The sequence below is a fragment of the Acanthopagrus latus genome, chromosome 12, assembly GCF_904848185.1.
Source record: "Acanthopagrus latus isolate v.2019 chromosome 12, fAcaLat1.1, whole genome shotgun sequence".
Classification (NCBI taxonomy): domain Eukaryota; kingdom Metazoa; phylum Chordata; class Actinopteri; order Spariformes; family Sparidae; genus Acanthopagrus; species Acanthopagrus latus.
The window spans coordinates 1,239,915-1,360,146 of NC_051050.1; the positions used below are offsets into that span (position 1 = coordinate 1,239,915).

Below are 120,232 nucleotides of genomic sequence, written 5' to 3' on the forward strand. Positions count from 1 at the left end.
GCAAACGGAACCAACCGTCAGACACTTGAAATGCCACAAGCCCATGTGTGGTAACTGTGTGAGGAGAGCGGAGGTAATCTGCCGAGACTGTGACCACTGTGATCACAACGGCTCTTTGTTTTTGCTTTAGACCAGCTTGTTTTCAGCTTTTTCGATTTTTTTATTATATATATTTTATATATTATATATGAATTGTATAAATAAAATGTTTCATAATCAAATAAGTTATTTTCAATTGTTAACCGAGTTTTTGCTATTAAAATCTTGTGTAAATATATGCAATAATGATGGTTTACTATGTGCGATGATATGAGTATTGATAAATGTATAATTAAACTTGCTAAAAAGTACATTTTGTTGTTATTTTGTTTTTTCAAAAAAAGAAAAAAAATTTAATGACACAATGAATGCATTCATCACTCAATTGGGTATTCACACGAGAGATTATAGAGTTTAATCCAGCGGTCCAAATGACACTTACGGCCGTTCTAATGTCAGAATTCCGGCCCTTCTGAATTCTGACACTTTGGTCTAATTAGAAACTTATAATCTTAAACTTTAGGGCTGTGGAAAGCGCACTGTTATGCCCTAACCAAGATATCGATCATTAAGATTAATTGGATCAGATCTGACTGGAATGAACCCGCCACAGTGGCTGCGCTGGTGACAATGTTGCATTGGCTGCTTGCCATTCTAAGCAATCATATATATACATTTTTTTTCTTTCAAGGCACAGAGATCTGGGGCTATTCCCGTGCTGCCCTCATATCGAGAGTTGCTGATGCCTATTATTAACTACAAGCCTTCTATCTTTATTATTATTATTATTATTCTTACATTTATTATTTTATAAAAAATCAGGCTTTCGCGAGTGAGCAGTCTGCGCACGAGCAGGGGAAAGTATTGCGAGCGGACTCTCTTACCCTGTTTCCTGTCACACTCTTTTATATATATTTATATACCTGAGAATAAAGCCAGAAAAGGCAAAAAAAAAAAAAATACAACACACATTGGTTAATTGAAAATACTTAGACACGCACCTGAAAATACTTACTTGGAAAACTGAACACCTATCAGCCAGCTACAAAAAGCCCTCAGTTAAGCCAATTTGAGAACTTTGAGAAAGTGTGACTGCCAGGGAGACACCCAGTTTTCCTTTGAGTTACTGGAAAATTAGGCTTTTTGACCAAATTTATACTTTTATTTAGACATTTATACTCTAGTGGTTTAAATAAAGGAATGAAATAAATTATACTGTTGGGAAAGAGCAAATGTATACATGGTTATGCCCGTCCTTTATTTGATGAATATGCGTTTTTTAGTTGTCCTTTTTTTCAGCATGTTGTTCAGGTCACACTGTATAAGGACACGACATGCTCACCTGAGAGGGACAGTTGTTGAATTTCATAAAGTCTGTAGTTCCGTCGCACGGATAGATACGTCTGCAATGCAGCCTATAAGTGTTGCAGACAGACAGACACGCAGGAGCGGCTAATGAAAAAAAAAACGAAGAAGAAGAAGCAGAAGAGAGGTATCGACAGGATCTGAGGTAAATTTAACTCAAAACCTTAACATTCTCAAGTCTATGCAGAATGAATACACCTTGCCAGAGTATGACTTAAGTCTCTATCCAACTTGGAAAACAACTGCCTGCTGGCAGGAGAGCAACCCGCTAGCATTAGTATGACGTATAGCAATATTAGCTAGTAGACCAGAGGCGCACTGCTGTCTCATGTCTTCCACGTTGTCGGATAACTTAAAGCAGGCCCTGTGCGTGCCTGCATGCATCTATGACGAGGAGAAGTATACCGGTGCGTGCCCCATCACACAGGAGAAGATGTATAAAAGCCGCAGCCGCGGTTCGCCAATTCTCCGCCGATGGTGATTCAGACAGCGTGATGCATCTCCACCTTGAAGACGAACTGCAGTGAATTCACATAGAAAGCCGGTGCTGTGGCTCTAAAGAGGCACGATGGTGACGTCATGATGATGACATGTGTATTTTCAAGGTGTTTCCCACGTGCCCCCCCCCATCAATCTTGCGGGGACAGAGGCTGTTTTCTGGGGGAAATTCTGCATTCTGTGATTTAAGCAGCATTAGACAAGAGGGTGTGCTTTTAAAAGTCATTTAAGCACCACAGTGATGTGTCAGGACTTAGGTCTGCTAGTATTAATTTGCTGTAGCAAAGGAGAGAGAAATGCCACTGGGAAAAGATTGCTTTAATCTGTGTAAATTTGAATGTATGCTCATTTGATTTTTTTTGTTTTCTTTTTCTTTTAGCTGCTGTGAGGCAGTGGGACCCCTCAGCAACCGAAGTGGTCATCAGGATAGCTGCTGCTGATCACCTAAAGCACGCACCAGGAGGAGGGGGAATGGGGGAGGGGGGTATAAGTAGTGAGAGTTAGAGTGGGGCGTACCATTCTGTTGTCCTTGATTGTTTGTTTCAGCTATAATAAAAATAAATAAATAAATAAAAAACATTGCTTGTCATGTCTAAAATCATCTGTCAAGGGAAATCCATGTAGTATGTTGCATAGTCAGATACTGTCCACCTGTTCAAGGTTCCTACATTGTATAATAGCTTCTTTACCCTGGTCATTGCATTTCATAGTGAAGTGTACTACTTTTATAAGCTGTTCTCTCTAGTAAACCCAGTTTAGGTTATTAAGATTTAAGATCCAGAAAAAATGTGGGCTATTTTGACCTTACTCAGGACATCTTCTGGATGTCCAATAATTTTCTCAAAAACATATTTTGATGACTAAAGAACATACAAATGACAATAATTAAGACATATTAACAATCTTGATAACGTCTTTTAATGACGTCTATATGACATCCAAAATAAGATGTCCATACAACATCCAGAAAAGATGAAATAAAAACTTTCATTCTGGCTAATCTGAGGATGCCTTCTGGATGTGCGGAGAACACGTCTTTTTGACATATTTTGGACCACTTTTTGCTCATTGGGTAGCTATAACAATGTAAACTGTTTAATATCTCGGGCAAACTAAATGAGATCCTTGGTTGCCATGACACTGGGAAGGGCTGAGCTGAATTTGGTGAATTTTGCCGACTAGGGGACGCTAAAAATATGGGAAGTTTATATCTCTAGAATGGCTACACCGATTTTTACAAAATTTGGTCGGTATGATGTAGGGCCAATCCTGTGCCCATATCTTGAAGATGGTCATGACTGGTCAATGTGGGCATGGCTTATTACAAGATAAACAACAAACGTTAATTTCAGCCAAACTGTTACGCTGAGAGCTTTGAAATGTATATGGTATACATAGAATAGGACACAGTTCTTCCTTACCAAAAAATGCACGCGTACTCTACTAGGTGGCGCTATGATGGATGCAATCGCGTTTTTGCCAGTAACTTCCACATTTTAATTTACACATTCGCAAACCTTATGTCCATATGTTCCCTGAATAGAGCTGGGTTTGCTGACATGGGACACGCCTACTTCTGCTGTACATTTCATTTACTAAATCGCCATATAAGCAAAACCTACTTTTTCAAACTCCTCCTACAATTTACCTTTGCCTGAAACTATCTTTTTTGCTAGTGAAAAAACACATATTGTTTCACATTTCGTTTTTCATTTAGTTTCGTTTTGTTTCCTCATCCTGAGGCTCTCTACCAAATTTGGTGCAAATTGGCCTATAGGTGGCACTCTAACGGATGTAAATGCATAACAAATGGATAACATTGCGTTTAGAAAATGTAGGCCTACAAAAATCAACAACAAAAAATGCATCAACAAAAATGCATTTTTCCTTGTCACTCTCATTTTTTGTTGCAATAATAGAAAAGTAATGAAACAGTACTGATGTGGGGTCACTCCTGAGGCCAGCCATATAGTTAATTAATGATTGGTCAAAGTGGGCGTGATTTGGTACAGCAAATATATATATATATATATATATATATATATATATATATATATATATATATATATATATATATATATATATACATAGGTCTTTATTATCATAACATTGAAAAATACAGTTTTGTGAAGTGATAGTTAAATTACATTTAATGACTAATGGAATTATGTACTATTAATTATGTATGTATTTTGTTGTTTCATCATTTAATAGTAATTTATATGAAATTACAATTTATTGAAGTTGAAGTAAATTAAATATAACATTCTTAGAAAATGTTGATAATAAAATTAGTATTGTTTTTAACTACAGCTATGCTGATAACCTGGTAACCCATTTCTAGGTACTTTTAACTCATCAGCATGAGTATTTTTTTACCCCTTGTTGGCTCAAAATCTTGGCTCAATCCTCAACCCAATGCGCTGGGTATAAATAACCCAGCATTAGCTCAGTCCCTCTTGGACCCAGCGCTGGGTTAGCAATTTCACACAATTTGGGTTAGTTTTAACCAATTAAGTACATTTATGACCAATATCATTACTGTATGTTGTTTACATGACTGTTGGCATAAACTGTGCCCATGAATATTGAGGGGAGATAGAGTGCATTGCGGTCAAGGTGTGTGACTGGGCACGTGAGCTACACACTGGAGTGAGAGTGAGTTTAAGATGATTCACAAAATGTATTTTAAGCTCATACAAGAATGTTTACTTAACAATGTATTTTGTTCATGAGTGATGTACAGTATGTTTTCTTTGAACTAAAAATATGCTGTAATGTGACTCAGTTATGTGGCTGAGAATATGTATTTATTTGTGTTTCTGTTTTTATTTTATTTGTGCAGAAAGAGCCAATACTGTTGTCTAGTTTGTCTAGGGAGTCGTGTAGTCATGTATAGTGTGACCTGTAACTAGTACACATGTCCAGGAAACAGAGATTAGTGTTTGAAGTTCATAAGCTAACTGAGGTTTACCGTCAGTGTGACATGCAGTGAGGGAAAGTATTTTGTTTGTTTTATACTGATTACCTCGAATCCTCAAAATTAGTGTTAATGCTTTTTCTTTATGAGTTGTAGTCACAAATAATTATTATACTGTGTCATTTATGACCTGGCCACACTTAGATTTGTCTGTCCATAACACTTTATTCACAATCTGTCTCTGTCCAATGTCTGTGTTCTTTTGCCCATCTTATAATCTTTTCCTTGAAGGCCAGCATCCCGGAGTCGCCTCTTCACTGTGGACATTGAGACTGGCGTTTTGCAGGTATCAGATAATGAAGCTGCCAGTTGAGGACCTGTGAGGCATCTTTTTCTCAAACTAGAGACTCTAATGTACTTGTCCCCATGCTAAGTTGTCCACCAGGATCTCTGGTTAGAGCCCGTCTGTGCTGTTCTCTGAAGGGAGTAGTGCACGCCGTTGTAGGAAATCTTTAGTGTCTTTTTTTTCGCAATGATTGGATAGTAACTGTCAGCTGTAACAAGGACATTTCATTCAAACCTGAACCTGTTGGAGACGGAGCCCTATTCATTCCTATGAAAGCGGCTCAGTGGCATTTTGACGTGGTGTTTAGATTCCCCGTTTCTAAAAATACAAATTTTTCTGTGTTGTTTGGCCCATATTCACACCAGGCTAACTTGAATGGAGATAAGTTGGTTTTATTTCACGCTCTTCTATACTTTCCAAATTTAATGGACCAAATGACTCAAATTATGACAGTGAAATTAGTCATTTCATTAAACTGTCATCAAGTCCACCTCTTCAGACATGGCCCAGAGTTCACAAAGAAGTGTGAACTGTTTTCTTAGGACCACAGGTTGCCGTAGCCTGTGTAGATAATGATTATGTCTACAACTGCGTACCTGTCTCCTCAATTTTGCTGCAGTCCTCCTTAGCCACGAGAGGAAGAAGCAATCACCCTTAAAAAGTGGGAATGATACATAGAAACTGTTGTAATTCCTACACTGTTCACATGATTTGGATATAAATATCCTCAAATTAAAGCTGGAAGTCTGCAGTTAAAGCACATCTTGTTCGTTTGATTTAAAATCCATTGTAGTAATGTATAGAGTATAAAGAAGAGAATTGTGTCGATGTCCCAATGTTTATGGACCTGACTGTAGTTGCACTTAATTACTCAGTTATATGTTTACTTATTTGTTGTATGTGTGTGGTTAGTAGTTTAATAAACCTTTAATTTATAAAAAGCAAGAAAGTGGGGTTTTCTGAGCCTGTGTATACAAAGTTCTACCTTCACTGTACACTGTCAAGAAGTAGCAACCTCAGTAATTGAGACTGAAGTTATGAATTGGCTATTGTTGCCCTGCAGTACATTCGATGGAAATTCAAATTCTTATCATGTTATTTAATTGAAATATAGATTGTTTTCCTCACAGTCCGAAGTTGCATTCAATCACTCTCCGTCATCTCTTGCACAGATTAATGTGTTAACGTTGTATAATTTGGTGCCTTTTTCAGACTCATCAATTACCGTTGAGGTCTCTTCAAAAGCAAACATACATACACTTTGTGGCTATTTTTGGCTATACAACATGAGTGAATTGCTATTTAATTACTAGCTAATTATTCGCTAATCAACATCTGTGTCAGTTCCATCTTTCTGCGCTCATACATGAGACTCATTTATCTTCTCACTCTACTTCTTCCTTATGTGGTTGTGTGTGTGTGTGTATGAGTGAGAGTGTGTGAGAGAATGCGCTCAGGCCTGTTTCCCAGTCTCTCCACGTGCATCTCATCTGCAGCAGCCGGCTGTTCGATGAGAACATTCAGCTAAATGTCTGATCGATAGGTGCTGGCAATGTGCCCTGCTGCTATACCGCCAGAATACTGAGGAGGAGGAGGAAAGGAGGAGATTGAGGGTGCATGTGAACAGACACCATGTGTGTGAGTGGCTCTGTACTTATTTCTTAAGGTGGATGCTCCATATTATAAATCAGTCTGATATATAGGATCCCAGGCTTTGTCAGAGCAATCATGAACACTCCACCTTTAAACTTTTATGATTTAAATATGTTTTATTTTTAGTTCTAGACAGCAGGGTGAAAACAGAGATGTGTTTTTTTCATTTGCAGTTAGGTGGTTTGTATTTTATTTACTAGTGCAGTGTCCTGGGAAATATGTATTCCTATAGAAAAGGGGAGGTTAAGTAGCTTTTTCATGGATGGCCAAATGAGGCTGTGTTTGAAGGTGGGACTTCAGGGATATTTAGGTTTGTGGTGAAATCTGATATTCCAGGGTATAATTGGCCATTTTTGACTATTTTTGATTTTGCCATTATATTTCACCTTAAAAACTATTTACTTGGTGTCATTATTTTCAGCACAACCTCACATGTGTGACTGTACAGTTATTTTTTTATTTTGACATACTGTATTAACACAATGGACCTAAAATCACAAAAAAACATAAAATCTGAGTAGAAAAAGTTATGTTTTTTTTTACTGTGAAAACCACAAATGTTTAATAAACCATTTTTATTACTTATAATGCAAATGTAAATTGTTGTTTGCTAAATATGTGCATACATTTTAAAACAAAGTTATATGTAACTATTTACATTTAAATGCAGGCAATGCTCAGGCCTGCCCGAGCTCCTTCCAGCTGAATGAAGAGCTGCACTGCCTGCTCCACATTCAACAGTCTCCTCACTGTTTTGACTCATTACACAAAAAAACGACACCACTACACACTAAACACACTACATAACACACTAACTACACACTCCAAACATGCTAAATGTCACAAATCTCTCAACTCTCAATATCGCTGGCTGTGTCTACCATAGATATAATATACGTAGATGCCTCATAGCATGCTGGAACGTAATCCCATGGCGCCGCCATCTTGGTTGGGTTTCCTCACTGTAGGGATTTGTTTGTAACCGTGTGAAAATCCGGTAAAAATTCGGGAGGTTATGATTATTGTAGTTGGGGATACACCTTCCTCAGTAGAAACAGGGTTAGGGGTCCTGTTGCTGGGGACTTTCGTGACAAAAGCCTGTTTGTACCGTTTCTTCCTGCACCAGACACAAAGCAAACGTGACGGCAATGTTCGCGGAAAAGCGTGGTGGACATTATTTACCCTAAGTCCAGTTTTGGTGCGTCCGTCGTCTCAGGAGGTGGGCTGTGTGGGTGGCCTAGCGGCTAGCAGCTAGCTACACACGAACATCCACAGATTCCAATTCCACTTTGTTGTCCGCGCGTCTCCGGATCTCCTCAGACTCGTTTAGTCTCATTGATCCACAACAGTCAGTTTAGATGCACAAAACGGGACTGAACCGCCGGCAAAATCCCAGTCAGCTCACGCCGCTGCAGGTATAAATCCGCTTGTTGTCGTGGGTTTGAGTTCTGCAGTGATTGGTTCTGGTGCGCAGGTGACTGTGGTGGCTATGGTTAGCAATGCTAGCGGAATTGGTAAAGCATTTATGAGATAAATTATTAATGGTATCATTGCAGTTTAAACAACTGCGACATTGCACATCTTTGAACCAAGCAGTTGTTGAAACTCTCAGGTCAGTCTCTGATCCTGATCCGCAGAGATATTTGAGGAACACATACACAGACAGACAGACAGACAGACAGACAGAGATTCCTTGCTTTTATAGAGAGATATTCAGTTTATTAATGTTAATGTAAAGATGCATTCAATAAGATATCCGAGATGGGCCCCAAAAACAGAGTTATTTTTATTGGGGGTAACTGATTGCAGTGGCAGCAGTACAAAACTCTTTTAAAACTCCTTTGCCTCTTTTAATTTCTTTACCTCTCACATTCCTTCCATCTGTACCTCTCTATCTAATTGTTCCATCCCTGGCTGAGCAGCATTGATTTCAACCCCTCTACTCTCCTCTCTCTCCGTCGTTTGCCATCTCTTTGTTTTGCAGATACGATTCGACTTCCAGCAGACAGACACAGACATCAGGTTGTTCAGTCTATTTAGCTGCTGTTTGGACTGCAGCTACATTACAATCTTATCAGGGGAGTCACTGGCACACCACCACTGCTAATAAACTGATAACACCTCAGAGTATTGATTCTGGCTTCAAACTTGCCAACTTTATCCCAGAGTCTGGATAACACAGAAAATTGGTATCAGGAACTGGTTTCAACAAATGGAAGATGAATTAATATGTTCCTGTGGATAATTTCCCAAATCCTCCAAGTAAATTATTAATTGTGATTTGCTGTAACTAATCCCAATCAATCATTTTGATTAATTGGGATTAATTAATCCAAATGAATAGATATCAGTATTTGTTATTTGTTATTTGTTTAAAAATGTTTTACTGTAAAGGTTTTTAGTTAGATGAGTGAATCAATGAATAAAAGGACACTCCAAACTTTAAATGCAGGAGGTAATTTCAGCTTCAAGTACTCCCAACAATGTTTTACATTTAATAACTTAATTTTGTGGATAAACTTTGAAAAAGATTAAGCTGTCGCTAAATTGAAATGGTCTACAGTACAGGACTAGGACTTTTATGTCATCCACCATGCTTGGCTTCTGTTGTTGTAAGAGTGGAATGCATGGCTCCTTTAAGAACAGGGAAGTTTGTAGTTTGTGGAGAGTGAGCGCAGATCGGTGGCTGAGCTCAGAGCAAACAACTGCTAGTCAGCAATCCTGACGGAATGTTTAGCACAGAGGTTGTCTAGTGGCATTAAATGTACAGTACAGGGTACAATTTGACCATGACAAACTCTGCAGCTACTTAGTACATAAGCAGACCTAATGTTTGAGTAACAGCTATCACTATCCCTGCTAATATCTATTACATCCAGTGCCGGCTGTATTGCAGGCATGGCTTTCAGTCATCAGGAGAGACCCAAGTAAGAAAAAAGTTAAGAAGAGATATCCAAACCGATGAAAGAGCATCTTGATGTGTGGATAGTGTATAGATCCATAGCACAGTGTACAGTTAAGAACCAAAATCCAGCTAAAAAGCACATTAAGAACTACAAAGTACTGGGAACTGCTACGATAGGCTGCCACAAGCATAAAATCTTGTATTTTATATAAAGTGTAGTTGGCATTAGCTGGTGTTGTCAACCCTTTGTTACTATAGTGTTAGCCAATGTCAATCAAAACCAAAGGTCACGATGTTGCACCGCCAGGGCTTTTGTGCCTGAAGAAAAATGTTATGTGACCACGGGCCCCAAGTCATGTAACAAGATGCATATATAGAGCTGTTTAGCTCTACTGTCGAGATGATGACAACCTTTATTCAAAACACTCCATACTCCACTTATGTATTACATTTTTTAATTGGTGCACTCATTTTTCAGCGAGTTAGTTTGAATCTCAGATGCAATATCATTTAATGCATCTTCAGGGAGAGTTTTCTAAACAGCAATTTACATCTGATCATGTTTTGAGTCATCATAATCACTTATTGATTGAAATAACTAGTGGACCATCTGATAGGTAAGTTAACTAATGAGTAACATTTAACAGAAACAAAACCCTCTGCTTTGTAATAAATTCCTTAATTGCATCATAATTAAAAAAAAGTTGATATCATGAACTACTTTTTCTTTTCACTACCCTCCTGCCTCAGTATAGATGATACAATAGATTAAGTCAACTAATTTGTTATGTGCTAACATTATGATTGTGTGCAGTGTGTGCTGTATAAGGATAAAGCTTATTATTTTAATTATCCCCCATTAAAGGACTCATTACATTTGGGTGCTCTCGTTTTTCAGATTTTGGTAATTTTGTTAGGTGAAGACAATTATCAACAATAGCTATATGTGGCGATACAGACACTTTCTTACAGACAGTGGACACACATCCTGAACTGTGAGACAATAGTTCTCCATAGGTCCAAATTTACAAACGTGCATTCACAAATGTCAGGACCAGAAGTGGCATGTCACTGTATCAATCGGTCCTGACCTGAACACCAATGTAAGACTGACGGCCCAACCTGTATCTGTAATTTAACAGGCTCACAGTTGGCAGCTGGTGTAGGCTGCAAAGGCAAATGTTTGGAGTACCAGGATTCTGTAGGGGTGTAAAACAGCCCAATAAATAAAGAAGGGTTTTTAAAAAATGTAATTAATCCATATTGCAGAGGAAAATCATGCTTCTTATTTTTATTACAGTAAGTAAAGGACAGATAAATGAGCCAGATCAGAAGATCAAAACTACTCTCACTTTTAAATGAGCCTATGCCTTCAACTACATAAAGTTCGTCTCGGTGAAATGTGTTAATCATCGGACTCTTGGATCTAAAGTTCTAATCTGGTCTGTCCGCGTGTGTGCGGCCTGCCTCGACTTCTGAGCCCTGTTGCTTTACAAAGTTTTTATGCAGATTTTTTACTGTGATCTTAAGCCTTTTACACTTTTAAGAACTTTTACAATCTAAAGTATGTTGGCTGACTGTGGAGCTGAGTGCAGATCGTGCCACCTTACCGTCTATAAGCTGCAGAAGAGCATCGCTTCCCGGGAAACTGAGCTCAAAGCGAAAGACAAGCTCATCCTGGAGTTTTCCACTGTTGCCATGGCCCAAGCGAAACATCTCGCCACCCTGTGCTTGTCTGGCTGCGCCATCAGGAACATGACCTGCCCATCACACTACAATTCCACGCTTCCGTGGTTCAGGGCCATCAACGCAGTCCCAGCTCCTGAGGATCCTTGGTTGCTCATGGGAGCCAAACCCAAAGTAGCAGCCGCCTCCACTCCCAGCCATGGCCCGGTTATGGTACGATCCCCTGTTGGTCAGGTAAATGTGATGGCTCCGATGAGTTCAACCCCCTGGCAACCGGAGCACTGGACTGTAGCCTGCAAAGGTAAACATGGTGCAAAGCGTCCATCTCCCCCTCCTCCAGCCCGGGACCTCTCATTGGCAAACAAGTTCGACATCCTGGACATGCAGGAGTTTCGCCCTCTGGGCGGACCCAACCATCTTCCACCGTCTGCCTTCACCCAGCCTCAGCTCCCAACAGGCCCAATAGTGGCTGTCTCCACCCGGCCTCAGCTCCCAGCGGGCCCAACACCGGCTGCCTTCACCGGGCCTCGGCTCCCAACAGGCCCAACACCGGCTGTCTTCACCCGGCCTCAGCTCCCAGCGGGCCCAATGTCAGCCGCCTTCACCGGCTGCTTGCTGTGGGAAGCTGCACACCAGTTCCTTACCGCCAGTCTCTACAAAGGCCCCGCCAAGGGGAGTCGGTCTGGATCCTCCATCTCCTGCACCGCTTCTCATCATCGGTGACTCCATCATTAGGAATATCCGATCAAGAGCGGCTGTGACCCACTGCCTCCCGGGTGCCACGGTCTCTGACATCACAGAAAAGCTTCCAGGTATCCTTTTAAAACAAATCATCTCCACTCCAAATCACTCAAGAACATCAGACTACACAACACTGCTCTTCTAATCCTTTTGACAATGACAATGGTTTTCTTCTCCACACTGCTCAGAAAATCCAAACAATTGTTTCTAAGTCCAGATTGACCAGGAGGAGGGCTGCTGGGGTAAACCTGCAAAACTTGATTGGTGTGGACGGTAACTCACTCAAGTCTTTTATTCAAAGTGACACTGTTTTTTTAAAAAATGCCCTGATTAACATCCGCTCTTTGAATAACAAAGCACTGTTTATAAACAATGTAATCTCTGAGCATGGCTTTGACTTATTGTGTCTGACTGAAACATGGCATACTCTACCACCATCCAACCTGATTGACTGCCTTCATGATATCAACAACTGGATGAACTGCAACTACCTCATACTCAACCAGGACAAATCTGGAGCCATCCTCATTGCTTCCCCAGCCACCCTCAGCAAAACCTCCCACCTGAGCTTCTCCATCCCTGGTTTCATCACATCCACTGTTGCTGAAGTTAGAAACTTAGTTATCACCTTTGACTCCACCCTCTGCTTTGAAAAACATCACAGAAACAACCTTCTTCCATGTAAGAGCATCTCCAGACTCTGTACTCTGCAGACTTCAGTATGTCCAAAACTCAGCTGCCAGAGTCCTAACTCACACCCGGTCCTGGGAACACATCACCCCCGCCCTTCAGCACCTGCACTGGCTCCCAGTCCAATCACTTCCACCTTTACTTTTAAAACTTTTCACGTTTAAAACACTTCTTCTGGTTTTTAAATGTTTTCATGGATTGGCGCCTCCCTATCTATCCTGTCTTCTCCATCCCTATTCGCCACCCCGTTCACTACGTTCCTCTGATGCACATCTCCTCTCCATTTCCCCCTCTAGACTATGCTCTGTGGGTGACAGGGCATTCAATGTCACTGGCCCTACACTGTGGAATGCTCTCCCCCTCAGTTTGCGCCAGTGCACATCCATTACTACTTTTAAATCACAACTGAAGACTCACCTTTTTAAAATTGCTTTCCCTGATGATTTGTAATGTTTTTATTTGTTGTATGTATACTTTATCTGGATACTTCATTTTGCTGCTTGACTGATGTTTGTTTCTGTAAAGTGTTCTTGAGTGACCTGAATGGCGCTTAAAAATAAAATGTGTTATTATTTTTAAGTTGTTACTTATTAATGGGTCATATCTTTTTAGTCAATACAGTTTTTTTCAATTGCTTAAGCACGATTTTGAATATAGGGCCCGGTTTTTCAAAACACTACACACAATTAGCCCAACCATACACACAATTAGCAGAACACCTCACATCCTTTGCAAAATGAAACACTCTTGTAAAAACTATACACTACTTTATAAAAATGATATTTTGTTACCATATGAAAACGCACACGTTTCATATGACTTAATTCTGTCTGAACCAGTTACACACTGCTGCGCTTAACCTAAAACACTATTAGCAATTCTACTCCTCAGTAATGTAAGTGAAGTACACAGAGAAATATAAAAATATAAAATATACAATACTAAAAATTCACCAAATACAACACAAGACCAGTGCTGAAGAGTGATGAAAATATAATTTATTTATCTAAATCAGTCAAAATTTCAACAAAAGATGTCCATGCTACAACGGTACTGTGCGTAACACCAAAATAAAAATAGAAATAAAAAAAAATACACACCCAAAAATATGGGAGGGGGGACTGACAAAAAAAGAAAAGAAAATACAGCAGGGAAAATATTAGAGATTATCTCTTCGCCGAGCTGGATCAGGCCAGAGAATTTCATCGACATCACAGGCGATATCTTCATTAGCAAGGCAACGAGGGAAGAACCGCCGTGCATGTCGAATCCATCCTTGAATGGCTATGGCGTCAATTTGGTCACAGGTCTCCTCCATGGCCTCAGTGAGGGGCACTTGAGCCTGGGGCTGCAGATCATACACCTTCCACCGCCATGTTGAGAAGAACTCCTTGATTGGATTTAGAAATGGAGAGTATGGTGGAAGGTATAGCACAGAAAATTGAGGATTTTGCTGAAACCAGTTATGGACCTGTGCAGAGCGGTGGAATGATACATTGTCCCAGATGACAGTGTATTGCATCCGTTGTATTTGGTTCACTGTGAGGATGTTGTGCAGTTGGTCCAGAAATGTCAGAATGTGACCCCATTCTGTGTAATGGCAGCGCAGAGGGTGATGTTACCCCCACGCTGTCCTGGGACGTTGATTATAGCCCTGTGGCCAATGATGTTTCTGCCTCTCCTTCTTGATTTTGAGAGGTTAAACCCTGCCTCATCGATGTAGATAAACTCATGTGGGATTTCTTCAGCATCCATCTGTAAAACTCTCTGTAATACAGTGAAAGACAAGATTGTGTAGTTTAGCATGGATCTAATACACAGTAAATTTAGCTTGCAGTGTGTAACATCACAGTGCTAAAGTGAACAATACATACCTCCACATATGCATGCCGCAGTTGTTTGACCCTCTCCGAATTCCGCTCAAAAGGCACTCGATACAGTTGTTTCATTTGAAGTTGATTTTTTTTCAGGATGCGTGCCAGTGTTCAGAGAGAGACCTGATGAACATTACTGAAAATGCCATCGTCGCCAATGATGTTGACTTGAATTTCTCTGAGAGTTATTGCATTGTTGGCCAGAACCATGTTTATTATTGCTCTTTCTTGTTCTTGTGTGAAAATAGGCCCCCTCCCTCCTTGTCGCTCTCGCCCCTGAATCCTATGTGGAAAGAAATACATAGGATCTCACAGGAACCAGTATGAACAGTGCTGATATGGTACATACTAAGCAGTTGATAACTTTTGTAGAAAGATTTGTTTTTACCTGTTTTGTCCTGATCACAGATGCCACTGTATATCTGCTAAGATTTGGCTGAACTCTCAGTCCAGCCTCCCTCAGCGTCAGTCCGTGGTTCACCACATGGTCAACTAATGTTGCCCGAATTTCATTAGATAAATTTGGACCTTCTTAGGGCATGTATTCCTGCTTCTGGTCTTCCTCTGCCTCTGCCTCTGCCTCGTCCTCGTCCTTGTCCTCGTCCTCGTCCTCGTCCTCTTCCTCTTCCTCTTCCTCGTCCTCTTCCTCGTCCTCGTCCTCTACCTCCACCTCCGCCTTGACGTCTGGCATGGCCTCTGCCTTCACCTTCTTCTGCTTCTCTTTGAATTCCTCCTCTCATTCTGACTCTTCCTCGTCTCACTCGTTCCATTGTGGTAGAAGACAGGTGAACTCACCTGCTGCCTTTTTGTAGTGCTTGAACCTGATTGGTGTGTCTACAATTAAGCAATCATGTGTTGGTGCACCTGAGTGTTGTGTTTAACCAATTAGATAATGAGTGTGGTCACTTGAAAGTCAGTGCTTTGGAATTTGCAAGGAAGTGACATCATGATATGCATCTGTGTCTAATGTATACAAGTGTGTTTAGTGTTTTGCAAATTACTGTGTGCAGTCATTTGCAAAAAGTGTGAAGCTGACATTGTGCTTATAGTTGTGCTAATCTGGTCCGGAGTTTTGCTCCTTGAATGTAAGGTTTCTATAATTGTGTACAACTTTTGATTTTAGTGTTAATGCAATCCAAAAAAACTGTAAACTAATGCAAATTTGCAAAAAGTGTCACATACTGGTAATCTTTCTCACCCAGCTGCAATAATTTCTTGTTTATTGTCTCCAGGAAGTCATGCACAGATTAGAGCAAATTAGTTATAACATAATAATCAGTAAAATCTAGAGACCCATTTTTCGAACTTTGGACAGAACTAGCTTAACTGTTGTTAGTCTTTCTGCTCAGCTAAGTTAACGTCTCTTGGCTGTATCTTGATTTTTACTGTACAGACAGAAGAGTGGAATCTATCTTTTCATTTAACACAAGACACTAAGCATATTTACAAAAACACTGAAAAATTAATTTAATGGTCCCAAATGCCAAATTGAGCACCATAGCAGTCCAGTTATGCACCAGTATATGAGAGCAAAAAAAGAAAACAGTGAGTTGGCTACTCCTCCCCTACTATGCACCCCACCCTCGCTACCTCCAATGTTCTCTGCAGGTGTTGCATGGCACAGAGGAAGCATCTACTCAAAAAGAGAGATATGGAATAAAGTTACTTTGTGTACCATGTCAGGTGATGATCTAAATATTTTGGGCAAGTGATAAGAAAGGCATGTTGAATGTGTGTGTGAGTGTATGTGTGTGTGTGTGTGTGTGTGTGTGTGTGTGTGTGTGTGTGTGTCTGTAGAGCTGGCCCTGGGCATCGGCAGTATAGGCAAATGCTAGGGGCATTGTCATCTGCACGGGGGTACCCAAAATGGGGGGAGAAAAAATAAATAATGAATATATATATATATATATATATATATATATATATATATATATATATATATATATATATATATATATATATATATATATATATATATATATATATGTATATCTATATATATATATGTATATATATGTATATGTATATATATATATATATATACATATATATATATATATATATCACATTAACTTTAATATTTTTGGACAATTTGGTGATTTTCAACTCTTGGCACAAGGCTGAGTTGTTGTCACCGGTCAAGAAAAGAAAAAGAGAGGAAAGCAGCGCAGATGGAGAAGCGAATCGGTACAAAGTTTTGGATGACAGAGACGTTGATAAAATAGAAGAGGATCGACATGAATTGAACACAGAAAAAGAGCACGGTATGGCCCATGTCATTTTTAAAAGACTGGTTAGAGGACTTGAATTTCAGTGGACAATTGATCAGCTGTGTACTAAAGAATGTTCTGTTCAATGTCTTTGTCATCAGTTTGGTGAAATATATTTCACTTCGACGTGTGTTAATGTTCCTCCACATTAAATTCATCAGGGACATTTGGAAAGTTAATGTTAGGCCTGTTCAGGTGTTATTTTACAGGTGCCTTTCCTGCTTGTATTTAAGTTAAAATGCTATTAGTTTTCCATTAGTTTTTCTCCCCCTTGTAATAGGGCGCAATACCCACATAGCAATATGGAGGGAGTTGAAGATCGTTTTGCAAAGGGGCTGACAATAGATAAGTGAGAGATGGCACTTGCTGAGGCTGAGAGATAACATGTTTGCACAATGCCTCATTTATATTGTATTTTTATCACTTGTTTCTTTCTTCAGTTTTTATTTGGTGTGATATTTTTGACTTAAAAGAAATAAAATCTTGAATACATACATGCAGTTTCTGTGTGAGTGCATGAAGATTGTGAAATTGATGGCGATGCAAAGGGGCTAAGATCTTGCCTAGGGCACCAAATTACTCAGGGCCCGCACTGTGTGTGTGGGGTGGGACGGGGGGGGGGGATGAGTCAAGATTGCATTTGTATAAAAAAATAGGTCTACCTAACCTTCAACACTTCAAAAGTAGCCAAATTCCAAGGAAAAACCACAGACTTGGCAAACCTGCATACTGTGTCTATTTATTAACAGGGCAGTCCAACAGTGCAGAAGGGAGGTGGCCAACATGAGCCAACATGCACACACAGCAAGACCTGCTATCTAGAGCAAAAAACAGAGTTTCTTGATGACACATACTGAAGGAGTGTGCTCAGGGCCTGTTTACTCCAATATATCTTTACATAGCAGTTGCTTCCTGTTCTACGCTGGTTAGTTGTATATATATGTTGCAAATTAATACTAACAGTACAAAACTGACATTATCATACACTATTACTTGGGTTTTTACAAAATCATGTAATAAGAAATTCAATGCAATGCCATATAAGATCCAAAATATATTAATTAGACATTATTTTACCTTTACTACCAAATAATACTGTAGACAACACACTTAATGCAACCAACATAAACCAAGCAAGTAAACTGTGAAGCCATTATGTCAGTTCTGATGGATAAAAAAGATGACAAGAACTAAGAATGCCACTGAGGCATTCAAATGTTTTAGCACAGAGGACAGCAGGCAGCCGCCTACACACATTCATATTGATGGACGATTCAGCACTACTGCAGATGGACAGTGACAGACAGACAGCTGCATATCAACCCAGGTGCACTGTCTAATCATGTGTTTTGTACACAGGAATAACAACAATGCAATAGACATGGTGGACTACAATAAGGCAAGTTCAAACACAAGAAATGGTGGTCTACATCACTACCAGGCATACTCAAATACATCACAACACCACAAACAGTGAAACAGACTGGTGCTGAGATTAAACATCAGAATATTCTGACACAGTGACTGATTTCTTCATAACCAGATGTTAATAGTCTAATAAAAGATGTGTCCCACAAGAATTCTGCTGGAAAAAGGACTGCAGTCATTTTGTGCCATCCACTTTCCTTCACAGAACAATCCAAACAAGTAAATTAATTGTATACATAGAATGTTTCCTTTTTAAGACTTTATCCTCCTCTCCTTCATTGTGGCAAACCTGCCAATCACTTTGTGCTGGTCAATGTTATGGTAATGTATGGTATTGAAACCATACCCTTGTGTGTCTCTTCCTGCTCTTCAGTTTCTTCTGGGTGTTTTTCCCTGTAGCACCCTATTATGTAAGGATATCCTGAAAATGTAATAACCCCTGAAAATGTAATAAAATGTGCACATAACTCAATTGAAAATGTAATAAAACCCAATAATGTAATAACTTCACCAATAATGTGATAAAACATCCTGACTGATATTGTAATAACATTTTTACAGATAATGTAATACCATATTACATTATTGTAATACAACATTAAACATAATACCATATTATATATTAATTGCATTATAAGGAGGGTCTTTGTTTTTAAACTGATAATGTAATACTTGACAGATAATGTAATATATCTGTTATTTTTCAGTCCAGAGTTCTATATGTTGTGTTTTAAGAATCTAAGAATGTTATATTGACGAAATTTGAAACAACAGATTGACTATTTGGTTAAATTGCAGACCTTGACCTTCCCTAAACCTACCTCTTTACTTCACAGATTTCCAACGAATCATTAACTCATGAAAACAACCACTCTTTCACCCTCTTTAACCTCTTTAATACAAAGATGGGTTATCTGGATTTGTGTATCAATATTATTGGTGGGTGTTCTAATGTTCCTTTGGTGTTGTTCAACATAAGAAACTTCTTCAATAGGCCAAACAGCTATAGTTGATTTAGGCTATATCTTGTTACACGAGTTTGTTGGTCAAAAAAGAGCATAGTTCATCTTCAAAGATGAAGCTATTCTGTAAAAAGAAAACAAAAAACAAACAAATAGAGTTTTCCAATGACTTAGACAGTTACTTTCACCACTAAAAAATAGTACTATCTTAGAAACAACATACAACTTCAGAAACTCCGTATTTGAAAAATAATATCAGTTGTCATCAAGTTTTGTCATTTTGATGCTAACATCTTTATTTAACCTTTATTTACACAGCTAAATCTCATAATATACTATAAGTATGACAGTATGTCAACTGACCACTATGTCATTTGACATAGAGTAAGATGTCAATTTGAAAGTGATATAATAACCATTTATGAATGGATATGTAGGCCTATGTTTATGTCAGGTGTCATGTAATGTGTATGCAGGTGTTATACATGCTTATGCATACCCTCTACAAATTAAGTGTTACTGAAAGTTGTTTTGTTGGTTTGTGGTTGTTTTCATGAGGTAGTGATTTGGTGGAAATCTGTGAAGTGAAGAGGTACGTTTAGGGAAGAGTTACCTGGAGTCTCCAGTGCTGCTCAGAAGCTTGTATCTGAGCTGGAATTCTGGCCTCCCAAGGAGACTCAGTAGGACCAGGATGTAGTTGCATGTTCCTGATTATTTGCACAAGTGCATATGGTTGTATGGTACTCAGGGTCTGCAATTTAATAATAGTCATTCTGTTGTTTCAAAACCAGTGTATATAACATTCTTAAATTCTCAAAACACAAACTAGAACTCTGGACTGAAAAATTACATTATCTGTCAAGTATTACATTGTCAGTTTTGAAAATAAAAGACCCACCTGAAAATTTAACAAATTCCCAACAATGTACTAAGGTATTACATTATCTGTAAAAATGTTATTACATTATCAGTCAGGATATTTTATTACATCATTGGTGACGTTATTACATTATTGGCTTTTATTACATTTTCAGGAAATTATTACATTATAAGGTGCTACATTCCCTCTCAGTGTTTTTCCCTTCATTACCTCACCTGTCCTTTTCCCTCCTCACTCACCTCACCAGTTCCTGGTCCCCTTGTAAGTGTGCCTATGTATATAGTCTTTGTTTACCCTCATGTGTTTGTCAGTTCGTTCGGTGATGTTCCCCGTTATGCCATCAGTCTGTCTTATTCCATGTTACCCCGTCTTGGTCTCCCAGAGGAAACAAAAATTGGAAAAGAGATCTCAGTAGTGTCTCATTCATTTCTCCTAGACAACTATTAGATCTATGTGAGACCAAAGTGAGGCTGTGGCTGATTTCTCCTGTTTCTCAGAGGTTTCTCCTGAGAAACAGGTGCACAAAATGTCAACTTGGGCTCCCTGCAAGTTTCAAATGAGATCTCATCAAGCTCTCAATTAAGTTTCAGAATGTCTCAACTCTTGTGTCTCTGTTTGATCTCAGGCAGAGACATCAGAGAGGTCTCTTTATGAAATTGATCTACTCTCATCCCAGTCTCCTCAATTCATGTATCTCAGGTTGACCTCAGAGCAAATAAAGAGCTCTGTGCAAGTGCTCTCTGAAGTCTCATCCACACTTAAAATGTGCATACCAGTGGATCCCCACACTATGGGTGCATTTTTCAGGTCTGCAATAGCCTACTTTGTATCATCCCAACTTTGTTTCATAGACCACAAAACAAGCCCTGTAAATGTCATGTATTAGGTCTATTTTATACTGTCAAATCAAACTATTGGTGGCTGGAGCACGATAAAGATACTATCTCAACACAGTATGATATCAACATAAAACCCTTGTATATTTTCATCTCCTGATGACTTTTACTTTTGTTTCTGTCACTCATCACCATAGACACCTATACATAGACGCCTCATTGAGCCAGTTGGCCGGCTGCTGTGATACTAAAACTTCGCCACCTCTGGCAGGACAGCATGATTCATTTTGATCATCAGGTGAATGTATGCAGAATGCTGCAACTCATACAGTGGTTTATACAGGTAAATAAATAAATATTATCAGATTCTCAAAAGTATTTAAATTTGGGGAGGCATGAAAAAAATTCTGTCCTCTAGGTGGTGCATGACAAAAAATAATTGAGAACCACTGAGTTAATGTATCTCATTTACACATTCACACATGTACTGATATATTCAGGAAACAGATAGGAACCAAAACAATGTCTGTAATATTCTCTGATGATTCTAAAAGTTATCTACTCCTTATATGTTCAGTGTACAGGTCAGCACCAAACTACAGGATGGATTTTTATAATGTGTTTCACTGTTTACAGCTGCCAATGTATGTAACACTGTAACTGTGATGATACATGACAGTTAAATATTTAATCTGTGTATGATAACCAGATCCTGACATGTAACTGTGATTTTTGATAATTTAAGTACTAATAATAACAATCATGACAAAAAAAAATAAATAAAGACTGCACATCAAGATAAGAAACTACAACTGGCAGTGAGCCTGCTTTCTTTTCTTTTAGCAGTGAAGAGATATACTCTATGACAGAACATTATGAAATATTAGATTGCATAAAATAACATTTCATGGTTGTAAATTTGTGGTAGGCTACTTTTATAAATATGCACCGTATATAGTTTTATATAATTATTTCGATTGTTTATAATAATAATAATTATAATAATAATTATCATTTTTCTGTCTATTCTTGACTTTGAATGAGAGCAGCTGTAACGCAAGCAATTTCTGTGCGAAAATGGATCGATCCCGGGCCACATATTTTACTCAAGATGAGCAGATTCTTATTATGCAAGGCTATGAAGAATTCAAAGAAACCATCACGGCAAAAAGTAACACTGATAGCTAACAGAGTGAGGGAGGGCTGCTGGCAGAAAATTGCTGACCGTGTAACTGCGTAAGTTAACAATGATTGATGATGATCAATATTATATTAAGCCCCTAGTGTTTTAATTTCTGAAAGCTCAACATTGTGCAACTTTTACAAATTACCCCTTATCCATTTAAAAAATAAACTGAAGCAACTATCGTTTTTCATTTTTGAATGATGTCTATATTGTTTTCACATTTTACTGAGCTCAGTTATAGAATGCACGTGTGTGTTTATTGAAAGCGAGGCTGATTGTGCGTAGGCTATAAATGTTCAGTGATTTTTTTTTGTATTACTGTGTTGGGATGAACAAGCAAATGTAGCTACTGTCCCTGTACAATAACAATAAAGACCTTTTTGACAATAAAAATAGCTCAAGCCTGTAACATTTGTGCTTGGGCATACACTGCCCTACAACGGGCGAAACATTGATCAGTTCATCAGTTTATTCAGGGCCACATCAAAGAAATAATTAACTTTACTCATTATCTGTGACAAATAAATACTAGGTTGGCCTACTTAATATTTCATATTACATTTTATTAAGATGTGGAAGCAGCAGTCGGACATGGCAGCAAGTTAAAGCCAAATACAAAAACATCAATCAAAGTGGTATGTAACCAAGCTGCCTGTTACACCCGCAAACGTAATAACTGCCCACAAACGTAATAAACCACAAACGTAATACAAATCTGCAGCTTTGAATGTAATAATCCCGCAAATGTAATAAATTTCCCACAAACGTAATAAAATTTGCCTACTGCAAACGTAATACTGAATTTCCTGCAAATGTAATAACTATTACATTTGCAGGAAATTATTACATATGTGGGAAAGTGAAAATCTGTAAATGTAATAACTTCCCACAAATGTAATATGAGACAAAATAATGATCTTTGTGGTTGTTGTTGTTTATTTGTTTACTTATAAACCTGCCAATAGTGACTGAATGTTGACAAGCAACCCGCAGGTCAGGTGGGGCAGGTCAGAAAGTGACAGAGCAGTGTTCTAAGTTATTAATAACACACACACACACACACACACACACACACACACACAGGTCATGCTCATAATTTTAAGGGCTATGGCTACAAGCCTATGCTGGTGGCTTATGAGAGCCAATGTTTGAACCATTTAATGTCTGCATATCAAAGGCCGGGGCTGCACAGTGGCCCAGTGGTTAGCACTGCTGCCTCACAGCTAGAAGATCCGCGGTTTGCGTCCCGGTTAGGACGCCTGGGATCTTTCTGTGTGGAGTTTGCATGTTCTCCCTGTGCAGCGTAGGTTTTCACCGGGTACTCCGGCTTCCTCCCACAGTCCAAAAACATACTGAGGTTAATTGATTATTCTAAATTGTCCGTAGGTGTGAATGAGAGTGTGCCTGGTTGTTTGTCTCTATGTGTAGCCCTGTGATAGACTGGCGACCTGTCCAGGGTGTCCCCTGCCTTCGCCCTAAGTCAGCTGGGATAGGCTCCAGCCCCCCCGCGACCCTGCAGAGGATTAAGCGGCGTACATATAATGTACAGATAATGGATGGATGGATGGATATCAAAAGCCAAAAACTTGAATAGATAGTCCATTCTTTGAAGTAGGCCTAATGAAAACATTTGTCAAGATTTAAGACTGGTCCATGTTCTTTTTGATAGTAACATGGACCAAGACTGTCTGAACACTGACAATTAAAGACTTGCAAATAAATAATGACTGTAACTTAAATTAATCTACCATTGTGAATGCAGGAAAGTGAGCAGGCTCTAGGGGTGATTGCACTGTTCTTTTAAGGAGAAGTACTTTTGGTCAAGCAACTTTTTCCTATCGAGCGGCAAATTCTTGGAACTCCACACCAAGTGCCTGATCTACCCACTATTGCTTCATTTTCCAAGCATCTTAAACTTTGGAAAATCAAACCTGTTGCCACTAATTGTGATCATTTTTAACTTGTCCACTGCTGCTGATTTGTTGTGTGTTATTATCTATTGTATATTATAATGTTTAATTTTTACATGTCCACATAGTTGGGTACTCACAAATTATAACTGTTAATGAATTATTGTAGAATGTAATAAGTCTGCAATTCTATCATCTTTTATTCTTAGGCAGTAGAGCAATGTGCAATTCAACAAGCACTTTATATTTCTGTTCTAGTTCTCTCTGTATTATAAAATTACCATTGTTGGTATTTAATTATTGTAAAATGTATTGAGAATTGTGCAATTAAAATAGCACTTTATATCTAGTGTGCAATTGGGCAAGTTGCAATATAATACGCATTAAACACGTAACTTTGCATGAAAAAAATGCTACATCGACACGTTTGACAATCTAGCGGACTCAATTTTTAAGGTAGCGCAAAACCAGCGGTATTATATGAATCTTGAGATTTCAACGAATCCATTGACACCAAATACATCATGCTTGCTGACCGGGTAAGGAGTGAAAAGTTGTTGCTGTTTTACCGCGAAGTGACTATAGACCTTTATTTAAGCTGGCATGTGGTGCAGCTAATTATGTTGGAGTATCATGCTACATAAGAGGAAAAAAATACAAGAGGGACACTTTGACAATATAGCGGACTGAGCTTTAAAACTACTGCGAAACCATCATATATCTTGAGATTTCAATGAATTCATTGATACAAAATACATCATGCTGACTTACCGGGAAAGGGGTGAAAAGTTCTGCCAAAGTTGTAGCCTGTCAGTGCGTCTTCTTTGTTCTGATTGGCAGAGTGGTGGTGCATACCCATTCATTCATTTATTTGCAGCAACAAATCATCAACAATTACATCACACTTAATTGAAAGGCCGTTTATTTAAAATAATGTAACATAATGTAACATTGGGAATTTTTCTGTTACTTACGGTAGCCTACATGGCAGTTCTCACTTTCCTGCATTCACAATGGTAGATTAATTTAAGTTACAGTCATTATTTATTTGCAAGACTTTAATTGTCAGTGTTCAGACAGTCTTGGTCCATGTTACTATCAAAAAGAACATGGACCAGTCTTAAATCTTGACAAATGTTTTCATTAGGCGTACTTCAAAGAATGGACTATCTATTCAAGTTTTTGGCTTTTGATATCCATCCATCCATCCATTATCTGTACATTATATGTACGCCGCTTAATCCTCTGCAGGGTCGCGGGGGGGCTGGAGCCTATCCCAGCTGACTTAGGGCGAAGGCAGGGGACACCCTGGACAGGTCGCCAGTCTATCACAGGGCTACACATAGAGACAAACAACCAGGCACACTCTCATTCACACCTACGGACAATTTAGAATAATCAATTAACCTCAGTATGTTTTTGGACTGTGGGAGGAAGCCGGAGTACCCGGTGAAAACCTACGCTGCACAGGGAGAACATGCAAACTCCACACAGAAAGATCCCAGGCGTCCTAACCGGGACGCAAACCGCGGATCTTCTAGCTTAAATGGTTCAAACATTGGCTCTCATAAGCCACCAGCATAGGCTTGTAGCCATAGCCCTTAAAATTATGAGCATGACCTGTGTGTGTGTGTGTGTGTGTGTGTGTGTGTGTGTGTGTTATTAATAACTTAGAACACTGCTCTGTCACTTTCTGACCTGCCCCACCTGACCTGCGGGTTGCTTGTCAACATTCAGTCACTATTGGCAGGTTTATAAGTAAACAAATAAACAACAACAACCACAAAGATCATTATTTTGTCTCATATTACATTTGTGGGAAGTTATTACATTTACAGATTTTCACTTTCCCACATATGTAATAATTTCCTGCAAATGTAATAGTTATTACATTTGCAGGAAATTCAGTATTACGTTTGCAGTAGGCAAATTTTATTACGTTTGTGGGAAATTTATTACATTTGCGGGATTATTACATTCAAAGCTGCAGATTTGTATTACGTTTGTGGTTTATTACGTTTGTGGGCAGTTATTACGTTTGCGGGTGTAACACTGCCCCATCATTTTGTCAGTGTGTGGATAATATTCCTTGTCCCATTTTATTTTAATATCATCACTATCTTAAGCCAACAGGAGGAAGAATGGAAAGAGGAAGACTGGAGGGGGGCCAGCTCCACCAGAATTCACAGGTGGAAAGCATAAACAGATTCCTTTAAAAAGACCTATAATGCAACTGGATATTTCACTCATGTCAAAAGTCTGTCTAGACCAGGGGTGCTCAATACGTCGATCGCGATCTACCGGTCGATCGCGAAGTTAGTATTGGTAGATCGCATGACATTTACCCCGCAGAGCATTAGAAAAGTGTCATGACTGTTTTTCCATTGCTCTGACCTCAGACCGGCCGTAGACTGGTTGATCTGGGATCCGACGTGATAACTGGCTGATGATGATAGGCTGACGGTCTAACCCTATCATCCATCCTGTCACTTGATTGATATACGGGGCAGCCAGTCAGATGACAAGTGATTGACAACTGACGTTGCTCTGGGTCACCGCTCATGCACAAACAACGGCGCTAAGCGCAGCTCAGCTAACAAGCTAGTCAACGAGTCACGTCCAATTTCAAGTCCGCGCTTTTTTCTTTCTAAACTAAAGAAATGTTATCAAAAATGAGTGGGGGAGCTGGACCAAGTAAGAAGACAAAAACGTATCACTTTCATACGGAATGGGAGGAGGACTTTTTTTTCACAATGTCATTTTCAAAGTGCGTTTGCCTCATCTGCCAGGCTACCATCGCCATACCAAAGAAGGGAAATGTGGAGCGGCATTTTTGGACTGTTCATGGAAAATAGTACCCGAACATGAGGAAATGTGCTATCTGTTTGACTGCATTATTCGGTTCCACTTACTTGTGTGAGTCAGCCTTTTCCCACATGAAAATCATCAAGTCCAAGTACTGTACCAGCTTGACTGATGAACATTTGGAGGTGTGCTTGAAGCTGGCTGTCAGCAGCTGCTGTCCAGACTATGTTTCCCTGACTGATGCACTTCAGTGCAAATCATCACAGTAAACTCAAGTGATTAAAAAATGATGTTCATAGTTACCTATTTGTGTTGTGCAATCTTGTCTGCAGTTGTACTATTAAAGATATATTTATAATTGAAAATATACGTTTTTCATTTTTGTAGTGGGTAGGTAGATCTCTTTGACTTGGACATTTTATAAGTAGCTCGCATGCTGAAAAAGTATGAGCACCCCTGGTCTAGACAATATTGTGTGCCACTGATAAAAGTTGACATAGTCAGCCTCATGTTCCACCAGGGCCCTAATGATGGGTACATGTGTGCAGTCCACAGCACCAATGATCCTTTGGAATCCTAGTTACATATATTATAGGCTATATTAGATTTCATTATGCAAGCAAGTAATACTGATGATGTAGAGGGGTATGAAAGTACATTACTGCTCACATCGTAGTGCTGCCCGAATTATTCTTGCTCCTAGGTCCACCGGGTTCTCAATGAATGGTGACGCCATCTCAGAATGAGTTACACAGTGAAACAGCTGTGCTTTTATAGCCAATTTTAAGCTGAAACTGGTCGGGACCAGGTTATGAGCTAAGTATAAGTTGCCATGGTGATCTAGCTGGGTTAAAAGAGAGCCACCTTCGTAGTACAGGGAAACCTGGCTTTAGACTTAACATACCTCACTAACCCACTAAACTGACTTCGCAGTACACCCCTCTGGAAAAAGCATGTAAGCTACATTATTAACGTAAATTGAGTGAATTGAACATTTACAGGGAAAGTGTTCATGTTGGTTTTGATTCCCTTGGCAAAAAAGATGTCTTCATATTGTAACGTTAGCATGTTAGCTAATGTTAGTGCATTAGCTAACGTTAGCATCAAACCACCTTATGACTATGAACTTGTTAGCATTAGCAGCATTAGCTATAGTAGTCCGGTTATAGGGGGAGAATTAAACGTGCTGGGAATTCAGCGACCTCAGCTGAATTATGTAACATAGATTAGTTTACACAGTGTGTATAGGACTGTTTTTAAGCTAATGCTATAGCTACAAATTAGCCTCTTAAAATGAGCAGAGGACGCCAGCTAACTCTGCCTACAGCTAACATGGTTTGAAGTTGTAGTTAAAACTCTGGTTTTATTTTAAACTACACGACCCAAGGTAACGTTGGTACCAAGCAGGCCATGGGCCAGGGAGGTAAAATAATGCTCTAAATTTAGGTTACATTTTGCTGTGGGGAAGAACTGACATGGCCATTTTCAAAGGAGTACCTCATAATAACTGTATGAAAATAGAAGCTATGGGTACCCGCGGGAATTCCCCCTCATAGATATGCCCACTTTATGTTAAATTCATGCAATTTGGGGTTGATAGATTAATCAAGTTCGTCAAAATGTATTTTTATAGTCATTAAGTATTTATTTTATTTTGCAAACAAGGTATTTTGTTGTTTTCCATTTCCATCATTTTCTTGTGAAACAAGTTAATATTTTTTGTGTTTATCCATGCAAGGCTCCGTTTATTTGTTTTAATTAATCATGGCAACATCATTAATTTTTCCCTGTTGCCACTGACGACAGCAGCGTTGGTATGTACTGTAACAGCTCCGTGATTTAATCAGATATAAATCTATGAAACTGCCTTTATATAAGTTTAAGTTCATGTTATGTTATTTGAGTTGTCCTGTCACTTTTTTTTAACTATCACTGTGTCACTGTTTTATTGTTTATTATTTCTGTCTTTTCTTTCATTGAGTGAAACTGCGCTAGCTTGCTGTGTCCGTTTGTCATGACAACCGTTGAGCCTCGAGCAGTACTGTTTGTGATGTAAAATGTAAATCACGTAATATGACGACTGTTACAGTTTATTTTATTCATTTTTAATGTGTAGGGCAAGGAGTTGTACAGCAGATCACCACCAGTCACGTTACTGTGTTTTTTTATTATATAACAGATGTGCTGCACTGCTAAATAATCTGCTGTGTTGTGAACTCAAGGAAAAGTTGTTGAGTGGTCTCTTCAGTCTGCTGAGGTTGAGCTGAATAGATGAGGTAACACAGTACAATTGTTCATTTCACCATTCCTTAAATGAGGCATCTGATTATCTTTGCATACTGTGTACCTGAAATAGTTTGCGTGTTGCAAAAAATAGGTATGAACAGAAAGCTATGACTATTGTTGATACAAAGAACATCATGTTATTGATCTATGGGGATCTGAGCTCTCAATAGTAATCATTTATAGTAAGAAATAATTTCAGTAAGCCCATTAACAACCTTGAAATACAGACCTGTAGGGAATTTAGGGATTGTATTCTTGTTGAAGTGACTGTAGTCTCAGTTGTAAGTACGGAAGCCCTAAACGGCCATACATTCATACATTTTATTTCCTCTGTTTTCCCGTGATAACGATATAATTAATTTGTGATCTCGAGAAAACAAAACGATATTGTAGTAGGCTATATTAAATCATTGCAGGAAACATCATTCAATGTAGCAGTGTCAGAGGAGCAGGAGCATATTGATAACCGCGTCACATATCTTTTCAATCAAGGCCTGACACAGGCTGAAATAGCATTATGCCTTGCTATTACAGACAATAGACACATTAGTGAGCGTAATCTAAGAAGACTGATGGCAAGGCTGCAGCTATATCGGCGGCGCAATCTGAGTGAGCCTGATGTCGTCATTAACTACATAGTTGACCAGCTACAAGGTCCCGGGTGTCTCCATGGATACCGGATGATGACTGAGAGATGCAGATCAGAAGGATTGCGGGTTACTAGAAACTTTGTGTATGCAGTGCAATCCGTTTTGGACCCAGAGGGTGTACAACAGAGAAGAGCTAGGAGACTCAGAAGAAGGCAGTACAGTGTTCCAGGACCAAATTACATTTGGCACATGGACTCCTAGCAGCCTTTGGCATCGGAGTTAATGGGTGCATTGAAGGTTTCTCATGGCATATCATCTGGATGCAAGCAAACGTCACAAACAGTAAACCTCAGGTTGTTGCAGCTTATTTCGTCACTGTTGTTAGTGAGCAGGATGGTTGCCCAAAGATAATCAGATTGGATCTTGGTACCGAGAATGTGCATGTGAACAGAATCCAGTGTTTTCTGCGTGAGGATGAAAATGGCACAGTTCATGGACCTTGTGTCCTCCAAGGAAGAAGTACTGTCAATCAAAGAATTGAAAGCTGGTGGGGAAACTATCGGAGACAGAATGCAGACTACTGGAGAGACTGGTTCCAGGAGTTCCAGTCAGTGGGCGACTTCATTGGGAATATGGTTGACAAGGGTCTCATTCAGTTCTGCTTTCTCAATCTCATTCAGGTAACCTCTCTCCCTCTTTCTCTCACTAACTGACTGACTCATTCACACACACACACACACACACACACACACACACACACACACACACACACACTCAAACTCTCTTTCTCACAACTCACACATGCACTCACTCTCTCTCTCTCTCTCTCTCTCTCTCTCTCTCTCTCTCTCTCTCACACACACACACACACACAAACGGCAGGATGCATGTCAGTGTGCAAAACAAGAATATTGCTATTAATTATGAATTGTTATGTAGTTGCCAGTAACTAACATAATTTGCATTTACTGAATGGTGATATCTTGACGTCAACAGGCTGACATCTCCATTTGTGCAACTCATTTGAATTGGTGTTTTATTTTACAGGAGGAGTTAGACACTGTGGTGAGAATGTGGAATACCCATCAGATCCAGCCAGGTGGCAATGGTCGTGACTTGTATCATGGGAAACTTTTCCTCATGTTTCATGCACCAGAGATTATGAGAGACTGGACATCATTCTCGAAGAGGATGTTTGCCTTTGGAAAACTGTTCACTGGTTAAATGTGTTTTAGCTATATATGAATTAAGTAACATAGCAACATATTAATAAGATAATATAATTTCTTATTAACAACACTGGGTGTAGTCATTTAGTACATCATCATCTAAAAACCACAGGATGGCGACTGTAACACACAATCTGTAAATTGTCCCTCAGGACACAAGAGATCATCTCACATTCTACTGGCAGCTTCGGTCATTTCCTTTACCAATCTCCTTAATTGTCTATATTGTGTGCCCTGGCCTTTTATTGGTATTGTGTTCAAAAAAAAGAATTGTTTAATGGAACCACGTCTCTCACCTCATAGTATTACGAACCTCTGTGCCTTTGAATATCAGTTTGATATCAGTCTTATGTAAATTACTATTCTTTGGATGGAATATCCAGGGTGGCATTGTTGGCTCCTCCTCAGTTATACCAGCTTGCTAGTCAACCTCCTAACCGCCCGCCACACATGGACTACAATTTATTTGTGGAAATCTTGACATTCATTTTGCAGAAAATGACATGGATGGCTAGCCAGCTAGTTTTGTTTTTATACAGGCAATCAAATTACCTTGAAGAGGTGAGGATCTTTCCAGAGCCAAAAAAGCTGTCTTTGGTTCGGGTGACAAAGAGGCATACATCACCACTAGTGGAAGACTGAAAGCTAGAATCACGGATGCAAAGATGAGACATCAGCAGGCTGGAGATGGACTTCAATGCCACTAAAGACATGTAGCAGGATTTTCAAAAAATGTCAGAGGCTACAAAAGCAGGAGTGAGGCCAAATTATGCGATGAGCTGATCACATTTTATGATGATCTACTCAAATCAGACTGAAGTCTACTCAGCCTCCAGATGACCAGCCACTGTCAGGGTGGGTGAATATAAAAAAGGTTGCTGGTCCAAATACCTGGTCATGTACTAAAAACATGTGCCTCAAGACTGCAATTATCCTTCCTGTACCCAAAAGGTCTGCTGTGGCTAGTCTACATAACTACCACCCTGTGGCTCTGCTTTGAGAAACTGGTTCTCTAGTACAAGACTAAGACATTATCCTTGCCAGCCTGGAACCCCACCAGTATGTTTCACACCCAACGGCAGGGGTGAAACCCCGCATTCCCGGGGGGGGGGGGGGTCCTGTCCCCCCCAGTAGTGAGAAAATTTGTCCCCCCCAATATACAGTAGAAAATATGTTAAATATGCACTCTTTAATAAACCCTGTCAACAGATCTGTGTCGTTCTTTCTTTTTTTTTTGTCGGTTTTAAGGAGAAACTAAGTGTGTGAACCCCCCCCCCCCCCTCCCAATTGTAAACTTGGTTGCGCCCATCCTAAGGTATTAAACCGTTTGCCCAAGTTAGGGTGATTGACAGCCATCAACCCTATCACAGCCATTTGACAAAACCCCAGCCGCCGAGAAAAGTAAACAATTACATGCTAACACGGAGCTGCAGTCACTCCCTGCCCAGACAGCGAACAGACACTGCATGAAAAGTGGGATTTTCAACCCCATAAACACCCATAAACCTCCCTAACTTTCGGCAGTTAACGACAATTTACAGCCTGTGAACATCGCATTCGTCTGTGCCACATATTGACGGAAAGGAACTATTACATATGTGGGGCTCACAGAGGTGCTAATTGCTCCAATTTGCATATGCACCAAAAACAGGCCTAGCCAGAGAATGTATGGCCTGGCTTGAATGTCCTCACTCAGTGTTGGATCAAACCACCTCTTTTAAACAAGCAAAATCAATCATCAATGATTGGTTGGCAGATCTGTCACTATTGGTCACCCTGGGTTATTATAAATTTAAACCCCAATAATAAAATCATATATGTGTGTGTGTATATATATATATATATATATATATATATATATATATATATATATATATATATATATATATATATATATATATATAGATATATATAATGCTGCCAAATCACCAGCAGACTTTGGTTATAGCAGTTTTTTTAGGCAATAAACAGTTACTCGATTGAATTTTGTGTGTGTGTGTGTGATGAGCCGGGGGAGGGTGGCTCCAAGATTTTGTGCCCATGGGCCTCTGCATCACTACAGTAATCTATGCCTGCACACTGGCTCCATCATTGTTTACACAGTTTTTCAACATCTTCTCAGGCTCTCTCTCTCTCTGACTCAGACAGATCCATTCTCATCTCTCCGCTCTTTGTGCAGCTTAATTGATCTGACTGCCTTCGCTCTGGTAGTTGATTAATTGCATTCTCTGCCTGTGTTTCAGGTTTGAGATGAAACAGAGCGAGAGGAGTGCAAGGAGGGCGTTATGATGAAGAATAGTCTGAAAAACAGTGCAGGGAGAGAATGGAGAAACTTAGTGTAGTAAATGGAGTTCAAGAACACCATTATGAGTATGCGTACAGCTCTGTTTGATAAAATGTCTCAGAAAGGAACCAGCAGTGTCAGGTTGCTCCTGTTCTTTTCTTATGCATAATTTGGCTCCGGGTCCGCTGCGTTACGGCTCCAATCTGTTTTTGCTCTGCCGTCCGCCGTCCAGCAATCCCCACCAGTTGCGGTTTGAGTCCGCTATGGTGCAGTACGGTAGACAACTGGCATCACAAGGCCGAGGAGTTCCCGCGGTAATCACTCGCGACCGCAGTTATAGGTCTGTGTTATTAAAAACAACAACAGGATGTGTACCCGACTGAAGGATCAGCAGAAAAGCTTGTGTTTGTCTGTTTTTTGAGAGTTTTGTGCTGGTGTCAATACGGAGTGTTTTATTTTGAAAAGTAACTGGATGTTGTTCGTTATTTCGGCACTTGACTTTGTAGTGTGCAATGTTCACATTGGTGATTTATTTTACACACTATAAAAAAAAAAATCACTCTTGGGGCCCCCGGTAGTCACACTAGCAAAAAATACAAGAATTACGTTAATCTGCCTACAATGGGAAAATGGTTGAATGTGGTGGAATACAGTCAAAATTACAAATATCACTACTTTTCTTCTAAATGAAATGCTGGCACTAGATAATGCATGGTTTTATACTGTAATGGCAGTGAGATTAAAAAGTGTGGTTTTTGGAGTATCTGTTACTACATAAAAAAATAATCCAATCAAATCAATTATGTTGCTAATTTTTGGCATATCCAAGATTTGAATAACCACCAAAGCCTCATCCCCCTACTACTTGTTATATGGCAAATAATATATATCCATCCATCCATTCATTTTTTTCCGCTTATCTAGGACCGGGTCGCGGGGGCAGCTGCCTGAACAGGGAAACCCAGACTTCCCTCACCCTGGACACTTCCCCTAGCTCCTCCAGGAGGATCCCAAGGCTCTCCCAGGCCAGCCGAGGGACATAGTCACTCCAGCGTGTCCTGGGTCTTCCTCGGGGTCTCCTCCCAGTGGGGCATGCCAGGAACACCTCCCGAGGAAGGTGTCCAGGGGGCATCCGATATTGATGCCCGAGCCACCTCAGCTGGCTCCTCTCGATGTGGAGGAGAAGCGGCTCTGTTCCGACCTCCGACCTCCTGACAGAGCTCCTCACCCTATCTCTAAGGGAGTGCCCCGCCACCCTGCGGAGGACACTCATTTTGGCCGCTTGCATCTGGGATCTTACTTTTTCGGTCATGACCCAAAGTTCATGACCATAGGTGCGGGTAGGAACGTAGATTGACCTTTCGCCTCAGCTCTCTCTTCACCACGACAGACCGATACAACGACCGCATTACTGCGGCTGCTGCACCGATCCGCCTGTCAATCTCACGCTCCATCCTTCCCTCACTTGTGAACAAGACCCCAAGATACCTGAACTCCTCCACTTGAGGCAAGAACTCTCCCCCAACCTGGAGGGAGCAAGCTACCATTTTCCGGTCGAGAACCATGGCCTCAGACTTGGAGGTGCTGATTCTCATCCCAGCTGCTTCGCATTCGGCTGCAAACCGCCCCAGAACATGCTGGAGGTCCTGGCTCGACGGAGTCAACAAGACAACATCGTCCGCAAAAAGCAGAGATGAAATCCAGTGGCTCCCGAACCAGACCCCCTCTGGCCCCTGACTGCGCCTAGAAATTCTGTCCATAAAAATAATGAACAGAACCAGTGACAAAGGGCAGCCCTACCGGAGTCCAACATGCACCGGGAACAGGTCTGACTTACTGCCAGCAATGCGAACCAGACTCCTGCTCCGGTCGTACAGGGACCATACAGCCCTTAGCAGAGGGCCTCCGACCCCGTACTCCCGGAGCACCTCCCACAGAATGCCGCGAGGGACACGGTCGAATGCCTTCTCCAAGTCCACAAAACACATGTCGATTGGTTGGGCAAACTCCCATGAACCCTCGAGCACCCTGCGGAGGGTATAGAGCTGGTCCAGTGTTCCACGGCCAGGGCAAAAACCGCATTGTTCCTCCTGAATCTGAGGGTTGACTATTGGCCAAATTCTCCTCTCCAGTACCCTGGAGTAGACTTTCCCAGGGAGGCTGAGGAGTGTGATACCCCGATAGTTGGAACACACCCTCCGGTCCCCCTTTTTAAATAGAGGGACCACCACCTCAGTCTGCCTGTCCCCGACTGCCACGCGATGCTACAGAGACGTGTCAGCCAAGACAGCCCCACAACATCCAGAGACTTGAGGTACTCAGGGCAGATCTCATCCACCCCAGTGCTTTGCCACCGAGGAGCTTCCCAACTACCTCAGTGACTTCGGCTTGGGTGATGAATGAATCCACCTCTGAGTCCCCAGCCCCTGCTTCCTCTATGGAAGGTGTGTCAGTGGGATTGAGGAGATCCTCAAAGTATTCCTTCCACCACCCGACAATATCCCCAGTCGAGGTCAACAGCCCCCCACCCCCACCGTAAACAGTGTTGGTGGAGACCTGCTTCCCCCTCCTGAGGCGCCGGATGGTTTGCCAGAATTTCCTCGAGGCTGACCAGTAGTCCTCCTCCATGGCCTCCCCGAACTTTTCCCAGACCCGAGTTTTTGCTTCCGCGACCGCCCGTGCTATAGCACGCCTGGCCTGCCGGTACCCGTCAGCTGCCTCAGGAGTTCCCCAAGCCAGCCATGCTCGACAGGACTCCTACTTTAGCTTGACAGCATCTCTTACTTCCGGTGTCCACCACCGGGTTCGGGGACGGCCACCACGACAGGCACCGGAGACCTTACGGCCACAGCTCCGAACAATACGTTTGGGTATGCCAATGTCTGTCCAACAATGAGAGACCTACCCCCGGCCCGAAGGCGCAGGGAAACAATCCTCTCGTTCACCGGGAAAAATTCCAACACATGGCGAGCCCGACTATCTCTAGCTGGAACCGCTCAACCTCCCGCACTAGCTCAGGCCCTCCCCCCCCCCCAGTGAGGTGACATTCCATGTCCCCATGGCCAGAGTCACCGTCCGGGGATTTAGTCGTCGGGGCCCCCGCCCACGACTGCCACCCAAATCACTTAGCACCAGCCCCTTCTGAACCCTCTTGCGGGTGGTGAACCTACTGGAGGGCGGGCCCACGTCGCTCTTTCGGGCTGAGCCCAGCCGGGTCCTGCGGGCCACCAGGCGCTCGCCTGCGAGCCCCAACCCCAGGCCTGGCTCCAGGGTGGGGCCCCGGTAACGCCATTCTGGGTGACGTGAACGTCCTTGTTATTCTACTTATCATTGGGGGCGTAATAATATCTATTCTTTAATAAATAATAAATAATTCTAATAATTAAACTACCATTTAAAGGGTTAAAATCCTGAAAATTATAAAACATTTGATAATTTTTTTTCAGTGCTGAAGCTGATTAAGGGATTCAAGCAAAAAAGAAATGGAAAAAAATATTGATGTATGATGATTACATTGCAGATTTTGTGCATGCACATTTTTGCCACGCAGGTGGTTACAGGGTAGTAATTTTCAGTCAGAGTCAGAATTCTGAGAATACTGCCAGTTTGTAAATGATGAGAATTTCAAATGTCACGTTCAAATAACATTTTATTCAGTCTACTCGCAACATGACCAAAGACCAATTCATTCCTGAAAGGCACTTGCTGTGTAAGCTCTTTCTTTCAGACCCCAGGCCATTGACATATCCAACAATACCACAATTAAATTCATGGCACGTTTAACATTGCCCCATAAAAAAAGTATTGGGCTTAAGAACAGTCTGACCAACTCTGGTGACAGAGAATTTGATCCCTCAGGTAACATAAATGAGCATAAACAAATGACTAGGTTTCAAGACATAAAATGATTGAACCGTTCAAAGGCAAAAGTCTTAACATCCAGTTTTTGGGGCCATTGCCTCCAACTAACCATTTGTATAGTCTATTGTGGTTTATTTGTTTTGTCACCCAATTTGTATGGAAATGACTTAGTTGCAAAATTAAGTTCTTCTAAGTTAATGTATTTCTTATAAATGAATGACCTAAAACAAAAACTGAGTTCTACTGGTATGATAACTTCAAACAAATCGTGAAGGAGGTCAGGAGGAAAGCCTTTGATCGTTTCAAAATATTCGAGTCTATTAAGAACACAGCAGACACATAAAGTACAGTCCCTTTAATGCTGTTGCCCAACTTCTCTATATATGATCCCTGCTGCTCAAGAACCTGTAGATCTCTTATCAATGGATCTAGAATAGGCTCATAGCCAGATGTGCTTAGGTCACCACTGTTACACAAGACTGCTAGATATGACTAGGTTTCAAGTTAAAAACATCAAATGATTGAACCGTTCAACTATGCATCCAGCACGTGGATTTTAGAACATTCAATTCATTTAAGTCATTTAAGTCTTTCTGTATGCGAGTCTGTGTGTGTGTGCATGCATGTGAGAATGTGTGAGTCTGTGAGAATATAACATAAATGAGGCCTAAAAAAATAGTTTGGTTCCTGTTGGTTGTCAGTTGAGGTCATGGGTAGGTAGGGAATTTATTTTATTTTATTTTTTTATTTTATTTTTCCAGTAGCAGCAAGTGATAGGTGGGACATTTTTTTATTTATTTTTTTTACAGCAGCAATTGATGCTCCCAGCATGTTACACACATACACACATACATTTTTATATGAACAAAATATGTATTAAATATTCTCTGGTTTTCTGTGACTCATAGCCCTGTTGTCTAACATTACTGCCTGCTATTAGTAGGAAAAACAATGAGAACATTTGGTACAACTCAGAGCAATAGTGGCTGGGCAGCTAAAGCTAACCTATTAATGGCACATTAAAACTGAAACTGAAACAAAAGCCAACTGGCCCATTAGATAAGCTTTGACTTCTGGGCCACTATTCGCTCTATATTGTACCAATTTTTTTCATTGTTTTTCCTACGGACAGCACATGGTGACCTCAAACAACAGGGCTATGGGTTGAATAAAACTGGAGTTACACTTTAAGTTAAATTAAGGAAAATACAACTGCGGGGCCTCTTTAGACCACATGAACACTGCTCATTTGTGCTTGCCGTAGGGTCTGGCCACAATGTGCTTTTTTCCAGCCCCAATACAAATGTGGCAGCACGGCAAGACCGTTTTAAATTTCAATAACAGGGCTGGGCAGGTGTTGCCCTGAGGTCCGCCACAGTGTGCACAGAGATCTTGCCTCCCAAAAGGTGCCCGGTAGTAGGCCAGCTCTATGGGATCACCACATGAGGGAGACAGCCTGACCTGCACAGTTGATGAAAGTTGATGTTTGGGCTCAAGGATGTAACTCTCACATGTGTAATCCATGCCATCATCTGACAGGGCCACTGCCAGTGTGGCCTGGTGGTGAGAGGAGAGGAGGCGCATTGAGTAGATCACTCTTGGTTTAGAGCATTCCATGCAGCCGACTACTGCCCGGGCATGTTGGGCAGTAAACAGTCTAGACTCTTGCTGCTGCTTCTCCAGTGCGTCTGACAAGAAGAAGTCAACACACGCAGCTTGTTTGTGTTTGTGTGACTGTTGGGCAGAAGGTTGATGGGCATCATCTGTGTCTTTGCCCATAACCTCAGCCAGAGTCAAGTAGTGGTCACCTATTTCAATACAAGCACAACACAAACATGTATTAAAGTATTTTGCTTTAAGCTGTGGGCATCATATGAATATGTGAACAGATGTAATATTAGGCTAAAGCATGTTAAAAGTGGATAATCCACAAAAATATTCTTACCTTACAGTGTATGGAATGTTAAAGTAAAATTCTTACCAGAAGCATCAGGCATTGGGTCAGGAAGCCAGATCATCCTTTCAGACAGGAGGGATGGTACGGAACAGCATTCAGTGTCATCACATGTGCGTATCTGAGGAAAGAAAGAAAGACTTATTTAGCATCTTTCATACACTGAATGCAGCTCAACGTCCTTTACAGTCAATATATAATAAAATAATCATCACATGTTATACATAAAAACATAAAAACACAGGGAAAATAAGACCATTACCTGAAACAGATACCGGCACTGCCAGCAGTGTTTCTGCACCCACTCAGTGAATGCTGGATCCTTGTCTGCTTGTTGCTTGGTCACTGTTGCAGGATTGATGGAAGGGAAAAGTGTGGTGATAACCTCCATGACCGAATCGTCCTCTGCATCTGTGACTGCATCTATGATCGTCATTGGCTCGCCCTTCAACTTGAGCCAACTGTAGTGTCCTGCCACAGTGTTCAGCACTGGTGCAACTGAAGTGCTCCAAGCCGCAGGAAGCTGTGGGTTTTTCTTGCCCACTTTGCAGATCTCTGCCACTGAACTGCACCTTTTCAGCAGGTGTTCCATGTCCTCTGCTGTCTTGTCTCTCTCCAATGCACAGTTCTGCAGGCCAATGTTGAGTATAGCCATCACTCTCTCAACTGGATTCTGCCAGCTCTGGCCTAGAGCTGCTCTGCAGGCAATGAGCATGTCCAGTCCTAGCATGTTAAATATTGCGATCAGACTGGGCTGAACTTTGACCAGTAGGGTGCGATGTTCTGTTCCACCGTCACTGTACTTGACATGGATTGGTTTCCATTCAGAAGGGTCTTCCTGTGCGAGCCTAACTGTTGCTGCTGCATGTCTGTATGCTGTAGACTTTTGGAAGATGGAGTCCTGCACCACGATCTTTACCTTGCTACTGTACCATGAACCCTCTGGCTGACAAGGGACATTGGGTTGCATGTATACTGTGGATGTGATTGATCCCTTGCTCGTCAGGTCATGGTCCAGTGCTGCCAGCTGGCTGGTTGACGGCACAATTGAGTGTCCACCTCGAACACCGGTGGACACAGGCTCCCCTGGTTCTCCAACCGACATCTTGGACTTATCATCCATGAATAAGACAAATACTTCCGAACACAGCTGATACATGCGTGGACGCAATAACTTGAAGAGTGCAGCACAGAAGTGTGCATCAGGTTGAGGTGCTCGGAGCTGTCTTCGTTGGATCTTGTACTTTCAAAGCATGTTCAAAGCATGTAGTACATCAAAAAGTAGTTCAAAGCATGAAGTGAAGTTCAAGGCACTCTGGGTGTAGGGATTCTTTGGTGCAAATTGCAATTTCACAAGGGCTTTGCTGGGCACCCTGGTTCCTTCAGGGCATTTGGACTTCACCTGTTCAATGAGATCCTCCAGCAACAACCACTGTGACAGGTGGGCAGTGCCATGTCTCCTTTTATCTGCTACAGTGACTTTGTTGACTGCTTTTTCCATCTTAGAGAAGAATTTCTCAAAGTTGTCACCAGGACGACCACTGTTAAGGGTGCGCAAGTCGACAAAAATGCCAGGCTCTCCCTGGAGAGCCACTTGGATGTGCTGGTTCATGAGAGGATTTGATGGGGCTGAAGAATCATGGGAGATTTCCTGATAGATTGCCTCTACGATGCTTGGTGTCACCCTAGCCATGTTCGCTATCTTCCTTTTGAAATCTTTCTTCATGTACCTGGTGTGGTACTGTGGGAGAAATGGCTGCAGAGAACTGACAACTCGAGAGGTCTGGGTCAGCTGCTCATCCTGTGTTCTGTTCCTTTCCACTTTCCACAGAAAGGTGATGCCAGTCTTGCTGCAACCAGGTTGGTATTTCAGCACAGACAGGTACAGACAGCTGGATTCTGTTGATTAAGTCAAATATGTGCCATGAACTTGTAAACGGTTCTTCCAGATGTACAGTGTCATCCAGGAGCACATGAGTTAGAGTATCTGTCTGACACATAACATTGTCCAGCAACCAGTACCTTGCAGCCACCTCAGGGGTGTTTTTGTGGTGTGTCACGGCAATGTTCTCAGATAAAACTCTGACAGGTTAACTTGAGTTATGATTTGCAATTGTAGTATCCCTCTTCCTCTTCAGGTACTCCACATAGTTGCGAAGGCAGGTGGCAAGACTTAAAATGTCCTTCTTCAGTGTTGAGGACATGTATGGTCGGTCACTCAAAGACAACAGGGCTTGGGAGTGACTGTCCAGAAAGGCAGCACACATGGGTTGCTCCTTTATTTTCTTTCTCTTCACTTCATTGTATCCTTCAAAGCTCCAGCATGATGGAACAGGAATCACATCTCTCTCTTGGTGAGACGTATCACAGTATGTATCACAGTGTGCTGGTTTGTGATGTACCAAAGGCAATTTGTTAGCGTCTGAAAATACAAAAAAACAAAATGGTGTCAGGTATTTAATATTAATATAACTCATAAATATGGACATGACATCTACACATGGAGATAATATTGACATTACGTCTGCACTGCTCAATCGTTGCTTTTTGTAAACAAAACAAAGCAACAAGAAAAAAGTGTTTGCTTCTGTGGCTATAGTGGGATCTCTGCCGCTCCACCTTAGCCTAAAAGGATTTTCCAGAAATAAACAGAGGGATGCTGGCCCCCCAGAGGACAGTCCAGGAGGCCAGGGAAGATGACCTTGCGGTTTCTCCAACTCGACGCTCACGGAGAGCAAACCTAGGCCAGCCACCAGAGCGTTATGGCTGGTGAGTGTAAAATATAACTGACGGGGGGAGGTTGCCACCAGGACCAACAGGAACAATTGGGTCCCCGAGGACGTGGACAGGAAAAAGTGGGGGAGTGTGTCATAACATGGTGTTTTGAACCAGCCTTAGTGTGTTTTCTGGATGACCTACAGTGTCAGTGCACCTGAATGCACCGTAAGGAGCTGGAGTTGACGGCTGAATTAAATTAACTAATCAGTGTGGAGTGGTATGAAGACTGTGTTTTGCTGACATGCAGTGGGAAGACTGGCTGCGAAGAGGAGGGTGCTGTGTTGGGCTGGGCTGTGTTGGACAGTGTTGGACAAAAGAGGACTCCCCACTTACCTGGAACCCCCCCGTCCTCTCTCAGAGGATCCCTGGCACCCAAAAGAACAGGAGAGTTGAGTACTATTCCCTGTTCATCTCTCTCTGACTCTAACTCCTTCCTAGAGATCAGCAGGCTGTAGGAGACCACGACCAATAAAGGCTGAGACATCAGACGGTCTGGGACTGTGGAAAAGTGGGCCCCCCTCCCCCCTTGGAGTACTACTAAACCTCCTAATTAGAAGAGTCCAGTGAGGAGGTGAAGTAACAAGACCTCTGTCAATTTATTTTGGGTTTATTATGAACCACCTATCTGGACTTGTTTTAATCTTTATTGTGTCTTCTTAGGAAGATATTGCCCCGCTAACCCCCTGATTGAAGGCTGTGCTGCAATCATCTTAAACCCAGCCCATTGCTATTTTAACTCAACGTGGCTCCCAACCAATCCAAGTTCTAGAACCTTTTATCTTTCATTCCTAATGTGTGGTGTGACATATGTTCAGTATACAGGTCAGCACCAAACCGGTTATGTTTTTATGCGTTTACAGCTGCCGATGTATGTAACACTGTTACTGTGATGATACATGACAGTTAAATATTGAATCTGTGTATAATAACTAAATCCTGACATGTAACTGTGATTTTTGATAATTTAAGTACTAATAATAACAATCATGACAAAAAATGTACAAAGTCTTCAGATCAAGATAAGAAGCTGCAACTGGCAGTGAGCAGCTCTTGTTCTGTTAGCAGTGAAGTGATGAACTCCATGACAGAACATTATAATATATGATAATGTATACAACAACATTTAATGGTAAAATGAAAGTAAAGTTGCTATAGGCTTCTATCATAAATATGCACCATATAAACAGTGGGTACAGAAAGTATTCAGACCCCTTTACATTTTTCATTCTTTGTTTCATTGCAGCCATTTGCTAAAATCAAAAAAGTTCATTTTATTTCTCATTAATGTACACTCAGCACCCCATCTTGACAGAAAAAAAAACAAATGTAGAATTTTTGCAAATTTATCAAAAAAGAAAAAACTGAATTATCACATTGTCATAAGTATTCAGCCCATTTGCTTAGTATTGAGTAGAAGCACCCTTTTGAGCTAGTACAGCCATGAGTCTTCTTGAGAATGATGCAACAAGTTTTTTCACACCTGGATTTGGGGATCCTCAAACATTGGTGGACAGCCATTTCCAGGTCTCTCCAGAGATGCTCAATTGGGTTTGGGTCCGGGCTCTGGCTGGGCCAGTCAAGAATGGTCACAGAGTTGTTCCGAAGCCACTCCTTTGCTATTTTAGTTGTGTGCTTAGGGTCATTGTCTGAGGTCTTGAGCACTCTGGATGAGGTTCTCTTCCAGGATATCTCTGTACTTGGCCGCATTCATCTTTCCTTCAGTTGCAACCAGTCGTCCTGTCACTGCAGCTGAAAAACACCCCCATAGCATGATGCTGCCACCACCATGTTTCACTGTTGGGATTGTATTGGGAAGGTGATGAGCAGTGCCTGGTTTTCTCCACACATACCACGCCAAAAAGTTCAATCTTGGTCTCATCAGACCAGAGAATCTTATTTCTCATAGTCTGGGAGTCCTTCATGTGTTTTTTGGCAAACTCAATGCGGGCTTTCATATGTCTTGCACTGAGGAGAGGCTTCCATCGGGCCACTCTGACATAAAGCCCCGACGGGTAGAGGGCTGCAGTGATAGTTGACTGCATCTCTAGAGCTCAGCCACAGTGATCTTTGGGTTCTTCTTTACCTCCCTCACCAAGGCTCTTCTCCCACGATTGCTCAGTTTGGCTGGACGGCCAGGTCTAGGAAGAGTTCTGGTCGTCCCAAACTTCTTCCATTTAAGGATTATGGAGGCCACTGTGCTCTTAGGAACCTTGAGTGCCACAGAAATTCTTTTGTAACCTTGGCCAGATCTGTGCCTTGCCACAATTCTGTCTCTGAGCTCCTTGGGCAGTTCCTTCGACCTCATGATTCTCATTTGCTCTGACATGCACTGTGAGCTGTAAGGTCTTATATAGACAGGTGTGTGCCTTTCCTAATCAAGTCCAATCAGTTTAATTAAACACAGCTGGACTCCAATGAAGGAGCAGAACCATCTCAAGGAGGATCAGAAGAAATGGACAGCATGTGAGTTAAATATGAGTGTCACAGCAAAGGGTCTGAATACTTGTGGCCATGTGATATTTCAGTTTTTCTTTTTGAATAAATTTGCAAAAATGTCTACATTTCGTTTTTTTTCTGTGAAAATGGGGTGCTGAGTGTACATTAATGAGAATTAAAATGAACTTTTTTGATTTTAGCAAATGGCTGCAATGAAACAAAGAGTGACAATTTAAAGGGGTCTGAATTTCTGTACCCACTGTATATTGTATTATTATTATTGACTTTGAATGGGAGCAGCTGTAACGCTGCAATTTTTCATTGTGGATCAATAAAGTATTTCTGTTTCTGATTCATATATTATGCAGTCAGTTGTCCATATTTAGAATTAAATTAAATGAACCAAGACAGATGTCACATTTACATGTTAGGGTGTGGTTATTATAGAAACAGTTTCAATATGTAAGTGTTATTTATCATCACAGTAACAGCGTTGCATACCCCTCTGCCCCCATTTTTTTTTTTTTTTTAAAAACACCACTACCACATCCATCCCCCGTACTTTTAAAGCTTGCTACACTCCTGCCGTAGATCTACTCTGGCCCTGAGCGCTTCAGAATTGCTACAATGCTAACCTATGGGGACAATCGTTAAACCACTTTTTGAGAATCATTCCAAGACCTATCGAAAGCGAGTTGGTTCCTAAACAAGACACCATGGTGCGTGTTTAACTCAAATAGTGTGGAAAAGCCATATAAAGTTTATATTTCCGCAGGCAGCCACTTAACCATTGCAGCAGCAGACATAAAACTGGAGAAAGTGCCAGGTCGGAAAGAGGTACAAACAGAACAAAACGTTGGGCAATTGAAGCAAATGCCACCATGTGTGGCAATTGTGCGAGGAGAGTGGAGACTGTGACAATTGATCGCAACAGTATTGTTCCTAGTACTTAAAGTAATTACTTCATAAAATTTGTATTATATAACTGTATGCTGTTTTATCGTTCTATTTCCTAAACTTCTTTCTTGGCTCTTTCTTGTTTTGTTTTAGATCAGCTCGTTTCCAGCTTTTTCAATCATTATATATTAAGTGTTAACATAAAATGCTTCATAATCAGGGCGCCGCTTAGCTCAGTCGGTAGTGCGTGTGACCCATGTGCCGAGGTTCTGCAGCGGACCTGGGTTCAACTCCTGGCCTGTGTCCCTTTGCTGCGTGTCACTCCTACTCTGTTTCCTGTTGCACTCTTCAGCTGTACTATCAATAAAGCCAGAAAAGCCCCCCCCCCCAAAAAAAGTTTCATAATCAAATACGATGTTCTGAGTTTTCTCTATTAAAATCTTGTGTAAACATATGCAATAATTATGGTTTACTAAGTGCAATGATATGAATATTGATACATGTATAATTAAACTTGTTAAAATGTACATTTTGGTCTTATTTCGTTTTTTAAAAAAGATCATGACACAATAAATGCATTCATCACTCAATTGGGTATTTACATAAGAGATTATAGAGTTTAAAATCTAGTGGTCAAAATGGCCGCTTATGGCCGCCCTAGTAGTTTTGGAATTACGGCCCTTCTGGTGTAAATGACAGAAAAGATGCTAAAAATTTTACCAGGGATCTCTGCTGCGGTGTGTGTGTGTGTGTGTGTGTGTGTGTGTGTGTGTGTGTCGTGAGCGGACCGGGAGAGGAGACGTGGTTTCAACGATTAGATGATGGACCCCAACCCAGGTAAAAAAAATAAAAAAACAGAGAAAAGGTGTTGCCGAGAGAGAGAGAGAGAGAAAAAAAGAAAGGCGCTGGAGGATGATGTGGCCAAATGCCTCAAATTGACCCCCCAGCCATGGTGCCATTAAAAAAAAAAAAGAAAATATGCGTCTGCAAGTAAGTTATGTAAAAAAAACATTGGTTCTTGTCAGTATGAGGTCCCCCAAGGGTCCTTGAGGCTGTACAATTTTACACAGTGTAAATAAGTAGCCTACTAGGCCCTGGCCTTGAAATTAAAATAAGGATTGGGATTTTAAAATCACTGATCTACATGCCACTTTTTTTAATTTACTGTTTTTGAAATTATTTATTTGTGCAACAAATGGGATATAATCATTCCATTATTATGTATATGAATACAAGGGCAAATCAAGTGAGACATAGGCTACACTATCTTACTGTATGAATAGTGTATGGAAAAACACTGTAAGCATATGTTTGCTATTCAAAGGTGGTGGTGGTGATGCCAGTCCTGCTGGTGCTTCAGGAGAAGCCAGTGCAGAGCAGTTGGCAGAAGGTACAGAATCATTTCTACAGTAGAGCACCAACATGCAACAAGCTGCAGACATGAACAGCACCAGGCTCTGCCATTTGATAAAAATGGCTCTCATTTGTAATAATAGCTGTCTTGGCACTACAGCATTATTCTATTAAGCGCTAGTGATGTTGAATTTTGCTGTCTGTTGCTGACTTGCTGTTATGTATCCCAGCCCAAACATGAAAGCTATGTACTCCAACCTTAGATTTAGGTTGGGGTTTATTAGTATTCCCCGGTATGATAATTAGAGCCTATATTAAAATATAAGTCAATATTATGTGATTGCTTATTAGGAACTGTGCTCTCAGACTGTATTGTACATTGCATATATGTGTCTATCAGTGTGTGTGTACCTGTGTGCATGCGTGCCCATGCATGTAGGTGTGGGTGTGCGTGTGTGGGCAAGGCCAGGGTGGCCTGGTTACATGACTGACTCCTGGCCTGAAAAAGTCTCCCAGTCCAGGCCTGGACACACGTCACACACCCCTTCCTCCACATGTTGTCTGTGTGGTTGATACGGACTGTTGGGGCGGGTGTTAATCGAAACAAACCAGTCGTCTTGTCCTCCTCACATGCTACTGGCCTGTGTGGCCTCTGATTAGCCTGGCCTGCCTCTCTGACTTAGAAAAAAAAGTCAGATAGCTGCGACGCCAGCTGACCGGCAGCCTGTTAAAAAAAAAAAAAAAAAAACAGAGAGAGAGCGAGAGAGACGCAGGCCAGCAGGCCAATCATAGGCCGGCGCTTCAGGAATACTCCTGGTGCTCCCTATGGCCAGTCCGGGCCTGGTGGTCCCTGTGGCGGCGCTCCCTGCGGCTTTGGACCGGGATCTCTCTCAGTTTGGTTGGCCCCCCAAAGGTAGCTTCATCCGCGCCTCAGGTCTCGCTGCCCAGCCATGTCTCTTTAGTGAAAGCTAGTGTATGTGTGGGTGTGAGTGTATGTGTCTGTGTGCATATGTGTGAGTGTGTATGTATTTGTGTATGTCTCTGTGCATGTCTGTGGGGGTGGGAGGGTTGGGTTCATTGGATTTTCTTCTCTTTATTGTATTTGCTGTTTCTTTTTTTCTGTTTTTGTTTTTAATCTCTGTAAGGCACTTTGTGCTACTTTTTTGTATGAAAAGCGCCATAAAAATAAAGATTTGATTTGATTTGATTTGAGATTGTTGAACTGATGCAGATAAATAATATGACCATGTTTTGAAAAAGGTTTAAATAGGGTCATATAATCTACCAGAGGTGCTTGTTGCCTTCCACAGCAGGATATCGTCTCTGTTCAGGTAGGAAGATATCAAAAAGGGAGGGGGGAAAAGGAAAGCATTATTAGCAGAGATTATATAAGTGTGACTCAGCCATATTAATTCATATTAAGATATTAAATTGGATTAAATGTTTGACATGCATCATTTTACCATGTGGCTTGAATTCACCACCCCACCATCTGTGTCGTCAAATCCCCTTGCCTCCAAAATGTTCAAAAGCATGGTTCACAGTTTGCTTGGGAAGTAGTGTACACCTTTTTAGGGCCCCAATTCGTGCGTACAAAATGTTTATAAAGGAGACACGAGGACATTCAGTAAGCTTGTTTTGTATATCCAGCATTCATTTACTGCCAGTTAAATAAGAGGGACTGCTCTGCCGAAAAGGGAGCGGGGGCATGACACAAGGGCAAAGTATCTCATCTATACACATAAACAGAAATGTGCAACAGAGGTTAACTAGTCACTGAAGTGCTTGTTTAGTCGGCAGGTGACTCATTGTGGGTCAGACAACATCATCACCAGAAGCCTTGAATAAAGAGATTATATGAGGTTTGCAGACGGGAAACATGACAAGAAAGAGGAAAGGAAGATGGCATATAAGACTAAAACAATGGAACAAGTGAAGTAAACTGAAAGGGATGAAGGATTTAAAGGCATGGACAGGGTTGTAGCCACCATCAAGGACACCGAGGTCATGTCCTCTGTCTTTTTTTCCTTAAGTTTTGCTTCATTTTCATTTTTCCCCTTACATTCCAGCGAGTAAAAATGTAAACATAAACCCACCTAATTATCATGACATCAACACGGTCTCACGTGGCACAGAGGTCCATATATTTTACTCATTAAAGCCGATACACGCTCATACAAAGACAGACACTTAACAGTTTTGCCTTGTTTTTTGTCGGGGGGGGGTCTGCTAAATGTTGACCTCGGTATTTGACCTCTGTATTTAAAAAATCCTGGCTACGGTCCGGGACATGGAGGAGCTCTAGCAGTAAGCTTTTATTTTTCTTGTTCATTTTTTTCTGTTACTGCAGTGCTATAGGGATGGGAATTCCGGCTCTTTTAAGAGAGCTGGTTCTTATGGCTCGGCTCACTAAAAAGAGCAATTTCAGCTCCCAAGTGGCTCCTCAGATTTTTTTTTGTTGCTTAAATTAATTTATTACCAAAAATAATGAAAAACTATGTGTAAAATGAAATACTACATACATTATGTCAAATGTTTATTTTTTATGTGGCTTATTATACTCAACATGGAGCAGAGTGCTACAAAAACTACATTTTGAAGTACACAGCCTTTTGCACAAACTGTGTCATAGAGCTCTGGGTTGTAGGTCCAGGTGGTTGCGGTGGTATACTGTAGACACATAGATGCTGCAGCAACAGCAACAGTTGCAGTAGGGAAACTGGCACCTTCATTAGTAGCAGGTTCACTTGCTTGTCTTTTTTCTTCCAACTGCAGTGATGGATGGACAGTTCTAATGTGCCTGTGCAGGTTATTTGTAGAGCCTCCTCCAAATGAGATTTTAACCTTGCATACTCTACACTCAATCTTACTGCGTTTCCTGCCGTCACTCATTTTCCAACGTTTCCAGCATGTTGTGTAGCATCTGCTCTCCCTGCCCATCCTGCTCAGTGCATCACGTGCAGCTTGAATAGAAAATAAATAGAGGAAAAAAAACAAACAAACAAAAAAACGAAGCAGCTCCAGCTCCTGCGATCATTCACTTCAAAGAGCAGGCTCTAAGAACCGTTTCGTTCACGACCGACACAACAGTGCTACCACACATTACGTTAGACGACGCAACTAGGCACTTTTATAAGTGTAAGGTAATGATATTTATAAAAAAACTGAAAAACTGCAAAAGTCATCGTGATTAATTGTGTCAGATGTCTTGTTTGATTTATTTGGTTCTTTGTGTTTCCTTGTAAGTTACTTTCTATTTGAAATGTTAGCAGTTATACTTTTTTGCCTAAAAAGTACATCAAGAGCCTGTCCCACAGAGCCATTATAAATAAGTTATTGAATCAATTAATATGACCTTTTTAATAGATTCAAGTATGTGCTCTTGGCCACAATCAATCATTTTTCCCATGCTACAATACCCCAAATCACTGAAAAGATTTCAAGGGGATAACCCCCCACCCTCATTTTAAATGCTTCCTGCACTCATGGATTAATGTCAAACTGGCAGGTGAAATGTGATATATTTCAATGGATTTGATCTTTTTCATATACAATAAATAATGAACTATATAGTCTGTGTACTGCTCACAAAAATCTTCCAGGACATCATAGTGGGAGTGCATCTGTACATTAATTTGAAACAAAACATTGCGCTTACTGCTGTAAAGATGCTGGTTTGTGTCCTGTCCATGTTCGTCAATTTTATTAGCATTTCATAGTCCAAGAATTTGACTAAAAGAATCCACATGCTGTTTTCTCAGTTCAAGTCCAGTACTGAAAATGCCAGTGAAATATGGTCATATCTGAATGATCTGTAACTTTTCAGGTTTTGAACCAGTTGTGAACGTGGTGATTTTAGAGTTTTTTTCAAGATGTCTTTTCAAAGAAAAATGCTCACCGGGTAATAAAATAAAAAAAAAACCAGGGAAAATGTGTTATATTAGATGCCTCAGCTGGCAGATACAAATTCATTGTTCATATATCACCTGTTGCACAGAACTGTCACTGGGATAGTGGTCCATTAACATTCATATGTTTCTGTGGACAGCTTGAATCATATAATAGAAGTCATATTTTGATTCTGGACAGTTGCGGTGGAGATGCCGGAACTCAAAACAAAACTATCCCATTTGTTTTACAAACCCCAATTCCAAAGTTGGGACGCTTTGTAAAACGTAAATAAAAACAGAATGAAATGACAAACTTATAAACTTTATTGTTTTTGTGCAGATATACTCTCATTTTGAATTGGATGTCTGCAACATGTTTCAAGATAGCTGGGACGGGGGCAACAGAAGACTGGGAAATTTGAGGAATGCTTAAAAAACACCTGTTTGGAACATTCCACAGGTGAATCGGTTAATTGAAAACAGATGAGTGCCATGATTGGGTATAAAAGGAGCATCATCTGAGATGGACTGAAGCAAAGTGGAAAAGTGTGCTGTGATCTGACAAGTCCACATTTCAAATTGTTTTTGGAAATCATGGACGTCGTGTCCTCCGGGTCAAAGAGGAAAAGGACCATCCAGACTGTTATCAGTGCAAAGTTCAAAAGCCAGCATCTGTGATGGTATGGGGGGGTGTAAGTGCCTGTGGAATGGTGAACTTGCACATCTGTGAAGGCACCATCAGTGCTGAAAGGTACATACAGGTTTTGGAGCAACATATGCTACCATCCAAGCAACGTCTTTTTCAGAGACATCTCTGCTTATTTATGCAAGATAATGCAGCCACATTCTACACGTGTTACAACAGCATGGCTTCAGTCCAGACCTGTCTCCCATTGAAAATGTGTGGAATCATGAAGTGCAAAACATGACAGCGGAGGCCCCGGACTGTTGAGCAACTGAAGTTGTATATCAAGCAAGAATAAGGAAAATTCCACCTACAACACTTCAACAATTAGTGTCCCAAGTTACCAAATGCTTACTGAGTGTTGTTAAAAGGAAAGGTGATGTAACACAGTGGTAAACATGCCCCTGTCCCAGCTCTTTTGGAACGTGTTGCAGGCATCAAATTCAAAATGAGTGAATATTTGCAAAAAAACAATAAAGTTTATTAGTTTGAACATGAAATATCTTGTCTTTGTAGTATATTCAATTGAATATAAGTTGAAAAGGAATTACAAATAATTGTTTTGTTTTTATTTAGATTTTACACAGTGTCCCAACTTCATTGGAATTGGGGTTTGTAGTAAAACATATCTGAACACAACTTGAATGAATATCTGTTCTGTTCTGTCTAAACTTCCGAGCAGTAATCCAACGAAACCCTATGAAAGAAAAGAAACAAAAAAACATTTGCTAAACATTGGAAATATTTGACGATCAAGTGGGCTTTAATTTTGTAATTCCTCATCAGAAGCGCCTGACATTGTGTTCATTGGTCCAATTATTCACACAATTGAAATGCCATGGCCTCCATCTTCCAAGGATTTCAATGTGATCAAAAGTAGTAAATAATCAATGAATTAATTCTTCAAATGCTCAGTTCATTAATAAATCAATTAATTCATCAATCAATTAAAAGACTGACTGACTGAATAAATATGAAATTGCACTCATAGGGTCAGTGTTTTTATTTTAAGTTCTGTTCTTGCACCACATTACATTTACTATATACAGGCACCACGAAATAACTGGGGGCAAGTTTGACCAGGGTTTTCAGAGCAGAGGTGGGATTGACCGCAGTTTTATTAACGCCATATTAATACTAATATTCTCAGCAATAATCATAATCTTACAGTGGACTCAGACTTCTGAACTCCACTGTATATACACTGTATATAGTGTTTGAGGAAGGCCCTTATCTTACAGGTTCTTACAGCACAGCAGTTCCCTTGACCATCCCAGTCTCCTCCTTGGGTATTGAAGTTCTTGGTATTTTTGCAATACCCTCATTGATGCCCGGATTCTACAAGCCCCCTCAAAGAGCCTTTAACCAGATACAACTGTATGACTATAATTTCCTTGAGATTCTCTGACTGGAGTGTTCTTGGGTCTGAATGTTCTACATATTTAGGTTAAAACGAGTAGAGTAGAGGCTGTTATACCAGCAAATTAATCCCCAATTGTGTTGGAACACAATGTTCATGACTATAAAGTGAAAGTATACATCTGTAAGCCTTATCATGACCAACTAAAGCATCATTACCAGCCACAGCTTCATGTGTCCTATTTGGCCTCAGCTGGTATTTTCTGATGCAGAGCACGATCAGAGCTGCTGTTACAGGATGAAAACAGAAACGCCTGGGAGAGAGAGTGTGTGGGGGGGAAGTTTGTGTGTTTGTGTGTGTGTGTGTGTGTGTTTGTGTGTGTGTGTGTGTGTGTGTGTGTGTGTGTGTGTGTGTGTGTATGTGGGGTGGGGTAAATGTGTAGCTGAAGTGATCAGAAACTGGCATCATACAGCCATTAGCAGATGCAAATGAGGGCAGAGCTGGCAGACTGGTCTGTCACACGTAGTCTTTAACACACACACACACACACACACACACACACACACACACACACACACACACACACACACACACACACACACAGTCACTAATACAGAGTCCAACATCTGGACTGAGAACTGCCAAGCATCTGACAGAACAAACAGCATACTGAGGATTAAGATATTCTCAGAGTCTTACCAGCAGTGGAGCTGAAAACTAAGTTTGTTCTGAAAGTGGCACAAAAGGAAAGATCAGGGGCTAATTAAAATCTAAATGGTTCATCCTCTGGGGAGCATTCAGCCAAATGTGACTGTTCAATGTGACATTTCAAAACAAGTGTTTTCTCAGAAGAGTAAAAACAAAAGGGAGAGACAGACAAGAAAGAGAAAACAACTTATTAAAACAATGACAAGAATACACTTAAAAAGCAGAAGAATATTGTTACAATGTGTTTAATGTGCGGTTTCAACAAAAGTTAAAACTGTGCTGGGTTCATCTATGATTTTACCATGTCAGTGTCTCCAGCTCTCAGAAAATGCCACACACACTTGTTTCTTGAGCTGGGTCTGGTGCTTGAGAATACCCCTGTCCCTACAAGTGGCAGGGACACTGATGCACCCACCTCTAGAGTCATCCAACAGGTGGAACACTCTTTGTTAGTGCCTGTCTCTTTAAGGCCAACCTCTCAATCAGCCCATCCGCTCTAGTTGGTCAGGTCTCACAGGCCTGTGCAAGCACCATTTCTAGCCTTAACGAATGCTTGGTGACCATCAGCTGGACACTAATTTTCAGAATGCAGAGTGGGATAGATTGAGTCGACTATTATAGAGTGTAATAAATCTCACTATACATTCAGACAGAATTAGAAATAACGTTATCAGTCCACTACAATGGATAGTTTGTGATTTTTGACTCAGCAACAGACATGAAACTGATAACAGTCTTTTCATCTTATTCTCAGAGAGACAGTAAATTAGTGCTTCAGTGTTGCATTATTCCTTAAAGGTTGAGCTGTCAGCTGTGTGCAGAATGTTTATTGACATCACAGTCACAAACACAGTCATCTATTAGATTAAAAAAAAAAAAAGCACCAACAAACAATTGTGAATATAATCATTTATTGACTCCAGTCCAAGAAATGTAAACACAGGGTCTATCAAGGTATAAAATTCTTCTTAAATAAGCAATTGTTCTTTTTCATACTCATGTAAATTCTTATAATTTCATGAAAATCCATATAGACTTTTTTAAAAGTGACGACAATCCATCACCACAAACAACCAAAATCATCAAAGAGCTCAATAAGAGTTAGTAGTTATCAAAAGCTGTCCAGCAGTTTGCAACCTGACTTTGGCTTCGATGAGGGTGTTGCCTTTCAGTTTTTTTTATTGTTATTTCATATAACTTTAAATTAAAAACAGAAGTGAAACAAGATAAGCGCTTGTTGTAAAGTTTGTACAGGTGAAAAATCAGAGAAAGGTTTCAAGGCTTCGGCTGTTGCTTTAAGCTGGTAGATAGTTGAAGTATTGCTGCTGTTGCTCCCAATGTTGTTACTGTTGCAGTTTCTGTCGCTGTTTGTTGTCATACGTCAGTTGTTGCTGTTGTTGCTATTATTGCTGTGGTCACTCATGTTGTTGCTGCCATTGCTTTGGAAAATCAGTTTAGTTTCCAAATGCTGATAGTTGTGTCCAGTATGATGTCATCCTGAAAATGGTTTCCTCAACAGGAAGGTTGAAACACCCACTGAGTCTTCAGTCTCCTGGTGGTCTGTTTTTGGTTTGTTGTCTGGATTAAGATTAAGATGATTATGAACCTGAGGCTGATGAACACAGGGACTCTGGAGAGAGACAAAGAGGGAGATGTTATTGTGGTTGATAACAGTTTAGATAAGTGTACACAAGACACATTTTTAACAACATGATATTCGCTCCATTTTTCAGTTAACTGCCTGAGCATTTCTGTTGTAGTTTGAAAAAAGAAAATAAATGAGTTAGCGTTTATCAAATAACAATAACTTAAGTTAATTGTTGTTGTTTCATCTTTACTTGAATAGCTCTTGTACTTCAATCATCAGCTTAGGAAAAATGTGTTTAATTCCTTTTTACCACTTGCTACAGGGCAAGAGTTGCTTGATTTAACCCTATATATAAAACGCTAGCCTGATGTGACCTTTTACTTTCCAATCAGGCAACCAACTTACTAGCTTTTTTTTTCAATCATATCCCCTGGAGCTTGCGTTGATGTCATTAAGGTGGATTTGTGGACATATAAATTCAGTAACTATTATGATTTCATCCAAAGCACTGATAGAAGTTCTTTTCCATGTAGGCACATCAGTTATCCAATGGGAAATACTGGTATTTCTTAGACCACTCAATCATTTGGCCTACTTTCTATCCTAAGAAGTGGTTCATTAACTGCTACTCGTCCTCTGAGACACTGCAAGACAGACTACTTTTGACAGGACTTTCGCTGATCGGAGTCTGCATTCTGTATCTGGAGAGCTACGCCTCTAGTCATAGAAACCGGAGTTACAATACTTAACCAACATTATCTAATTCTTGGGGAACTAAGCTTGAGGCATTGATCTCCTGATGGTTTGGTCCCTTTTGCTAATCGTGCTTTGGATGCAATTGATCCAGTTTCTGGGCCCTCACCAATTTGGTGTAGTTGGGAAGGTGTATGTTGGAGTTAGAAGGACTTCCTGCTTTATGGCAAAGCATCAACTGCACTGCCACGCCCACCAGGCATAATGGCGGCAAAAGATTTTGATAACTTTTCATCTTCAAGGTCTGAGGATGATATTGACTGAATGTGAAGTCTGTGGTGTTAAATCTGTAGGAGGAGTTTTTTAAAGTACAAGGCAGGTTGTGACTCTAAATCGCAGACTTCCTGTTGGACAGTGGGTATGGGTCCAGCTTGGATTTTGTGCTTCTGGTCATGATACATATGCATACCAAATGTTGTGCATGTATGTGCATGTAGGAGGCAGGGCTTCAAGTTTGAAATCTTGTAGATGACGAGGCTTCAAGCATGAAATCTTGTAGGTGGTGAGGCTTCAAGCTTTAAATCCTCCAGGTGGCACCGTGGAGCCATCTTGTAACTGAAAAGGCCCCGACAGATATAATTGTTCTTGACCCGTGATGAAAGTGCAAACTTTGGCGTGTGTAGGAGTTTGTCTGTATGTACAAAATGGGAAAAAATGTAGGTGTATTTTTTCGATATCAATCATTATTTGCAGATGGTTAGGGCTCTCTTGGTGTAAGAGTTCAGTCTCTGCTATTTAGCTTCACATATTTACTATGGTGTGTATTAATAAGCCCTGGGGTTCATGCTGATGTTTTTTCTATCAACAGATAGTGTGAATATAATTGTGACGCTCCCTGCAGACAACACTAAACAAAGATCTGCCTCCTTCCTCCTTGCACTAATAAACCCAAATTGTGTAAACTGGTCTTAATAAAACCCACTGCATAAAACACTTGACAGACCAAACTGTCTTAACAATGATAATAAACATTAGCCTCTGGATAAAAAAAAAAAACAAAACTGTCAAATTAATGCAAAAAAGCCTCCATGCTGATCACTAGATTCTCCATTAACCCCTGAACACCTCCTTCTTTCATGCAACATTAACAAGGGGGGGCATGGCTACAATTAGAAATGCTCATTCATGGAGGCTTTTCACCTGCCTAGAAAACATTTTAATTATACATAAAAAAAAAGGCAGGATGAAGCTGTCACACAGCAGGAGAGCAGGACTGATATCAAACATTAGCATGTTCTCCTTCTGCAGCCCCACCCCGTTCTCCCCTCAGCAGTACACATCTTTCTGACTCCGACAAATCCTTCTATGCTGAAAATGTCACAGTCACCAGGACAAACAGGCAAGGTTTGCAAATTCTAATCCATTATTGTTATAATTTCTATACTTCAATGTGCCATTTTCAACCACACCCACACTTCTGTTAGCTACTTAATCACATCATTCTGATCTTTCCTTTTCCCCATTTTAATCTGTTTAATTTTATTTACATTTTTCATTAAATTTTATGACCTCATTTTGTAATTATGATTTTCTGTCCCATCAGTTCTAATCCATCATTTTAAAATGTGTAATGCTTCTATGTGATTTTGAATCATTTATTGTATATTTACATTGAGTATCACTTCTGTGAATTTAAAACATTGCATTGGGCCATATTGAATCCCTTCTCACTAATTAAGTTCAGAATCAGAATTCCTTTATTATTTCGCAAAAAGGGACATTTTTGTGTCACAGCAGCCAAAGTACTGTAATATTACAATAAACAATAAACAAACAAACAAACAAACAACAAAACAAACAAACAATACAATAAAAGGTAACAAATAAAATTGCCCAGTGCTGTGATAGTGACCTGCAGGGGGTGGGACTCCTTCACCAGCAGCAATGACAGCTTATTTATCATGCTGCTCTCTCCCACCACCTGCACTGGTCAAGAGGGCATCCCAGGATGGAGATGGCCTTCTTGATAAGTTTATCAAGTCTCCTCCTGTCTGCTGTTGAGATGCTGCTGCTCCAGCAGACTGCTTCATAGAAAATGACTGATTCCACCACAGAGTCATAGAAAGAGGTCAGGAGTGCCCCCTGCACTCCAAAGGACCTGAGCTTCCTCAGCAGATGGAGTCTGCTGAGGGCAAAAGATATGAGCATTTTCCTTCAAGAAAGACATATAATGCCAGTGGTATAGCCTGCAAATAGCCATAGGACCTGAGTTTCCTCAGCCGATGGAGTTTGATCTGACCTTTCTTATAGGTTGCTGCAGTAAGATCAGTCCAGTCCAGTTTATTGTTCAGGTACTTGTAAAATGTCACCAACTCAATGTCCGTTCCCAGGATGTTCACCTGTGTGCTGGGTTGTCTGTGCCTGCTGTCCCGCTGGCAGCAGTCCAGGACATCCTTAATAAGTTCTCTGTAGGCTCTGTTGTTCCTGTCCCTGATAAAGTCGACAACAGCAGAATCATCAGCAAAGAGACTTTTGTAGATGGCGATGGGTGATTGGTGGGAGAAGTCTGCAGTGTACAGGGTGAACGGAAAAGGGGCCAGGACTGTTCCCTGTGGGGCCCACAAACTGCCTGCAACTGTGTCCAGCACACAGTCCCGAGTCCTCACATACTGTTGCCAGTTTGTGAGGTAGTCGAGGATCCAGGACGTGAGGTCCACCCCTGTGAGCTCCAGCTTGTCCCCCAAAAGTGCAGTGTTGGGCCATGCACGTCTCAAACAAAGAGAAAGGCCTGTAGTTTAAGCCAGAAGCCTAACTACTAGGGCATTATTGCCATGAGGAGCTGCAGAACAAAGAACAGGGCAAAAGGCCTACAAGGTGTGAAAAACCATGACCAAGGTTGACCTGACCCCGAGACGCTCACCTGTTCCCTACTGGCTGTGAGCCCTGAAGCTCCACCAGGATCACAATGACGTCACTCCCAGTTTAAAAGTTGTGAATCCCCAAACCATGTCGCAGTCCAAAGGAGCATTAAGTTGTGATGAGACCCCCGGTTTCACGCAACTGCTGCCATAAGGATGCAACTTTGAGAAACATTTTTCCATTTTGCTTGAGCTAAGTTCCCTTCTTGGTGGACGAGACAGAGACTGTTTTGGCTTCACTTTCGTTTTTGTTCGGACATTTGTCATTATTGTTCGGATCCATAGAGGAACGCTGCCCGACCCAGGAGACAAAACCCCTGAGGTCCGTCCTTTCCATTGAGTCGACATGACGCTGTTAACAGCCTGCCGTAAAAGCTTTTAAGACGCCAAAACTTGACCCTGCTCTCGCGCTCCGGAACGAGTTGGAGCTTCAAGACAGATGTGCACACACACTAACCGTAACAAGCAGTATCAAGTAAGAGGCTTTTGTTTGGGCAGAAACAGATAGTATATAGTGTGTTTTCTTTGTTGTGCTTACATTGTTGTGAAAGGTTTATGGTTGCCTGTACTGTGTGCTTATTGTGTTATTATGCTCGCTAGGAGCTTATTCAGGCTAATCCAGCCTGTACAATTTTGCCGCCGTGTGTGACCACAGTATTTCGTATTCCGGCTCCATCAGCAGACGACAAGAAACCTCGATTCGATTGCCCGCCGCTGTTTGAGGGAGAGACGAGCACTGTGCACCACATGGTCATCGTGTTGTTTCTTTGTTGTCAGCTAAGCGTTCACTTAGCATAGCTTCTTTCCTCTTTACTAACGTACGCACACACACACACACACTCACACACACACACCGAGATACACGTGATCTCATGAGCGATCTGTTCATTAATGATTCATAGTTACGCAGGTTTCATTAATCAACTATAATAATTTAAATTAATTAATAATAACCTATTAATTAATAATCAATAATCAATATCGATTCCCAACAGCAGGCTGTATGGTGTTGAAGCACTGGAGAAAAACATCATCCTCACAGTGCTGCCAAGCTTCTCCAAGTGAGACAGTGATCTGTCCAGGAGTTTTTTTATCTGCAATTTGGCAATCCTCTATCATAATACTTAGGATCCCTCCTTCTCCCCATTTGGATTTACTCCATCTATTCTGAACCTGTGCACCAGTCTTTGCACCAATCTTATTTTTTTATTTTTTTTTTGCATTTTACTCATGCTTTTCACTTGGATGCAAGTCCTCATTTTGTCATTTTGCCCCTTCCGTTAAATTTCAATACTTTATTCAGTAATTTAAATCCTTTGTTCCTTGATATCTGTCTGATTAAATTGTTTGAATCTCCACTCTGGCCATCCTTTATGCTGCTTTCGATCACTCCTTCTTCCCATCTTGGTTCACTCCACTTGTGCTGAACCCACCAGATCTTTCCTTATTCAGTTAATCAAGGTGCCATTTTGAATCCCTTCCTCTTGCACTAGTAGAATGCAGGTGTTGCTAAATCCACCAAACATACTTTATGATAAATTCTTTGTTTCACTTTTTCACAGTTTAATTGTTTTACTGTTTGTGTCACTAGCGTATTAATGTGTCTGTATCTCAATATCTCAAAACTTCCTTCCAGTCTTTGAACATTTCTGTGTTTCAGGCTGATAATCCTCGGCTCAGTCTTAATAACTCCCTAATAATTGGAAAATCCTGATAATCTGCTGCTTAATCAGGGCAATTCAGCTGACTGACAGCACATGCACATACACACACACACAGACACACACACAAACACACCCATGCTCTCAGCAGTTATCAGCCTTGTGAATGACTTTGAAGCAGATAATTCTCTGTGTCTTAACATCCACTAATTACCAGCAGCTGAAAAATGCTGCAGGAGTCAGAATCAGCTCCTCTGGAAATTACACGATACACAGCTAATAAACACACACACACACACACACACACACACACACACACACACACACACACACACACACACACACACACACACACACACACACAAGCTGGCATGTTTGTGTGTCTGTGTCATCAACAGTGACAGGCTTTTCTCAGTCACCATTGTGGAGATCTTTAGTCTCGATCAGATAAGAAGAACATCATTCTGCATACAAAGACTGAGTCTGTGTCATTATCGGAAGGTTGCTGGTTCTATTTCCCTGCTCTGCAGGTCGTGGGGCAAGATGATAGCCAAACTGCTGCTCATGTGTTGGTCGGCACCTCGTATGGAACCCAATGCCATCAGTGTATGAATGTATGTATGAATTACTATAAATTGCTTTGGACAAAATCGTCTGCTAAAATCCCTATAAATGTAAATGTAAAGGGAGCGTACAACATTTACTAAAATCCTTGTCTTACTCAGAGCCAGATCACAACGTTGATATTAGTTTAATCTCTGGACACGGCCTAAAATTAAGACCTAAATTGAAGAGTCATGGAATAAAATGAAGGTCATAAGATGGAACACTTCACATTTATTTCTCATTCATTTTCAGCCACATAATGTAAGGGGGAGCACCATCCAGCAAACCCAGCGCTGATAACTGATGTTTTCACAAAAGCGTATTTCTGACTGAGCTGTTCTTGCTGATGCTGGAGTGTTGTTTTGACTAATACCACTTCATATTGATAAACACATTTTATTGATTTTATCGATTTTATGGTCAGGATTCGATTTGATGTGAATCTCTTTTGATTTTTGTTTTGTTTTTTTTGTTTTTTTAGCACAGATGGCTTTGCCATTTTCAGACTAGTTTCGACTAGGATCATCATTTTTATGCCATGACAATTCATTATATGTGTGTGTGTGTGTGTGTGTGTGTGTGTGTGTGTGTGTGTGTACTTCACCATATATTGGAAGTTTTGTTGTGAATTTCAGAGACATTTTCTGTGAAGGGTGCACACTGCAGTTGCAGAGGGCAGGTACCCTCTATGACTTGTCTACTCTTGTTTGGAGAATACATCGCTCATGACACAATGTAAACCATCTTTTGAAATAAGAATTAGATCTCCTGCACAAGTAAATGATAAATTAATGGTGCTATCCTCATCTCCCTGTCATTCTTTAGTTTAGAATGACATGTATTTACACACACACAATTAGATTTATTTTTGAGGGGGATACAATGCAGAAGGCTTAAGCAATTCAAAATAAATCAGGAAACCAATTTGTTCTGGCTGTGTTGGTCTATTCTGAGCTCTATCGAAGAGAAACACAAATACCAGAGACAGAAACGTTCATTTATGCGAGCAGATTGTCAGAACACTGAATGTTGCTAATGAGTGTTGTGCTTTTATCACCCTCAGCAACAAAGAAAAGTGCATCACCCTAATGTCCAGTAGGTGGTGCCTGCTTGACACAGCCCCCACAGGTTTGACAACTCCCATCTCCCACTGTAGAAAAGATGGCACCGCGTGAGTGACAGCCTGTTAGCTCAATCCCACGGTCCTTTGGCTTCTGTGATGAAGAAATTTCCCCTTTGTGGGCCAAATAAAGGGAATTCTGATTCTGATTCTGAGAGCGCACCTGAATGCATCGTCAGCTCCACAATGAACAGATGAACAGAGAAAATAAAAGCAACTGCGTGCCGTTTCAGCGTCAGTCCCAGAGTTATGTGTTGCTGGAAGCATCAGCTATCATCAGCGCAACCATTACTCAAAGAGAGCAACCAGACGTTTGGATTCTAGCCGCCAAACACCGCAGTGTTTCATCTCGCTGAATGATTTAAACTGCCCTGTTTTACCAAACACGCTCCGGATCCAGAATAGTAGCTGTGTAACCAGCCGCTCTCACCACCTGCAGAATGAGGATTTTTCCCTCAGAAAACACACGCTTTGCCTGTTTTCTCAATGCCACTGTCAACCATGTTGTTTTCACAGCCAACGCAGGATGCTGCAACCGCCTTTAATCCACACCAAGGAAGCGAGCTGGATCATGCAGAGGATCATTAAGGATCATGCGACTACAAGTGAGGCTTATCTAGTGTCTGGGCAGATACTAGTTAGCGTGTACTGTATGTTTGTAAGCTAAAATATTTTGTGAGTTTGTCGACAACCAAGTCCTTCTTCATTGCTGTTAGTTTTACGTTTTTCGTAACATTTTTTCGTTGCTTGCTTTAATGATTGTTGGTCACGAACTGAACTGACCCCCTCATAACTAACCCACATGTACACGTACACACACAGTAGGGGTTACAGAGACACATTTATGGGTGACTCCTTGGAGACTTATAGTTAATAACCTAGCTATAACATTTAATATGTGTGCCTTGTGGGAACCCCCCCTTTCATATTTTATATATGCCTCGTAATTGCACCTTTTCAGAATGATATCTTTTGTGTGTAACCAAAAGTGCACATGAAGCCAACGGTGTTGTAACCATTGCCGTTGTTCCAATTCTATGCGTTCGTTTCATTGACTACCTTTGGGTGACATGTTCCTGTCCACCATTTCTGAATTCCAGATACATGATTCAGCAAAACCAGAATCATAATTTCGGAATTTGTGTTTGTGCATGACCAAAAATTAAAAAGTTATTTTGTGTCTTTGGTTATGGCTGCCATTTTGGCTCTCTTTCTTTGTTCCTCTGACACACACACACACACACACACACACACACACACACACACACACACACACACACACACACACAATACATGCTTGTTTGTTATTTGTGCTTGAGTCTGTTTGTTGTTTTAGTTTCATAGAGCTGCTTTAGTCAAGTGACGGATTATTTTGACTGAAAGTATTACTGATTTGATCAATGTGCTTATATTAATAAATTCTATTACATTGTTAGGCAGGTGTGCGTGGTCAGGGCACGGCTGCAGGAGAGAGAGAGAGGTGGAGAGTGCTTAGGAGAGTAGAGCCAGGTGAGTGATTGACAGAGCTGGCACCCAGGTACTAATCGCTCACTCACTGGAAGAGGGCTATACTGGCACCAAATCGGTCTCGGCGGGCTACCACACAGGGATGACAGAGCCACAGCATAATTCGGGCGGTGAAGGTATGTAGAGATGAGCGTGGCTGGGGCACAGCTGCAGGAGAGAGAGAGAGGTAGAGAGCGCTCAGGAGAGCTGGCAGTTACTAATCACTCACTCCCTTTAAATGCAGTAGCGGCTGGACCTCGGATGGCAGAGGCATAAGAGATGCACTGGAGAGCAAACTGAGAGCAGGGCGGCAGTACGGGAGCAGGAGAGCAAGAGGAAAAGACGAGATGCACCAGCCATGTTCGGCCCTGTGGCTGCATGATTGTGTGGTGGGGTTAAAGAAATAAAAGAAACCTAAACCCCAGTACTGTGTGTGTGTGTGTGTGTGTGTGTGTGTGTGTGTGTGTGTGTGTAGTTCGTACGTGAATAACTCATGGTAGCCTGGAATAGGGCCACAATTGTACATAAGAATTTTCTGTGATTGTTTTGTGCATATGTTTGTGATATTTTCTGGTTGTAATGCTCAATGCTCAGATTAATTTCCTTCACTGTTCCTTTAACTGTAAATATTTCCTATATATATACATTCTTTGAGACTATTTTGGTCTGGTTATTGGTCAGGGTGGTGCTTGGTTTAAATGATTTAATCATAATTTGTATTCATTCACACATACCGTTTTTCAAATCACCACTTTTGTCCCAAATGATCGCATTTTCACTGCCTGAACATGCCCCAAAATTTACCAAACTTGGAATATGTGTCACACCTGCCAAAAAATTTCACAATCTATTGTCATCCTCAATTTCCACCACTAGGTGGTGCTATAATCAAGGAAAGTGCATTTTGGCTTATGACTCATATATACTTTGTCGCATATTTAAAAAACTTACATCCACACGTTCACTGAATTGTGCTGAATCTTGTGATATAGGGCACCCCCATTTCTGCTAACTTTTTTTTTTTTTTTTGTAAATTCGCGAATTGTCGCAAACCTCCTTTTTCTACCTCCTCCCAGGCGATTTCACCAATTTGCACGAACCTTGGCACAAGGCATCTGTGGACCCTCTCAACAAAAACTTATTAAAAGAATTTAGATATTCCAAAGAATATTCAAGTTATTAAATAACAACTTCCTGCAGATTTCCTTTCAAACAGGAAGTGTTGAATATCTCCACATTCGTGTGGCCAAATGATATGAAACTCAGGTTGCTACTTCCCCATGAGCCCCTAAGGTGCTGGCCAAAATTTTGGGCGATGACCACAAGGTGGCGCTCTTTGAATTGAAGTATTTTATATCTCCACATTGGTTCATTGGATTAACTTGAAACTTGGTACAATTATGGTCAATGTCCTCCTGAGGATATCTGACGAAGGACTTACCGATCCATCACAAGGTGGTGCTCTGGTGGCTGTCTAATTTAATATTTGGCACTGTGCCCACACCACTTATGGGAATGAAATTCATAGAGGTGCTATAGAATGGCCCCAGTAACTCACACACCAAAGATGACCAGCAGGTGGGACTATTTTCAATGCAAAAGTGTTTTTGGCCCTTAACTCCCACATATGTTGCACATTGTCAAACATTACATCTACGTGTTCCCTGAATTCAGTTGAATTGTGTGGTGTAGGCCATGCCCACTTTCGTGGTAACTTTCCATTCGTAAAATCACAACTAACTTTCGAACTTGACCAATTGGATCGATTTGCACCAAAATTTGCATGTAGCATCTGTGGACTCTCCTGGCAAACAGTTTTCAAAAGAATTTTGATAGTCCAAAAAATGATACAGAATGAATTCCTGCACATTGTGTTCAAAATAAACAGTCTTGCATATTTTGACCAAATACAGTCCAATTAACACAACACTTTTTTAACTGTGTTACATGGCCTGATGAGCGTTTGTGCAAAATTCAGTGCAAATCAGCCAATAGATGGCTCTTTTTTGGCTAAATGACAAAAAAAAACAAAAAAAAAACAGCTGAAATATCTTCACTTTTGGGTGGACAGGCATTCTCCACCAGAGGGCAGTGCTGCCTTGCTAATGGATGCAAACCTCTGTTTAAGTGTCTGTAGGGTAACACAGTGGTAGTCCTCTCATTATTTGTTCCTCATGTAGGTTGCAGGGAGTTCTTCTGATTATCAATAATTATTCATTTCTAATAACCACACCTGCCCTACCATCAATTCCCAACAGTTGTTATTAGCTGTGTGCTCAACCATGTCAGCAAGGCAACACGCTGATGCAGAAACTTGTCTATCCCAAGGACCAAACACCCAGGCATAAACAGAGTGCTGTAGTTTATGCTGTACAATGCAGCCAGGACTGCACAGATTTGTACATTGGAGAGACAAAACAACCTCTCCCTAAACCAACAGCAATAGACAGGAGGGTCAAGACTCTGCTGTCCACTTACATCTGAAGAAGAAAAATCATTCTTTTGAGGACAGCAGTGTAAACATATTGTCCAGGGAAGACAGATGGTTTGAAAGAAGAGTTAAGGAATCCATCTATGTCAAACTGGAACGTCCCAGACAGTTCTCTCCCCAGACAGCTTAACGACCATTCACCCATGGGCTCACCCAGCCCTAGCAACCCACATTAAGCTCAGTCAGGTCAAGAACCCACAAGTGGCCCTAATGTCTCTGAAACTCAGAGCTCACACGTGTCCTTAATGACTGTAAGGAGACTCCCACACCAAGTTTAAAATCCTGCAACTCCCCTCCAGTTAGTTAGAACTGAAGAAGCCTCTTGGATGAGACGTGAAACATCTTCAAGAAATGTAAACCAGTCCAACTGACTACAATACTTAGAATCACCATGATGAACTTACTATATTTTCTAACTTTTTTATCGCGATCCACGATACAAATCTTACCATAAGCACCATTTTAGTCAAGACCAACACTATGGAAATATGGAGAACACTAAGGAAATATGGACAACATTAAGGAAATATTGAATATACTAAATAAAGTGATAAAGAATGGACCAGGACAGTCATCTAATATATTGTTATGTGAATGACAAAGAAAATTATAATATGACTGATGTTGTAAAAAAAATTGAAATGAATTGTTTGTGAATGTAAGACCTGATTTAGTGGACAAAATTCCTGACCAAATAACTCCTGGTTAGAAGGACAATTTTATTGATAGGAATCTAAGTGCAATGTTTATTAGAGCAGTATAAGAGAAAAAAGTAGTAGATACTAGCCCCATTCACACAAAATAATACAATACAATGCCACAGTTATATGTGGAAAAGTGTCTGTCCTCCTGTCTGTCCTACCGACTCCTCATATTTCTGCCCGAAAAACAGCATCTGTCCCTGGCAAAAACCTATATCTCACCATGGTCCTCCAGACCGAGACTTCAGTGAACTTTCCCTCAGAAAACAGCATCCCTCCCACATCCCTCCCTGATTTAGAGAGTCAGACAGCATCCAGTGTACTGATGACAATTATGTAATTTAGAGCGAAAAACATTACTTTGTTACTTTCCAGGATGTTTGGTGGGTCAGGATCTCAATCACAACACATTATAACTAGGGGCGCACCAATACCATTTTTTTTGATAATGAATTAAGTAAAAATAAATATAAATAATGATAATTTCCTGTCAACAAAAAGCCTCCACATTGGCAGTGTCTTTACATTTGACAAAATAAAACTTGACAAAATATCAACGAAATTTGATAGTTTTCTTGCCTAGTAGTTGTATCAAGTCTGCATGAAATCAAGAACTGACTATCAAATCAAATAAAGAAAGAACATTTCAAAAACATTTCGACAATATTTATTGTCACTTAACATTCAATTAACCGATATGTAATACTGTAGATATGTATTATTGTCTTCTCTCTTTAAGGAGAGAAGGGCTGTATTTGAAAATGGAATAGTGAAAATAAATAAAATAGCTTTTAAAAAATTGCAGCTTAGGTTTCAGCTACTGTACTCACAGACAACCCCTCCATCAGTGAATGGCTTTTTGAATTGACCAAAAATCCAAGCGACTCTGGGGGAACATTAGTTGTTAGAGAGTACATGTCTAGTTATTTTTCCAGGTCACCCATCTCTCTGTCTTTTCTACCTGTATCGCTCTTCACCCCTTTCATCTGTCTGTTTTCAGAGTTGCAGTGTTTATTGCCTGGAATGCTGAGTTGATTGGCTGAGTAATATCACTTGCATGCAAGTGGATTTCCTGATCCGCTAAACCAGTCAGCAGCACTCTTCAAATTATAAACTACTTCAGTAAATAATGGCCTATAGGTCCAGGTCCGTGTCTGGGTCCCAGTTCACATCACAGACAGCCACAAATCAGGTGTGAGCCCCACGTCCAGGCCTCTCCACTCACATAAAGAAAGTAAGAGTTTTAAATGTAATTTAACAATTTAGACTTATAATGAACTTATTTTGGCTGATTAAGAGATACTGCTGTGTTGTTTCATTTTCCACGAAATACAGGTGTGCGCGCTCCGTCAATTTGACCTGAAGACCACCTGTGGTTTAAACATCAAATCCATCATGTCAAGCCTATAGTTTGTCTCCTTTTTTGTGAATAAGTCGGTCTCTACTTTTCTGTCCTTATTCATCAAGCTACTGAGCATAAACAGTTACATTTGCAACTCTTGCTTGAATATCTACATTACAGCAAAAAGCAGGAGCAGCAGCAGTTTTGAAGCATGACGTACTGTGCGTATATAATATCAAACTTATTAGCATTAGCACAACAAACACTCTTACTCTTAAACATTCTGTGTGAGCATAGTTCTATGATGCTATACCAACTTTATAAGCTTTTTCGAAGGTCACATTGTATCTTTAGCCATCAACCTGTTTTAAACAGAGCATTGTGGAGGCAAGGCCATGGTAGGATAGCACCGTGCCAGCAGACCTGAACCAGCTGAACACTTGCCTCTTAAAGAAATTAGCATGAATGTGAAATTGAATAAATATAAATAGCTTGATGAATATAATCAAGTTAATATGAACATTTTTCTAAAAAAATATATATTCAAGTAAAAGTCAAAGTGTGTTGCAATACAACTACTCGGAAAAGTACAATTTATTCATGTAAATAGATATAGACATATTTTGGTGATGTGATGTATTCATATAAATTTTAATGTGATATGGCCATGACTTAAATGATTAAAGTGTTAAAAATGTCACTGATAAACTATGTAATGAAAGTTTAGGGTGATACATGTGATACAACATTATTTTAGTCTGTTTCTCATGTTGGGTTGAGCACAAATTTGCCATCTTATAGTACAAAATTGTCACTCAGGCAGTACCATCTAAAAGGACAAATTTGAACCATTTCCAACAGTACATTTAGTCCTGGAGCATTTAAATCCATTATTGACCCCAGGGATATGTATTTGGCAACATAAGGTACAAACTGTGACAGTAGGATTAGGGTTAGGGTTGTACCTTAGAGGAGACCCCTAAAGATACAAATTCAATGATATTTTTCCGATAGTACTTCTCCTTCAGTTGTTAAGAAGAACGCTACAATACTGCTTTGTGATTCTAACCTCTCACTGAACTTACATAGAGCAGAAAAAAATGATTGGGGGATGGAGTGGCTGTGACAGAGACACCACTCACCCTATTACAAGACACTGTAATATCAAACAGATTTTGAAACTGTTTTTCTACGTTTTCACATTGATGCTTTTTAATAAGAATATAATAATAAGAAGAAATTTCAGTGTTAGTATTGCTGCATCTCAGTGCTGCATTTGACACGGTCCATCATAACATACTGCAAGACCAAGTGGAAAACTGGGTGGGACTCTCTGGTACAGCACTAAATTGGTCAAGTGGCAAGATGGCGGCGCGCATGGTTGCAGTGGCTTACGGCTCTCCATTTCAATGCTCTTTTTCTTTTTCTGTCATTTTTCTTTATTTTGTGTACTATCGGTGCTGGGAACATTCAGTACACCCACCAGACGCTTTTGGATATCAGGGACCAACACCAGATATCTGTTTCGAGTGACTTTCACCACATGCATAACATCCCAGATGACATAGCGAGACCGCCGGGCTCTCCGTGGATTGTTGTCAGGGTTAAAAACCAAGTCAGCCATACAACCAACATGGCTACAACACACACACACACAGACAGATACACAGAGAGAGACTGGTTGGTCGCCTACCCCCTCTCTCTGGTCCGGCTTTAAAAGCCTATTAGTAATCACTCCTCGACTCTCAGTGGCTCTTTTCGCCCAAACGACTTTCATCCAGTCAATCTGCATAAATCTGCATTAATGACCGATTTTCCCTCCACACAAAACAAATGTGCTTTAAAAAGTGTCTCCTTATCTGCCAGATTTTAGAGGAAACATCAGAGGGCAGAGACACACGTACAATCTGACAACATACACATACAAATGCACAATTGCAGGCTCTCTTAACAACAGATACTTCATGGCAGATACACTACTACAGCAACACTTACAAAGGAAATATGAGTGTTTGACTCACTAAACAAATGCTGATGCCACAGTATAGCCTTTGCGCATCCTTACACTGTTGACCATTTTCCAATTCATGCAAAATCTAGTATCTAATGAATGTATTTTTTTCCAACCTTCCATGGTGCTATTGGCTTCTAAATCAATTTGCAAAGACCTGACACATGCTCAACACAGCTAACACATCATAGTGAAAATGATTTCACTTACTTTAGTGCAGAAGGCAGTTTGAGCATCACAACAGCATAGAAGGTGTACGATTTCATGAGATGATCAGGGCTGGAACACCTGCATACCAAATGATAATGGGTACATCCCGTTCCCTTTACTTGCTGTTTCCTCGATCCCTGCTTGAACCATAAGTTGTTCCTGTCTACCATCTTGCAGACTCTCTCAAAGCTCTTATTTGTGCTCCAAGGAGCAATCTTTGAGGAGCGATTAACAAGGAGACATGAGAGCAGCACTCACATAAGTCTTTTTACCGAATGACATGCCCGGTTTAACATGTACAATAATTTCAAGCTTCCATTAATTTGGCTTAGAACATTTTACAGATTTCAAAAGACACCATAATGACATTTTGGGTTAGCAAATAAGTATCTTCACAACTAGAATATCCATAAATACCGAGGCAAATAATAAAGAATACCAAGTTGAAATGGGTTCTGTGCCTCTGAGCAAGACACAGTATATATATATATATATATATATATATATATATATATATATATATATATATATATATATATATATATATATATATATATATATATATATATATATATATATATATATTCGAGTTTCTGGGGAGATCAGCCTTTGAAAAAAAATGTGTGATCATCCAGCAAAACTGCTGACCATCCCCTTTAAAGATCCCTAAACTAAAAAGCACAGGATTGGTTATTGTCTAGGGCACACACAGCAGGTGAAATAATGAAGGGTAATGAAGATTGTTACAAAAGAAATAATATCTTTATTTTAACCCATCCATAAATCCAAGTTGAACACAGTCTAATTTAAAGTATAGGTCTACACTATAGTCCAATAACTTTAATGTGATTAAAGTTATAGGACTATAAAGTTTTCTTCTGGAAATTGTGGGAGAAAAATCCACTGCCAAAACTCTTTTAACAATACGGTGTGCATACAGTTGCGCTGTCATGTTGTTGTTCCGTGGCCACGTTAAATAAACTACTTTGATATAAGTCGTCGGTGGCTCTTTTGGCTTGTTTTTATTCATCTCTCCTGAATGGTCAAGCAAGTGGGAATTCAACAACAGAAATCTGTTGGAAAGACTCTTTAATATAAAAATGCTCAAGTAATTAAATATCAGAAAAAGAGCTGGTCGATTGATCTCAGTGTGGAGGCCCAGAGTTTGTTTTTTCAGTCAGAGTTTGGCTAGATTTAGGTAATAAAACTACAAGGCTCAAAACACATCATTTGCAGCATTATGTAAGGCGCTGCCCCCAGTGAAATGCCCAGTTCTTAAGGGTCACCTTCAATTTTTTTTACTGAAGCAGACATAGTGATGAAGTCGAAGTTGAAGCCCAGATATTCAGAAGTAAGTTGAAATTTGTTTTGTGGTTTACAGTTAGTACAGTGAATTCAGCTAAAGCAAAGTTGTATATAGTTCAAAGGTAAACAGTTAACTGAGGTCAACTGGATTAAAGTTAGGCTACAGTGAACATTATCATTAGCACACGCTAAGCTACGTAAATGTGGGCTACCTAAAATTAGCGCTAGCACATAATGGTAAATATGCACACACGCACACACACACACACACACACACACACACACACACACACAGACAAACACATGTTGTTGGGGAAGTTACTTTCATAATGCAATACATTACATTTTATTATGTGGCTCAAGGGAAATCTCCACTAACCCAATGCTACCGAGAGGCAAGAGAAGAGATTTTTGCTGACAATCTACCAGGTTCTGATTATTTGTACCATAGACCATGTTTCTTGTCCTTAAAGTCTGAATATACATTTTAGAAATAATATTATCAAAACTTGCTAAATAATTGAATTGACAAGGTGTTCATTTCAGCATATCATTGTAGCAGAAATGTTCAAGGTTTAGGTCCAGATTAGGTGCCAACATTTCTGTCCAGTGAACCCAGGGAGGGCCTCCAGGTTCCTGCAAACGCCATGGCAAACAGCTTAACATTAATAACCTAAATGGCAAGTGCCTGACCAACTATTTGTGTCTGTGTTCCCTAATTTGGCCTGTTTATATTTTGAAAAATTGCAATTAACAATTCATCATGCACAGCACTTATAGGACCAGTCAGTGCTAATGTCAACACCATACATAAATCTTGACGGACGTTTAATAAATTTCTGTTTTTAACATGGACCTCTGCAATTTGCATATATGAACCACTGTCCTGTGGGGTGGCCTTATATCTGTGGTAAATTCTTGTAATTGCAGAATCCTGGACGTTCTTATAAAAGCACCTGATCAGGTGTGTTCTTGCTTGGTTGGAACGAAAAACCTGCAGCCACATGGCCCTTTACTGGATCAGTTTGACACATATGAAAATGATTAAAGTGTTAAAAATGTCACTGATAAACTATGTAATGAAAGTTTAGGGTGATACATGTGATAAAACATTATTTTAGTCTGTTTCTCATGTTGGGTTGAGCACAAATTTGCCATCTTATGATACAAAATTGTCACTCAGGCAGTACCATCTAAAAGAACAAATTTGAACCATTTCCAACAGTACATTTAGTCCTGGAGCATTTAGATCCATTATTGACCCCAGGGATATGTATTTGGCAACATAAGGTACAAACTTTGACAGTAGGATTAGGGTTAGGGTTAGGGTTGTACCTTAGAGGAGACCCCTAAAGATACAAATTCAATGATATTTTTCCGATAGTACTTCTCCTTCAGTTGTTACGAAGAACGCTACAATACTGCTTTGCTGTGAGGCTCCAGAAATGTTTTGTGGACTAAAAACTGCCTTATAGTTGCTCAACAAATTTAGCAAAAATGTTAGGCATTGAAGGTGTTCAGATATTGAATATTATTGGTGATGAGCTCAAACAAGAGGATAAATACAATGACAGTTAATCAGTTTCAGTTTGGACATACTAAGGAGGAAATAGTGCTGAGGACAATGCAACGGACACATGACATGACTGAGAGGAAAAGTTCCAAGATGGCGCTGCTTGAGTGGCAGCCTGTGACAGCAGCTCTCGCTCACTTTGGAGCTTTTTCCTCTTTTTATATTTATTTTGCACTTTTTAACTATTCTTTTTTACACTCTTTTGAGCTCTCTCTTGGGCAGTATGGAGACCAGACTCGCGTTCTTCGTTCTGGTCTCAATACTTCTTTTTTCAACTTTTTCCGCCGTGTCTGGGGAGCCTGTACACAGACCTATTGTTTACAGTAGGGATCAGCTGTTGGCCCTCAGTAGTGCGGCGGTGCAGCCACGGCCTGATGTCCCCCGCGAGCTGAGGAGAAGGAGGAGGAGGAGCGAGTGCCGTTCCGGAGCTGTTCGTTGTAGCAGGAGGACACGCTACAGACCTCCCATCTGTCATCATGGGGAATGTAAGATCTCTCCCCAATAAAATGGATAAGCTAACGGCACTGACCTGGCATCAGAGGGACTACCGCGAGTGTAGCACCATGGTACTCACTGAGACGTGGTTAACGGAGCTGGCCCCGGCCACGGATGCTAATCTGGATGGGTTTCAACTACGGCGAACAGACAGGATGGCAGAGAGCGGTAAGAGGAAAGGAGGAGGGTTTGTTAATGACAGATGGTGTAACTCTGGGCACATCACTGTTAAAGAACAGGTCTGCAGTAAGGACATCAGCTGTTAGCATGAGGCCATACTACCTCCCGAGGGAGTTCACACAGGTGATTGTTTGTGCTGTGTATGTCCCCCCCTCTGCTAATGCTGATGCAGCTTGTGATGTTCTTCACTCAGTCACAAGCTCACTGCAGACACTGCACCCACAGGCCTTCTTCCTCATCTCTTGGGACTTCAATCATGCCTCTCTGTCCTCCACTCTGCCCACATTCACACAGTATGTCACCTGCCACACCAGAGACAATAAAACACTGGACTTATTGTATGTCAACATCAAGGAGGCATACAACTACTCATCCCCCCTCCCTCCCCTGGGAAGATCTGACCACAACCTGGTGCACCTCCTGCCTGTGTACAAGCCCCTCGTAAACAGGTAACCAGTGGAAATCCACACAGTAAAGACATGGATTGAGGAGTCTGAGGAGGCTCTGAGGGACTGCTTTGACTCAACTGTATGGGAAGAACTGTGTGTTTCTCATGGGGAGGACATCGACAGCTTAACAGGCTGCGTAACGGACTACGTAAACTTCTGTGTTGATAACACTGTATCCACCAGGACTGTACGGTGTTTTTCAAACAACAAACCCTGGATTAATCCGAACATAAAGGCCCTTCTTAAGGAGAAAAATAGGGCCTTTAGGTCAGGAAACAAGGAGAAGCTGTAGGCTGTGCAGAAGGAGCTGAGGAGGAAGATCAGAGGGTGGAAGAACAGCTACAGGAGGAAGATGGAGAAACCAGCTGCAGCAGAGAAAGGTCAGTGGAGTCTGGAAAAGCCTTAAAACCATCTCAGGGCAGAAGACTCCAGACTCCCAGGCTGTGGGGGATCAGAAATGGGTGAACGACATGAACCTGTTTTTCAATAGGCTTGACCAGACACCCACCCCTACCCTGGCCCAGCCATCTCTGCTGCCCATCACCACCTCTTCCACCCCCCTGTTTACTGCCCCATTCTCACCTCTACCTCCCTCTCCACAGTTTTCATGTCACAGACTCCCCACTGCCCCCCCTGACATTCAACCTCTCCCCACATCCGACACTCAGCCCCCCTGCTCCACTCTGTCCCTCTCGTCTCTCCAGGTGAGAAATTAGTTGAGGAAGATGAAGATGAAGAAGGCTACGGGTCCAGATGGGATCAGCTCCAGGCTCCAGGATTGTGGAATATATCTTCAACATGAGCCTGAAGCTGGGAAAAGTGCCACTGCTGTGGAAAACCTCCTGCGTGGTACCTGTACCAAAGATCCCTCACTCAAAAGACTTCAACAGCTACAGACCAGTTGCTCTCACTTAACACCTGATGAAGACCCTGGAGCGGCTGGTCCTCGTCCATCTCCACCCTCTGGTGGATCCTTTTATGGACCGTCTCCAGTTTGCATATCAACCCAGCATCGGAGTGGACGACACCATCATCTTCTACCTGGACAGATCACTGTCTCACCTGGAGAAGCCCGGAAGCACTGTGAGAATCATGTTCTTTGATTTCTCCAGTGCTTTCAACATTATACAGCCTGCACTCCTTGGGGACAAGCTGGAGCTCGCAGGGCTGAACCAACACCTCACATCCTGGATCCTGGATTACCTCACTAACCGGCCACAGTATGTGAGGACTCGGGACTACGTGTCGGATACATTAATCTGTAGTACAGCGGCCCCACAGGGAATGGTCCTGTTCACCCTGTGCCCTGCAGACGTCCCAGAGCTGATGATGATCGGACAAAAACCTGGATTTTTCTATATGTCAAAGCTGGCTTAAATTTATCTGAACATTTTGCCTTTATTTTAAATTAAGAATGCTCTGTTGATTATCACACTGACTAAATCGGTCATTCAACTGTGTTAGAAGACCCAATTTCACTGCATGAGAACTTAGAAGATTGATTTGGCCAAATAAAATCATGTTAATATGGTTTAGTAAAGTCACGTTTGAGATTGGGGCCGCCAAACAGATTTCAATTAAATGTACTGATCACATTCATGCTCCCTAGTGAATGAGCACATTTCATTTAATGGCCTCATGACCTCTCTGTAGCACCAGCCTCAGAACACACTGAACTCCACTGTTACATTAACTGACAAGAGCTGGACTTAATAAGAACTGGACTCAGACTTAAAGCAACACAACTTTTAAAGACAGGTAGTTGATTGTGGATTCTTATCCTCAGGTCATTAAATGCTGATGCTTTGGGACCCAAGAAACCAGCACCATTATTTGATGACCTAGACTCATCAGTAAACTACCTTTCTCTAACATCAAGTTTAAAGTTACGTAGCGTTGGTTAAGTTTAAGTAAAATATTCCATCAGATGAGACTCGTCTAATGTCTCAAGTCTCCTTTCACACGGAAAGTCATCTCTGGTTTCTTGTGCTGCCCTGTTGCCACAGCGACCCTGACCTGGATAAGCTGCTCAGAAATAAGGGAATGATGGGTGAATATGTTAACTTCTCAAAGTAAATGTTTTTTAGGGGGCCAAGCCCAAGGGGCCGACGGTATGCGTATGCAAGAATATGCGTTGCCTAGGACCAGCCGTGCTAGGAACCCTATTATAATTCTAAGGATTTTTAGGGGGGCCCAGCGATTTCCTGAATGGAGCTGAATCACTTTGAAATGGCCACACCCACTTCCGCCAGAAAGTTTTTTTAGCAAAATTGCAAAAACTGGAAAACCTACTTTTTCGAACTCCTCCTTGGGATATTGTATGATCTGTGTGAAACTTGGCACGTATACTCTTCAGCTGGACCTGATCTAAACTGATCAAAAGAATTCTGCTTGGTCAAAAAATGCGCAAATTATTAACAATCAAATTCCTGGAACTAGCTATAAAAATGTAAACTGTTTGATATCTCAGTCAAACTAATGCTATTAACACCAAATTTGAGATGATCGGTTGCCATGAGACTGGGAACAGATGAGATGAATTTGGCAAATTTTAATATGGGAAGTTTATATCTCTTGAACAGCTACACCAATTTTTAAGAAATTTGGTCTGTATGATGCAGGGCCAATCCTGAGGCCATATCTTCAAGGTGGCCATGACTGGTCAATATGGGCGTGGCTTATTACAAGATAAACAACAAACATTAATTTCAGCCAAACTATTATGCTGAGAGCTTTGAAATTTATATGGTCCATATAGAATAAGACACAGTTCTGCCATAACAAAAAACGCACAGGTACCCCACTAGGTGGCGCTATAATGGATGCAATCGTGTTTTGGCCTGTAACTTCCACATTTCAAATAACACATTCGCAAACCTTATACCCATATGTTCCCTGAATAGAACTGGGTTTTCTGGCATAGGACATGCCCACCTCCGCTGCACATTTCGTTTGCTAAATTGCCACATATGCAAACCTACTCTTTTAAACTCCTCCTTGGGAATTTGTCTGATCGGCGTGAAACTTGGCACATACTCTCTTCAGCTGGACCTCATCTAAAGTTACCAAAAGAATTTTGCTCGGTCAAAAAATGCAAAGATTAGTAACGAACAAATTTCTCTAGCTAGCCATAAAAATGTAAACTGTTTGATATCTCAGTCAAACTAAATGCTATTAACACCAAATTTGAGATCCTTGGTAACCATGACACGAGGAAGGGATGATGGTGAATTTTGGCCACTAGAGGGTGCTAAAAATATGGGACATTCATATCTCCTGAACGGCTACACCGGTTTTTAAGAAATTTGGTCGGTATGATGTAGGGCCAATGCTGAGGCCATATCTTGAAGGTGGTCATGACTGGTCAATGTGGGCGTAATTTAGTACAACAAATCCAAATCGGTACACATTCAGCCTTTGCACTTCAGGTGCACTTCCCATTACAGCGAATATCATGGCTCAAACGTTGGCCTGTGTCCTCACTTTTGCCCCGAGCCCGTCATCCTTTGGGGCCAACTTCCGTGGGCTCTGCAGTGCGCAGTGTCCAAGTCGCGTGGGGGGGGGCAGTTCTAGTTTAATTTGGTTTTCTTTACAGGTTCTGAAGAGTGAAATATAACCAATAACAAAAACTGTAACATAACACACACACACACACCAGATTAACTATTAACACACACTCTAACAACAAGCTCATGGCCCATCAATCACACACACAAACACACACACACACAGTCTGCGGCATGGCTGACTTTCAATCAGACGCTGAGAGTCCCATCAGCATTCACAACAGGTCCCAATACACACATACACACAGACACTGACTGTTTCTGCTCCTGCATTGTTTAAGACATTTAAAGCTGTGATCTGAGACTCTCCTCATGTTTAAATTGCAGCACAGATATTGAGTCATTCATATCAAGTCAGTTGTAATTTGGCAGTTCATAGGCCTGACTTCAGAAGTGTGCTCTTTTACAAATTCAGTATTTCTCTAGCTTAATACATGGATAGTTTACTAGTTCATCAAGTAAGTAGTTCTGTAGTAAGGATGAGGATATCAAATAACTAGTAAAAACCCTGAGGATAAGTTGATTGTGGTAAATTTCTATTAAATTGAAATATTCATGGATATTCTCACGTGAGTGACTCATCTCACTGTCTAGCTTGATAGCATACAGTCCTATAGTGATTTCCTGATTTATGTTGAATTGCCAAAAGGGGAAGTCAACATCTTAACAGTCATTCCAAAATCCTGAACCTGTCAGCATGGCTAAAGGTTTAACCTGCCAATTGTTTTCCCACAAAAACAAGTTAAATCAGATGTGTAGAATTGCTATGGATTTGAAATGTAATGTAAGTTAATCCACCATGCGCTAGCATCATGTTAAGAGTTTTAAGCATATTTTGATGATCTGAAGGATAATAGTGTGAACTGTAACTATAATGGCCAGGATAAGTGAAACAAGACATTTTTATTGCCCATACTATACTTTAGTAGTTTAAGGGATATTCCTGTGTAAATTTTATCCATGGTCTAGCACACCTTGACACCGAGTAGGACCCCCCCTCAAGAGATAAAGTTTGTGGACTGCTAACTTACGTAGTTTTAGCATCCTCAGAAACGACTGCACAACAACAATACACTAAAGTAAATGGGTCCAAGTATAAATAGCCATCAAAAAGCCACCAATAATGCTCAGAACAGCACCAAACTTCAGCAACATTAGAAACAGGGTCCCAGCACATATTTCAAGGCATCAAACATTTGATATCGTTGCTGGCTTTGTCGAAAAAGATAAACAAAACTCACCTCCCGAGAAGCCTCCTTGTTGAGGGGAAGCCCTGCGAGTCGATTACCGAGTGTAGTAGAGTCCTGCAGTAATGATATTCACTGAGCTGCGGAACTCTACGGCTCTCGGTAATCAACTCACAGGGCTTCCCCACAACGAGCCTGCAGCTGGAGAGGTGAGTTTTGTTTATCTTTATCTTTTGAGCATTATTTGTTGCTTTTTGATGGCAATTTATACTTGGATCCATTTGCTGCAGTGTATTGTTGTTGTGCGGTCATTTCTGAGGATGCTAAAACTATGTAAGCTAGCGGTCTGCAAACTTTGTCTCTTGAGGGGGTGTCATACTAGATGTAAAGGTGTGTTAGACTATGGATTAAATTTACACCGGAATATCCCTTTAATCTAGTTGTAATTGGTCGACACAGCTCATAACTACAGCTAATGGCCAAGTAGCATTCTGTACTTGTCTGTACCTGTGCAAGGAAATAACTTTCCATACCAACTAGTAATGGTAGTCTATATTTGTCATTCAAAAAGGGAAACTAAAGACGCAGGACTGTGGACAGACAAACGGCATTTCTCACATCACTCTAACTAAGCCACTTCTGATCAAGAATATGTCTTATAAAAAAGCTTCAAATGGCACTGATGAGGAGGTAGAGGAAAAAGATAAGGAGAATCTGGGACACTAAAGGTAACAATTTCAGCAAATGCAGCACTGAAGTGTTAAACACACATAAAAACAAATACTCCTCCTATCCAGGGCCTGAATGTATCTGCGCATGAAGCTGCTATGTGTAGAGACTGAGTTTATGTTTGGGGTATGTTGTGAGTTTTGTTATTATTTATTTTGATGATTATGTCATAAAACAGAAACAAAGCTACGGGCTAATGTGAGCTGTCATCTCTCCAGTCCTACCTGTAGCTCATACGAACATGTGAGAAGAGGTTGTTAACATGTTCACCCCTTATTTCTTATACTCAGGTAATGTGAATATTTGGGTGTGATGATGAAATGTTATTAAACTCAACATGTGGAAAGTGCAAATCCTGTGGAACACCTGGTCAGCTAAAGAATAAACCACCTTTTGATCACACAGTTTACATGCCTCACCTTTCCATGTTCAGGCCGCCTTCCCCTCCAGCAGCTCTCGAGTATTTTCGGCGGTCCGTGCCAAACCATCAGCCATCAGAGCCTCCTCCAGACTCCTCCTGGCCTGGTATACTTTCAACTCCTGTTCTCTGCACACAAACACAGAGATGGGAGACGATCCATTAGTCCAAAGTCCACTGTTTACTGTTTGCCCAAATATTTTGGATATACTATTGTAAATCAAAATATTATTGACAGAAACATCACACACAAGTAAACTGTTTTCAGTAGAAATTTAAGCACCTGAAACATTAGATCATCCTGAATGTAACAAGATTGATCAGAAAATATAAATCACACAATCATCACAGACATCAATAAACAGCCAGTAGCACCTGTATTGAAAATGGCACACAATTAGTGTAAGTGTGTCATTTATGTGTAAAAGTACAACCCTCAGACCCCAGATGAAAGAAATATAAACCCTAACAATGACTCAGTTCTTTCAATCTTATTACTTTGACTGTAGTTGTCTCAAAACAACTCCACACAGTCTGTAAAAAGTACCATTTATGTGTTTATATATATGTTTATATATATTATCATTTAAATCTAAAATCAAATAAAATAATTAAAAAATTCTCTTGAAAGAAAAAATTTAAATTTTGTGGTTATCAAAAATAATTCAAGGACCCAGTAAATTTGACAGTAATACATAGGTATGCATGCTTGATAAAACTGCTGAATATTATTTTGATGAGTATTTGATTTGACTACATTCAAATTCGTTAGTAGAACTCCAACAGGAACCTTTGTGTGAAATATACACATGACTGACACAATACATGGTTTAAATATTTGTAATAATCACTGTATGTTTCAACAACATTTTTGAGAATACACTATGAACAGCAAAGTTTTAATAAGTGCAATTATTATAGAATTCAACTAAATTTTATTTGGGACATAACTTTAAAAAAATCAAGTAAACAGAGTGGAACTGATTAAGTGACATCATTCTATAACGGTTCTGGGAAAGATCTGAAAAGGATGATGGCAGACAGGCTTGGTGGGCACGGCAAATTGAATTTCAACCTGACTCGATGGTAAGTAATTTTGAACAAATTTATAATTTCTCATAAGCCTCCTTACAGAAGCCAGCCATGAGCATGAAATATCAGTTGACAAACATTACTATCGCGAGAAAGCCATTCAACATTTCAACATTACAGCTAGCTTAGCTAGTTAATTTCCCTTGTTAGCATCTGAACAACTCAAGGCGTTATGTTATTTGAAGTTAGTCATAGGCTTCTTTTTATAGGCATTCAAGGACGGTGACAGAGATGACCTGAAGCGTGTACAGGGGGAACTCAAGGTCCAGCTGAGAGAGGCAAAGGAGGAGTACAGAAGGAAGGTGGAACAGAAGCTGCAGCGGAACAACATGAGGGAGGTCTGGGATGGCATGAAAACCATCACAGGCTGCAAGAAGAAGGGCAGCAGCACAGAAGAGGGGGATGCTGGGAGAGCTAACCAGCTAAACCTGTTTTTTAACAGGTTTGATACCCCAGCTCCCACAGCCAGTGACTGCCCACTTCACACCCCCATCCACCCCCATCACGTCCATTATCACCTCGGACTACAGGGCACCCCCACCCGCCACACCCACGGACAGTTCAACCCCCCCCTCACCCCTACCACAGACAGTTCAACCCCCCCACCCCCCCACCACGGACAGTTAAACCCCCACCCTACCCCCACGGACATTTCAACCCCCCTCCTCACCGCTACGGACATTTCAATCCCCCTCCCCTTCACCATCACCAAGGAGCAGGTGAGCAAAGAGCTGAGGAGACTGCGCCCAAGAAAGCAGCGGGCCCGGACAAAGTGTGTCCAAGGATGCTCAAGGCCTGCTCTGCTGAACTGGGGGAGCTGCTTCAGCAACCATAGCCTGAGGTTGGGGAGGGTCCCCGTGCTCTGGAAGACTTCATGTCTCATCCCGGTTCCTAAGATTAAACACCCCAAGGAGCCAGGTGACTTCAGACCAGTAGCACTAACATCCCACATCATGAAGACCTTCGAACGGCTGCTGCTCCATCTCCTCAGACCCCAGGTCCACCACACACAGGATCCACTGCAGTTTGGATACCAGGAGAAGTTGGGCGTGGAGGATGCCATCCTCTATCTGCTTCACAGGGCACAATCTCGTCTGGACAAGGAGAGCGGTGCTGTGAGAATCATGTTCTTTGACTTTTTCACCATCCAGCCCCTCCAACACCATCCAGCCCCTCCTGCTGAGAGACAAGCTGACAGGGATGAATGTGGATTCACACCTGGTGAGATGGATTACAGACTACCTCACAGAGAGACCGCAGTACGTCAGACTGAAAGACTGCATGTCAGACACTGTGGTTAGCAGCACCGGAGCACCACAGGGGACTGTGCTCTCTCCCGTCCTCTTCACCTTGTACACATCTGACTTCCAGTACAACTCGGAGCTCTGCCACATGCAGAAATACTCAGATGACACTGCAATAGTGGGCTGTATCAAGGATGGACAGGAGGGGGAGTACAGGAGCCTGATTGAGGGCTTTGTGGAGTGGTGCAGGTCCAACCACCTACAGCTGAACACCTCCAAGACCAAGGAGATGGTTGTGGACTTCAGAAGGAAGAAACCACAGCTCCAACCTGTGTCCATCGAGGGGGTCGATGTGGAGGTGGTCAGGACCTACAAATATCTGGGGCTGCAGCTGGATGACAGGTTGGACTGGACAGCAAACATGGACGCTGTACACAGGAAAGGACAGAGCCGTCTGTACTTCCTGAGAAGGCTGGGGTCCTTCAACATATGCAAAAAACTGCTGCAGATGTTTTACCAGTCTGTGGTGGCCAGCGTCCTCTTCTACGCTGTGGTTTGCTGGGGAGGAAGCAGCAAGAAGAGGGACGCTGCCCGACTAGACAGACTGGTGAGGAGAGCTGGCTCAGTGGTGGGCACAGAGCTGGACTCTCTGGTGACTGTGGCAGAGAGAAGGACCCTGGACAAACTGCTGTCTGTACTGGACAACACCCACCACCCTCTGCACAACACCTTCAGCAGGCAGAGGAGCGTGTTCAGTGGCAGACTGCTGTCTCAATCCTGCTCCACCAACAGACACAATAACTCTTTCATCCCCCTGGCCATCAGACTGTACAACAGCTCGCAGTGATGTCAGGAAGCACAATAGACAATGGACAAATGCACTCAAAAGCACTCATCTTCTATAGCCCAATTGAATTTAATTGTACACCGTCCCCTGTCCCCTTAATACTCTTTACCTCTACTGTCACTATATATTTTTAATATCACTTTATATTTTTATACAGTTGTACAAAACATTTTTATAACATTTTTTATTCCAGATTTTTATTTCTACTGTTTCTTTGATTCTATGATTTGATTGTATGTATGTTCAATGTATGTTCAATGTTTGTTATTGCTACTGGATGCTTGAATTTCCTCCGGGATCAATAAAGTATCTATCTATCTATCTATCTATCTATCTATCTATCTATCTATCTATCTATCTATCTATCTATCTATCTATCTATCTTTTAAACATCGTGTAGCCCTGCCAAGTTAGCCATAGCACCCATTAATAACTGTATCATAGATGTTTCACAGATTTGCTTTGCAGTTTTCAGAAAACTGGGCTGCCGGGCTGGTTCGACCCAACTAGAGTTGGGGCTCAGAATAGCATTTAAAGTTCTCTCCAAGGGACCAAACTGCCGGACTCTAGTCCACCTGGGCAAGGTGATCTCAGTCGAAGAAGGCACACTACTTCCGTGCCTGTTTGGTGGCTTCGCTTTGTAAACGCAAATTATCTGAAATGTGAAACAATGTATCAATTCTCACAGCTAGTGTGGACTCAGCTGACTATGTGACATGAACACGACCTCCTCCCTCCGACTGAGAGAAAGAGGAGTAATGTTGTGGTAGGGACAAAAAGGGAGTTTAAAACACCATTATTATGCTTAGAACTACAAATAAACTTATTAGTGCATTGAGTTATTTTTGACAGAAACATTTTTGCATTTACATCAGATCAGCCAGCGGTGGCTTCGTGCATGCGCAATTCTCATTATGGATGCAGAGAGGTGAGCATCTCTTCTAGCTCTGACTACAGCTGGAAGGGACTGCTGAGAGAGGACTGGGTCGCCCGTGAGTGCACAGGAGCCATGAAATGTGCTACCCTGTTTGGCTTAACATACCTGTGCGAATCTGCCTTTTCGGACATGAACTCTATCAAGTCCCAGTTCCGAGAGCATGCAGCTCTCACTTTGAGAATATAGGGATTGGATGGCCCTAAGAAGGGACCCCCTCACCCCATACTCCCGCAGCACCTCCCACACAATATCTCGGGGGACCCGGTCATACGCCCTCTCCAGATCCACAAAACACATGTGGACTGGGAGGTTGTACTCCAAGACCGCTGCCAGAGTAAAGAGCTGGTCCATTGTTCCATGGCCAGGACGGAATCCGCACTGTTCCTCTTCAGTCCGAGGTTCAACAATCGGCCGGACCCTCCTTTCCAGCACCTTGGAGTAGATTTTCCCAGGCAAGCTGAGTAGTGTGATACCTCTGTAATTGGCACACACCCTCTGGTCCCCCTTCTTAAAGAGAGGGACCGCCACACCCGTTTGCCACTCCTTCGGTACCGACCCAGACCCCCACGCAATGTTGAAGAGACGTGTCAACCAAGACAGCCCCTCAACACCCAGAGCCTTCAGCATTTCTGGTGGTATCTCATCAGGGGCTCATGGGGAAGTCGTAAACTGAGTTTCATGTCGATAGACCACACCAATGTGGAGATATGCAACACTTCGTGTTTTGAACCAAATCTGCAGGAAGCTGTTATTTAATAACTTTAAAATGAATTGTCCTATTAAAAGTCTTTTGATAACTTTTTTTTTTGGATGGCATAAGTGCACAGAAAACAAGAATCAGACATGCAATACGCATGGATGGAGAGTCAAGTAGAACAAGAATCTCTAGTCGAAGAAACAATGGACGAAGCATCAATACACTCCCCAAACTAGTCGTGCCAAAATTTTCTGGGGAAATAAGTGAGTGGCAATATGAAACAGCCATACACGGTAATGAAGGTTTGAGTAAAACAGATAAATTTAGTTTCTTGAAGTCATTTTTAACAGGTACTGCTGCAAGCGCAGTAGCAGGCCTTGCATTATCTGATGATAATTATGAGAGTGCAATTGAAATGCTGAAAAGACTATCTGGCCGCAAGGACCTGGTGATAAACGCACACATGAATAAGTTACTAAACATGACTCCAGTAAAAAGGGCCACTGATGTAGTGTCTTTCCACAAATTGTACGATGACTGTGAAATGCAAGTACACAGTCTTGATGCCATGGGTATTGTATCTGACACTTATGGAAGTCTTTGATGGCCCATATTGTTAAAAATGATTCCTGAGGAAATTGTCCTTGATTTCACCTGACAAGAAGCTAATAATGTGCTCAAAGCAAAGGAACTGATGGAGTTCCTGAAACTAGAAGTGGAAAGCAGAGAGGGATCAGCAAATCTCACACAAAAAAGAGAAGGATATCAGCCTGGGGAAAGAAATGTTGGCCGTGAGAAGGAGCGCAAAATAAGAAGACCATTCATGGACATGTGATGGAAAAATTCCTTTTCATTATGGGTTGATGAATTTTGAACTATTTTGTTGAATATGATTTCTTAAAGACATTTATCTAACTTGCTTCATGTGACTGATATGTTATGCAAATGCATGAACACCTAACCTCTGCCCTATATGATTGTAACAGAGTCATGAACCAGCCAAAACTCAGATAGAAAGTCGTCTTCTTGTCTTATGTTTTATGTCTGATAATTTTATGCTTTGCACAGAGTCCCAGGTCATGCGTCATGAAGTTTTAACTTTACGTCTTGTGTCGATGAGAAGCCTGTCTGATTGGGATAGTCGTATGTACGTGTGTGTGTAGCTTAATCACTGCTGGCACCGAGAGTGCTTGTCTCTTCCCCTGACCTTGTTGATATCTGTGTATAAAATTGTGAACACTCCTTTACTCGGGGCTCATTCACTCAGCTCATGAATTTGACTGTGTGGTGAGTCCATCTGCAGATGGTTGGATTAAACTTACCGAAAAGACAGATCTGACTTTACTCTTTTATTGACAGAAATTTCCACCACAGACACCATGGCTTCAGCTATAGCTTTTCACAAATGGAGTCCAAATGATAACGGTAACTGTTTATTTTGTGGGAGGGGCAATCATAAATCTTCTGAGTGCACAGAATTCCATGTCTTATCGGAAGAGATGAATGAAAACGATTTGGCAGATGTTTTATATGTCTAGGGCCCAGACACCTTGTGCATAATTGTAAGGCACAACGTATTAGATGTGATGCATGCGGCAAAAGACATTATAAAACTGTTTGCATGCAACAATCAACATGTGCACAAGACGATAACGTTAACAAACCCACATCTGCAGACACCGTAGTGTCAGTTTCCCCAAGCAATTCTGAAGGCAACACTGTATTATTACAAACCACTACAGTGTGGATGGACGCCCCTAGACAAAGACAGTTAGCAAAATGTTTATTAGATGGGGAAGCCAATGCAGTTTCATTCGGGAAGACATCTCCAGGGCTCTGGGTCTGCAGATTGTGGGAACAGAAGTTATAACATTACACACATTTGGCTCTGTGACTCACAGAGCAGTAATGGCAAAGAAAGTCAAGGAAATTCTCAGTGCGAGTCACTTGAGTCACTTGAGTCAGTATTGCCTAATCACCATGGAAACTCAGTCCCTGACTTGAGTCACGGGCGTTTCTGGCATCGCAGCTCACGAGCTAGTGCTTTGATGAGTCGGCTTTGTTACTGGCATTGAAGCTTGCAAGCTGGCCCGCAGCCACGATGCCGGAATCACAGCCGACTCGTAGCTCTTCTTCTTGCTTACTGGCGGTTGGCATCCAGCTCAGTGCTGCCACCTGCTGCTCTGGAGTGTACATGCTTCGCCTCCTTAGTAAATGAGAAAAAGAAGTTGCGCGTGGCCATGAACCGAGCGGTACACACGCGCCCCGAACCGTGACAAGCATACCGAATGGGACAGATTTTTTTGATGAAGCATTCCACCCCTAGTTCTAATCTCTTTTGCCCCAAGCCGACCACCCTGACCCTCATCGCCCACAGTCGATGACATCAGCCACCATGTTCCTCAAAGATATGTGCAACACATACCCATAATAAGCCCAAGATTTCTCCAAATTATTTTTTCAGCTACATGATCTTGGCATTTATAGCGCCCCCAATAGGTTGAGCTCAGCATGCTTTGGTAGGTAGATTCCCAGTCCTGTTGTGAAACTACCCACCAAGTTTTGTGATGATAGGACAAAGGATGTGGGAGTAATGGCCAATCATTTCTAAGCCTCACCCATTGCAAAAATATATATGTGCCTGGCGGCCATGTATTTTGACCAATCTGGCTCATTTATAGTAGAAATTTGTCTTTTCATCCCCCAAAGCCATATAGCATATTTGGTGTTGATAGAGTTGATAGAGAAATTTCAAGTCAATAGCACTTTGCAGCGAAAGCCTTTCGAAGTTTACATGTTATAAAGCCCCCATGTGACGGATTGGGATCAAAATTTTGGAGCAGCATTTGGACGTCATTTATACTCAACATACCAAGTTTCGTGTCTCTGGGTCCTTCCAGCTCGCCATAAATTAATAAAACACAAACAATGATGGTTAATGACAAATAGGCCACGCCCACCAAGTTTTGTGATGATAGGGCAAAGGGTGTCGGAATTATGGCCAATCATTTCTAAGCCCAACCCGTTACAAAAATACACTGGTCCGTGGCTGCCATGTTTTTTGACCAATCTGGCTCATTTGTAGAAATATGTCTTTTCATCCCCTGAAGCCGCATACCAAATTTGTTGTTGATAGAGTCAATTTTTCAAAATTTCTATTCATTTTACTGTTTTTCACATTATGCAAATTGGCAAAAAAAATCTAGGTAGGCGGAACTTCATGGCCCAAGAGGCTTTTTTGTAGAACACATGGAGCTGGATTTGTGTGTCAAATTTCAAGTCAATCAGACTTACGGTGTGAGGGGCGTGGCCTTCCCAAAAACGCATTTTCAAGCCTTAGTTACAGCGCCACCATCTGGCTGACTGAGCTTATATTTTAATAAAAGTTGATGCACACCATTTCCATCCACAGGATCTGGGCTTTCCTAACAAAAGATGCAACGCAACTCCTGGCACAAGCGCTGGTCATCTCCCACCTGGACTACTGCAACTCCCTCTTGGCCGGACTCCCAGCCTCTGAACCATGAACCTGCACCGTTACGGCTACCCCAGAATTCTGCAGCACGCCTCATTTACAATCTACCCAAATTCTCCCATGTGACCCCCCTCTTCCATGACCTCCACTGGCTTCCTATTTTGGCCCGCATCCGATTCAAGATGATGGTACTGGCCTCAAAGGCTGTCAACGGCACTGCACCCAGCTACCTCCAAACACTGTTCAGATGACATGCCCCAGCGAGTGCACTTCGCCCATCTATATCAGTTGGCCGGCTGGTACCCCCATCCCTATGAGCAAACAAAGCCCGCTCAGTGAAGTTGACCCCACTTTGTGAAGTAAATGTGGGCTTATGAATAATGATTTTCATTTGGAAGAGAAATCTCTAGTTTCTATGAATGATATATTCAGTGATCACATAAACCTAGTTGGGTGTCCACATAATTTCGTCATGGATGCATTTTGCTCTGAATGAAACTGTTGGTACTGACATCACTGACCTGAGGTTCCACCTCTCATCAACCAACAATGGACAGACAATAAAGAAATTAGTTCAATGACTAAAAAGAGCATTTCTGCACATTGAGTGGCTGAGGAATATAAGGCAAGAAGATGTTGGGGGAAGGAGGAGGAGGAGGGAGAGGAGGGGAATGTGAGCGATTAAGGATGACAAGCACATTCAACTGGAGAGAGAAAGGAAGGAGTAGACAGAGAATTGGAAATTAATGGAGGGGAGAGATAAGAAAAGAAGGTAGAAGAGGAGATGAGGGAGGAAGGCTGGAGGGAGGAAGATAGGGAGGAGATATAACAGTTGAGGAGACAGAGAGGAGGAGGAGGAGGGGGAAATGAATAAGAGAGAAAGGAAGAAGAAAGACAAGAATGCACCTTGGAAGAATGGAGCAATGAGAGAGGAAAGGGGAAGAGAGGTGGATGTAGGGAAGATGACTGGAAATGTTAAAGGATGGAGACATGGGTGGAAGATAGTAAAGGAGGAGGGTGTAAGGAAAAAGACCTTATTGAGGAAAGAAAGGACAGGGTAATGGAGGAAAGAAATATTAGAGGAGGGCGATGGAAGGAAGGAAGTAATGGGAAAAGGATGGAGGGAAGGAGGGAAGGAAGAACAGAATATGGATGGAGGCAGTGAAAAAGAGGTAAAAGGTAAGAAGGGAGAGAAGAAATCATGGAGGAGAAGAAAAAGAAGGATAAGAAAAAGAGAGAGCGTACAAAAGGAGAGAAGCAAGTAGAAAGGGAAGGACAGTAAAGGAGGAGGATGTAGTGATGTATTCCAGCCATTTTCTGTTGTAATGGCTTCAGCCAGCTGTTCTCTGCTCAGTTTTCTACTGGACACACACACACACACACACTCTCTCTCTCTCTCTCTCTCTCTCTCTCTCAGTCAGTATGTCTCCCTGCAGTGCCCCCTGCTGTAAAGTTGCAGTACCACAGGGACTGTCAGCTGTTAAACTTCACTTTCACTTTGTCCTCTGTGGAAACAAATATAGAGTCAAATGATGTAGGGAGTGTTCTATCTGGTCCCTTTTCACTAAAAACTACAGTTTCAGGCTGGTAATTTAATTTGCCACCATATATTCTGGTCCTGCTTTGTTGTTTTGTGTTTTTGTTTTCCTCCCTCTCTTTTCTATGTATCTGTAAATACACTGGAGCAAGGCAAGCATCTGCCCCTCTAGCTTCCCTCATTAGATGATGAGAGAAACATTATTTTATTGATCCTGTTTGAATTGTGCCATGAACTAAGCATATCATGTTTGTCAAGTCTCAGTGTGTTGTAAAGATGGTAAAGTCTAATTCAGTTTTGGGTGAGGCTATATCATCTTGTACAATACACATCACTAAATACCAACATGACCATTGACAATGCAAGGACTATCACAACTACAACAGCTGTGGCTTATGCTGTAGAGGCCGTCCAGCAATTGGAAGGTCAGAAGTTCGATTCTTGGGCCCTGCAGTCTATCTGTCAAAGTATCCTTGGACAAGACACCTAACCCAAATTGCTCCTGGTGACTCTTCCACTGGTGTGTGAGTGCACATGAATGGGTAGTTGTTGCTCCTGATGAGCAGGTGGTGTCTTGAATGGTAGTGTATTAATGCTGACTTGTATTCAAAGTGCTTTGAGACTGGAAAAGCACTATATAGGTATAGTTCATTTAATTATCTCTAGGAAGTTTTAAAGATCAGAATCAGGTCATGATTTTTCCATATAATTGAACTGAAGTGAACTGAACTGAACTAAAACTAAAAAGACCAGATGTCACCTTAAATCAGCGGAGCCCTGTTGTCCTGGTCCTGGTCCAAGGTTCCTGACCAACTTCATCTTGATGTTATTCTGTAATCTGTTTTTTCCTTTCATCCTATTAGTTCACACTAGATAAAATCAATGGCTGCCTGAAAAAGGGGAATCAATCTTGAAGGTGATGGTAGATGTAAATGCAATTTGTAGCTATTGTGCCAGTACTTTGAAAGCATCATGCTACACAAGTCTGTTACAGCAGGTGAGCAAACATCATTGCTTATGAACGACTGAACGCCATGTATACCCAATTTATACAACAACTACAACTTTCCAAGTCTTTTGTTGCCCCTGTCCCAACTTTTTTATTAGAAGTTTCTGAAATCAAATGTGCACTATGAAATATAACTCTATACACAACTCAGTTCTAATTTTTGGTTTGCACTACCTGGACAATTTCTTAAAACCCATATTTATTATTTAGTAGCACTGTGGACCTCCAGGGCTACTGAAAGTTTTCTGACTATGACTGCCAATTACATTGCATTAGTGACAGTGAATAACTATTTGTTCTTAGCATTTGTTAAAGATTACTTTCTTTGCCAAATAAATGAAAAGCATGTTGGAACTAGCAATCTCACCTCTCTTGCAGTGCTAGAATCTACCAACTTTTAACCCAATACTGTCACGATAATGTAACAAATATGTCAGACTGCTTCATTCTTTAAGTTTTAACCGGATAATACAAGACTTATTTTCCTAACGATCAGCATATACCGAACCAAACCAAAAACCGTGACCACAAAACCATGGATTTTATATATATATATATATATATATATATATATATATATATATATATATATATATATATATATATATATATATATATATATATATATATATATATATATATATATGCCAACAATGGGCATGTGAGCATCAGAAGTACACCACAGAGCAATAGAAGAGGGTGGCTTGATCTGATGAATCACATTTTCTTTTACATCACATGGATGGCCAGGCGCGTGTGTGTTGCTTACCAGGGGAACACATGGCCCAGGGATGTACTACGGGAAGTACGCAACCTAGCTGAGGCAGTGTGATGCTTTGGGCAATGTTCTGCTGGGAAATATTGGGTCCTGCCATCCATGTGGATGTTATTTGACATGTAAAACCTACCTAAGCATTGTTGCAGACCATATAAACCCTTTCATGGAAACGGTGTTCCCTGATGGCTGTGGCCTCTTTCAGCGGAATAATGCGCTGTGCCACCAAGCAAAAATAGTTCAGGAATGGTTTGAAGAGCACAACAAGTTGATGTTGACTTGGCCTCCAAATTCCCCAGATCTCAATCCAATCGAGAATCTATGGGTGTGCTGGACATACCAGTCTGATCCATGGAGGCCCAACCTCGCAGCATCTGCTGCTAACATCTTGGTGCTGTATGCCAAAGTACACCCTCGGGTCGAGTGGAGTCTACACCTCGATGGGTCAGGGCTGTTTTGGCAGCAAACACAATAATACGCGGGTGGTCATAATTTTATGCCTGATAGGTGTATGTACAAAAATCAATAAAGTTGATGATTTAAACCATCTTTGTACATCTCTGTCTCTGTACTGTTTCCAACTGAGTATATGTCAAAAAAGCATTCACACATAATCACATTTAGATTTTGTAATGTTTTATGCAGCATCCCAACTTTTTTTGTGTCAGTACTGTATGCTGATCTTAAACTGAAATAAAAGTAATTTTAAGTTGGATACACATAAGTCAACTTACCAGGTGGTAAGGCACTGGTTGACTGACCAATACTACTCGGCAGACACTAAAATGTGGGCTTGTTTTTTTACATTTACTGTTGATGCTGTCTTATTAAGATTTTAAAATACTTTTCAGCTGTGTGTTTCAAGCAATGTACAGTATATTTTTTCACAACTCTGTAAGTATTCAACTATGCACCATTCAGTGTCAGGAAGACTCTGTCAACCCATACTTGGACTGTTTCACATTAAAGAGACTAGGGAGACAATTGCAAGGCTACAAGTAGTGACATATTGTAACAGTAGCACAAAGAGAGAAGAGTCTTAAAGTCAGGAATTGTTAGTATATTGATTTGAATGTAGGTGCAGTTCATTGCTTAGAAATTAATTTGCAAGAACAATGCATCTCACTTTTACAGGTTTGAAAATGTAGGAATTGTGAGCTCCAAAGATATGGGATGCAACATGATTATGAAAGCTACTGTACTAGCAGATTTCACCTAATCATGATGTATAAAACAAATGTCCAATGCTGACAAGTGTCAATTAGGAAACAGATACCAACACTGCTGACTAAGATTTAAAAAATGAATAGATTTCCTGTAATTATTAGCAGCAGATAAAAGATTGTCATCATTGTCATCAAATGAGCACATTTAAGGTATGTACTGTTTTACCGAAGAGGACCGAAGAACCTGATGATTCTGTTCTGGAGTTATAAGGAGGGGATAAGTGGATTTGGGCAACTTTATTAATGACTACAGTATATCGTGTGTGTTACTCTACCTATCACTCACTCAGTTGTGCCTTTACATTCACATCAAACTATCCCAAAACGCTAATATTAGCATGGTAGCATGTCTTCAGTCCTGATGTTAGAAGCATAGATAGATACCTTGTATTATTATGGTAAAATGTTGATTGCAGTATCAGAATACACATCACTACCGACTGAAGTTAGTATTGTAATAGTTACTGAAACAAATGACGCAATTGAAGTGACCACAGAGTGTGAAGACTGTGTCAATCACCGGATGTGTTCGTCAGTGATGGTGAATGCCTTGCAGAGAGGCTGGGCAGTGTTCAGCCAGATGGTCGGGTTCTTCTCAGCAGCTACAGATGTCTGACCGGTTATTGGAGAAGAGCTCATGTGCAGAGCGCTTGCAATAGCCAGGAGCAGAGTCTCATCACTGGAGTCTGGACCGACACCTGCAGAGAGAGAGGTCAGAGGTCAGACATCAGGACTAGAGTATTGTGCTTAATCAGGTTCTTGATGGTGACTCACTCTGCAGTCCCTTGGGTAGGTCAATGGTCCGCAGAACTTCTTCTGTAACGTCTGATGACCGCAGACCTTTCAACCTTCTCTCCCAAAACAGCTGCAGGGACATAGAAGACAGAGTGTTGAGTATCTGCTGTGGACTGTAAGATCTCAGTTTAGGTTTAATTTACTCCTAATTTCAACCTCCTTGTTTACTGATCTTTTATCCTTGCCTGATCTGGAGTCTGCTGCTTTGTTATTATGCTGCTAAGACCAAGCAAATACCTTGCTGTTTTTCCAAGAGCTTTCCAACAGCACCCAGTACCATAGTAAATGCAGCCTTATCCACCAAGCTTCGCAACCAAGCTCATTGTTTATAAATATTAATTGACATTAATATCTGTACCATTTATGCCCTCAGTGGATCATTGCTGTAGAGATGAACAGTGGAATTAAATACAATCATGTATCATCTGTTTGCATATATTTGTGCCTGATCAAAATCTCATTAGATCTGTCCATGAAAAGAACAGCAAAGTGTAATTTCACTGACTATTTTGCATCAGCAAGGCTATTCATCAGTACTGGAAAACCTGTTATTATGCTTTACCATTATACATTGCTGTGGCTGTTTAAAAAATCGCTGTGTTGGTGTTTTTCCTACAACATAATTAATGTTGCTACAAGACAATTATCGCAACTGACCAAAAGATGTCCACCTAGAAAGCAGGTCATGATGTATGAACGGGTGAAGCACCATGTGGAATATAGTTTTATGCTTGACTCTTTTTTAAGACCTGGTTGAATCATTAATTGTTACCTTTTTCAGTTTTCTGTAGCAGTTTTATTAAGTTCAGGCAAAAAGAATGCTTGGCAAGGTTGAGGAAAGGATGGCTTGGTTTAAAATGGACCCTTTCACAATGTAAACCATGTGTAAGAAAGGCCTTTTTCCTGAATTGCTTAAAAAGTGAAAAGTCATGACACCTAAGGGTATCACAATTTTGATTTTTAAATCGAAATCAACAAAAATTAAATCATAATCTTGAGCTTCGAATTAAACTAGAACTGCAAGCAGTTATGAATGGTGGCCAAATCCCCCTGGCTTTTGCACTGGAAGTGCAAAAGGCTGAATGCGTGCCGATCTGGATTTGTTGTACTAAGACAGGCCCACATTGACCAGTTATGACCACCTTCAAGATTTGGCCCTACATCATACTGACCAAATTTCGTAAAAATAGGTGTAGCCATTCAAGAGATATAAACTTCCCATATTTTTAGCACCCCCTAGTGGCCAAAATTTGCCAAATTCGGCTCATCCTTTCCCAGTGTCATGGCAATCAAGGATCTCAAATTTGGTGTTAATAGCCTGTAGTTTGACCGAGATATCAAACAGTTTACATTTTTATAGCTAGCTACAGAAATGTGTTCGTTAATAATTTGTGCAGTTTTTTGACCAAGCAAAATTCTTTTGATAACTTAAGATCAGGTCCAGCTGAAGAGTGTACGTGCCAAGTTTCATGCAGATCGGACAAAATCCCAAGGAGGAGTTCAAAAAGTAGCTTTTCCAGTTTTTGCAATTTAGCGAAAACATTTTCCAGGTGGAAGTGGGCGTGGCCAATTGCAATGTGATTCAGCTCCATTCAGGGAATCTGGGGATACAAGGTTTTTGAATGTGCAACATGTGGTGTGGGAGTTATAGGCAAAAACGCGTTGGCCCAGGTTATAGCACCCCTGCAGGTGGATATTTGTGTTTTTTTGTGAGATATTTGCAGGACCAACCCTCCAAATTGCACCGCCCTCCCTTGCACGGTTTAGCCTGCAGCACCACTTTTAGCCGGAGAAAAATAAAAATTATAAAATCCTTACAATTACAATAAGGTTCCTAGCAACGCTGGTCCTAGGAAACACGTATGCAAGCATATGCCCCCTAATAATGGAATCGTCGATGCTGCCACACTCCCATGTCACGTCTGGTCAGCTTGCCAAGTGAAAATACACACATGTGATGAAGTGCCGCGAGTCAACCTCCTCTAACTTAGCTACTAGCCAGTAGCTATTAGCTTCAGCCAGCAAAACGACAGCATGGTGTTACACCATTCCTGTTCGGCTCCCAGACCGTGGTCGGGAAGCACAGGGGTGATGATTTCTTCCAGTGCCGAAGTTTATGTGTACCTTCGGGGTGACCCACTTTCATGTGCTAAGCTGGTTGGGAAATAATACCAGGGAGCTTTGCTGTATCTAGCCATCGCCTTTATTCACAGCCAAACTGCAGACTGTATTGTACCCTTTATTGCTGTCGCTACGATTGCTACTCCTTTCGCTTTTCCCTTCTCTGCCATTCATTCAGTGTCTGTATGTACGCATGCTCCCTCACTGTTGCTCACCCACTCACACCTTATGCACCTTACGCGCACACACCTCACACACCGCCCTGTTCCTGAAAGGGGCTACGTCACTCTTACAACAATGGCAACTGCTGATGCAGGAGACCCATTGACAGAACTTGATCCCCCTCCTCTTTCACTGAAGTTGTTAATACATTTTTAAATTTGACAATGTAGTGTGGTACAAAGTGAACAAAGGTCAGATATTATATTGCATAAAAGTCATGTCTAAAAATGGCATAGCAACCTGTGCTTTAAAAAAAAATAAATATAAAAATTGAGAATCAAATTGAACCATGACCTTAGAATCGAAAATGTAATCGAATCCAGGATTTGGAGAATGGTGAGACCCCTAATGACACCACAAAAACATGTTTGGTCAGTTGGAGCAACATTAATTATGATGGTGTCAGATTGTACAGATCAGTGCCTCAGTTATCATATCAAACTTCAAAGGACTCACTGATTATGAATGTATAGATCTTATATTGAATCAGTCTTCACAAGTCTGTGTGATAAAGCTTATTGAGACTGGTAACTACAATCTACAGTCCATCAAATTCATTCAACTTCAATCATTTAAGGTGTGCCTTAAAGAGAGATGTGCCTTTGATTAACATTTTTTAGATCACTGCAAAAATAAAAACACATTCAGGCTAATTGGCAAACAACCTAAATTTACAGTGTGTTACTACTACAAACTGAAAGCTGTTTTAAGCATTGCTGTCATTTTAGCAAACGTCCTGTCCATTTTGCAGTTAGCCCCCTTTCACTCCTATCTACATCACCACAGGAATCAGGAACAGTAACCGCCAGACATAGCGGCAAACTCTCTGCTCTATGCCGCAAGTATCAGTGGGTGGTAAATCTGTATATTACAAAAGACTGTCAACTTAAAGATTCACTTATTAGGTATATGGATCTGTACTTTAGATTACATTTGATGGAATTTGAGTGATGTATGTGTTTTTTATCATTTGATCAAACTTGATACAAAAAAAAGCAACAAAAAAAAGAAAAGCCTAACCCTAACCCTATTCTACTACAACGCTACACAAACTTGTATTACGGCACTTTAGTATATTATAATGAGAAAAAAACATAACTGGTAGGATGAGATAGTCTACATGTCCATGTATGACATGTTTCCTTTGAAACTTTGTTTCATCCTTCTGTATGACACCCAAGCCTCTTGCTTTCTCGCTCCTCATTTTCTTTCCAGTCATTCTACCCTCATCCTTCCTACTCTACCTTGGTCTCCTCTGCCTGTCACCAAACCATCTTTCATTCCCCCTGCAGTGTGTGCAAGTGTGTGTTATGCTGCTTTTTCCTTGATGACTCAACACCATCTAGTGGCCACAGTAACCATGACAACTTGGGTTCATCTATCTCTCTTTATTAATAGGCCTTTGCATTTCCATAATAAAACCACTGTGTGCGTCTGTGTGTGTGCATGCGTGCGTATTCGTGCATGCACGCGCATCAGCCCTTCACCTGTTTGGGCTGCTCGGTCCCTCTCTGCGGGTCTGTCTTCACCTTATTACCAGGATGACTCGTAATCTTGGTAACGGGCTGTTTAAAGATGGATGCTGTCTGTCTGATTGGCAGAACTGTGTTCAGGTCCGGCTTACCTCCCTAGATGAGAAGCAGATATAGAGTCAGAATTTGGTAAACAGTGAACTCAACATAACTGCAGACCATAAGCACAACTAGGCATTATTAAATGGAGGAGGGTAATGTGTCATGTTGAGTAATCAAAGCAACAAAGCCCAGGTTTATTGTAAATCATTGTAAATCCAGCAGCGATTGGTCAGCAGAAGCAGCTCAAGGCATCATATGACTGCTAGTGGACAGCTAACAATAACAATAACTGGTTTCAACAAAGAAAATGGATAAATAATCACAGAAGAATTACAAAGCTGCTGAACAATCTACCTCAGGACATCATTAGCAAGAGGCAGGGGCAAAATAACTATGTCTGTCAGACATTAAATATGTCATTCACAGCATATTCTGATGTTGTATACATCGTCAAGAATGCGGTTGGGTGTTAATGCAATTTTGACATAGTGAATGTAATATTTTCTCTGAAGGCCTTTTAGTAATATGTAATATTACTTTTTTTCCTGCTAATTTTACTGATTACAGTACCATGTTACTTTTTTGCCTCTAACATTATTTGGGGTCTGGAGCTGGATGGGTAGGAGGTCCAATTAAAAGCAAATTTGCATGGAGCAGCTCAAAAGAACTGAAGAAATTAACAGGAACTAGTTTATTTTTGGGACTACAAACTGTGTTAAAAATTCTGAGCAGTGAATATTAACTATTTCATTTAATGTGTGTGAACTGAAATTTAAACTAGCTCTTGTGCAGTGTGAACGTGCACAACATTGCCTGCTCTGATTGAGCTGATCTAGGGGAGGTGATTAGTTTAGCTTAGTATAAAGACATGAAGCAGAGGGAAACAGCTGGCCTAACCCTCCACCTCCAAAGCTCACTGTATCCAGGCTACCTATTTCGCCCTGCATTCAGTCTATACGCTAATTTAGGCTGATCACACCCTGACTGTTGCTCTGTGCGTAAAGCACAGACATTTAATAGGCATCTATGACACCAGTCACTTTGAGTGTGTTACAAGCAATGTTCCCTCGAAGCTGCACACTTGCGCAATCACGCACTGCTCCCACTTTCTCCGTGCAAAGCAAATCAAGTGAATAAAAGCAAACCAATCAAGCGAATAAAATAAAATCCAACCTGATAATAAAATAAACACTAACAATTTATTCTGTACCATTTTGCAATGCAACTCAGTGAGTGACAGGTGACAACAAGTGGTACTACAGTAAAACAATGACTAACACTGTCCAGCCAATGACATGATGCAGTCACACATATTTACTTACGCAGCCAATCAATGTCATTATCAGCGCTTTATGCGTACGTGCCGCTGTTTTGCGGCTTAGCGTATGGCTAACGGTGCGGTGGAATAACCCCTCATTATGGTGAAACGAACAGGCATCGGCACATCTACTCACCAAGCCAAAGTAAAAAAGAAATGCAGTTCTTTTAAGATGGAATGGCTGTCGCAGTATGCGCAAACAGAAAAACAAGAGGTGAAACTGGGTGAGATTTTTTTCTTTTTCGAATGAGACAGGACTGCTCTGCAAAACATGCTGCGAAGCCAAAGTAGCAAACGGGTTTTCAGAGGGAAAAGTGTGGACTGAATGGAAGCTGGAGTACCTCAAGCATCACATTCAGCAGAAAAGTCATTTGATTGCTGTTGGAATTGTACGAAGATGCAAGATGGGAACAGGGATCGGTACATTATTGCAGGAAAGCGCAAATGATCAAGAGAAGAGGAACGAGCTGAGTTGCTGAGAAGAGCAACAGGCAGAGTTGACTTTCTTTTCAAAGATGCAACCTGACTGAGATGGAAGGACACTGCTTTGCAAAAGCAAAAAAAAGTTGTGTTCCCAATACTTGAAGGATGAGAAGGATGTTCAGTGGAGTGACCGTGTCAAAGAGGTGATGAGGACCTCATCAGCTGATGCCAGAAATACCGGTGAGATTACTTTTTTTATTCGTAAGTGATCTGTGATCACTTGGATGCTTGTTTTCCAGAGGATGAATTAAAGGAGTGGTCTGCATTTGACATCAAAGCATTGAGCTCAGACACCAGTTCTGAGTATGGATCAGCAGACACTGGCAAATAAGTATGACACACATTCTATGGAGGCCATTAACAGTGAATATGCTGAATTCAAAAACATAGTGTAGCAAAAACCTAAACAAGGGTCAATCAGCACATTCTCAGATATGGTGGCTGCAGCACTTAGATATAAGGAGCTGAAGGAGATCTCACAGCTTGTGGATATTTGTGCTACATTTCAAACATCCAGTGCAGATTGTGAAAGAGCCTTTAGTTTAATGAAACATATCAAAACAGCATCCAGAAATCATCTTGAAGTGGCATTTGGACCAGCTGATGCATATAAAGTCTAAGCAAGAAGCAGACGGGGCATCTACTTGGACAAAGTCTACAACCAATGGAGAAGTGAGAAGGACAGATGGGAAAAATAGGTATAAGGTGTACATTCAACACTCAATTCTTCCAGAGCAGGACCCTAACCTTGACATACAACATACTACAGAGCTCATAAAAAGATTTGTCTTTTTCATTCCAAGTGGGCCAAATCACTTATTTTAGAAGTAATCTAATGGAAATTACTGCTGTAATTTGATTCCTTTAATAAGCTATGTAACTTGTTATGATCTCAGGTTTTGGACAGGTGTGATACTGGTGTGGCCACAGTGTGCACATCTTATGTTGCTCACAGTGGTCCAAGGAATTCTCAGGGAGTTTCTGTGTATGCTCAGACCCATGAAAAATTAGGGGGAACACTGGTTACAACCCTATGAACATTTCATTGCAGAACTTGAATGTTCTGCTGAGTATAGACTGGTACTGTGTCCCTGAGGGCAGAGGGGTGTGTAAATTGAGTGACGACTGTAGTGTGAGCGTAGGTTGTCCTGGGAGCTGATTTGTCCAGCCTCCAAAGTGGCAACTGTGGGCTCTCCACTCAAGCTGGTGGTTCTTGAGAGCTGATATGAGGGAAGTCTTATTTTCATGTTGCGCCAGGGTTCCTCCTAGGCCCTGGTCATTACAGTGTGACAGTAGGAAAAGCACATATGTGAATAATAAAGGAAGTCTGTTTCAGCTTCAGGGTCCTGGGTGTTCATTCATTCAATTATGAGTAACGCCTGTGTTTTAATACTATGAAAAGTCAAAATGTTATTTATCTTCTCATCTCACTTTTAAAAAGAAAACAATGTCACAACGGTTTGTTGACAACTGTAGTGTGGAGTAATAATGATGGTAACACTGAAAATACAAAAACTGCAAGGTAATTAACATGGTATTAAGGAACCATGGTCCATTTATTCCTGATTTCATATGGACAGTGAGGTCCAAAATTATGCGGCCACATTAAAAACCTCTAATATTGTGACATAAACTGGAAATAATCAGAGTTTATAAGTCAAATTGTTAAAACTGTTATTACAAGCAAAGAGGGGCTTTCTCTGCTCTCTTTCGTAGGAGGCAGTGCATGGACCTCTGTTCCCTGAGAGATAGAAAGGCAACTGCATCACAGAAACAGATTTTGCTGAACAAAGTAAGACACTTTCAAATCAAGATTTGATAACATGAGTCATCAGGTTTTACACCAGCTCGAGGGCATGCTGTCATTCAAGCATAAGGGGTGTGTTGAACTGAGCAGGGATGCATTATATTACTAATGACTTCAACCCAAAATCAACTTGAGCTTTTGGAGCTTTTTTATTGCCAAATGCAAATCCAAAGAGGAATCCAGCTTTTCATCTGTTACAAGAATATGTTTTTCTTTTACAAGTTTAATACCTTTGCTTAATCTTTAAGTTTGCATTGGTGATGAATAAACATTGACAGACAACTCTGTGGCCTAAAATATAAGTCCATATAATCTTTCAGCAGGACAGTGTGGAGCCCTCCTAAATATCAACAGAGATTCACAGGCATAATTTCACGTGACAAAACTTCCTATTACACTGAATATGATCACTCTGAAACTTTTTGGCTTGTGACGATTTATTTCCCATAATGAGAAATGAGTTATATACAAGCCCTGATCACCTACCTGTTCCCCAGAGGATGAACAGTAACGAATGACCTTTCTGTTAACACCAGCCTCAGAACAAACTGCATTCTTAGAACCAATAAGGGGTTAGACTAAGTATAGATCATCAGCATATCCTTCGTTCTGTCCAACATTTTCATATAGTGGCTGTAATGAACACTGAATCAGGGTGCTGGACTTTCCTCTCGTCTTCAATGTTACTTCTGGTCTATCACTTTCTCTGTTCCTCAACTCACTTTTTATTTTCTTACATTCTTCCTTAATTGTTCAGGATTTTTCTCAATGTGTGTATTGTGTTTATTAAAGTAAATACATGGAAAATTTTCAATGGGGAGACATTCTGAAACTTTACTGAGAGCTTGATGAGATCTCCTTTGAAACTTACAGGAAGCCGAAGTTGAGATTTTCTGCACCTGTTTCTCAGGAGAAACAATTGAGAAACAGGAGAAATCAGCCACAGCCTCACTTTGGTCTCACATAGTTGTCTAGGAGAAATGAATGAGACACTATTGAGATCTCTTTTCCACTTTTCATTTCCTCTGGGTACGTGCGCAGTGGCATGCCAGCAAACACACTGACCTTACATGCACACACACAATATATGATTTGTGTGGGAAGAGCGCTGCAGTAAAACTGGTCTGTCTTTTAGCGTAGCTTAAACCACGGACATGGAAAATCCTGGCTTCTGAACAAGCCTCTGTCAAAGATATATGTATGATTTCTGCATTTAAATATCCAAAAATGACGACCTTTGTTACATATCTTGAATTATGTACTTACTTCCAGGAGAGAGTCATAAAGTGAGGAAGGAAGTCAGTGAATGAGACTAAATACATCATGAACCAAACTAGAAACATTACATCATCCATAAACATTTGAGTCACATCAGACCAATTTTCTTACTCATGCAGGTTAGATTGTTAAAGGAGCACATTGCTTTCACTGGATAGAAAAAAAATAGACACCATATCTTGTAATTACGAGATCCTGATCTCATAATCACGAGATCTTTTCTCATAATTACAAGATCAGAATCTCGTGATTACGAGATAAGATAAAGAAAAAGGAAACAACTGTAAATCCTCTCTCAGTGGCAGTGATGGTGCTAGAAAGTCCAGTCTAAACTGAAACCTTACGGAATATATATTAATGGTGCCGTTGATGGATTTTCTCATAATTAATCTTTTCTCGTAATTACTAGATAAGGCGTCAATTTTTTATGCAGTGAATGAATGCGCTTCTGCAGATTGTTGTATTAGTTTATTTCCATTATTAAGTTTTTATTCCCAAATCAGCCAGATGATTGTACATTAGCCATAAACTAGCAAACAACTACACACTTAGAGTGCGTATGTCTTTGTTTTTAATTCAGCCTCTCACTAAACTAACTAACCAGATTAATCTGACCTGCAGTCAGGTTGATAAACAAGAGTGAAGATAAATCCACTTTTTAATCTAAATAGCCAAAAAGTCATCTCTGAGCTCTCCTCCTGTCAGTAAACAGCTCCAGCTGAATTCGATGTGTCTCTGGGTGTATTTTCCTCCAGAAAGTCTCACTCTTCACCCAGCTCTCTTCTCAGCTGGATGGCTCAGAGCAACTGAACAGCTTGGCAGCAGCTATCATTCTACTTTCAAATCGGAGCTCAAGTTATATTAAATTCCTGGTACCCACAGCACAGCTGATGCCTAAAAGCAACTGATGCTTTCAAGCTTCATTAGAATTAGTTAGTACTAGAGGAGGATTAATCCTCACTGAGCTGGATTTGGTCTTATATCAGTGAGAGTGTGTGTGTCAGTTGATCGAAGTTGGATGATCATTCAAATTTTATCGGATGGTTTTCAGAGCATGTTAATGAGTCCTATCTGCTCATAGCAATGTTTGTGCAAAGATGTAGGAAAATGCAGCTAAACATGTGATGTTGCTGATTGAAGAACTATAGATAATTTTCAAAACAAATACAGTATTTGTCAGCGCTGTAGTCAAGACCACTAAATTCATGAGTCCAAACACCCACGGTAAACAAGTCACGGTAAAATGTCAATGACCCTGAGACAAGTTTGATTCAAAACACCAATAGAACAAATCAGAGACAATCTACAGAAAACTGTCAAGACAACACCACAAAACTGACACTGTGAGCCAAAAGTTCACGAAACCAAGACAAGTCTGTGTCAAAGCATCAGAAACAATGAAACATTTCAGAGTCAAACTGCAAGCAGGTCAAGATAAGTCGGAGGCCCCTTAAGAATGAGACAACACATATGAGACAAGAATAGGAATTTCCCCTGTACACAGTATATACTGTCAAATAAATGATGAATGTAGAACGAGATTGGCAGAAGTTCAGCAGTCGGTGGGCAGGGTTTCACGTACAGATCACTCTTTTCCTCTTTAGTGAATATTTGAACTGACCTGCTGATCTGTGAAACTTTTGCTGTGTTAATCTCATGATCTTATAACATACAACACAACCACAACAAAGCCACAGCTCTCCCCCACAGATGTGATCCATCAGTGTTACCTTGGCCAAGCTGAGCGGGTCGTGTCGAAGTCTCTGTTTGTTCTTCTGCATTTTCCCAGGCATCATCTTCCCCGTTCGGAAGTCGAAACATCCCAAATCCACTGTGTTTCCAAGGTAACGGGACAACTGAGGCTTACTCCTGAATTTCTTCCCTGAAGGACTGAAGGAAAGAGGCATAGCAGTCAGACAGCTAAAGGTAGTGCGATTAAATATAACATCTTAATTTTAGATGTCCAAAACACATAATTTACAGGTTTTTAACTGTCAGGAATGTAAACTAACTTCATGGAGATTAGTCTAATCTACAGTGTAAATATTCTGACTTTGAGACAGAAGTAGCTGGGGCTTTTTAGACCTCAAGGATACACACAATGCTCTTTTTTATGATAAACACGATGTAAACAGACCTTCATTAAGAGCTCCACAGGGTATCTTTTAAAATTTTAAACTTTTAAAACGCTAAGGTAAGGTTTGCATAAGGTCTGTCCGCCCCTTCATACCTAAATTAAATATCAGGCTATAGCCTGAAGCTACTTAGCTTAGGTTAGCACACAAATTGGAAGCAGGGAGAAACGGCTAGCCTGGATCTGTCCAGTGGTGACTAAATTTCTCTGCCAGGACCTCTAAAACTTGGGGAGGCTGTAGCTCAGGAGGTAAAGCGGGTCACCTAGTAATCAGAAGGTTGCTGGTTCAAATCCTAGCTGCATGTTGAGCAAGATACTGAACCCCAAATTTGGTACCTTGCATGGCAGCCTCTGCTGTGTGTGTGTGAGAGAGAGAGAATGGGTGAATCTTACAAGTACTGTAATGCAGCTTTGAGCGGTCAGTACACTGGGAAAAATGTTTTAGATATACAAGAGGAGAGAGGAGATTAACCGAGTCCCAGAGGCAGCAGAGGGCTCCTGCCCCACTAGATTCATGGCGGAGCTTATCCCTGAAATTTTGGGGGCAGAGAATTTTCCTACTCTGGTGAAAATTGACCGGGCTCACCGGTCGCTAGCGCCGAAGCCCAAAAAAGGAGCACGACCAAGTCCTATTATCGTACGGCTGCATTATTATGCACAAAAAGAAAGAATCATGGGCCTCGCTAAGGGTAGGGGTCCTCTCATCTTTCGAGGCACTCATGTACATATCTACCCTGACCTGCCGGCGGAGATAAGCAAGCTCCGGGCTACTTTCAACGCTGTCAAGGCAAAGCTCCAGGAGGCGAAGGTTGAATACAGCCTCTAATATCCTGCAGTCCTGGCCATCAACTAAACGGAATGCAGCACACTTTCGACTCCAGGACTTTTACCAGTCCAAGATTTCTTCACGACATGGATAATTTCTGATTTCTACGAGATGGGTAATTGCCACTCTTTGAGTGGGTTTCTTTGGCCGCCGGCTGAGGTGTAGACACAGTGGGGAGTGGCACCAGCAAGGTGTCGCATTTTCTTTTCAACCATTCCTAATTTTGTTTATAGTGCTTATGGACTACATATTACATCTGCAGTTATGTTTGGCTGATGGACCTATCTCCGACCAGGATCTTGATAACGCTGGAACAGTAACTTCCCTGTCAATCAATACCCAGAATAATGTTATGGACTTACTTTGCCAGCTGACCTACCTGGTAATGTTCACTTGTATACCTATGCTCTTTTTTTCTTTTCTGGTTTACTCTTTGGCACCGAATGCTAATATTTAAAATTAACCTGATTGTCCCAGTTCTGAGTGGCCAGCAGTGTTAACTTTATATGTTTGTTTATATTGTTCCTAATAGGTTGAGCCGAAAGGTGGCGATATATTTATGTCGCTTCATGTGTCACCCCACCCACAAGGGATGACCATTATTCAGAGTATAGTGTGTTGAGAAATGTGGAACAGTTATTTCTTACACTCAAGGGTGCTAATTAGTGTCATGACTTTGGGTTCATGTTCTTTGTGTTGTGTTCTTGTATCTGTTTGTTGGTTTCTTCTATTTGATTTATGTCTTTGCATCATGTCTTGTGTCTCATGTTTTGTTTTTCCATGCCCTCTTGTGTCTCTTGTCCTTTAAGTGTTTCCTATGTTCTTCCCTCTGTCTCCTTCTGTCTGTCAGTGTTCTCATCCATGCCTCGTTATCTCACCTGTTGGTCCACCTCATCTGTTCCTCGTCTTGCCGTCGTATCTGTGTATTTAATCTGTGTCTTCCCTGCACTCCTTCTCCAGTCATTGTATTTGCCTGCCTCTGTCTGCATCTATGCTCCTGTTCATGTTCCCATCATGTCCTTCCAGTTTCCCCATGGTATGTGTTTTTTGGATGTTGATTCTTGCATTTTTGCATTTTTGGTTTTAACTTTGCTTTTGATTTGTACTTTGTCTTGCTTGTTGCTACTTTGTCTTGCTGGTTTGATTTGCTACTTTGGCTTTTTGTCCTGGATTATTATTATTATTATTATTATTATTATTATTATTATTATTATCATTATTATTATTATTTTGTACCTGGCTCCTTTGTTTTTTTGCATTCAGCTTTAATTTAATAAAAGCTCGCCTTTCGTTCCCCTTTATCCTTGCCTCCCGTGTGTAACTGCATTTGGGTCCACCACCTTTATCCATAGTTTTCCCCTTAAACCTCGACCTGACAGAATGACCAGACACAAAAAGGACCCAGTAGTTAATGGTCTTGACATTATTCGGTGGTATCAGCAGGGCTCATCAAATTGCTGTTAGCAACCTTTTTTTTTCAAGCCACAGCCAAGCTACTAGCCCAAACCCACACCACAGCCACAGCCAAAGCCACAGTCACGGCCAAGCTACCAGCCCAAGCCCATGCCTCAGCTCCGGCCTCAGCCCATGCCTTAGCTACAGCCCAGCTACCAACCCATGCCTCAGCCCATGCCTCAGCTCCAGCCTCAGCTGAAATATCTCCTTTCTGGGGAACTTGGCTGGCCTACAAAGTGCCCCCACCTAGAAAGCGACATTCTCGGCTCCCTGACGCCTGGTTCTGGAGCCCCAGCTCCACTGTTAACTACCCAGCCAGCGGTTGCCGGGTTTGCTTCGCTATTGGTGTGGCTGACACCCAGGTCAACACCTGCCAGTAGCCCTCAGTCGGCGGCCCAGTCGACACCTGCCAGTGGTCTTCAGTCGGCAGTCCAGATGGCAACCATCCCTGCTCCTCTGTCGGAGGCCCGGCCGAGTCCTGTGCCTGCTCCTCGGTCAGAGGCCCGGCCGAGTCCCATGCCAAGTCCAGTGCCTTCTCCTCGGTCAGAGGCGTGGCCGAGTCCCATGCCAAGTTCAGTGCCTGCTCCTCAGTCGGAAGTCCGGCCGAGGTCTTTTGCTGCCAGCGACCCTTCATCGGCTCCCAGGCCACCAGCTCCCGGCGAACCTTTGTCAGTGGTCCGGCCAAGACCCTGGGGGGTTTCCCAGCCAGCGGTCCAGCCTCCAGTAGGTCCCAGCCCACACCGCCTCTGCCGGCCTCCAGTGGGTCATAGGCCACGCCGTCGCCGCTGGCCTCCAGAGCAACTCCACCTTTGTCATCACCACAGACCTCCAGAACACCTTCGTTGTTGCCACAGACCTCCAGAGTGCCTTCGCTTTTGTCGCCGGCCTCCAGAGACTGCCAGCCTACGCCTACGCCTTCATCGCCGGCCTCCAGAGACTGCCAGTCTGCGCCTACGCCTTCATTGCCAGCCTCCAGAGACTGCTGGCCAGCACCTATGCCCACGTCCCCAGCCTCCAGTGGGTCTCAGCCCACGCCGCCTCCGCCAGCCAGCAGAGTGCCTTCGTCCTCGCCGCCTGCCTCCAGAGCACCTTCGCCTTCATCCTTGCCCAGACCCCCAGAGCGCCTTCGTCCTTGCCACAGACCCCCAGAGCACCTTCGTCCTTGCCACAGACCTCCAGGGTGCCTTCGTCGTCACCACTGACCTCCAGAACACCTTCGTCATTGCCACAGACCTCCAGAGTGCCTTTGCCGTCGTAGGCGGCCTCCCGAGTGCCTCAGCCTTCACCCTCGCCATCGGCCTCCGGAGTGTCTGAACCTTGGCCTCCCTCCTCCCAGCTTCATTTGGACTTTGGCCCCCCCTCCCAAACCCCTCCACCCCCCATCATCGTTTGGACTCTGGCTCTCCTCCTGACCCCCTTCACCCTCCCAGCTTCATTTTGACTCTGAATTTCCATGCCCTCTTGTGTCTCTTGTCCTCTGTCTCCCTCTGACTCTCAGTGTTCTCATCCATGCCTCGTTATCTCACTTGTTGGTCCACTTCACCTGTTCCTTGTCTTGTCGTTAGTGTCTGTGTATTTAGTCTGTGACTTCCCTGCACTCCTTGTCTGGTCATTGTATTTGTCTGCCTCTGTCTGCGTCTATGCTCCTGTTCATGTTCCCGTCATGTCCTTCCAGTCTCCCCATGGTATGTGTTCTTTGGATGTTGATTCTTGCATTTTTTGCATTTTTGATTTGAACCTTGCTTTTGATTTGTACTTTGTCTTGATTGTTGCTACTTTGTCTTGCTGGTTTGCTTTGCTACTTTGGCTTTCTGTCCTGGATTATTTTTGTACCTGGCTCCCTTGTTTTTTTGCACTCAGCTTTAATTTGATAAAAGCTTGCCATTCGTTCCCTTTTATCCTTGCCTCCCGTGTGTACCTGCATTTGGGTCCACCTCCCCTTTCCAAAGTCTTTCCCTTTAACTCCAGCATGACAGTTCAACAGAGCAGTGCTGTAGCACTAAGTTAGGTTTGAAACCTGGGTTTTTTTGCACCTTTCATTTGGGGAAAGGTAAGGGAGGGAAGGAGGGGTATAATTTCATGTTTGTATTGTTCCCTTGTTTCTATGGCAGTTGTAGCTCTACGTACGTGTTTTGTGATGTGGCATTGTTGGTATATCTGAACCTGAAACTGTATGACTAACGTGCATACGAGTGGGGAGAGTTTGGTTCAACTAATCACCTGGAACACAAAGGGTATGAACATCACTGTAAAAAGAGGCAGGATTTTGGCACATGTTAAAAAATTAAGGGCAGACATAGCATTTCTACAGGAGACCCATCTGAGATCTCAAGACCACGTTTTTTTACGCAGAGGCTGGGTGGGCCAGGTGTACCACTCCCACTTCCAGTTTAAATCCAGGGGAGCAGCAATTTTAAGCAAGCATGTCCTTTTATCTGTTCACGGTCCTTTTCTGAGTCAGGGTAGGTATGTAATGGTGGAGGGAGAGCTGTACGATGTCCTACTCATTCTAATGCGCCCAACTTCAATGATGATCAATTTTTCTCATCCCTATGGTCTTCAATTCCTAGATTAAATTTTCACTGTGTAATTTTGGGCAGTGATTTCAACTGTGTTTTAAACCCAAAGCTGGACAGATCTTCCAAAACCTCTCAGGCACTTTCTAGATAAGCAAAGTGTATAGAGTCTTTTCTAAAAGTTTATAGGATGGTTGATCCCTGGCGTTTTAAAAATCCATCTACTCATCACTTTTCTTTTTTCTCCCCGGTTCACCAATCATATTCCCGGATTGATTACTTTCTTTTAGACCAAAAACTTTTGCCACAGGTGAAACACTGTGAATACGAAATTATTGTAATCTATGATCATGCTCCACATCTGTTACGACTGGCATTTCAGCATAAATCGAGGGCTCCTTCTTGCCAATTCAATAATTTTCATAGTTATAAGACCCAGACAGAGCAATTTGTTTCTATTAATAATAATGGAGAAGTTTCAAAAGGATCACTTTAGGAGGCTCTTAAAGCCTATTTGGGGGCAAGTAATTTCTTAAGCTAAACCTACTCATCGATCACGTCTAAAATGCCTGTCCGAGATGACAGATGAAATATTGGAAATCGACCACCAGAATTCAATAACTCCTTTACCAGACCTATACAATAAGAGGATCTCTCTTCAGACAGATTTTGATCTCCTTTCCACCGATGAGACAGCTAAGCTATTACTTCAGAACAAACATAGACTGTATGAGCAGGGGGAGAAGACGGGGCACCTCTTGGCTCACCAAATTCATCAAGCAGCCTCATCGAGACTTATAGCAGAAATTTGCACAGCCAGTGGTGAAATTCTTACTGATCAACAGGAAATCAGCAGCGAATTTAAGACATTTATACAAATCTCCAGACCTCAGAGTCCAAAGGTGACCCTGCATTAATAGGTGAATTCTTAAATAAATTCCAAATTCCTACAGTAGAAGCAAGCCACAAGGCTAGTCTCGCTGAGCCTCTTTCACTCCAGGACTTAACACATGCAATAAAATCTATGCAAAGCTCTAAAATTCCAGGCCCAGATGGGTTCACCGCCGAGTTCTTTAAACTTTTGCTACATTAATCTCTCCTGTACTGCTTGATGCTTTCAATGAAGCCTTTACCGCCAGAATGCTCCCTCCTACCATTTAGCAGGCTTCTATATCAGTTTTGTTAAAGGAAGGTCCCTAGAGAACCAGGTTCATATTGAGCAATTAGTCTGTTAAACGTGGATACAAAATTGCTAGCCAAGATGTTTGCCATGCGACTGGAAAAAGTTCTCCCATCAATCATATCATCGGATCACACTGGATTTGTTAAAAAACTTCTTTTATTTTCCAACCTGCATAGGCTCTACAACATTTTAGACTCTCCTGGTTTGGCTCCTCAGCATGCAGAGGTTCTTGTATCTTTGGATGCTGAAAAAGCCTTTGACAGAGTTGAGTGGGATTTTCTTTTTGCAGTTCTTAAAAAGTTTGAACTTGGTGATAATTTTATAACCTGGGTTAAGCTGCTTTATCAGTCCAAATCAACAAAACTGCCCAAAGCCTTTTATACTCACACTTCTCATTTAAAATAACAAATTCAGGTAAATATTTGGGAGTGGTAGTAACAATAGGTATTAACTGCTTGTTCAATGCAAATTTTAAACCACTATTTCAGCGGACTGTTTGTGAACTTGAGAGGTGTTCCCATCTCCCTATCACTTTGTCAGGTAGAATCAATGCGGTAAAAATGAACATTCTTCCAAAATTGTTGTTCCTTTTCCAAACTGTTCCTATATGAATAAGAAAATCCTTTACATACATTGATTAAATTTCTACTTTTATTTGGAATAAGAAGAGACCTAGAATCAAGAAAGCATATCTGCAGATGTCGAAGCAGAGTGGGGGAATGGGACTACCAAATTTTCAGCTTTACTATTGGGCGTGTAATCTTTATGCTTTCTCCTTTTGGTCTCATTTTGACAAGCAGACAGAAAGCCCAATTTGGGTACAAATGGAATACAACTCATGCTATCTGATAGCTTTGACTGCCCTTTTGTTTTCTCCAATGCCTCTATCATTACAATATGTTAGGAACAATCCCATTGTAACACAGTCTCTGAAATTAAGGTCCATTATTAGGAAAAACTATGGTTGGCAGAATGGTTCTCTGCTTGTTCCTGTTCACCCCAGCCACCTTTTCTCTCCATCCATCAGGGATGACTCGCATGGCATTTGGAGTCAGGGTGGTGTGGACAACATGAAGGCTCTCTTTATAGATAAAATATTTCATACCTTTGAACAACTGAGGCATACATTTAATTTACCACAATCCAATCTCTTCAGGTTCGTAGTTACATTAAAGCTAATACTCCCTCTTTTCCCAGTCTGCCAGATGAATTGCCCATGGAAACCTTGTTTCCTTTGAGCCTTCCCAACAGGGTGCAATATATCCTATCTTTATAATCTCCTATCCAACCTGCAAAATCATTCTTTGGACGGTCTAAGATCTGCATGGGAGGGAGATCTGGGGTTGACTGTGGCAGCAGAGCAGTGGAAAATGGCCTTACAGGGGGCTCATACAGCCTCAATCTGTGCTTGGCATGGACTTACTCAGTTCAGGGTGCTGCACCGCCTTCATTTCTCTAAAGTTAAACTCTCTAAAATGTTCCCAGAGGTGGACTCTACGTGTGACAGATGCAAAGTATCACCTGCTTCTCTAGCTCAATCATTTTGGCCTTGCCCTAAATTGTCCACCTATTGGAACTCAATTTTTGGAACACTGTCAGATGTTTTCAAAATGGTGATTGAGCCAGATCCTATGATAGCCATTTTTGGTGTAGCAGGAAAGAACAACAAGAATCTCACTGGAGTTAAACTCAACGTGACAAAATGTGTTACTTTGCTGGCACAAAGACTGATTCTTCTCCATTGGAAGTCTCCTCAGCCACTGAGCTGGATTCAGTGGCCGAGGTGATACAGTGATCTCAAGCTAGAGAAACTGGGACACAATTCAGGGCCTCGCTGAAAAATTTGATTGAATGTGGAAACCATTTATCAACTATATCACAGCTAAGCTATCCCCCCCATCCCTCTCCAGTAGCACATAAAAGTGACATGTAATTTGCCTTTTATTTTGTACAACTGCCTATTACTGTTTTATGTTTTATGTCATATGTATGTTCTGTCTTTTTGTTTTCTTTCTTGTAATGCATTCTGAAAAAAGCTAATAAAAATATGTTTAAAAAAAAAATACAATATCTCCCTACACTTGCTGGACAACAAACAGTGACGTGAGGAGGCATGTTCAAATCGCATCTGTACAGTCATGGTATCACATCTGAAACCAGCAGCAACTATGAAACACTTCCTCATTCAATGCTCCATACTAAAACATGCACACATTTGTAATTCAGTACTTGTGAAGAACTATCATTAACATAAAATGATACAGTACATTCTCTTGCCCCTAATCCAACCAAAAGTTTAATTCTAACCTGCTTTTGACCTGTAGTTCTAACCATGGCCACAAAAACTAAGCTTAGGCCTTAAACAACCAACTGAAGGGGTGAGGAATAGCCAAATGTCCTCATTTTATGAATATGTCTTCTGTTTCAAATAAGGTGTAAAAAATCAGCAGTGCCTGAAATGTAGCTCAGCTAAAAATGAAATGTCTGAAATATAGTTCCTGATAAACAACATGAGTTTGTAAAGATGGCCACAGCTGGGTGTTTCTACTCTTCCAGTAAGTCGACCTGCTGACTGATGTCCTTACTGGAACTGATGAGTCACATTACACAGCAGACTGAAAGTAAAGGCAAGTGCCAGCTCTGAACTGCTGATCTCCGTCATGTTACAGGTTCAGGATGTGACGGGGCTCAGATGTTTCTGACTCTGGGCTGTTAATCTGATTGAGCGGTACCTCCTCTGCTGATCAACAGGAAGTGAATGCAGCGCTTGAAAACAGTCGACAACTTTGCAGTGTCACAGCCTCACCACAGACCTGCACTGGGAGTGACATCATTTCTTCTATGATCTAATGCAGCACTAGTTAGTGAAGAGTCAGGAAAATGAATGTATTCTAAGTTTCATTAAACAAATGTATTGTGGAGGAAATGGGCAAAAAAGTAATGAAAAAAAATAATGCTGCAACTTACTCATTACTGATTTTTTTATTATCATTACTTTCATAAAGGAGTACTCCAGTGATTAAGAGCTGCACTTCCACAGTGTTTTGGGGACTTGTGAGAGATCTAAAAAAAAAAGGTTCCGATTGTAGCATTACCAGCAGAGGAGATCCTAACTTTTAGTCTGTAGCAAGAGTGCATTGTTTTCTTTTTAATGTAAGAACAAGTGACAGGTATGATTGCTTGCTTTTAATGTTACAATATTCATGTATTTATAGTTTGTTTAAAAAACACACAATTTTGATTTGGGGTGGACAAAATTTTGAACACTGTTGTTTTCATTTGAACAGTTGCTTCTCAAACTGGTTGTCACACCTAAACCTAGCTGGTAGCTGCCAGTAGTTCCTCATAAGACGCTGATTGGTCCAAACCAATGTGATTTGGCCAAAAGCATATTGCTTAATAGCACACATCTAACAAGGAAGATCTGGATACGGCATCAGAAGCAGAGCTCAGTCCATTCCTATGCAAGCTGCTCAGTGAAGCATGAAGCCCCCCCAAAAAAAGACTTCCTGAATGTAAAATTACTCAGACTTCTGCATTGTGGAGCCCATAGAGTTGGCGCACTACAGACTCCCGCTAGCTGAGAGGTTAACCTCGGGTTTTAGCCTTCCACTTGATACTTGATTAGAAATAAAGCAATTTTGATGGTGTAGCTCTTCTAGACTTTCCGAATGTTATGGGACTTGTTGGCTCAACTATGAAACTGAAATGACTAATTTTGTGGGGGTGTTGTGGCAGTAATTAAAAAAATAAAATAAAATTAACCAAATATACAGCCACTTACTTCACAATAAAAGCTCAGGGTAAAAGGTACGTTGGGGTGGGTGTCAAGTGACACCATATAAAATGGAATTCAAGGCCTGGCACTGTTCCTGGGGGGGCCTAATACGCTTGTCAGGATGGAGTTATGAGATTATTTCATCTTGTAAATAAAGGTAACTCACATGATAGGGATGGCATGTTGCTGGTGCATGGGTATCTGAGCACACACAGTCTAGAGGTGGCATATGCCACTGGATCTGCATCAGCATATCAAGAGACAACTTTGAAGAACCAGGTATGATGACTAGGTATGACTGGTGCCAGGAGTCGTTCAAAATCCATTACATACCAAGAGGTACCATTTAAGTGGGCCTGTGGGATATAGGTTCACCAAGAAAAACCAAAGCAAAAAAGCGATAAGTAGATTGGCCTTAATAGTGATTTATTTTAGCATCTCTTTCAAGAAATAAGGTGGCGGTGAGCGCCAACTACATTTCTTAATTAAATGCTGCAATAAACTCTCCAACAATATTATAACAACTGTTGCAGCAATGTCAAACCTTGAATTGTGGTATTGCAATTGTTTACACACTAAAAATCTGCACTTTAGTCCAGGGCCAAAGGGTTAGAGGGCCCTCCCGTGACCCAGGGCCCGGGCCGCTGACCTAGTGTCCTAATGTCAGTTTTGTTTTAGAGGTGCTGGAGGGCGACGGATCTCTGACAGCCGCATCTGAGTTAACTTCATGGCAAAATTTCCGCCTTAAAAGGACGGTGTTGGAGAGACTTCTGACCGCCATTTAAAGAGCATGAAGGCAGTGCATGAGCAAGACCCATGCATGCATTTCATAACAAGTGATATGAAGTCTCTCTGTTGGAGTATTTTTTCCAATTCATTTCAATAGCGTGATGGTAATATTGCAATAATATCAAGATTTATTTGAGGGTAACTCATATTTGCTTTGGTTGGGTTGCATTTGGTGTGCCAGCTTTCGATTCAGATGGCTAAGGCACATCTGGGCACACTTTAATTTCTGTGGCTGACATAATCAGTTAATCTTCATAATCTTTAAATTACACATTTTTTTGCCAGTAAAGAAATGTAGAGATCTTTCCTCATGACCTTACTACTTATTATCCCAGCTATGGCCCAGAATTAACAGCAGCGTCAGTAAACATCTTGTTGACAAGTAGTGACTGTGTGTAAACTCCTACAAGAATATGGACCTAAAGGTATGGAATATTACAGGGTCGTAAGTGAACATGGTAATATCTGGACTGGACAGTGACACCGTGTTGATCTCCACAGGGACACTGTCAGCGACAGCACAGAGACATGACACTGTGTGCGCTACATTGTAACTCCTGACAGTAACTGAGACACTCTCACTGCAGACTCGTGTTCAGACCTGATGATGACAGTCAGAGTCAGGAGCTGTTCCCACACATGCACTGATCGATCACCGGTTTACTGTGGGACCGGACTGATCAGTGACAGATCGATGAGTGTGACAGATTACCTGTAGTAGTAGACGTCGCTTTTTCCAGCGCTCAGTCCGGACTTCCTGATCACTTCTTCTTTCTTCCAGCCGGGCGGCAGAGCGGGACAGTCTGTCCTCTTCCTCTCCATCATCACACACTTATCGGTCCGCGATTAAGCTGCGATCGAGTTGATCGATTCCTCGGTAAACACCGATGAGGACCGTCCTTACAACAGTGTGGTAGTAAACCCAGCGGAGCAGCAGCCCGGGCGGACTGACGTCACGGACGTTACGTTAACGGCGCCTCTTCCTCCCCCCCTCCCTCCCCACGCCCCGGCTGTTTATGCTGGATATTTCCTGTTAAAGAAGAATTTAAAAAGTGTCCCGATTAAGACTGTGAGGTGGGATGACCCTCAAATCTGGATTAGGTTCAGTTTACCTCTGGAGAGGACTAACGGCTCATCTGAGCCAACTGAATTGGACCAACGGTAAAACTGTGACGTCTGCAGTACATCTCTCTCTCTCTCTCTCTCTCTCTCTCTCTCTCTCTCTCTCACACACACACACACACACACACACACACACACACACACGGAGAGAGAGAGAGAGAGAGAGAGAGAGAGAGAGATCGTCTATTGTGGCGGAGTAACGACTCAGGTAGTCTAACAGAAATCCACCCTTATACGAAATCAAGAGTAGGCCTGTTCGACTCTGCATTATGAAAGCAGGTTATAACAAATATCCTCCAAGAGAGACCTAAATGAATACCTCACATTTGAGACTTGTCTGGTTTAAATGTGCCAGAAATTAGGCAAGCACAATATTTAAAATGTAACAAGCAAAAATAAAAAGATAAAATAAATAAAGTAGGAAATAGCATATACATCAGCCAAGTACTTCATTTTGATGTATTTAGGAACAAAAATAATTTATCCTTGTTTCAAATCTACCTCACACATTTGCCAGTCATTTAATATGTGGCACAAACATTACAAAAAATATATTGGAACAACAACATGTTATATTAATTTGCGTGAAAATAAATACATAGGGTAATGTATTAATGGAACATAAAGTGGCCTACTTAATAAAATAATCTTGACATTTCAGTTCAGCAGACCAGGTAGTTTGGTACCAACATCATGTGTATGGTTGCCTCTCATGATGAGACTGCTCTGATGGGAGGAACCCTTGGAATTGATGGTTGCATTTTTGGTGCCTGGACTCTGAGGCAGAGTGATCACTCTGCTTTTTCCCCTTATCACTCTATGCCAACACTGACGTCACAGCTCTGGGTTAAAGGGGCCTACAGCAGCCAAGAGCACTGACAGCAAACCCTGAACTTTCTAATCGGCTTATACACAATATTTAAATCTGCTTCCCAATATATTGACATAAATAAATATAACTACAATTAGAATGGCATTCACTAAAGTACATACCTCAGCCCATAGCCGAAAGTCCTATTTAATTTAAAAGCCTTATCTAATATCAAAATATACCCAACTTAAATGTGCTCGGTTTGGATTTTTATGTGGATCCAATTAAATTGTACTCACCAATAGATACCAGTCGCCTAAATACACTGGATTTTTATTATCAAAATCCCTGAGAAATTGATGAAAATGACTACAAACACAATGTTAAAGTGAGAGTGAGAAAAAGTTAATGGATCTGGCCCTTTATCAGGATCTTTGCTAAAAGTTAATGGGGTGTATTCTTGGCCAAAATCCCTCCTCCAACCAACAAACAGACTGGTGTAAACATATCCTTCTTGGCTATGCTATGACAGGCAACCACCATCTCAAATAATCATAAGCAAATGTAAAAAAAATAATAATAATAAAAATAAACTAAACTAAACAAACTTAAACCACTTTATCCCCCATTAAGTTAGCCGGGCACTTTACCAGAGGTTACCTGGCTTGGTCAGCAGAAGTCTAGTGCGCCTGCACCATGGGCCCCACAACACAGAAGATGCAGGTAATTTTATAGCCAGAAGTTGTGCCATTTTGGTATTAGAGCACCTGAACAGCTATCATAGGAATTAATTTGGCTCTGCCTCCAACACTGTTTCCAGATTTTAATATAACATCCTTGGTACAAGCAATGTCCATACCTGTACTGTCTCTTTCTTTTATTACTTTTAAATGTTTGGTTTTTGGTTTTTCCAAAAAATCTGCTCAACTAATGACGCTGTAAATCTGAAGAGGCATGGAGATGGTCAAAAAGGGTCTTTCAGATATGTTCTGAGAGGGAAAAGACACAAATAACAAGGTTTGGTTGGTCAGGGGATTAGACAAAGGTTATGGGAATGCATGAACACTTGTGATTCCCATGTTGAAATTCAAAAAATTATTATCAGATATCTATGGCTACTGTTGAACTGTATGAATGATGATGGGTTAGAATGGGCTGAACAGGTGACATCAACCCAAACAGTAATTGCTCTATACACGCACTGGCAAGCATAGGCAGGCATAGTTAGTAATCATCAGGACGGCTTTATAAACTCTCACCAAGTCAAGAACAGCTAGTCAAGGGGAAAATTACACATTCATGTGGGGTCATACCACATTCAGGTATCCTTTGAAACAAAAAAAAGAGACCAATTGGCAAAAGAAACAATCATGAAAAGCAAGTGCTGAAACGTATGTTAGACTTAAAAATTTAGAGGGCAGAAGCATAGTGTGGAGAAAAATAAACAGGAGCAACAACACTAGGATAATGCAACAAATGGACAACCTCTTAACTAAATTTAAAATAATGTAATGAATTAACAGGAAAGAACCAAGGTGACTGAGAACTGGATACCGCTATAACAGTACAGTTTTGATTAAGTGAAAACATCATAAAGTTCGTTGAGATGCATAAGCCATGAGCCATGAACAGGCTCATATAAGATTATGATCTTTTTTGACTGACATTAAAGGTTTAGGCTCTTCTGTGAACAGAAGACATGCCGTGAGGCCGGTGTCGAAATTAAATAGTCCAAGTTCATATTACAAACAAAACACAATGAATCAATCTTGTCTTCAATCGTGGCCTATAAAATAATTAACAACTTAAAAACTTGTGATAAGTGATATATGAAGATTGAGATGTGAAGATCAATAACGAATATGAATATCAGAATCAGTGTCAGAATTCCTTTACTGGCCCACGAAGAGGGAAATTTGTAGGACAGAATAAAAAAAAAAACATTAGCAAAAACCAAACAATATAATTAAAAAGTAAAATTTGGTAAAGGTAAATATAACAGATTAATAATGAAAATGATTGTTTCCTTTGTGTTTGACATGTAATGCATTCCATTTTTTATGTATGTAGTCTGAAAATGACAGGCCTGCAAAAGATGAATTATTACCAGCAGCAAACAGATATGAAGCTGATTCATGTAAGACTTTATGTGAAATTGAGGTTGATCCATGAACAGACATCACAGATCGACTTTGTACAGTTATAACAGGTTGTGGTGTCATAATTAAAAACAAATGAAGACAATATGATTATTGTGTCTTATTACATTGATAAGTCAGTAGGACTCAGCTCTAACAGGATGTGCGTGTGTATGTGACTTCCTGTTCAGACTGCGTGCTGCCGGAAAACTGTCCGTCCTGATCGCAGCTTTGTGGCTCCGCCCCCTGATGCTGTCGCCCATAGACATATAAAGAGTAGACGCCGCAACGGCTGCCGGGCAGGGAGAAATGCGGCGGCCATCTTGGGGCGGTCATTCTACTCCGAGTTGAATGAATGTAGGCTACAAAGAAGAACGAAGAAAGAGGCATTCCACTTCCTTCCCGTCCCCATTTGTTATCCAGGTTTTGTTTTAGTCACTCATGATTCTCTCTCTCTCATCTCTCACTCATTGACCTGATATGAGTTATATTGAAACTCTATATATGATTTATATATTTTTCATATTCTCTGATATATAAATGTATATATAATATATATATATGAACATATTGATACTCTACATGATTTATATATTTTTAATTTTCTCTGATATATAAACGTATCTATAATATGTGTGTGTGTGTAAATATATATATATATATATATATATATATATATATATATATATATATATATATATAGAGAGAGAGAGAGAGAGAGAGAGAGAGAGAGAGAGAGAGAGAGAGTGTTTGCAAAATACCTATCATACAGAACATATATCATACATCAGAATATTCTATTACTGTTAATCCATTTATAATGAATAAAATACGCCGGCCCATGTGTCCTATGTCATAGCTATAATGAATGACGTTTACAGCAAAAAAAAAAAAAAACCGCGTGAAAATCAGTTTCTATATCAGAGTTACGATTGATTAAATGCGCTGACACCTAATCGCGCCTGCTGAACAGATTACACTGAGTGGAA

The 120,232-nt window shown here is 41.2% G+C and overlaps 2 protein-coding genes across 3 annotated transcripts; both read right to left on the minus strand.

Annotated features, from left to right (window-relative positions):
• Nucleotides 1–37,024: 37,024 nt before the first annotated feature.
• LOC119030097 lies at nt 37,025–70,576 on the minus strand. Its single transcript, XM_037117459.1, has 4 exons — nt 70,153–70,576; nt 39,461–41,620; nt 39,226–39,319; nt 37,025–39,052 (listed from the first exon to the last, which is right to left on the minus strand). Exons 2-4 carry the CDS (start codon nt 40,355–40,357, stop codon nt 38,490–38,492), a joined length of 1,554 nt encoding a protein of 517 aa, XP_036973354.1. The 5' UTR covers nt 40,358–41,620; nt 70,153–70,576; the 3' UTR covers nt 37,025–38,489.
• mbd2 (methyl-CpG binding domain protein 2) lies at nt 54,198–116,296 on the minus strand. Of its 2 annotated transcripts, XR_005078162.1 has the most exons (8): nt 115,885–116,296; nt 104,222–104,381; nt 97,519–97,659; nt 93,668–93,758; nt 93,414–93,591; nt 80,056–80,183; nt 63,448–63,565; nt 54,198–54,935 (listed from the first exon to the last, which is right to left on the minus strand). XR_005078162.1 is itself a non-coding variant. In XM_037117460.1 (7 exons), exons 1-6 carry the CDS (start codon nt 115,995–115,997, stop codon nt 80,066–80,068), a joined length of 801 nt encoding a protein of 266 aa, XP_036973355.1. In that variant the 5' UTR covers nt 115,998–116,292; the 3' UTR covers nt 54,200–54,935; nt 80,056–80,065. The 2 variants fall into 2 exon arrangements, 1 of the variants encoding a protein (XP_036973355.1); XM_037117460.1 differs by lacking the exon at nt 63,448–63,565 and having other exon boundaries at nt 54,200–54,935; nt 115,885–116,292.
• Nucleotides 116,297–120,232: the final 3,936 nt, after the last annotated feature.

What these genes read in the sequence shown, in the direction of transcription:
- mbd2 (XM_037117460.1), bottom strand. Translation starts at nt 115,997, where the DNA reads ATGATGGAGAGGAAGAGGACAGACTGTCCCGCTCTGCCGCCCGGCTGG. An exon ending in GGACCGAGCAGCCCAAACAG is followed by an intron (nt 93,759 to 97,518) that starts GTGAAGGGCTGA and finishes ATGTCCCTGCAG; the next exon opens with CTGTTTTGGGAGAGAAGGTT. An exon ending in ATCACTGACGAACACATCCG is followed by an intron (nt 80,184 to 93,413) that starts GTGATTGACACA and finishes GTTTGTGTGCAG; the next exon opens with AGAACAGGAGTTGAAAGTAT.
- LOC119030097 (XM_037117459.1), bottom strand. Translation starts at nt 40,357, where the DNA reads ATGTATCAGCTGTGTTCGGAAGTATTTGTCTTATTCATGGATGATAAG. An exon ending in AGTGCCGGTATCTGTTTCAG is followed by an intron (nt 39,320 to 39,460) that starts GTAATGGTCTTA and finishes TTCTTTCCTCAG; the next exon opens with ATACGCACATGTGATGACAC. An exon ending in CCCAATGCCTGATGCTTCTG is followed by an intron (nt 39,053 to 39,225) that starts GTAAGAATTTTA and finishes GTATTGAAATAG; the next exon opens with GTGACCACTACTTGACTCTG.